Source organism: Pseudophryne corroboree, chromosome 7 (assembly GCF_028390025.1).
Source record: "Pseudophryne corroboree isolate aPseCor3 chromosome 7, aPseCor3.hap2, whole genome shotgun sequence".
NCBI classification, from domain to species: domain Eukaryota; kingdom Metazoa; phylum Chordata; class Amphibia; order Anura; family Myobatrachidae; genus Pseudophryne; species Pseudophryne corroboree.
Window position 1 is genome coordinate 78,550,176 of NC_086450.1, and position 144,179 is coordinate 78,694,354.

The following is a 144,179-nucleotide window of genomic DNA, read 5'->3' on the forward strand; positions in this document are numbered from 1 at the left end:
ACCATGCCCACCTGAATTTCTGGTTTCTGGAATCTGAGCCGTGCCTTGGTTTTCCCGCCAGGCTCAGATTCCAAAAGCAAAATGCCATCTTCCCAGCGTTGGTTATAAGTCCCTCCCACAGTGATTCGGGAGCCATTTCACACAGGACTGCCAGAGAGCTGTGTGCTTACGCTGTGTGCTGATGACTGCTGACCTATGTGACTGTTCACTCCTTACTGAGGGTAGATGTACTATGCAACATTATGGGGGAGAGCGGTATTAGCGCACATTATGTATTAATGTAGTGGTGTGTGCTACATATCAGGGATGATCGGGGAGCTAAATGGCTCAGGAGGCCTGGCTAGCACCAGAGCTAGATTTACACGCAATATATGAGCCAAAGGGTACATGTGGACATTATACATAGGTGCAGCAGTATACATTCTTGGAAATTTGGTGAGTTTTGATCACAGATATATGGAAAAGATAGGCAGGAGGAGCACTGCCACACTTACTATAGACTTTTTACTCAGAGTTTTGGCTATAAAAATTATTAGAATAATGCAAATAGGATATTTCAAAGAAATTCTTTGTATTTTTCATATACTTTATATAGTCAAAACCCTGGCACAAACGTTAGTATGACAGGATAGGCTCTGCCTCACCTGCCTCACCCAGGGTCAGACTGGCCCACAGGAGTACAGGGGAAACCACCGGTGGGCCCCACTGCCTGGGGCCCCTCCTCCTCCTCTAGTGATCAGGTTCCAGACTGTGCACATGAATTATACATTATACATATGTTACCATATACTGCACAGGACCATAATGAATTCTCTACAGTGCATTGCCAATATTTATCTGGTACATTATCATGCACGCTCTAGAAGTATTTATATATTTGTCAAGGGGCCCAGCCCATGCACTCACTAATGGTTAGGCAATCCAATGTAACCGCTGGCCACACCCCCTCTGGAAACTGGCCACACCCCTAAACATGGGCACCTACCACTGCATTCCCCGGTGGGCCCTTCATGCCCCAGTCCTATACTGGCCTCACCTCACTGCACATCACTGCTTCATATAGCAGTGTGTGCTATACTTCCCTGTCGTTATCAGCACTGCTATCTTTAAGATGTTTGGCAATGTGTGAACAGTCAGTCCAACACCTGCAGCTAGCGATTTTGACAGCTGCAGATGTCATTGCCCAGTCACAGCCACTTATCTGTGGCTGCTGTGGCTGCCGGCCTACTTGTGAGATCTCGCGAGGCTTGTGAGATATTGCACATGTGTACTGGAGCCAGTTGGCCGTGGAGACAGAGCGCATCAGGACTAGGCAGGAATCGCCAGAGGGTGGGAATTTTCACTACCCCACTCTGGCACATGAGATATTCATACATCCCGTCACTGGTGCTTCCTGCTTCACCTTGGTAAAGAGGCGAAGCAAGAAGAGCTATACTGGTACGATATGTGCCATTAAAATACACCTAACCCTGAGGATCTTAGTGTTAATATTGGCTGAGCTAGATAAACGATAGGCAGTTAGCAAAACATTGTTTTTTTATTATTATAGTGCAGGAAGTTACATCTATATTGTATAAGTAACACTGCATTAACCCATGGTGCACACTGGGGTTTTTTGTCACTGTCCAGTGCCTACATTGCAGCCCAGAGCTCCTAATACAAGGGCACCATTAGCCCTTGGTGCACACTGGTGTTTCTTGTCACTGCCTACATTGCAGCCCAGAGCTCCTGTAACAGGTAGCATTAACCCTTTGTTGGTGCACGCAAAAGTTTTTGGTGAAGTTGTCATTTGTGAAGAAAACAGAAAAAAGTTGTTTTTATTTTATTCTGTACAACTTGTGTGTGTAATAAAGCTCAATAGGTGCCATGCCACTGTGTTAATAAATATAAGTACTGTGAGTCCGCAATGTGAAGTCAATTGTGAAAAGAACAAAAACTTTTTTATTTTTGTTGTACAACTTGTGTGTGTATTAAAGTTCAGTAGGTGCCTGAGAGAACATGTGCCTAAGACTGAAGAACAAACTGTGTGTTCACAAATGCCTGAGGAGAGCCTAGGGGTGTCCACATTAGCTATGTGTGAGTCTGACATTTCTCACCACTGTACTTGTAGAGAATACTCCTTCACCTCCATACACCATTCCTGCACCATCTGCAAATGTGGGATTGAGCAGTGCAAGTAAAGATGGTGATGATGACATAATAGAAATTAAGGATGCTAATGTGGAAGTGGAACAGGAAGAGGGGATATATGTGTACTATCTGATGCTAATGAGGATGATGAGAATGAAGATGTTGATGATGTTGTTTCTGTAAGTCAGTCACCAGTGGCAGCAGTTCTTGCCTGTGAAAAAGAGAAAGCTATGCCTGGGCATAAAACTAAAAGAGCCACCTCTTGGGTGTGGGACTATTTCCCCCCAAATCCTGACATTTGTGAAGGCTTCTGCTCCATTTGTGAGGCCAAAGTTAGCAGAGGTAGGGACGTTAGCCATCTAGGCACCTCTTCCATGTTACTTAATTTGCAGTGAGTTCATGAAATGTATTTTACAAAATTACAATAATTTGTAATTATTCATTAACCTCCTCAATAGTGATCAGAGAAAGTCCTTTAAAAAAATTGGTTTGTGGGGCCCAAACAAATCAAGTACTTCATCCACAAATGTGTCAGTCCCTGTCGCTGAAGTGCTTGGTTTGTTAAACTGTGCATGTCCTTTTTAATATCCAACATATTCCATCTTGCACCACTTTTCTTTTCAGAATGGGTTGTGTTTTTTGGAGGCAATAGGGATGGTCTTTTTTGCATATCCAATTTTATTGGTTATAGCTCTAATTGATTATTAATTTGAAACAAATCTTTATTCAGATATACATGCCGTGTGTTTGTGCCGCTACTTTGTTGCTTAGTATAGCCAGTCAGCCTTCAGCTTATATAAGTGAATAATATTGTGAGCTGTGAGGTGGTCAAAATTGACTGTAAATGACTGGAAATAGAGATTAATAATAATAATGCAGATTAGAACCAAAACAAAACACAAAATTAATACAGATCCAAAACCAAAACCAGTACACAGGGGTAGACGCACATCTCTACAATTTAGATTTCAGTTTGGATACACCCCACCCAAATGTAAATTTTTGTGCACCTTACATCTGCCCCACCTGCAGTGCAACATGGTTCTGCCCAGGAGCACAGGTACTAGGTTTTGTTTTTTGTTTTTGCTTTAATTCCAAATCAGAATCAGGCCCAGTGAGGGAAGAGATTTGCTACTTGTGCACATATGATACAAATCTTGAGGAGGCATGTCTAGTTCAAATGCAACAATGAGTTCATGATGCATGGCAAAACAATGTACGATAGATGCATTTAAGATTTAATGAGAAACACTGACAACTAAAGCGTCATCTGTCTTCTAAAACAAACTGCTGGTGTTTCCTTGTGTATTCCTAGTTATCAAAATAAGTATTCTTTATTTTATGTTACAGTTGATGCAGTTTAAAAATTGCTGTCAAGTAATTTTAAAATGTGCTGAGATCAGCAGTAAAATATACATAAATAATATAGCTTGCAGCAGCTGATTTTTACTAAGCCAGCATTGCACAGATATTTTCCTCTATTTGGCTGCCTTTCAGATTGTGACCTGTGCATGTACTTGGCAGATTTCCTGTCTTGAAAGAAAAACACTGGCTACTCAGTATTGTGATAGATTAGATAATAATGCTGTTTTTTTTTACAGGCGACTCAATCATCTGCTATAATAATACAGGTAATAATAATAATAATAATTATTATTATTATTATTATTATAATACAGTGCATCCGCAAAGTATTCACAGTGCTTCACTTTTTTCACATTTTGTTATGTTACAGCCTTATTCCAAAATGGAATAAATTCATTTTTCCCTCAAAACTCTACACACAATACCCCATAATGGCAACGTGAAAAAGTTTTTTTTTGAGATTTTTGCAAATTTATTAAAAATAAAAATCTAAGAAATCACATGTACATTCCTCTTTGCAACAGATTCAGAGCCGGCGCAACCCGCTCAGCAAGGGTATGCAAAGCAGGGAGGCGCCGGGCTGGAGAGGAGCTCTCCCTGCTCTGCTACCCTGCTAAGCAGTAGCACGGTACTCTGACTTCTGCCAGAGCGGCGCCGCACCAGTGTAAGCAAGGCATCGGCAGCTGCAGTCACAGCGAACTCTGCTACAGTGCTCTGGAGGAGGGGGAGTATGTGGGCGAGACTGGGGATTGTGAACCAATAGCGTCAGGGCAGGGGTGGTAATGGGAGGGAAGTCGCTGCTGCCATATGTTGAGGGGCAGGCTCAGGCTGACCCATGCCAGGCAACGCGTAGGGGGAGAATCGGAGGCTAGTGCCTGTACAGTGCCTGCACTGCTCAGTGAGTGACTGCTGATAAGACCTGGAAGGCACTACAATGGGCGACCCACCACAGATACTGAAGTGGAGCAGCCATACCTGGTCTAATGGATCAGGTAGGCAGCCCAGTTCGACAGGCAGCATTGAATTTGGGGGGGGGTTGGGGGGATAGAGAGAGAGAACACTGTGGTGGGAAGGTGACATTAGTTGGAAGAGAAAACTGGTGTGAGGTGGTAGGAGGTGACACAATGGCTGGCAGAGAGTACAGGGGTAGGGGGTGACACAATGGCAAGGAGAGATTACAGGCGTATTGGGTGACACAGTAGCAGGAAGAGAATACAGGGATGGGGTGACACAATGGCAGGGAGAGAATACAGGGGTATGGGGTGACACAGTGGCAGGAAGAGAATACAGGGATGGGGGTGACACAATGGCAGGGAGAGAATACAGGGGTATGGGGTGACACAGTAGCAGGAAGAGAATACAGGGATGGGGTGACACAATGGCAGGGAGAGAATACAGGGGTATGGGGTGACACAGTGGCAGGAAGAGATTACAGGGATGGGGGTGACACAATGGCAGGGAGAGAATACAGGGGTAGGGGGTGACACAGTGGCAGGGAGAGGATACAGGGGTAGGGGGTGACACAGTAGCTGGGAGAGAATACAGGGGTAGGAGGTGACACAGTGGCAGGGAGAGAACACAGGGGTAGGGGGTGACACAGTGTCTGGGAGAGAATACAGGGGTAGGGAGTGACACAGTGGCAGGGAGAGAATACAGGGGTAGGGGGTGACACAGTGTCTGGGAGAGAATACAGGGGTAGGGGGTGACACAATGGCAGGGAGAATACAGGGGTAGGGGGTGACACAGTGGCTGGGAGAAAATATAGGAGTATGGGGTGACACAGGGGCAGGGAGAGAACACAGGGGTATGGGGTGACACAGTGGCAGGGAGAGAACATAAGGGTGGGGTGTGACACAGTGGCAGGGAGAGAACACAAGGGTGGGGAGTGACACAGTGGCAGGGAGAGAACACAGGGGTAGGGGGTGACACAGTGGCACGGAGGGAACACAAGGTAGGGGTGACACAGTGGCAGGGAGAGAACACAAGGGTGGGTTGTGACACAGTGGCAGGGAGAGAACACAAGGGTGGGGAGTGACACAGTGGCAGGGAGAGAACACAGGGGTATGGGGTGACACAGTGGCAGGGAGAGAACACAAGGCTGGGGAGTGACACAGTGGTAGGGAGAGAACACAGGGGTACGGGGTGACACAGTGGCACGGGGGGAACACAGGGTAGGGGTAGGGGGTGACACAGTGTCTGGGAGAGAACACACGGGTAGGGGGTGAAATAAATAATGGATAGCGTAGAATGGGAAAATAGGCAGAAAGAGGATAAAGTTAGAGGCGCACAGAAGCCGAAGGGGGCACAGAATGGCAGTAGTGGGTAAAGATAGAGGCAAAATCGGGCACAGAGGAAGAAAGGGGTACAGATAGAGGCACAAAGAGGCAGAAGAGTGTACAGATAGAGGCACAAAGGGGTACATATAGAGGCACAGGCAGAACGAAGCATAGGTTGAAGCACAGACAGAATGGAGCACATATAAAAGCACGGACAGACAGACAGAAAGGATTACAGATAGAAGGAAATGTCTAATTGGTTGGTTTAGGTAACACAACAAATGACTTCAAAGTTTTAGACAGGTCTCGAGTGATATATTTTTAAAATGTGTTGTAAAGGCAAGTGGGCCTGGATTCAGAGGGTGGGAGGGGGGACAAGCGTCTGCCAGATGTACCAACGGGCCAGCACCAATATGGTTAATGGTCGTCAAATTTTATAGGCTGGGCTATACTGACATTCTAGGAATGAATAAAAGCTGGAAGGGCCCCCAATCTATATCTTGCCTAGGGCCCCACAAAACGATAATCTGGCTCTGCTGCTGCTGTCCGCTGTTGTTGCCGGCTGCCGCAGCGCCTGACTGGAGAGCTGACAGCGTGAATCACAGCTCTTCAGTCTTCAGTTCACCTGGTGCTGATCTCCAGAATCAGGTTTCTCCCTCCTTCTCCTCCTCACTGCACCTGTATAACAGACAGGCAACAGAAGGTATGCGTATAGAGGTACTACTGTGTAGCGTGATGTGAATAAAGGTTACTACTGTGTGATGTATTTGAATTGTGGGTACTATTGTGTGGACATTCCCCTTTGTTGTGAGATTACACCCAATTTTGTGGTGCGTGCCTTCGACAGACGCTATCCCTTACTTAAATATGGGAGGGTGCAAGTTTATAGTTTGCAGGGAATCGCTGAATACCCTAGCACTGGCCCTGATCAGATTCAAGTCTGGGCTCTGGCTGGGCCACTCAAGGACATTCACAGAGTTGTCCTGAAGCCACTCCTTTGATATCTTGGCTGTGTGCTTAGGGGCATTGTCCTGCTGAAAGATGAACCGTCGCCCCAGTTTAAGGTCAAGAGCGCTCTGGAGCAGGTTTTCATCCAGGATGTCTCTATACATTGCTGCATTCATCATTCCCTCTATCCTGACTAGTCTCCCGGTTCCTGCCACTGAAAAACATCCCCACAGCATGATGCTGCCACCACCATGCTTCATTGTAGGGATGGTATTGGCATGGTGATGAGCGGTGCCTGGTTTCCTCCAAATATGACGCCTGGCATTCACACCAAAAGAGTTTAATCTTTGTCTCATCAGACCATAGAATTTTGTTTCTCGTGGTCTGAGAGTCCTTCAGGTGCATTTTGGCAAACTCCAGGCAGGCTGCCATGTGCTATTTATTAAGGAGTGGCTTCCATCTGGCCACTCTACCATACAGGCCTGATTGGTGGATTGCTGTAGAGATGGTTGTCCTTCTGGAAGATTCTCTTCTCTCCACAGAGGAATGCTGTAGCTCTGACAGAGTGACCATCGGGTTCTTGGTCACCTTCCTGACTAGGGCCCTTCTCCCCTGATCGCTCAGTTTAGACGGCCAACCAGCTCTAGGAAGAGTCCTGGTGCTTCCGAACTTCTTCCATTTAGGGATGATGGAGGCCACTGTGCTCATTGGGACCTTCAAAGCAGCAGATTTTTTTCTGTACCCTTCCCCATATTTGTGCCTTGAGACAATCCTGTCTTGGAGGTCTACATACAATTCCTCTGACTTCATGCTTGGTTTGTGCTCAGACATGTACTGTCAAATGTGGGGACTTATATAGACAGGTGTGTGCCTTTCCATATCATGTCCAATCAACTGAATCTACCACAGGTGGACTCCAATTAAGCTGCAGGAACATCTCAAGGATGATCAGTGGAAACAGGATGCACCTGAACTAAATTTTGAGCTTTGTGGCAAAGGCTGTGAATACTTATGTACATGTGATTTCTTAGTTTATTAATTTTAATAAATTTGCAAAATTTTACGTTGTGATGGGGGTATTGTGTGTAGAATTTTGAGGGGAAAAAATAATTTATCCCATTTTGGAATAAGGCTGTAACATAACAAAATGTGGAAAAAGTGAAGTGCTGTGAATACTTTCCGGATCGACTGTATATTATGTGGAACTTGATGTGATTGTGATCATATCTTACTCTGTATTAATCATCTTCTTATTTATTTTACATATTATTTGTGATGCACTGCAGCTGCAGACGTCACTAGACTGACAGCCTGCAGGCGTTTGGGGGCAGGGAGGGCATGGCAACGGTCTCCTTTTTCCAAAATGAACCACCAACGCCGGCTGCAGCCTGTAGCATAATCCACATATTGCATGGGGGTAGGGGGCAGTTAGCACATATAAACATATATGCAATGTTGTAATGTAATATATGTGCTGCCTGCCTACCTTGGGGATCAGCAGCACTGTGTGTTTCACAACCGCCGCTTACCCGTTCTGGCTTCACTTCTTATTCCAGTATAAGCCCGCCCACAGACTCTCATTGGCTAGTTTCACAGGAGTCTGAGGGTAGACTTACAGAGGAGAGACAACTGAGGGGATGATTCAGAGTTGATCGTAGCCCTTCAAAATTTTGCAGGGCTACGATCATGACCGTAGACATGCGCCCAGCACAGGGCTATCCCGCCCAGCATGTCAGTGCCGGCCTTCCCCGCAGAAGTGCAAAAGCATCGCACAGTGGCAATGCTTTTGCACTTTAGGAGTAGCTCCCAGCCAGCGCAGCTTTAGCGTGCTGGCTGGAAGCTACTCGTCGCTCCCCGGCCTGCAGCGGCTGCATGTGATGTCATGCAGCAGCAGCGGCCCACCCCCCGCACAGTCCGGTGGCCGGACCGCCCACGAAACTGCGGCCAATCGCCACCATTCTGCCCTGCCCAGCGACCGCCTCTGCCTGTCAATCAGGCAGAGGCGATCGTAGCGCAGCGACGGCCTTCGGCCATCTGGCATGCGCCGGCACACTGCGGCACCGTTGCATGCGCAGTTCTGACCCAATCGCACTGCTGCGATAAACTGCAGCGTGTGATTGGGTCAGAATGACCCCCTGAGTGCTGTGTCCCAGGTGCAACGGCGGCTCAGTGAAACACAGCACTGCCTTTCCCTGAGGTAAGGCAGCAAGCACATATATTACATACAACATGTGTGCCTCTTCTCCTAACTTGACAGTAAATGGAACTAATCTCACAGCATGCTGATCTTCATATAGGACATTACTATATTGAGACTCCCTGCTGTGCTTTTCAGCCATTTATTCATATATTTATATCGTCAGTTATAGTTGTATTTATCTTCATTTCCATAGGTATCGACACAATTCTGCTGTGTTTTCTGCATTGGATTTCACCATAGTCAGCGAGATTTTTTTTTTGGGTAGTCCATGACAAAAAGTAGAAGCGCAGCCAATCATATTTCACAAGCCTGATTGACTAGCCGTCTATAAAGTAGGCGAGCTTGCCACAATCTTAACTCATTAATATAAAGGGGCTCATAATATTAAAACTCTAAAGGGGCCTACAGTATAATATTAATCCAATATGTAAAGGGGCACATATAATATTAATTAAAACTAATAAAGTGGCACACATTAATTTTACATATAACGAGGGCACATATATATATTTTTTCATACTGATAGAAGAGAATCCAGTCAGCTTACCAGCGTTCGGGATACCGACGCCGGAATACTGACACTGGTCACAAGACCGATGCCGGGATCCTGACATCGATTATAGTGCTGACGCTGGAATCCTGACTGCCAGCATCCCAAACATGAATATGCCGGGGAGGGCTAGGGTTAGGATGCGTAGGGGGAGGAGTTAGGTTTAGGTTGCCGGGAGGGCAGGTCAGGTTTAGGCACTAAAAAGGGGGGGGTTAGGGTTAGGCTGCAGGGGAGGGGATTAGGGTTACGCTGCGGAAAGTAGGTTTAGGGGGTAGAGCTGGAGATTTAGAACACTTACCAACAAGGTGTTGGGATTGTGTGCATCGGGACACCATTGTTGGCATTCTAACCGCCGGCATCCCAAGCGCCAGGTTCCCGATACCATCCCAATAGAAGCTACACATGTTTTTATGCCTATTTTTACCCAAATAGCAGGACCCAGTCAGAAAAGTGGTTTCCTTTTTTTTTCACAGCATGTTTGTCAGCAATTTGTGTGCTCACAACTTAATACATCTGCACTTTGCATTCAGAACAGTTGCAGCAACTTGTGTTTGAAAATTATGATTTACTGTCGATTCTGCCTCTGCCTGCATTTAGACTTGTAACTAAAAGCAAATCAATGCCAACCGGTGAGCTGGACAGTCCACACACACACACACACACACACACACACACACACACACAGCGGATTGGCCATATGACTCACAGGTAAGATTCCCAGTGGGCCCATGTGCATGTGAGGCCTGTTTTGTTTGTTGACATGAGAGGGGTGGTGCTGCCGCCATGGTTATATGGTATACTTCTGGTGCTGCCCATGTGAGGCCACGTCTACCATTATTCCAGGGCCACTTTCCATTCCCAATCCCCTGCACACACCATTACAGTTCCCATATGGAAGCAAAATTTGAAACATTGCGTGAAGACATGTAAATGTATTACTTTAAAGCAGAGCAGGCCCTAACCAATATGATGCCCTAGGCAAGATTTTGTATGGTGCCCCTTAGCATCACCGCTAGTTTCGCCTCTGACCCAGCACCCCTTTCCCAGCACTATCACCCTTCACCCATAGCAGTCCTTATTTTAGTGTTCCCATCCCCTGTATTTTAAATAGGAACAGTGCGCACATTCGGTGCGCAGCCCAAATAGGGGCATGTTCTTGCTGGGAAGGGGCATGGCCACACAATAGTACCACTGATTCAAATTACACCACACAGTAGTGCAACTTTATTCACATTATATGGTATGAAAATATCATGTCATTTATTCACGTTACATCACACAGTAGTACCACTTTACCTTATATATGTTTCTTCTCACAGTAGTGCCCCTTATTCACATTACATCACACCATATTGCTCCTTATTCACATTACACCACACAATATTGCTCTTTATTCCCATTAGACCACACAGTAGTGCCCTTTCTATTATTATTATTATTATTATTATTATTATTACATTTTATTTATAAGGCGCCACAAGTGTTTTGCAGCGCCGTACAAAGGACAGTACAGGGAGACAGAACTTAACATTACAGTAAATAAATAACAAAAATAGAGTACAGGTAAGAAAGAGCACCACAATTCTCAATACATAATACAGCTTAGATGTAAGTAGCGAGGGAGTAATCATCGTACTACTAGGGGCTGGTGGCCATAGATGGAGATGAGCCTTTACCAGCAGGAGAAAAAGCTGTAAAGATGGTCGCTGAGTAGGGGAGAGCTGCGAGTGAAATGTGTCGAGAAGAGGGCTTAGATAACAAGAGGAAAAAGGGCCCTGCTCTGAAGAGCTAGCAATCTAGTGGGAAGGGTCGACAGACAGATGACATGAGGTGCAAGCAAGCGGGAGGTAGCCTGATGGCAGTATGCAAGCAATGCAGAGATGTTCAAGACATGAGGCAGGTAGATAGATCTATAATTATGCCACACAGTAGAGCACCATATACACATAATGCCACACATTAGTAATACCTTTATACACATATTACCACACAGTAATGCCCCTTACACATATGCCACACATTATTAATGCATTTATACACATGACACACGTAATGCCCCTCACACATATGCCAAACACTATTGCACAACCAACCCACTTGCACACAACACTTACATGGCAGCTAAGACTGTGACCTCTGCCTCTGCTTGGATACAGATGTGTCCTTATACATCTTGCCTCTATATGTCATGCAGCAGGAGATGCCTGGCATGAGTCAGCTGGCAGCTCCCGGCCAGGTCGGCTAACATCGGGTGCCTTTTCTTGCCAAAAAATGCATCTTATTTGCATTGCTATGTGACTAGGATGTACAAGCAGCTTCTGCTGATTAAAATGATATGCAGCATGCCTATATTCTGTATGCAACTGTGGCTGTATCTACATACGAAATGCTATGTTACAGTGATTTCGTATGCAGATACAGCGGCAGCCACACACAGAATATAGGCATGTTGCATATCATTTTAATCAGCAGAAGATGCTCGTGCCCCTGGGCATTTGCCTAGTTTGCCTATGCCTAGGGCCCTGTCTGCTTTAAAGTAACTTGAAAGTGGAAAACCTTTTCTTAAACATTTAAACTTTCACACGTATTTTGCTGAAGGTTTGTTGTTGCTGGGAACGTAACAATGAGAGATATCTCTTTTATACACTTCTGTTGGTTTACTGCAGCTGACAACATAGATTCACAAGACTGATTGCTCAGCTGTGAGATAACGGAAATGTTGGGCTAGCCTTGCCTTTGGGAAACTCATTTTTTTTTTTTACCTATAAATTATTAAATAATCAATCTTTGTGTTATCCTTTGTGTCAGTCTATTTATGGATACAATTTGTAACTTCTTGCATTGGGGTTCACAGAAATCCCGTAGCGTAACTACATTTATTTGCAATATGTTCTAGGCGGAATCCAAACCGACTTTGACAAGTGACAGGTGCTGAGGGGAATTAAAACCGTGACTGTGTTCAATCAATACATTTGATGGGGGCTTTTTGGTATATCTAAGTGTTTCTGAATGACAGATATTAAAGCTGGTATGACAGTCACATCATGTTCCTGTAATGTAGAACCATTGTACATACTTTTTCATATTACAAAAACAATCAATAACATAGTTACTCAGTTAGCAATAGTGCCCATTTTGTAGCAAATGAAAAAATCTAAATACAAATGCATAACACAATTTGTTCTAGATCAGAATACATTTTCTGCTCAGTGTTATAAATGGTTGAGAGCAAAATCAAATTCATTGTAGAAATTTCAAAAGTTGCACATTTCTAGCTGATAGCATGATGAAGTGTCAAAGGCATATAGCGAACCACAGAACATCCAATTACATGCCTTAAGCACAAAAGCTATAACAACTCCCTTTGGAAATTCAGTGGCTTGTCATTAATAGTGATGGACACACATATATTTAAGTCTATCCATCTTTTATTTAATTATTATTGATCACCCACCAGCAGGAAGATCCAACCTTTTCATCCTGTTACCACTTCTGCCACATATAGGCCATATCTAAATACAAATGTGTCTTACCCAGTTGTCCGTACACCATGCAGAGCAAGATGCCTGTCGAGAATTAGATGCTCCGAGAGAAGTAGCATACCATATTTTTTTAAATTATGCATCTAATTGAAAATTCACAGTTTACTAGAGTCCGGTTGGGTATGAAATGCCGGCTGTCGGGTTGTCGGTGGTCAGGAGACTGACAGTGGCACGCCGACAGTCAGAATCCCGACAGGGGTTGGTAAGTGCTCTAACCCTCACCCTACCCTACCCTACCCCTCCCTTGTAGGTCTTTAACCCTAACCCCCCCCCCCCCCCCACAGCCTAACCCTAACCCCTCCAGGTGGCATCTAAAGATAACCCCCCTCCCCACACCCTAAACCTAACCACCACCCCCCCCCCTTCCGCACAGCCTAACCCTAACACTCCCTGGTGGTGTCTAATCCTAATCCCCCCTCTTGCACCCTAACCCTCCCCAACCCCCCACGGCCTGACTCTAAATCCCACGCGGTGTCCTAAACCTAAACCCCTCCCTGTCCACAGAGTATTGCTTACCAGGACCTCTTTGGCTATGGTGTGGATTCTGGCGGTGTGGATTCCAGTGTCAGCGTTTTGTGTCCTTTCGGAATTCCAGCTCAGTATATTGGGGGTAATTCCAAGTTGATCGCAGCAGGAAATTTTGTAGCAGTTGGGCAAAACCATGTGCACTGCAGGGGAGGCAGATATAACATGTGCAGAGAGAGTTAGATTTGGGTGTGGTGTGTTCAATCTGCAATCTAAATTGCAGTGTAAAAATAAAGCAGCCAGTATTTACCCTGCACAGAAACAAAATAACCCACCCAAATCTAACTCTCTCTGCAAATGTTACATCTGCCTCCCCTGCAGTGCACATGGTTTTGCCCAACTGCTAAAAATGTTCCTGCTGCGATCAACTTGGAATTACCCCCCTTGTGCAGTGGGATCCCGACAGTCGGGATATTAACCGTGTCCCCTAGAGTTGCTCGGCTACAACTTTAATTGCACAGAAGTGGGTTATACACAAGAACAAATGTTCACAAGAACAAATGTGTTGCAGATAAAGCACAACGGAACTCAGCATGAACAAAAGCTGCTGTCGATCGCATCTATTCTGACTCAATAACTAGGCTGTAAGTATAGTGTTCTTCAGACAGTTACTCTGGGTATATGTCTACATTAACCAGTACTCACACCAAGAGACCTTATCAGATAGTGTCAACTCAAAACTGCCGAGATGTGAGATGAATCCAGATGAAGGTTTATTTCAAGCTGATATTCTTGTACAAAACAGCAGTAGGTGAAAAGATGATGTATTACCAGAGCTGGTTGGAATCTAAAATGGCCGACACACACAGAGCTGAGCACAGGATGAGGGCAGGTCTAATGACATCAGAACCTGGCTACAGGAAATCAAGAGGGACAATTTTTAACAAAATGCAAAGCTCTGCAATAAAACATGAAACACATATATCGTGGGACATGACACTCCCCGTCTGAAATCTTTAGATTTCACGATAAATCAAACATTATAGTAATGTCCTTAGATGAAGTCCAGAACTAATCTTGCAACCTGTAAGACAAAAGAGATAACCTGTAACAATAAACAACGATAACAAGAAATAAGTTCAGTCGAAGTCTTGAAGCTTGTAATCCATAAAAGTAGGAAAATGTTGGATCAAGTTCCAGGTGATAACCCATCTTCGGATTGGGGAAGCCGCAACTTGCAAACACTTCCACCAACCCACAGTATGATCCAAATAATAAGGTGTCGATGGTATATCATAGCTGGAAGTTTGAGGTAGAATACTTCCGATGATGAGGTGAATCTAGTAGCCATGTCCTTCTTTATGTGATATCTTCCTTTGGAAGGAGAAGTACTAGTTCAGTGATTGGACGGAAGAAAACTTTGGCAGAGCCTCCTTTGGTCACTTTAACCTCTACCTTACGAATCTTTCCATCGTCGCTGGGAACAACCTTGGTGATAAGTCCCATTGGCCATTCATTGCGATGGGCCTCTTTATCTTTTAAAAGAACAAGGTCACCGATCTGGAGGTTGGGTTTTGACATCTGCCATTTGTGACGACTTTGAAGCATATGTAAATACTCTGTCTTCCAGCGATGCCAAAACACATTGGACAGGTGTTGAACCTGTTTCCACTGACGTCTGTAAATGTTCTTGTGGTCTAAGATTTCAGGAGGAATTAAAGCAGCTCCAATCTTCTGGGTAAGAAGAGTGACTGGAGTAAGTATGGTTGGAGACTCTGGGTCTGAGGATACTGGGACGAGTGGTCTTGCATTGATTATGGCAGATACTTCTGCAAGAAAGGTGACTAAAACTTCATGGGTAAGAGATGACTTGTAGTCCAGCAACATCGAATCGAGGATTCTACGTGCGATTCCAATCATACGTTCCCAAGATCCTCCCATGTGGGAAGAATGCGGGGGATTAAAAACCCAAGTGCACCCATTGTTAAATAAGAAATTGTCTAATTGCAGTTCCTTGCAGGCCCCCACAAAGTTAGTACCACAGTCAGACCTCAGTTGTTTGACATGTCCACGGATAGAGAAGAATCTTCGGAGGGCATTGATGAAACAAGAAGAATCCATAGATTCAATTACTTCTATGTGTACTGCACGGATGCTAAGACAGGTGAACAACACGGCCCACCGTTTGCTGTTTGCGGCTCCACCACGGGTCTTTCGTGTAATGACCGACCATGGACCAAAGACATCCACTCCAACGTAGGTAAAGGGCGGATTTGTACTTAGACGATCTGCTGGAAGATCTGCCATTTGTTGCTGTTGGTGTCTTCCTCTTAGCCTATGGCACTTAACACATCTGTGGAGCATGGAGGAGATACATCTCTTCATCCCTATGATCCACAAGCCGGCTGACCTGATGGCACCTTCAGTAAACTGTCTGCCTTGATGCTGTACTCGTTCATGGTGGTGTCGAACTAGCAGCGTAGCAATATAATGTCGACCTGGTATGATGATGGGATTGTGTTCCTTGCTAAATAGATCGGATCTCATTATACGGCCGCCAACCCTGAGCAATTTGTGCTGATCCATTACTGGGTTCAGTTCAAAGAGTGCACTGTTCTTGGACAGATTGACTCCTTTTGCGATCCCATCAATTTCTTGAGAGTATATTTCTTGTTGTACACACCGAATGAGAACCTCCTCTGCATGTTCGAGGTCTGCAACTGTAGGGTGTTCTTTACAGATATGCCAACCATGACACTTTGGGGATTTTACCTTTGAAAAGCAGTGAGCAATGTGGATTAGACGAGCAGCAGCTCGTACTAAGGATGACCAACTTGAGAAGCGCTCAAAATGGTGTGACTTCAGTTTCAGTTTTGTAGTCACGGTAGTGTAGAGCGTGGAGCTTGTAGGCCTAATTTCCTTGTCGGACTCGGGATCGACCAGCCCATAATTGGTAATGGTAGGAGGTAAGCAGGGATCATCATATAAGAATCTTGGAGGTGACAACCACATGTCACAAAGGTTGGGTGCTGGTGAAGGTCTTGTTCCACGATCAGCTGGATTAAGGCTAGTGGTAATGTGGTGCCAGTGCTCAGGAGTGGAGAAACTTCTGATGCGTTCTACTCTGTTGCTGACGTATACATAGAATTGTTTTGTTTGGTTGTGTATATAACCAAGCACGACTTTGCTATCTGTGTAGAATGCAAATGAATCAATTGGAACGTCCAGTTCATCCTTTATAACTTCAGCAATTTCTACTGCTAGCACAGCTGCACAAAGCTCGAGTCTTGGTACAGAGTGTGCAGGTTTTGGAGTTAATTTGGCTTTACCCAGGACAAATCCACAGTGTAGTTTGTTGGTGGTTTCAAAGATCCTCAGGTAGGCTACTGCGGCTATGGCTTCCATCGATGCATCCGAGAAAATGTGGATTTCTCTCCTGGTAGCAGCTGAAAGGGAGCTGGGAGTGTAACAACGTGGTATTTGGAGTTGTTCCAATATCTTCAATGACTTCTTCCACGTCTCCCACCTTTGTTGTTGCTCAATAGGTAATGGAGTGTCCCAGTCTAAGTTCACCTTGGTTAACTGTCTCAGCAACATCTTGCCATGAATGGTGACTGGAGCTACAAATCCAAGAGGATCATAGATACTGTTTATGACAGATAAAACTCCTCGTTTGGTGAAAGGTTTGTCATAGCCTGATACCTGGAATGTAAATATGTCTTGTTTAATGTCCCAGAGCAAGCCTAGGCTGCGCTGTATGGGAGGAATATCAGAACCAAGATCAAGATCTTTCAAGTTGGTAGCATGATCATCAGAAGGAAATGCTTCCATTACTTTCTGGCTGTTGGAGATAATCTTGTGGAGCCTAAGGTTTGCTACAGAAAGCATTTCTTGTGTTCTGGTGAGGAGATCGATTGCCTCTTCACTTGTGGGTAGGGATTTAAGTCCGTCATCAACGTAGAAGTTCTTTTCAACAAAATGACGAGCGTCAGATCCATAGTCCTTCTCACCTTCCTGGGCTGTTCTTCTGAGTCCATAGATTGCTACAGCAGGAGAAGGGCTGTTGCCAAATACGTGTACCTTCATCCGGTAATCTATGACTTCATTATTGACGTTGTTGTCTTTGTGCCACAGGAACCTCAGGTAGTTCCGATTGTCTTCCCTGACTATGAAGCAATGGAACATTTGCTGGATATCAGCTACTACTGCCACAGGCTCTTCTCTAAAGCGAATTAGCACTCCTATGAGGCTGTTGTTTAGGTTTGGCCCAGTAAGGAGCAGATTGTTGAGGGAGACGTCATCATACTGAGCGCTGGAATCAAAAACCACTCTAATTTGATTGGGTTTCCGTGGGTGATACACGCCAAAGGATGGAAGGTACCAGCATTCTTCTCCTTCCTTTACTGGTGGTGCAGGTTCAGCGTGATCTCTGTCGAATATGTTTTGCATGAAAGCCACAAAATGTTTTTCCATCTCTGGTTTCCTCTTTAGAGTTCGTTTTAAAGATGAAAATCTAGCAACTGCTTGCTGTAGATTGTTTGGTAGTTTAACTCTTGGAAAGCGGAAGGGTAAAGGTGCTACCCAGCTGTTGGAATCGTCTTGAGTGAAGTCTTTGTCCATTATCTTGAGAAATTCTCTATCTTCTCTCGCAGATGCTAACTTGTTGTCCTCACTTGTTGAATTGAACACTGTCGATCCGAGGCTGTCGTCCCAAGACAGGACCATGTTCATGTTATCTTGATGGTTATGCTGCGAATTACTGCTGCCCAGCTTCTCTTTCACCCAGTAGTGATGTGGGCATGGCTGAAAACAGGTGCTGCGACCATTAAGCAATATGTTTGTCTTGAATGAGGAAATATTGGTAGGCGTCTTCATCTTGTCTATACAGACATTGCCTATGATAACCCAGCCTAGATCAAGACGTTGGGCAAATGGAGCATCATTTGGTCCATTGATGTGTTGGCGTACTTTATGTACCCTGAGAATGTCTCTACCAAGCAGAAGTAAGATCTTTGCATTTTTGTCAAGGGTTGGTATTTCGTTGTATATAGGCCTTAGGTGAGTGTGATGAAGAGCGGCCTCTGGGGTAGGAATCTCCTCTTCGTTGGATGGTATCTCATTACATTCAACAAGTGTGGGTAAGGGTATCTCAAGATTGTCCTTGAGAGAAACTACAACCAGTCCACTGGCTCTTCTTCCAGATTCCTCTGTAATTCCACTACAGGTACCCAAGGTGTAGGGGTAAGCATCTCCCTTTAAGTTTAACAGATCAAAGAGTTCTGGTCTTGCGAGTGATTGGTTGCTCTGGTCGTCCAAGATGGTGTACACCCTTAGAGTCTTTTCTGGCTGTCCCTTGGGGTATACTTTGACTAGACATATCTTTGCACAAGACTTGTCCCGGAGATCTTCCCCACAGACTTTAGTACATGAAGAAGATACAGTAGTAGGACTTGCTGTTTGATCTGCATTCTCCCCGCCATGCCTTGGTGCAGAGGGGAAATGTGCAGGGGGTGTAGTATTGGGTTGAGATGAGTGCAGTGCCTGCACGTGGTCCTCACAGCCGCACTCTATGCACTTAATAGCAGTTTTACAGTCTTTAGCAAAATGTTCAGTAGAAGCACAACATCTGAAACATACCCCAAAATTCTTTAGAAGTTCCTTGCGTTCCTGGAGGGGTTTCTTTCTGAAACCGATGCATTTCTTGAGGGGATGTGGCTTCTTATGAATGGGACACATGCGGTTGGGGTTTTCGATCCTATCACCTTGGTTGCTCTTGACAAGAGCTGATGCTGGTGTGGGAAGGATTTCAGTCTTTTTCACTGATACTGGACCTCTGTGGTTCTTGTAGTTAGAGCGTGGGCTGTCAAACTTAGAGGTAGGTGAACCAGGATGATTTGACTCACTGTAGGAGAAGCTTGGGTCATTCTTGGATTCCGCAATGTTCTTGACAAACTCACAGAAGTAAGAAAAGGGGGGAAAGGAGACTCGATTTTCTCTTTTATATCTTGACCCAAGTGTAGTCCACCTTTCTTGAATACCGTATGGCAGCTTGGAAACTATTGGGTTTACCCCATGAGCTGTGTCCAGGTAACTGAGGCCAGGTAAGTGAGTGTCCATTTTGGCCAGCTGGAGTTCAAAGAGTAGGTCACTGAGTTCTTGGAATTTCTCATTGTCCTTGCCGGATATTTTTGGAAAATCCTGCAGTCGTTTGAACAGAGCATTCTCTATGGCTTCAGGACTTCCAAAGCTTCGTTCTAACCTTTCCCAAGCCGCAAAGAGGCCTGCCGCAGGATTATCAATGTGGACGGATCTGAGTCTCTTGACGCGTTCTGTAGACTGTGGGCCCAGCCACGTGATCAGCAGATCTAGTTCTTCAGCAGCAGTAATACCAAGGTTATTAGTTGTGGATCTGAAGGAACATTTCCAACCTCTGTAGTTCTCAGGCTGGTCATCAAACCTAGTGAGGCTGGTCTTAATAAGTTCACGACGAACCATGAATCTTGCAAAGTCTGACATGTCTGTTTTCTCTGACTTTGGGCAAGGAATTGCTGGCTGTGTAGTGCTGTTCATATTATTTGTGGTGTTCTGGGTAAGAGACATAGGGAGATAGGGCGGTGCATAGGCATTCAACCTAAGAGCTGGTTTAAGGTCTGTAGGTCTCGCTGCATGTGGAACTGTGTGATTGCCAGGGATTTGGTGACTTACTGGCATATTGGGTTGTGACCAGGCATTTGTATATTGAGTTTGTTGAGGTGTTGGGCCTTGGTGCACTGTGGTGTGTGAAAATGGGCCAGGATGACCAAGTGATTGTGCATTGTACTGACCTTGGATGTGGCGTGTTGCATAGGGATCGGAGTCTTTTTGTTCTGGAAGGATGTCCCCTGGAAGGATGTCCGCACTGTCAGGAATGTTTGCAGCAATCAGGGGTTCACTGTTTTGACTTAGGACGTAGTCTCTTGTGCGCTTAAGAGGATCTTCCACATCCACTTCACTTGAACTGATGCTGTCTCTTTCACTTCCACTGCCAGCTTGTTCCAAAACCTTTAACCGTACCATTGCTGTGGCATACTCACATTGTTTCTCTAGAGCTTCCATTTCTGCTCTTTCACGTGCTATTCTAGATTCCATTTCTGCTCTTTCGCGTGCAAAATCGGCTTGTATTTTAGCAGTTTCTGCTTCTGCACGTGCATTTATAAGTTGTTCGCTGAGCATGGAATATTTTGAGCTTCGTGACTTAGATGATCGTTTTGAACGCCTGGTGGACACAGAAATGCGTGATGATGTTTCCAATAATTGTGCAATTCTGGCTGCTGTCTTAGACTTAACTTCTCGCAATAGACTGTCTCGATCCAAATTAAGACGATAAAAGTTTTGCAGTTCTTCTAAAGAATCCTGGCTATTGAGTTTCTTCAAAATGCCTATATATTCCTTACTTGACACTTTATAAAGTTCATATACTGAACAAAGCTGTCCTAGTGCGCCCTCTAGCGGTGACACATCACAAACAGGCTGAGAAATGGTGGACATATGACCTTGCAATTTTTGCCATAAGTTTAGCACAGTGGAAGAAAGTTCATGTTTCCTACCTTCAAGATTCTCTTTTACCTTCCATGAAGGCTTTGCAGGGCGTTTAGACTGCAGGTTGAGATCCATAACTTCTGCTTGTTCATCTTGGATAGCCAGAACTGTATTTCCTTCAGCCATGATAGTACACAGGAAAATGGATCTGAATAAAGCTAGAGTAAGTTTGTAGCTGGTTATGCTATAATGAGCTGTTATAGCTGCAAACACTGATTTCCTGTTACACTGCAGGCAAGCTTGTTATGTATTTGTATCTGCAGAAGCTGCAACTGGCTTACTGGTAGTTTTTATCAAACATCTTTTCACTATTCTGACTCAATAACTAGGCTGTAAGTATAGTGTTCTTCAGACAGTTACTCTGGGTATATGTCTACATTAACCAGTACTCACACCAAGAGACCTTATCAGATAGTGTCAACTCAAAACTGCCGAGATGTGAGATGAATCCAGATGAAGGTTTATTTCAAGCTGATATTCTTGTACAAAACAGCAGTAGGTGAAAAGATGATGTATTACCAGAGCTGGTTGGAATCTAAAATGGCCGACACACACAGAGCTGAGCACAGGATGAGGGCAGGTCTAATGACATCAGAACCTGGCTACAGGAAATCAAGAGGGACAATTTTTAACAAAATGCAAAGCTCTGCAATAAAACATGAAACACATATATCGTGGGACATGACAGCATCGGAACCCTTCTTACACAGATTCAGACACACACAGATGTACAAATGTTGCACACCAAAGTCAGCAGTGCAGGCCAGCAATGTCGTTTTGCAGCTCCCAATTGTTTGGCAGTGTGAGAATTAGATACACATTTGGGCCAGAAAGACAGTCAGCGCACTTGAGTCACACTGGGCATGCGGCTGCTGAAACCACAAATATCAACATTGACTATAGACTGAGAAGCAGCACCCTAAAGATCCTTGAGAGCTTAGAAATCATCATTAGGACAAAAATGTTGACGTAAAGAGCATAAATATATATTTACCAGGAAACTGCACTTATTTCACGGAGTACACGACTATGGGGGTCATTCCGACCTGATCGCAGAGTGCTTTCGTTCGCACAACTGCGACCAAGTCACTACTGCGCGCGCGCAGGGGCCGTATTGTGCACGCTGACTACGAAGAAAGCGGCCGCAGCGGGGACGCAAGAAGATTGACTGCAGGAAGGCGTTCTGGCGCGGCAACTCACCGTTTGGAGCCATTTTTGGGGAGTGGTAAGGAAAACGCAGGCGTGTCCAGGCGAACGGAGGGCGGATGTCTGACGTCAAAAAAATATTTATCATCGCTGGATCCGTTGCACCGGGTAAGTATGTCCAGGGCTGGTCTTGTTTTGTAGGAAACTTTTTTAGCATAGCAGAGCTGCACAAGCGATCGCAGCCCTGCTATTCTAAAATACACTCCCCCAGAGGCGGAGATTTGTTGATCGCACCAGCAGCAAAAAGTTGCTTGGTGCGATCAACTCGGAATGAGGGCCTATGTTACCTTCAAAGGTTCCTTAAACATGTACAACCGTTATTTAAAAAAAAAATATTTTTTCATAAAATAAATCCACCTTGCTTGAAATAAAAAGTATTCAAATGTGTTTATATTTTAATTCAAATGTTACCATAAGGTGGCGCCATTTATGTGCCAAACTCACGTATAGCAGTGACATATGACTAGTGCCACTAATGGCAAAATGTTTTTTTTATGTAGAGAAGTGCAAAAGTTTTCAGTGACTATAAAATATCAGATTCCGTCCTTTCTATGTATAGCTGCTGCACTTATAAACTAGGAATCATTTTTTGTTTGCGGGATCTATTTCTTGGGCTCTAAAGTGTCTCATTTGCCTGTTTTGTGCCTTACTCTGTTTCTTTATTACACAGCGATATAGGGGTCTATTTACTAAGACTTGGATAGAGATAAAGTGGACGGAGATAAAGTACCAGCCAATCAGCTCCTAACTGTCATGTCCCAAGCTGTTTGAAAAATGACAGGAGCTGATTGGCTGGTACTTTATCTCTCCACTTGGGAGGGAAAACGTCAGATCAAAGAGACTTTCCAGGAAGTTGAACATACCGGAAATTGCCAAGAAACGCACCCCCCTTTTCTGCCACAACCAATCACTGAAACCCTAACAAACACACCACACAAATCCCCTACCAGCAGAAATATAACCTAATCACCGGGTCTAAAAGAAAAAAAAACATGTCCCTTAATGAGCCATGGCCTCAGGATTTATCTACCCTCAGGTTTACTCAAAAACATTCCAATGCCCTACTGCTGTCACACAAAAAGTTGTGTTGGTCCTCAAAATGATCACAGCATCCACTGTTCTATTCCTTGGCATTGTAACCCATCCGGTCCATTAAAAGGTTAAAGCCGGAAACACTGCCTTATTTCCAAATAGGCTATTACACTTTATTTTTATTACTGTTTTTTAACAGAGCTGAATTGTGGTCTTGGCAACTGGGGAGGTTGCTCCGGGGCCTCCACAACATATGTATCATATTAAGAGAGCCATGCCAGGGCAGTATGTTAAAGGCTAAAAAATAAGTATGGTGCACAGTGCACTGAGCGCAGGAGGCTGAGGCTTCACTGCTGCTGCAGACAGATAATCCACTGTGATCAGCTGCCAGGACTCTGACATGATTTGATCTGACTGCATAAGATGTTATTGGTAAGGGAACCCACACATTAACTGCCCTTGGGACCCCACAAACCTTAATATGGCTTTCGTCAAACCATCCGTATAATAATTGGTATTACTGCACTTTGCAAGTGTAGGTCTAAACTTTTTGAAAACTAAGTAACAACAGCAATTCAATTCACAGTAGTAAATAGTACAGTGTATTTATAGTCTAACATTTCCAGAACTTAAAAATAGCAGTGGTTTTCATAAAGGTAGTTTCCACCAATGAGCTTTCCCAAGGGGGTTGTGTAATCAGATCTTTATTTCTCTTAGCAATTTCAGGGATAATTTCAGTATTCTTTTGTGCTCTTATACAGTACAAAATGCCAAAGCCCAATTTCACGCTTTATTAAATCACATAACAATCCTTATACTTTTTATCTTTTACCTCTTAGATTGCTTTATTGCTTTTTGGAAGCCGCTGTTGTGGTTCACGTTATAGAACAAGATAAAAGGCACATATTAGGCTATATAAAATAAATATTATAATTATAAAGGAGTCATCTGAATCGGTCAACAGCCAGTTAGATCCCCCAACACTAATTTGTGTGCTATTAATGTGCTCTGGTCTCTTCTGTTCCACGTGGACCCATTTTTAGGGGTAGTAAAGATTATTTCTTATTGCCAGAATAAATTGACAGCTGCCTTCTGCATGCAAACCAATTGTTTTATTTACTAGTTATGGATAGCAATTTAATTTTGTGTTTAATATTATCCATTATTAAATAAAGTTAATGAAACTACAATTATCATCTTCATTTGTAAGAGAGTCATAACGATCAGTACTGTAAAAGGACACGCTAATCGAGGGACTGATAGAGAGATAAATATGCTAATGACCATTTAATGATCATTTAATAAATATTTATTACTGATCTCATTAATTAACTACTCATTAAGGTCTATTCCAGTTTATTCAAATAAATTATATTCCTTTTCTGCTCTAAATTAACTGTGTGTTGGACATATGTGCCACAATATACAATTAATTCATACCATAGGAAATATCCTACACACGGGACTCACAATTATACAAACACTAGCTGTTTTACACGTTCTTCGCACGGAAATTTCTAATTTTCACGGTTGTAAATATAAATGAGTGTTAAAAATTTGGTAAATTTATAGAGCTGTAAATTTGGGATGTCTTAATGTAAGTAAATATTAATCCATGGTTCTTGGCGTGGTTCCGGTATGAATGGTCGACCATGTTATGGTCGACAGTCATCAGGTTGACCACTATTGGTCGACATTGGCATGGTCGACACGTGAAAATGGTCGACACGTGGAAATGTCGACATGAGTTTTTTTTTTACTTTTTGTGTCGTTTTTGCATAGAGTGACGGGGAACCCCAATTAGTGCATTGCGTCCCCTCGCATGGCTTGCTTCACTCGCTATGCTTCGGGCAAGGTGCCTCGCTCCGCTACCGCTGTGCTCGGCACAGATTACCGTTCCCGATCGTAGTCCACGTGGATCGTAAAGTATGGAAAAGTTCCACAAAAGACAAAAAAAATTTGAAAAACTAATGTTGACCTTTTCATGTGTCGACCATTTTCATGTGTCGACCATGTATCCATGTCGACCATGTCAATGTCGACCAATAGTGGTCGACCTAATGACTGTCGACCATAACATGGTCGACCATCCAAACGGATACCCTTGGCATTACCCGAGGGGCACTTATAGCAGATACGGTAAAAAGTGACAGGACCATTTCTGTAGTTTATTAAATTCTACACACTGGAGGTGCAATCCAAATTTTGATCCGATTGTCCGTTTGGGCGTTATCGTTCACGCAACACAAGCCACGCATCAGTAATGATGTCATTATGTCAACCTCCTTTTCATCCCCTTAAGGGAGGTTTATTAAAATTCTAATTACGCAGTTTTCCTATTTCCCACCTTCAGAATACCTATGTTACATTTCATCTTCCTAACATATCGAGGAAGTACGAGAATTAGTGATTAGTTAGTGAGTGAGTGAGTGAGTGAGTCAGTCAGTCAGTCAGTCACTGAGGGCTTTCGCATTTTTGAAGTTTATTAAATTCTACACACTGGAGGTGCAATCCAAATTTTGATCCAATTGTCCATTTGGGCGTTATCGTTTAGTCACTGAGCTTGTCAATTAATTACATCAAATCATGAAATGATGAGAGTGATAGTACTATTGAAGAAATAGCTAGTGAAGTGAGCTATTAGAACAGCTGAGTGATTCAATTGTTATCTGATCCTGATTTTATTATTTAAAATCTTTCTGTGATAATCTATGATTATGATATATGTGAAACATTTTTATTGAATCTACTGTAATCAAATATTAACATTGTGTTTAATCGTGCCAAACCCAAAGTGTTGGTGGGTCAGCTTCAAAACTGAAGGGGGTATTTTACCAGAGCTTGGAGAGAGATAAAGTGAAGAATTATAAAGTACCGACCAATCAGCGCCGGTGATTTCTCAAACGCAGCCTGTAAAAAGATAATTGGAAGCTGATTGGCTAGTACTTATCTCTCTTTATCTCTCTCCAAGTTTTGAAACTGACCCACTAAGCTTTGATGAATCTCCTCCCCAGATCCAGACCTATATTATTTTTCACAGACATATAAGGTGAACACTGAAATTACAGTATGTTATAAAAGAAGTAGTGATGAGCGGATTCGGTTTTACTCGGTTTTACTCGTTTCTCAAAACGGCATCTTATTGGCTATCCAAAACATGTGACATCCGTGAGCCAATAAGATGCCGTTTTGAGAACCGAGTAAAACCAAGTAAAACCGAATCCGCTCATCACTAAAAAGAAGTAGAATGTAAATATTATTTGGCTATATTGCATCAGGGACGTGTAATCAGGCAAGGCAGGGGAGGCAGTGCCTTCCCTGTCATAATGAATAAAATAATAAAAAGAAGATATTTATAACACAGTCTGTGATAAATATCTTTTATTATTTTAATCATTTTCTCCCTGTGACTATGGCTGCATCTTAGGATGGGAGGCTGCTAACATTAAAGACCGGGCAGCGGGGGGCGGGGAGGGGGCAGGGCGAAGCAATGGGCTGTAAAAGCCCATTGAAATTGTATGGGGAAGCGGCACCTATACTGGTGCCTCAATGACAGGGGCGTGCATTCAGCCCACATGAATGCATGCCCTGTCAGTCCCCCAGATGTGATTGGGCCAGCGGATCCACTGGATCCGCTGGCCAGCGGGCACATGCGGCGGCGCAACACGGTGGGCATCGTGGCGGCCGGACCCGGCGGGAAAGGGTGGCTGGCGGCAGTCCTGGATCCGAGAGGATCCAGCCCTTGCCAGCCACTCTGCAGAGTTCGGCAGCGGAGAGCGGCTTCAAATATCATAAATGGCACCTCAGCGTCACTTTTGAAATTCAAGATGGCCGCCGCGAGCCAATCACGGCTCGCCGCGTCATTGCCCTACCCCCTCAACTGGCTTATATAAGCCAGCGGCAAGGTAGCGGGGTTCAGTCCGGCGGCGGGGAGGGAGCAGTCAAGAGCTCCTGAAGACCAAAGACGCCGGAAGCCCTGGGGAGGCGGCGGCCATGCAAAAGAGCTTAAAGGCCGCCGTCCCCCAGGTGAAGACGTCAGAAGTCCTGGAGTGGAGGCGGCCATGCAAAAGAGCTTAAAGGCCGCCTCCCCCAGGTGAGGGTCATGCACAATAAAATATTAAAACATCAGGTGTTGTGTTTTTATTTTAATATTTTCTTTGCAGGCGGACTACGGGTGCCTGCGGGCCCTTAATGTCTGGGCATGCTGGCACTTGTGGTTCTCCAAGTGCCGGCATGCTTGGGCAGGCTTGCTGGGACCTGTAGGCCAACTGTAAAGAACAATATTAGTATGCCATGAACCCCGCACCCACCACCACCAAGAGTGCGGGGCATAGCACTGGGCTGGTTGTTGCTCAGGAGGGGGGACCCCATTTAAATTTTTGGGGTCCCCACTTCCCGAGGAACTCCGACCCTGGGCTGACTGGTTTGGGGGGTGTTTAATGCTATGGCAGGGGGACCCCATACTTAGTGTCTCCCCTGCTATGGAATTACTCCCCCTGGCTGGTTCAGCCTAGTGCTGGTCTTTGTAAAAGAAGGGGAACCCTATGCTTTTGATTTTTTTTGTGGGGAGGGGGGGTGGGAGAAGGTGCCAGTGCCTCACCAGTCACTGCCCTCACCGCACGTCACTGTATTGCATCTACAAACTTTAAGATTGAAGTCATATGCCTGATCTTTATAATGAAAAAATACACTTTTGGAAGCAGCTTTAAATATTTTGTAAATTGACAATGTACGTTTGTGGAATATAAATGAATCTGCAGCAGATACATTGTATTTGAATTGACAGTTTACATTTTTTAATTGACTTGGTATACTGTATGTGAAATTATTGCAAAACAAGGTTCATGTAACCTGATTTATGGAATTTTTACTTACTGAAATACGATTATTTACCCAACAGAAATATAAAGTATGCTCTGAGACTAAATGCCTTTACTTAAATATGATGAACCAGTTTAATTACTGTTTTTAATTTAGTAAGGTTTTATTTGTTTTTAACTGATCAACAGTTAATGTATTTTGTAATTCTGTTTATTTGTGCAACTCTGAGAACACTGTAAAGGCCCATACACATTTGCCGATAAAATGAGCGACGTCGCTCATTTTCCCTGTCCCTGAGCGATGTCGCTCATTTTATCGGCACGTGTGCATGCTGCCAGCGACAACCGATGCGCGGCCCAGCGGGTCGGCAACGATCGTCGCTGTCACCAGTGCATGCATGCAGGATCTGGACTGTCGTCCACGACCTGCATGCAGGGCTGGCAGAGGCGTGACGCAGTGGCGTAACTAGAAATTTTTCTCCCCCAAGCCAAAAAATCCTTCGCCCCCCCCCCCCCCCATAACCCCCATAATTGGCACTAGTAAAGGGACAAATATGCGCTCGCCATAGGCGCGCGCCGCCGAAAAGGGTGTGTGGCTTCATTGAAATGGGTGTGGCTTTGCGTAAAGGGGCGTGGCATTGCAGGAAAAGACTACCTTATACCCCAGTTTTGCAACCTGCACGCCCAGACGTTAGCCACCACAGGAAAGAAAAATAATCCTGATTCATGCCCCTTACATTATTTGTCATTTTTCCTCCTTATAGTAATGCCCAGTATACATTATTCCAGATACTGCAATGGCCTTAGCCATTATGCCACACACAATAATGCACATGACACAATATGCACACACTGTAATGCCCCCGACACATTATGCCACACACCGTAATGCCTGTGACACATTATGACAGGAATCGCAATGCCCGTTATACATTATGCTACACACTGCAATGCCCCTGATACATTATAGCACATACAATGTCTGTGACACAGTATGACACACACCATAATGATCCTGAGACATTATACCACATACCACAATGCCCGTGATATAGTATACAACCAGTGGTGCAAGTAGAAAAAATGTCTTACGGGTACTGTGTGCGCGCGCCTTCGGCGCGCGCGCAAAAAAATGGGTGCGGCCAAATGCCACATGGGGCGTGGCCAATGAAAATGGGGGCGTGATACACATATGGGGGAGGGGCAGATACACGTATGACCCCAATAGTGTCAGATACACGTTGCACCACAGTGCTAGATATACATTGCCCCACAGTGCCAGATACATATAACCCCACAGTGCCAGATACACATTGCCCCACAGTGCCAGATACACAAATGTCCCCAGAGTGCAAGATACACAAATGTCCCCAGAGTGTCAGATACACATTGCCTCACAGTGCCAGATACACATTGCCCCACAGTGCCAGATGCACATTTCCCCACAGTGCCAGATACACAAATGTCCCCAGAGTGCCAGATACACATTGCCCCACAGTGCCAGATACACATTGCCCCACAGTGCCAGATACACAAATGTCCCCAGAGTGCCAGATGCACATTGCCCCACAGTGCCAGATGCACATTGCCCCACAGGGCCAGATGCACATTGCCCCACAGTGCCAGATACACATTGCCCCACAGTGCCAGATACAGAAATGCCCCCAGAGTGCCATACATTGCCTCACAGTGTCAGATACACATTGCCCCACAGTGCTAGATACACAAATGCCCCCACTGTGTCAGATATACATTGCCCCCCGTGCCAGATACAGAAATGCCCCTACAGTGCCAGATATGCCCCCAGTGCCAGATATCCTCCAGTGCCAGGTATACATGCCCCCCTGTGCCAGATATCCCCCAGTGCCAGGTATACATGCCCCCCTGTGCCAGATATCCCCCAGTGCCAGGTATATATGCCCCCCTGTGCCAGATATGCCCCCAGTGCCAGGTATATATGCCCCCCTGTGCCAGATATGCCCCCAGTGCCAGGTATACATGCCCCCCTGTGCCAGATATCCCCCAGTGCCAGGTATATATGCCCCCCTGTGCCAGATATGCCCCCAGTGCCAGGTATATATGCCCCCCTGTGCCAGATATGCCCCCAGTGCCAGGTATACATGCCCCCCCAGTGCCAGGTATAACATGCCCCCCTCCCCTACTCACCGCTGCCGTCGCTGTCCTCCTGTCTGTCATGTGAGGGAAGGAGAGTGCAGCCTGCGCCTCTCGTTCCCCTCAGTCTTCGGCAGGTGTCTCAGTTTAATTCAGCGCCGATCCGTGAGCCAATCAGAGCTCGCGGGTGCGAGCTATGATTGGCTCACGGATCGGCGCTGAAGTAAACTGAAACACCCACCGGAGACTGAGGGGAACGAGAGGCGCAGGCTGCACTCTCCTGCCCTCACATCAGAGGCGTGTGCGGCGGTGCGGCGTGGGGGAGGGAGGGAAGGAAGAGGAGCGGCGGCCCGTCGGTGTGGGTACGGCGTACCCACGGCTAAATTCTTACGGGTACGCCGTACCCACCCGTACCCGCCCACTTGCACCACTGTATACAACACACCGTAATGCCTGACACATTATGACACACACCGCAATGTCCGTGATACATTATGCCACACACCGTAATGCCCATTACACATTAAGTTCTACAGTAAGGCTTCTAATTACTTTTAAATTACCTGCTCGTTGCCAGGGGTTTCATGCTCTTGGTTCCATGCACAGTGCCAGGGGTTTTCATGCTCAGGGTGTCATGCTCGTTGCCAGGGGTTTCATGCACTGGGTGTCATGCTCGTTGCCAGGGGTTTCATGCACTGGGTGTCATGCTTGTTGCCAGGGGTTTCATGCACCGGGTGTCATGCTCGTTGCTAGGGGGTAGTGCTTGTTGCTAGGGCCATGCTCCCAGTGCCACATATGCCCCCAGTGCCAGATATTCCCCCACAGTGCCAGGTATATGCCCCCAGTGCCAGATATTCCCCCACAGTGCCAGGTACATGCCCCCAGTGCCACATATACCCCCCCCCCCAGTGCCACATATGCCCCCTCAGTGCCTGCTCCCCCCAGTGCCAAATATTCCCCCACAGTGCCACATATGCCCCCTCAGTGCCTGCTCCCCCCAGTGCCAGATATTCCCCACAGTGCCAGGGATATGCCCCCAGTGCCAGATATTCCCCCACAGTGCCAGGTATATGCCCCCAGTGCCAGATATTCCCCCACAGTGCCACATATGCCCCCTCAGTGCCTGCTCCCCCCAGTGCCAGGTACATGCCCCCAGTGCCACATATACCCCCCAGTGCCACATATGCCCCCAGTGCCTGCTCCCCCCAGTGCCAAATATTCCCCCACAGTGCCACATATGCCCCCTCAGTGCCTGCTCCCCCCAGTGCCAGATATTCCCCCACAGTGCCAGGTATATGCCCCCAGTGCCAGATATTCCCCCACAGTGCCAGGTATATGCCCCCAGTGCCAGATATTCCCCCACAGTGCCACATATGCCCCCTCAGTGCCTGCTCCCCCCAGTGCCAAATATTCCCCCACAGTGCCAGGTATATGCCCCCAGTGCCAGATATTCCCCCACAGTGCCAGGTATATGCCCCCAGTGCCAGATCTTCCCCCACAGTGCCAGGTATATGCCCCCAGTGCCAGATCTTCCCCCACAGTGCCAGATATTTCCCCACAGTGCCAGGTATATGCCCCCAGTGCCAGATCTTCCCCCACAGTGCCAGGTATATGCCCCCAGTGCCAGATATTCCCCCACAGTGCCAGGTATATGCCCCCAGTGTCAGATATTCCCCCACAGTGCCTGCTCCCCCCCACCCCCACCCCCCGCTCCTTTGTGTTGGAGGGACACGGAGCGCATAGCGCACCTCTCCTGTGTCCCTCCTGGTTCTCCTGCCGGTCTAATAAAGGAAGTGCCGGTTCATGAGCCAATCAGAGCTCACAAACGGCACTTCCTTTATTAGACCGGCCGGGGGAGAGCCAGGGAGGGACACAGGAGAGGCGCGCGATCAGGGCTTAAAGTGGTCCTGGAGAGGTGGGGGAACTCACCTCCGCCATGATCACCTCCTGCTTAGTGCGCGCCGCAGAAAGGGGTGTGGCCTCACTAGGAAGGGGCGTGGCCACACAAAAGTACCCCAATTCAAAATAATGTCTCACAGTAGCACAATTTTATTCACATTGCACGTCCCACATACTAGTGCCCTTTACACACACAATGCCCACAATATCAGAGCTACTTACACACAACCACTGGCAGTATCCCCCCACACAGAACATTCCCTTCACTTTTTAGAAACAGGGGCCTCATGCGATAAGTGTAGCAATAATGTGTCTAATAATTAGATATATTTTGCATAAGTGCATATCCTATATGTTTTAGGACACTGCAGCTTCCATGGGCCTGGGTGCAATGAGGTGGGAGGTGGCAGCTGGCTCTCTCTGATGCCACTGAAGTACTTACTCAGATAGGGAGGCTTGAGAGCAGGCCAACCAGCTCTCTCCCTTCTCCGCACCCTTTACCCACTTCTGCCAGACCCTGTAGCTCCATCTCTTTCCCGAAGGTGGAAAAGGATTTCTCCCCTCCTGGAGTCACCTTGGGAGTTTTGAACAACTAAGTGTCCAAACAGACAGTCACTAGTGTCACTGTAGCGGACTTTGGTTGTCAAGAGGAGAAATGTGGAAGTCAGCCGTGCAGGGTGACCATGAGAGGCTCCCACTGAATGCAGCATCCACCCATGCGCTGTCAGCCTGCACCCACCAGATAACACAGCTATCTGCCCCAATCCCACACGACTGTGCAGTGTCTATGAACAGCCGAGCAGAGCTCTAGTCATTGCTGCGGGCATACAGAGCCCGGAGTCACTTGGCAACCTATTGGCAAAATTGAGGGACCTGAATGAGGAAATTGACAGTAGCGGGGAGGTTGTGTGCTTGTCACATGGTAACAGACAAAGATGCGGGGTACCTGAAGGCTGGGACACCTGAAGGCTGCTACGTTAATCCGCCGTCTGGCTGTTGGGTCACTAGCCGCAATTTGCTCGCAGCTGGCGCCACAAAAATGCTGCCGCTGTCTCTCCATTGCCGGTCCATGAGCTGCCCGGCGTCAAATCCTCGCCCCTCTCATTGCTGCTCCTCAGTCCAGCAGCACTCTCCTCAGTGTGGCTGTGTGCTTCAGTGGCTGTGGGCTGGAGCATCAGGTCCCCGGCTGCGGTGTAAAGCTAGCAGCGGCCACCAGACAGTCCTGGCTCACGGACCGGCTGCTATTGCAAAGAAGCGAGGCCGCACTTTGAATCTGGCGCCAATTGTACGCCATTCACTGCCCCCGCAGCCCCTCGCCCCCAAGCCACCGCGAGGACTGCGGGGGCAGTAGTTACGCCACTGGCGTGACGTCACTGAGCGATATGAGCGGTCATATCACTCAGTGTGTACAGTCGGCCGCCGACTGGCCGGCCAAGGAGGGGAAACATTAGACGACGTCGCTTACAGAGCGACATCGTCTAATGTGTACGGACCTTTAGTCATGTAGGTGTTTTATTAAACTTATCTTTTACAATATCTGATATATCGAACTTTATGAAAACTAAATTGTTCTATGAGTGATAGATTGAAATTTAAATGATTACAAAAATGTACTAATTCAATATTCCTGTGAAATAAGGTATTAAGAGTCTGAGTAATCTGCAGTAGCGGCTGCTGCTCGTGGGCTGACCATACATTGCGTGGGAGGGCAGGTAACACAAAAAAACATATATGTAATGTAACATTGTATGTAATATATGTGCTGGCTGCCTTACTCCAGGGATTAGCAGCAGTGCTGTGTTACACTGAGCCGCAGCTGCACGGGACATAGCAGTCATAGCCTCTATAAGCAGGCCCCTAGACTCCCGTTGGATAATTTCCACGTTTTATGTGTGCGTACAATAAGTCAGGGGGTCCTATCCTCATGGCATGCCCTGAATACTGGCCACTTTTGGGGCGGAGGAAGAGCAGGCAGATGAGCAGAGAGCCAGTAGACTGCTCTGCTCGGCCAGCCCCGCTCTGTGTGGGACTGGATTGGCCCATCTGAATATTGGCCCTTTTGGTATTTGCTAGAATATAATCTACAGGGGAAATTGTCTGATTGGCCGCTATTATTTTGGCTCTTTGTTGCTTCTAATTCCATCTATTTTCATAATTTCCAAATTACAGAACATCCTGATTATTTTGACTCACACATTTGTTTATAATTATTATACATTTTTGCAAGATTTTGTAGTTTTTACAGTTTTTATATATTTTTTAATTTGCAATATTTAGTATACTGTATATATAATCACTACATCTGAATAAAAAAATCCTCATCCTGAAAACAGTATTGCAAGAATTTAATTTGCAATGAATTTTTGAGACAGTCTTTGGCTTAACTTAGTCGTTTTATACACGTTGATTTTATATTTTAATTTTCTTCACCATAGTTCGTCTGTTTGTTGCTGGTCAGATGGTTAGAACTACAAAGGGGAAAATCCAATTTTTTTTTACTTTCTTTTCATACATTTTAATATGAGCAGGCAAAAGTCTCTCCCTGAGTGAACTCTTATTCATTAGGTCGGTCACACAAATCAATCTACCAGGAGAGGCACCAGGTATCTGAGAGACTGGTTTCACTGGCTGAGAGGGCTCCTCAATCAAGCTATCCTCAGTCAGGGATGTTGATGGACCAGTAGCTGAATTGGACTTGTATAATGATTCGCTGTCTACGGTCTTGGGCAAGAAAATCAAATGATGGTTTGAATGATATTTTTCTGTGGACTAATGCATTTCAAACAGGAAAGTAAAATTATTCTATAATAAATTTCTCTTTGGACTAATAAATCTAAAATGCAGAGGAACGAAATGATATTAATCTATGTCCAGGGCGCATACATAAAATTTACAAAAAAATATAATACATCCCTTGTTTATAAAGATGAATGATTCCCTTCAATTGTAGAAGGAACAAAAGTCAATATTTTCAGTTTGGAACGATCTTCTCTTAGTATGTAGTGAGTTCCTCCAAGTTCATGCAAAGAAATAAAAGCAAGAAAAATGTGTAGAACAGTTTTCAAAGACAAAACTCAACTTCTAATGGTTTCCACAGAATAAAAAGAAGGGCGTACCCCACTCACACAGAAACAAGTAAGTGGGTACCCATAAAGGTATCTTTAATGATGTCTATATAATTCCCTTTAATTTGAAACGGAAGTTCAATGGCTGGGCTTACCCAAAACTCACACTGAGTGGGGAGGATGAAATCCTATAAAGGTATCTTTAAAACCAGACTATTCAAATGGATGCGTACCCCAACTTACACAAATCGGGAATGAAAATTCATATAAAGGTATCTTTTTCAAACACAAAGGCAGTCATATGCGTACCCCAACTCACTCGATAATGAATAGATGACTCCTATAAAGGTATCTTTGTCATAAACTGCATATTTTTTCCTTTGCAATCAAATGAGCTTTCTTCTCCGAAACAACAGGAAAAAATGGAACTAATTCCTTCTTCATGTGTAAAAAAGAGTTTATTCCAAACAGTCCAAATAGTAGCAAAAGTACTACCATATGTACATGACAAAATCAATAAAAAAAGGAAAAAATAAAATATAAAAATTTAAAAACCAATCCCAATAAGAACAAGAAGGTCCAGGAACAAGGGATATAGTTGCAATTATCCTTTTCAAAAAGCTACTCACAGTACAGCTGCCCGATGTGTTTCGGACTTAAATGGACCCCAGACCGGGGTTCTGGATGTCGAGATCCCGCTTTTGGCCTTCTGGCTGACTGCCGGGATTTCATACCCAACCCCACTACAGTAAATGTAATACACAGATTTTCACACAAGAAATAATGAAATTTCCTTAAGTGAATGCAGTAAATTAAATGTAGATTTTTTTTTAACTTAAATTGATAAAAGAGATCACCAAACTATGGGCCCGATAGAGACCTGATTGCTGCTGTGTGAATTCACAAGGTGGCCGATTATCAATAGACTGCGCATGCATACGGATCGTAGTGCGCACGCGCAAAGCCAAACTGCGAAAGAATCCAGTGATTTTGTTTGATTGCTAGGAGTATGCAAGGTGATTGACAGGAAGTGGACGTTTTGGGGGTGGTAACTGCCCATTTTCTGGGAGTGTCAGGAAAAAAGCAGGCATTCCCAAGCATTTTCAGGGAGGTCTGTGTGACGTCAGCTCCGGCCTCGATCAGCCTGTTTGTATCGCACTGTAGGAGTAAGTCCCGGGCTACGCACAGACTGCAGAGACTGGAAAAATCATTCGATGATGAGTGAGTTGCAAACGGAATTGCAGGTGACCGACGTTCGCAGACATTTTTGAAGGGCGTACGCACACTTGCACGGGGTGGGTATTTGGGCGGCGACTATCCGATCGCAAACCTCTGTAAATTCGCAGAGGAGCGATCAGGCCCCATATTTTTTTTAAGTACATGGATTCTTATATTCTGAAGAAGAAAAAATAACTTTCCATTTCTTTGAAAGTAAACTGATTTTAAAAATAGCATGAAGAAGTATTCTATGCCAAGACAGCAAATCCAAAATGAACTGTAAATGCTAATAACATAATTAACTGCTTGAATACAAAATGTAAACCTTTAGTTTAATCAACAAAGTGAAACCAATATACAGTATTTGGCAGCTGATTCATAAAACCCATTTACAAATACAGAAGATACAACATGTAGAGGAAACATAATATAACTTTATCATCTCCGGGCTGATATCTGCCTGGATATCCATAGTCAATGCTGTATTGTTTTTAGCTTTATGTAGTAAATAGTGGACTTACTGGACCACATTGTCCCTTTATACTGATATCAGCTTCACCACAACCACTTCAGTCACATGTAAATTTAATGTTACTCAAAGCTCTGTTTAAAACTAAATACATTGTATCTGATTTTTGTAAGGATGCTTTTAAAATACATATTGAATAAGATAGAGCCGGCCCTAACCATTTTGATGCCCTATGCAAGATTTTGACTGTTGCCCCCTAGTTCCACTGCTAGTCCCGCCTCAGACCCAGCAGCCAGCAACACCCATCACTCTTCACCCATAGCTATCCTCATCCACGGAGCCGTAGCTTAGACATTTTGGTGCTATGTGCCAGCAAGAACACTGGTGCTCATACCCCCATATTTTAAATAAGGACAGCAGGCACCCCCAAAAAGGGGTGTAGTCTTGCTGGGTAGGGGCATGGCCACACAATAGTACCCCCAATTCAAAGTACGCCACACAGTGGTGCAACTTTATAAACATTACATCACATGATAGTGTCCCTTATTCATGTTACATCACACAGTAGTGTCCATTTTTCACATTATGCCACACATTAGTACCCCTTTACCTTATACACGTTATGCCTCACAGTAGTGCCCCTTATACATGTTACATCTCACAGTACTGTTTGTTATTCACACTATACCACACCGTATTGCTCCTTATTTACATTACACCACACAGTAGTGTCCTTTATACACGCTATGCCACACTGCCACACAGTAGTGCCCCTTATACACGTTGTCACACAGTAGTCTTTTATATTCACATTACATCACACCATATTGCCATTTATACAGTGGGGATTGAAAGTTTTGGCACCCCAGGCAAAAATTCAGTTTAATGTGCAAAAAGAAGCCAAGGAAAGATGGAAAAATCAAATTACAGATTAGACATTCTTATAACATGTCAAAAAAAGTTTAATTTTATTTCCATCATTTACACTTTCAAAAGAACAGAAAACAAAAAATGGCATCTGCAAAAGTTTGGGCACCCTGCAGAGTTAATACCTTGTACTGCCCCCTTTGGCAAGTATCACAGCTTGTAAACGCTTTTTGTAGCCAGCCAAGAGTCTTTCAATTCTTTTTGAGGTATCTTCGCCTATTCTTCCTTACAAAAGTCTTCCAGTTCTTTGAGATTTCTGGGCTGTCTGTGACGCACTGCTCTTTTAAGGTCTATCCATAGATTTTCAATTATGTTGAGGTCAGGAGATTGTGAAGGCCATGGCAAAACCTTCAGTTTACGCCTCTTGATGTAATCCACCGTGGATTTTGAGGTGTGTTTAGGATCATTATCCATTTGTAGAAGCCAGCCTCCCTTTAACTTCAGCTTTTTCACAGATGGCATCAAGTTAGCGTCTAAAATTTGCTGGAATCTTATTGAATCCGTTTTCGTTCTACTCGTGAAATGTTCCCTGTGCCACTGGCTGCAATACAACCCCAAAGCATGATTGATCCACCCCCTGCTTAACAGTTGGACAGAGGTTCTTTTCATTAAATTCTGTGCCCTTCCTTCTCCAAACGTACCTTTGCTCATTGCGGCCAAAAAGTTCTATTTTAACCTCATCGGTCCACAGAACTTTATTCCAAAATGCATCAGGCTTGTCTATATGTTCATTTGCAAACTTCAAACGCTGATTTTTGTGTTGAGGACGTAGAAGAGGTTTTCTTCTGATGACTCTTCCATGAAGACCATATTTGTACAAGTATCTCTTTATAGTGGAATAGTGTACCACAACTCCAGTGTCTGCCAGATCTTCCTGGAGGGATCGTGCAGTCAAACGTGGATTTTGACTTGCTTTTCTCACAATCCTGCGAGCTGTTCTGTCTGATATTTTTCTTGGTCTTCCAGATCCTGCTTTAACTTCCACTGTTCCCGATGACTGCCATTTCTTAATTACATTCCGAACAGAGGATATGGGCATCTGATAACGCTTTGCTATCTTCTTATAGCCTTCTCCTGCTTTGTGAGCATCAACTATTCTCAGTTTCAGTGTTCTACACAACTGCTTAGAGGAACCCATGGTGCTGATTGTTGGAGCAAGGTCAGATGAGTCTGGGCTTTTAAAACCTTTGAGATTGACATCACCTGGTCTTTCCAGATGATGATTGAGAACAATCCATGACACTGCCAGGTCTCAGCTGTCCAAAGGGGGGCAGTACAAGGTATTAACTCTGCAGGGTGCCCAAACTTTTGCAGACGCCATTTTTAGTTTTCTGTTCTTTTGAAAGTGTAAATGATGGAAATAAAATCAAACTTTTTTTGACATGTTATAAGAATGTCTAATCTGTTATTTGATGCCTTTTGGAGATTTTTCCATTTTTCCTTGGCTTCTTTTTGCACATTAAAATTAATTTTTGCCTGGGGTGCCTAAACTTTCAATCCCCACTGTACATGCTACACCATACAGTAGTGCACCTTATACACATAATGCCACACAATAGTATGTGTATGTATGATTGTATGTACAGTATGTGTGTGTGCATTTTTGTATGTATGTGTGCATGTGTGTGCGTGTGTGTGTGTGTGTGTGTGTGTGTGTGTGTGTGTGTGTGTGTGTGTGTGTGTGTGTTGTACTATGTGATGTGTGTGGTGTGTTATGTACATGTGTGCAATACACAACCCACCCCCCCAGTAAATTCTGTGTTTGTCCCTGCCCCCTCCACAAATGTGATCTTACCAATATACAGTATCAATGTGACGTCTCCCAGTGATCCAATCTAAATGGGACCCTCTCTTGTGTCCTGGTCTCTTCTGCATGTACAGTATGTGTTGGACCACATACACTGGCATGGTCTCAGCAGCAGTTGTAGCAGACAAGCCCGGAGTCACTGATTGGGGCAGGTGTTGGGTGCATTGCAGCATTGGGCCCCACCCCCTCACATTGTGATTTGCAGGTTTTTAAAGGGGCAGGGTTTAAATTGCGGACTGCGGCAGGCAGCCGTAGCACAGATAATACAGAAAAAAATTGGTCAGGTGCCCCACAAAACCGCAGCTGCTCCTGTCAAGCTGAGCCGGCCTCAGGCTTGGCATGCATGCCACTTGGCTTGCATGCCCCTGGTATATACTGTACAAACAACCAAACAGAAATAATCACATCCAGGAGTTCCCTGGATGTCCTTTCTCTGTCAGACAGCTACAAGTGTTTTCCATAGTCTGCAATTCCCCACTCCTTCCCTCCCATGTCTGCACCCAGGCCTGCACGCCCTCCTAGCAGCAGCACTGCTACCCATCTTCCGGCACCCGCAAGGAGCAGTGTAATGTGGCTGCCCAGCTCCTTCTGATGCTGCTGCTATAATTGCAGCTCTGCCTCTACAATGAATGGGCTAGACACAGAGGCAGTCTCCAGTACACAATGTAACTCCCGCAGAGCTTAGCACGACCACAGGTCGGAGCTTTGGGTGGCAAAAGGTAGAGTTTCGCATGACCAGGGTGGTAGGGGCATAGAGAGCCAAGCCAGGCCCCAGTAAGGGGCTGTGGTTTAAAAATGTGGGCATTATGATTAATATTAAATTATGTAAAAATAAAATAATTGTGGGCAGGGCGCTCCACAGAGGGGCACCATTTTAAAATGGGGGGCAGGGGGAGCACGGGGGAGGGCACCTGCTGATCAAGCTTCCTCATCTTCCCAGTGATATTTGGAAAGAAGATGCTGGCCAATAGAGAAAAGACTCTGGCACAGAATCTTTGCTTTCAATGTTTGGTGGTATCTTCCTGAAGATATCACCAGGTGCCAGCCACAGGTATACTCTGGGGGTGCTGTGGACCCAGGCCCCCGCTGGGCCCCTGCCGGGCCTCTCCAGCAGCCCAGACCCAGGTAATTAGTACCCACTCCTCTTGGCGCCACTGTGCAGGGGGCGGAGATTGCTGTGGTCAAGGGGCGGAGCTTTGTGTGACCAGGGGGCTCAACCACTGGTGAAACAGCTTCAGGTGGTTGGGGTGGAGCTTAGCACAGTTACGGGGTGGAGTCTCGGGTGGCCAGTGGTGGAGATTCAGGAGGCCCAGGTGGTAAGAGCCAGCAGTGTTTTGGGAGGGGGTGGGAGATGTAAGTGTGCAATGCTTCAGGTGGCCATGAACTTCGATCATGGTAGCCAGAGCCACCTTCCAAGTGCCCTAAACCTCTGCTGGCCCTATGTTTGGAATACCCCTAGGTATTTGCCTAGGTTGCCTATGCCAAGTTAGACTGGCTTTGGATTAAGAATGTGGAGGCAAAGATCTTGTTTCAATACTTTACGTTGGTAAGTCCCTTGACAGAATTCACTGTATCTTTCTGTAACTATGTGTTACTTGTAGTTTATGGATTAGATACTCTTAACCACATATATTATGAATGTACAGTGCTGAGCAGATATGTACAGTGCTGAGCAGAAATATACAGTGCTGAGCAGAAATATACAGCGCTGAACGGTTATGTACAGGGCTTAGCAGAAATGTATAGTACTGAGCAGAAATGTACAGGGCTTAGCAGTAATATACAGAGTTTAGCAGTAATGTACAGTGCTTAGCAGTAATATACAGTGCTGAGCAGTAATATACAGTGCTTAGCCAGGACCGTCTTAACAGCAGTGTAGGCCCCTGGGCACAGCAATGCACTGGGACCCCTACCCATCCTCCAGCGATAGGGGTGGGGGGTGCTATCAGTGGCAGCTTTGATGTCCCACGGTCGGTAGGGGGTGTTCCATCTTCCACTCAGCATGTAGGACCTGGAGCAGTAATTTCTGCTAATTACTCCTTTACTGTACAGATGGGGCTAAACTGTAGAAGGGGGCATTGGGCTGAATGAAGAAGCCCTAGTACATGACTTCCATGCTGGTAGGTGGTGTTTAATACGTAGGGGAGGGGTGGATAGTGGACTGGGCTTAATATTTATAATTTTCCGGTGGCAGGGCAGCTTGCTTGACTGCAGATATCTCAAGTTCCTGAAAATGTATTTCTTAGCTTTGAATGGGATTAAAAAAAACTAGAGCATCCCACCTTTCAGGAGTTTCTGGGGACTTAGGGATCAAAGTTCAGGAGCCAGAGCAATTCACCAATGAAAATATAAAACTGCATACCAGGCGTGTGGAGCTGGAGCAGGGACCAGCAGTTTGAAGGCATAGTTCTGGGCATAGTAGAGACAAGCTGTCAGTGTTCACCAAAAGGGGAGTCAGACAGAACCCGAGATATCTGGCTGGAAAGAGCAATTAACAAGCTTGGATGGGGACCACTGCTTTCAAGTCGGATATCTCCGGTTCCCCATGGCCGATTTTCAAAAATGTGGTACCCCTGGAAAGAGGGGACCTTCATCTAGAAGCCTAGGGCCCTTATACTCCTGGGTCCCTTGGGCAAGAGCCCATTGAGCCCATACGAAAAGACGACCCTGTGCTTAGCAGTAATGTACAGGATTTAGCAGGAATATACAGAGCTTGGCAGAAATGTACAGGGCTTAGCGGTAATGTACAGGGCATATCAGTAATGTATATTACTGAGCAGAAATGTACAAGGCTTATAAGTGATGTACAGGGCATAGCTGTCATGTATAGTACTGAGCAGCAATGTACAGGGCTTAGCAGAAACATACAGAGCTTGGCAAATATACACAGTGCTGAGCAGTAATGTACAGTGCTTAGCAGAAATATACAGTGCTTAGCAGAAATGTACAGTGCTGCAGTGCCCCAGCTAAGCATACAATCTAAATTATGTACCACTGAAATATATACTTATTAACAACAACCTAACAATAAAATGGTATTTTTACTGTAGAATGAAACCAGGCTCCTGGAGGAAAGTCGCAGTTTATGCATGTGTATCAGGTATCAATGCTATGTCAGTATGAACAATGATGGAGGGAGGATATCAAAAATAAATCAATTCATTGTCTGACTAAACACACCTACATATGAATAATTTATCAGTTAGAACAGAGGCAGGAGTGTTGAGGGTGTAGGGCAGATTTACATTACTTAGCGGAGATTAGTCACCATTAGAATTTGAAAGAGAAATATAAAAAGGTTGATTGGCTACAATGCTTATTACGGCCTAAGGGGGTGTAATGTTGGTCACCAGATGAGAACATTCACTTCTACATCCAGCTACAGTATATACCTGGTAACAGGAGATGTGGACGGTTCCCACAACATAGGGGGTCATTCCGAGTTGATCGCACGATAGCAGTTTTTTGCAGCCGTGCGATCAGATAGTCGCCGGCTATGGGGGAGTATTGTTAAATGCATAGCAAGTGTGCGATCCCTTGTGCAGGGGAGCTGTGCAAAAAGTTTTTGTGCAGTTTCTGAGTAGCTCTGAACTTACTCAGCCACGGCAATCACTTCAGCCTGTCAGGTCCTGGAATTGACGTCAGACACCCGCCCTGCAAACGCTTGGACACGCCTGCGTTTTCCACGGCACTCCCAGAAAATGGTCAGTTGCCACCGACAAATGCCTTCTTCCTGTCAATCTCCTTGCGATTGGCTGTGCAAATGGATTCTTCGTTAAATCCATCACACAGCAATGATCCGCTTTGTATCCGGACGACTCGCCTGCGCATTGCAGTGCATGCGCACTAGTGACCTGATAGCTGCGCTGCGAAAAATGGCAGCATGCGATCAGGTCGGAATGACCCCCATAATCTTAAATCTGTTGCAACAATAGAGATTTTAAGTAAATCACTGATCAACTTTAATTTATTAATTAATTTAATAGCATTTGTATCACGAAGGTGGAGAGTGTGAAACATATCGGGTGTTAAACAAATCTCATCAATGACACCTAGAAGCCTGTTCTTCTGTTTTTGTGTTTTTTTACATAAGCTAATCACTCTACTTAAAAGCAAAATCAAATCACAAAATATGACAGACACAAAAAAATAATGTAAAACAATAAAAATGACCTAATGTAAGGAGATTTAGGTATTATGTCATTACTATAATTACTTAATTGTCTATTTAACAGCTCAGACATGTTAATTTAGACGTATTTACTAAAGCCTTATGTACATGGGTGTTAATTTTAAGCATTTAATGAACATTTTGAAAAACCCACATGACTTTGTCTATGCACAGCCACAATAATGTAAGAATATAAGTAGAATATGGTCATTGCAGTATGGTAATAAATTAATCAACTCATGTAAGATCTATTTTTACTAAAGAGTACCGATGGATGTGATGAGATGAACAAGGAGAGAAATCAGGAAGATGGAAAAAAATTTGCTTTTGCAAATTAAACAACATCAAGTACAAATATAATTGTTAGAGAAACACTTTACTGTAGTTATTGATTTTCATGATGTCTCAAATCTTTTCATGCCTATAATTTAAACAATTTAGTTTGTAGAGTTTTTGAAAGTATAGAAGCTTTGTGAATAATTTGAATTTTCTTCCTTTTTTGACAGAAATTAAAATTTGAACAGAGGTGAGGACAACTTTTGCAGTTTGGTACTCAGAGAATTGACAGTTCTACTATAAAAATGTTAGAGATTAAGGGGTAAATTTACTAATGCTTCTAAGAAAAGTGGTGATGTTGCCCATAGAAACCAATCAGATTCTGGGGTATATTCAATAAGAGTCGGAAACTGCCGTCTTGTCAGAAAGACAGCAGTTTCCAACCGGAATAGGTCGGAAGGGATTCCGACCTATTCAATATGCGCAATTTTTTTCCTACAAATCTCGAAACCCGACTTCTCGGAATGCTGTCGGAAAGCAGGTGGATTGCGGAATACCAGCCGATCTGCCTGCTGCTGTCGGAAACGGGGCCAAATCCGACAGGTTTGGCCCCCTTTCCGACAAACTGAATCCGACTTGAAAACAAGTCGAATTGAGGTGAGGAGACGGGGAGCGGTGCGGCGGGCTATGAGGAGCGGGGATGAGAGGTACCTTGACGGCCATTCCCCAGCCAGGCACCTCTCTCCCTGCAGTGCCTCCCCCACCGCCGCAGACATCACCCCCGCTGCCAGCTCAGGCCACTGATCTCAGCGCCCCCGCTGGCCGCCACACTGTTCCCCCCGCCGACCGCCACTCACTGTCCCCCCACCGCTGGTGTCAGCACACCCGGCAGCCACTGGCAGCAGCGGCAGGACAAGACACAGGGAACGGCCAAATCCAACAGTCGGATTTTGGCCGTTCTTTGAATAGGGGTTGTCGGGTCCATTCCGACTACTGCATGCCGGAATGGACCCAACTCTTATTGAATATACCCCTCTGTCTATCATTACTCTACTGCCACCTAGAAAATGATAAACAGCATCTAGTTGGTTGCTATAGGTAACATCTCCACTTTTCATTTATAGAAACTTTAGTATATTTACCCCTAATTGTTTTGCAACTAGAGATGTCTGTATTTTGAAATGCCTGGTCAGTACCTGTATACACAGGGAATGTATCTATCTATCTATCTATCTATCTATCTATCTATCTATCTATCTATCTATCACCAATCAATCTATATTAAGTATGCATGTATTCCAGGGCTAAAGCTGGCCATAAACCTAAATATTTATTGTCACATCTGGCTGGTTGAAGTGAAAATCTGGTAATGGATGAGAGAAAATGACAATTGTAATTTGCTATCATCCATTACCAGATTTTCATTGCAACAAGCCAGATCTGACAATAAATCTTTAGATGTATGGCCAGTTTAAGGATATGAAAAAAACAAATTACAGTTAGTTAAGTTATATTGCCAAATTATGGCCAGTGAAAATCAGGTTGTCCATCAGAACTTTTGGCAACATCAGATTGTCCATCAAAACTCTTGGTAACACAGGAAATCCACAGATTATAAGCTTGCGAGCAGGGCCTTCCTACCTATCACTGGGGCAGATGTATTAACCTGGAGAAGGCATAAGGAAGTGATAAACCAGTGATATGTGCAAGATGATAAAGGCAGCAGCCAATCAGATCCTAACTGTTAATTTACATATTGGAGCTGATTGGCTGGTGCCTTTATCACCTTGCACATATCACTGGTTTATCACTTCCTTATGCCTTATCCAGGTTAATACATCTGCCCCAATGTTTGTTATTGCCCAGTTTATTCTTATCATTGTGTCCAGTTGTAAAGCGCAACGGAATTTGTTGCATTATATAAGAAACTGTTAATGATAAATAATAATAAACCCCTTAGGTACTGGCATATAGGCTTATTTGCTGAACAAACACTCACTGAATTGGCACCTTCTAATGTTTTTTTTTCATGTCTTGTATATTTTATATATTTACTTTTTTTACTTCTCATCTTATTTGTTACTAAATTCATTGGATTAAGCAAAACCTTTTTCTGTGCCTTATCTGCTTTTGTTTCTATATAAGAGCCTTGGGGGGTAATTCCAAGTTGATCGCAGCAGGATTTGTGTTAGCAGTTGGGCAAAACCATGTGCACTGCAGGGGAGGCAGATTTAACATGTGCAGAGAGAGTTAGATTTGGGTGTGGTGTGTTCAATCTGCAATCTAATTTGCAGTGTAAAAATAAAGCAGCCAGTATTTACCCTGCACAGAAATAAAATAACCCACCCAAATCTAACTCTCTCTGCACATGTTATATCTGCCTCCCCTGCAGTGCACATGGTTTTGCCCAACTGCTAAAAAAAATCCTGCTGCGATCAACTTGGAATTACCCCCTTTGTACTCTCTTTAGAATATATAATTCACATTTTCTCTTATCTCATCTCTCTGCCTCTCTCAGTGCAGTAAATCCTCTACTCATCAGGTGGGCCCCTGCCATGGTCTTGTATTCACCGGACTATGGGCCTAAGTCAGACCTGATCGCTAGGCTGCGTTTTTGTACAGCCTGAGATCAGGTCAAAATTGCACATGCATATGCACCGCAAAGCGCAGGCGCATCTCACGGGTACAAAGCTGATCACCGCTCAGCGATGGGTTTGTGCGAAGAATCCATTCGCACGGCCGTTCACAAGGATATTGACAGGAAGAAGGCATTTGTGGGTGGCAACTGACCGTTTTCAGGGAGTGGTTTGAAAAACACAGGCATTCCCAAGCGTTTGTAGGAAGGATTCCTGACATAAATTCCGGCCCCGGACAGGCTGATGTGATCGCAGCGGCTGAGTAAGTCCTGGGCTGTGCAGAGACTGCACAAGATCTGTTTGTACAGCTCTGCTACACATGTGTTTGCACACTTGCAAAGCTAAAATACACTCCCCCTGTAGGCGGCGATTATTTGTTCGCAGCAGTGCAGAAATCGCCTGCTAGCTCCTCTATTACTTCTATCTCAGTGTTACTGAAGTCTACCAAGCCTCCTCAAGCCTGCAGTATCATTAATGCTATCAATTTTTAACAACTTCCCACCACATTACAACTGCTCTTACCAATTTCTACATTCACTTCTCGTGAGATTACTCTAGATATAGCACTCAATAAAGTGGCTCCAGCTACCCATCATACTCCATGTAGATTTAGATGTCAACCATGACATTCAAAAGTAACTAGACACCTACAAAAACTCTTACGTAATATAGAATGTCAGTGGCGTAAATCTCATACTCCAAGTGCCGAAATCACATAAAATATATCTACTACTAGTTTTGAAAGGGTTTGGACACTGCCAAACAAACATATTTCCAATCTCTTATTTCAGCTCCAAGTTCTTCTATTTTGATTTGTTAACTCAAAATATCTCCAGACTCAACCTCTCTGATCAGCGCAAGATTTGCATCTGTTATTACCTGCCCCATTTCACGGTTACAGGTCTTTATTCACGCTGAACCCACTCTGTGGAATGCCGTACCACACACAATAACACTTTCCTCTAGTATCCAAACCTTCAAGTGTTCCCTGAAAACTCACTTCTTCAGGCAAGCTTATCATTTTTCAGAACCACCCACATAACCTCCATAAGCTATCCTACCCAATTACATCCTATCTGTACAATACACATATAACCTCACATATTTTCATTTTCTTTCACTGTCAAATCGTTCTGACCCTTGGCCAACATTGATGTTTAACTGGATCATACAGCCCACTAAGAACCTCTGCAATCTGGCTGGGCCAATATGCAATATGTAGCACTTATCCTTGTGTATCAATGCCTATTTCCATATAGATTGTAATTTGCAAGCAAGGTCCTCTTACCTCTTTGTCTGTCTGTGTCTTGTTTTATTACTATTTTGTTCCCAATTGTAAAGTGCTTCAGAATATGCTAGTGCTATAGAAGTTATCATTGTTGTTAGTATGATGATGATGATGATGATGATGATATTTATTATTATTATTATTATTATTATTATTAATAATAATAATAATAATAACAATAACCAGTTACACTTTTTATTTCATCGCCTAACATGCACTAAAGCAGTAAAATACAATGAGTCATCTGTGTCCTCATACAACTATACTTTTACACCATATTGTGCTATTCCTGTGCTGTAAAATTTTTCCTCCATTTTGTTACTTTTTCCACAATTTTGCATCTTAGGGGCTAATTTGGCATGGATCGCATTTGTACAGCTGCTCGCAGTCAGCTTTGCAAATGTGATCCTTAGCAATGGAAAGGTGTTACACATGTCCTTGCTGCATTTGCGATCCCGGTCATGCGACCATGTTGGAGCCTAGGAACTACATCGCTACCGATGGTCACGATGTTCCCAGCAGACTGCCAGCTTGGTAAGCCTCAGCTTACTCAGGCTGGCCATCACAGGGCTACTTGCGAGGCCGAGGAATGCATCTCACGATGCAGTCTTTGGTCTCACCATTCACGGAAAATGATGGTGAGGCGCACCTATTTCCGGCAACGAAGGTCACCTCCCCCCGAATGCCTCTGCCTGTCAGTCAGGCAGAGATATTCGCAATACTGCAATGTGATCCCAAGATCCATTCTACACATGCACAGAACGGATCATGCTCATGTGCAATTTCCCAATTATGAATAAAACTGCGCTGAGGATCGCAGGAGCAATCCATACTGAATAGTCCCCTAGTTCACTAATAGTGAAATGAGTACTCAGGATTAGTGCTTTGGCACAGCTAAGTAGCAAAGTCCATGGCTATTTGGCATGATATAAGGATGGATGTACTGTATGTGGACACATCTGTAAGTTCTGAGTATTTTTACTGGAAACTTCCTGGCAAGTAATCTACAAAGAAAGCAAATGACTCATTGGTTTTTAAATCATGCATTTATTTCAGTTCTAAAATATAAAAAAAAAAATTAAAATATATAATCTCTTTTTAAGAATTTACTTTTTTTTCTGTTTGTCCCTTTATAAAATAATTATGCATAAATAAATTCATTATATCAACAAAATTTTAGCTCCTGAAGAAAACGTTGGAGAAACCTCTTTTTTTGGATGAGTCTTTGTGGTAAGTGTTGCTGCTTCATACATATTAGACAGTTGTTTCTTCCACCACAGAGCACCTTTGTCTGTTCCTCGTCTGGTCACTTGGTTAAAGCAACAAGTAGGATTGTCCATGGTTTTCTTCGATTTTTTATCAGTATGGACATGCATTTTAATATGAGCAGACAAAAGCCTCGTCCTGTATGATCTCCTGTTTATTAAGTCAGTTTCACAGATCAATCTGCCTTCTCCTTGAAAGTCAGCGGACATCTGGGTGACTGTATTCTCCAGCTGAGTGGGCTTCTCAATCATGTTATCCTCAGTCAGAGATATTGTTGGAGCAGTAGCTGAGGGGGGCCGGTGTAACAGTTCACTGTCTAAGATCTGAGGGGAAAAAGAACATGGGTATCTAGAATTATGGGGGAGATGTATCAAGCCCTGTGGAGAGATAACATGGAGAGATATAAAGTACCAACCAAACAGTTCCTAACTGTTATCCAGACCCATTATGTGGGGCAGCTATATCACTCTGGTGTAATTTATAACCATATTACATACTAATTACTTTTTATACTAAGTACTTAGCACCCACTGGTTATATTCTTTTGGGGTTTTTTCAACACAGCCAGTATATTTAAAACATAAATCTATGAATAGACTTAAACAGAATAGCAGATGTGTGTCATTTTAGAAAGACGTTTATTAATATATTTTTGACAAATATCCAATTTAGGGGCTGACATTGAGTTAGTCACGTATAGACCGCCCACAAAAAAATTGCATAAAGATGCACATAAAAGTATATCTAGTTGTAGTATCTCAGGATGAAACCAGCTTTTCACCAGTATCATATACATCAGATACACTTACACTTAATTAAGGCAAAAGCACAAGAATATCTGTTAACATTTGTTTTGACCATGAAAACTACATTCACTATTAGGTTTGGGTAATAAAATCCCCTATAATACTGTTGGTATAATCTTATCTTAAAAAAAAAATAACAAAATATATTTAAAAATATTACATTGGTACCTATTTTCTGAAAAGCTATGTTTCCTAAATTGGATTCAGACAATTTGATTTTAATGTAGCAAAAATAGGCACTTTACCAAAACAATTAATCCAAAATTAACTTTAGCTAAAAATATATTGAGCACTTGAATACTTAATTTCAATTGTAAGGTTAATCAAGAAACTGATGCACTAATGTTATTTGCCACTTCATGAAGCTACTAATTTACATAGACAAATAAAAGTATAGTATATCTAGTTGTAGTATCTCAGGATGAAACCAGCTTTTCACCAGTATCATATACATCAGATACACTTACACTCAATTAAGGCAAAAGCACAAGAATATCTGTTAACATTTGTTTTGACCATGAAAACTACATTCACTATTAGGTTTGGGTAATAAAATCCCCTATAATATTGTTGGTATAATCTTATCTTTAAAAAAAAAAATCAAAATATATTTAAAAATATTACATTGGTACCTATTTTCTGAAAAGCTATGTTTCCTAAATTGGATTCAGACAATTTGATTTTAATGTGGCAAAAATAGGCACTTTACCAAAACAATTAATCCAAAATTAACTTTAGCTAAAAATATATTGAGCACTTGAATACTTAATGTCAATTGTAAGGTTAATCAAGAAACTGATGCACTAATATTATTTGCCACTTCATGAAGCTACTTATTTACATAGACAAATAAAATACTGTAGATTAACTCACAGAGGATATATTGTAATTTACCATTTTACGGCTGTTGTCCTTAGTATAATCTGTCACCAAACAGGAAGAGTAGGCTGGAGTTATTGGGCCTCCTTCTCCTTTTATACTGATCCAAGATGTGCCCCACCCATTGCAGTCACATGTAAATTCAATCTGACACAAACCTCTATTTTAAACCAGGTATATTGTACCTGTTATTCTAAGAAAATAAAGAACTTCTTAACTGGCCTGAAATTAAGTTTTAGATTATTGTAACTAGTTATCAAATATAAAAATATATGAAAATGTTGAGATATTGCCCAATAACAAGAGCACTATATATTTACAAAGACTGTGGACAAAAAACCTCTTTTATATTGCTTAGTTTGCTGACAGAAATAGCTGTATCTCTTTTTAAATTGTGTTACTTGTAGTTCTTCTTAACTGCCTGAAAAGTAATATATATTTATTTTCAGGTAGTTAAGAAGAACTATAAGTAACACAAGAATGCAGTTAGATACAGTATATCTAACTGCATTCTTTTTTTTACAGTTTACTTGTGTGTAGCTAATACCAAAAATTGCTAGAAATTATATTTATGGAACCTCAATATTATGTATTATAACATTTAATACTAGAAAAAAATGAAACATTATAGAACATTGTCATTGATCATAGGTTACATGTGTGTTTTAAAAAATATATTGGGATATATTTAATACATTACATAAATAATCCTGTCATATTATAGAACAGTTTATAAATAAAAGCAAACATCTACTTAGTTGTATGAGTAACACAACATATTCTAGACAGTTGTCTCTAAACAGTTTTCATGATAGACCCTAATTATAGTTTAGTATTGATAATATTATTTATCCAATATGTGTGACCACATGATGAATGACTTTCAGATATATATTATAGTAAGCCAACTAAACTATTAACTAAAAGCCTTTTGATCAAATATGGATGTATTTTGGGCTCAGGTCATTCATTTTCTAAGGCTTTGAAAGATGTATCGAAATTTAGCAGAAATGTACATTGCTTAGAAGAAATTAATCACAATTGGAAACTAAAAAATACATATACAGTATTGCCTTCTTGTGCTAAAATGGTTGTTTATGGTTTGGAAAAGTATTATTGGGGACCCCCTAAGGACATTTATTTCTACACCTCTCCTGTATTCTTGCAGTAGGCATGGAAGCTACAATACATCTAGGTATATTTTATTCTGGCATAAAGACACCCCCTCACCTAGAACAACCTATTGTCTGTGGTAAAGGGCTAAAGGTGCATACACACGGTTAGATTTTGACTATCTTAGATTTTGACTATGTGGTTTCCCTTGAACTCTCCCAGAGCCCAGAAGCACCTATTATGACTATCTGTACCTTCGATTTTGACTATGTGCGATTTTGACTAAGTGCCAATTTTGACTATACTTTGTACTAGATAGTACACTATATAGTCAAGATTGACTTGCCTGCAAAGTCAAACTTTCCTTGCGATACCGACACCGCGGGAGTGCTTAATACAGTGCGATTTATACTAACTTTCCTTGCGATTTTACTATATAGTCAGTATCGCAAGGATAAATCTCACTGTGTGTACACACCTTTACAAATGGTTATGCTGCTACAAATAGGCACCAGGACTGCTATTAACTTTCTTTGTTTCATTAAAGTACCAGTTATCATCTCTATGACTCAGGTTAAGAGTCTAAGTGAGACTAATATCTGATTACATGAGTCTCTAACCAAGCATACTGTATCTGAAAAAACTTTGACAGAATTAATCTACTTTGAAGGGAAAATAGAGTGACATACCAATATGACCTACATCACATACGTATGTATATATATATATATATATATATATATATACTGATAATAACTATGATTACCCTTGTAATGTTGTTATTGAAAAACATAAAGTAGACAGAGTAGGGATTTTTTTTGTCATGGTTGACAGAATGAGAACAAATTGCAAAAAATCCAAAATGCTATTGATATTCTAATTTTACAGTTATTTATTTGTGAAGATACTTCTTTACATTCAGTATCATACAAATAATGGATGGAAATGCACAGTACACAACATGGACAGTACTATACATGTTTGAGCACACAAAACCAGTGTAATTGTTGAGCAGAGTTCCCCCAAAAGACATTATGTTTCAGATGATTTATTTTTTTAAATAAACCAACTATTCACAGAGATATGTGCTTATGAGCCTTAAAAATATTGTGAATGAAATGAATGCCTCAGTGATGACATGTCTTTTTATAAATACTATGAAGTGAATTCTTGAATAAGGACATTACAAAATTTTTGTTGATGTTATATTGACATTCATTCACCTGTTTTTATAAAAGTTGTGCTTTTATTGCATGATAGGCAACTTTTATTGCATGAAGTCAGAAAATATATAATTTTACTTATGGTTCTAATCTTCAATTTTGCATTTTTAGATCTCATATTTACTGGTACCAAACAGCATGTTTTAAATCTTTCACCTGTGTCAATGGTTATAAGCAAATTATATTTCTCTGACGTCCTAGTGGATGCTGGGACTTCCGTAAGGACCATGGGGAATAGCGGCTCCGCAGGAGACTGGGCACAAAAAGTAAAAGCTTTAGACTAGCTGGTGTGCACTGGCTCCTCCCCCTATGACCCTCCTCCAAGCCTCAGTTAGATTTTTGTGCCCGAACGAGAAGGGTGCATGCTAGGTGGCTCTCCTGAGCTGCTTAGAAGTAAAAGTTTAAATAGGTTTTTTATTTTCAGTGAGTCCTGCTGGCAACAGGCTCACTGCATCGTGGGACTAAGGGGAGAAGAAGCGAACTCACCTGCGTGCAGAGTGGATTGGGCTTCTTGGCTACTGGACATTAGCTCCAGAGGGACGATCACAGGTTCAGCCTGGATGGGTCCCGGAGCCGCGCCGCCGGCCCCCTTACAGAGCCAGAAGAGCGAAGAGGTCCGGAGAAATCGGCGGCAGAAGACGTTCCTGTCTTCAGATAAGGTAGCGCACAGCACTGCAGCTGTGCGCCATTGCTCTCAGCACACTTCACACTCCGGTCACTGAGGGTGCAGGGCGCTGGGGGGGAGCGCCCTGAGACGCAATAAAACATGTTTAAACCTTATATGGCTAAAGAAATACATCACATATAGCTCCTGGGCTATATGGATGCATTTCACCCCTGCCAGTTTTCCTAAAAAAAGCGGGAGAAAAGGCCGCCGTGAAGGGGGCGGAGCCTATCTCCTCAGCACACAAGCGCCATTTTCCCTCACAGTTCCGCTGGAAGGAAGGCTCCCAGACTCTCCCCTGCAGTCCTGCTACAGAATCAGGGTAAAACAAGAGAGGGGGGGCACTATTGGCAGCTAATATAAAACAGCAGCTATAAAGGGAGTAACACTTACATAAGGTTATCCCTGTATATATATAGCGCTCTGGTGTGTGCTGGCAAACTCTCCCTCTGTCTCCCCAAAGGGCTCGTGGGGTCCTGTCCTCTTTCAGAGCATTCCCTGTGTGTGTGCTGGGTGTCGGTACGATTGTGTCGACATGTATGAGGAGGAAAATGATGTGGAAGCAGAGCAATTGCCTGTGTTAGTGATGTCACCCCCTAGGGAGTCGACACCTGACTGGATAGTCGTGTTTAAAGAATTACGTGACAGTGTCAGCACTTTGCAAAAAACTGTTGACGACATGAGACAGCCGGCAAATCAATTAGTGCCTGTTCAGGCGTCTCAGACACCGTCGGGGGCGCTAAAACGCCCGTTACCTCAGATGGTCGACACAGACCCAGACACGGATACTGAATCCAGTGTCGACGGTGAGGAGACAAACGTAATGTCCAGTAGGGCCACACGTTACATGATCACGGCAATGAAGGAGGCATTGAATATTTCTGACACTACAAGTACCACAAAAAAGGGTATTATGTGGGGTGTGAAAAAACTACCAGTAGTTTTTCCTGAATCAGATGAATTAAATGAGGTGTGTGATAAAGCGTGGTTTTCCCCCGATAAAAAACTGCTGATTTCTAATAAATTATTGGCACTATACCCTTTCCCGCCAGAGGTTAGGGCACGTTGGGAAACACCCCCTAGGGTAGATAAGGCGCTCACACGCTTATCAAAACAAGTGGCGTTACCGTCTCCCGATACGGCCGCCCTTAAGGAACCAGCTGATAGAAGGCTGGAAAATATCCTAAAAGGTATATACACACATACTGGTGTTATACTGCGACCAGCAATCGCCTCAGCCTGGATGTGCAGTGCTGGAGTGGCTTGGTCGGATTCCCTGACTGAAAATATTGATACCCTGGATAGGGACAGTATATTATTAACTATAGAGCATTTAAAGGATGCATTACTATATATGCGAGATGCACAGAGGGATATTTGCACCCTGGCATCTAGAGTGAGTGCGATGTCCATTTCTGCCAGAAGAGCGTTATGGATGCGACAGTGGTCAGGTGATGCGGATTCCAAACGACATATGGAAGTATTGCCGTATAAAGGGGAGGAGTTATTTGGGGTCGGTCTATCGGACCTGGTGGCCACAGCAACGGCTGGAAAATCCACCTTTTTACCCCAGGTCACCTCTCAGCAGAAAAAGACACCGTCTTTTCAAACTCAGTCCTTTCGTTCCCATAAGGGCAAGCGGGCAAAAGGCCACTCATTTCTGCCCCGGGGCAGAGGAAGGGGAAAAAGACTGCACCAGGCAGCCTCTTCCCAGGAGCAGAAGCCCTCCCCCGCTTCTGCCAAGTCTTCAGCATGACGCTGGGGCCTTACAAGCGGACTCAGGCACGGTGGGGGGCAGTCTCAAGAATTTCAGCGCGCAGTGGGCTCACTCGCAAGTGGACCCCTGGATCCTGCAGGTAGTATCACAGGGGTACAAATTGGAATTCGAGACGTCTCCCCCTCGCCGGTTCCTGAAGTCTGCTCTACCAACGTCTCCCTCCGACAGGGAGGCGGTAGTGGAAGCTATTCACAAGCTGTATTCCCAGCAGGTGATAATCAAGGTACCCCTCCTACAACAGGGAAAGGGGTATTATTCCACGCTGTTTGTGGTACCGAAGCCGGACGGCTCGGTGAGACCAATTTTAAATCTAAAATCCTTGAACACTTACATAAAAAGGTTCAAATTCAAGATGGAGTCACTCAGAGCAGTGATAGCGAACCTGGAAGAAGGGGACTATATGGTGTCTCTGGACATCAAAGATGCTTATCTCCATGTCCCAATCTACCCTTCTCACCAAGGGTACCTCAGGTTTGTGGTACAAAACTGTCATTATCAGTATCAGATGCTGCCGTTTGGATTGTCCACGGCACCACGGGTCTTTACCAAGATAATGGCCGAAATGATGATTCTTCTTCGAAGAAAAGGCGTCTTAATTATCCCTTACTTGGACGATCTCCTGATAAGGGCAAGGTCCAGGGAACAGTTAGAGGTCGGAGTAGCACTATCTCAGGTAGTGCTACGTCAGCACCGGTGGATCCTAAATATCCCAAAATCACAGCTGATTCCAACAACACGTCTACTGTTACTGGGGATGATTCTGGACACAGTCCAGAAAAAGGTGTTTCTCCCGGAGGAGAAGGCCAGGGAGTTATCCGAGCTAGTCAGGAAACTCCTAAAACCAGGCCAAGTGTCAGTGCATCAATGCACGAGAGTCCTGGGAAAAATGGTGGCTTCTTACGAAGCGATTCCATTCGGAAGATTCCATGCAAGAACTTTTCAGTGGGATCTGCTGGACAAATGGTCCGGATCGCATCTTCAGATGCATCAGCGGATAACCCTATCTCCAAGGACAAGGGTGTCTCTCCTGTGGTGGTTACAGAGTGCTCATCTTCTAGAGGGCCGCAGATTCGGCATTCAGGATTGGATGCTGGTGACCACCGATGCCAGCCTGAGAGGCTGGGGAGCAGTCACACAGGGAAGAAATTTCCAGGGCTTGTGGTCAAGCATGGAAACGTCTCTTCACATAAATATCCTGGAACTAAGGGCCATTTACAATGCCCTAAGTCAAGCAAGGCCTCTGCTTCAGGGTCAGTCGGTATTGATTCAATCGGACAACATCACGGCAGTCGCCCACGTCAACAGACAGGGCGGCACAAGAAGCAGGAGGGCAATGGCAGAAGCTGCAAGGATTCTTCGCTGGGCGGAAAATCATGTGGTGGCACTGTCAGCAGTGTTCATTCCGGGAGTGGACAACTGGGAAGCAGACTTCCTCAGCAGACACGACCTCCACCCGGGGGAGTGGGGATTTCACCCAGAAGTCTTTCAAGTGATTGTAAACCGTTGGGAAAAACCAAAGGTGGACATGATGGCGTCCCGTCTCAACAAAAAACTGGACAGATATTGCGCCAGGTCAAGGGACCCTCAGGCAATAGCGGTGGACGCTCTGGTAACACCGTGGGTGTACCAGTCAGTGTATGTGTTCCCTCCTCTGCCTCTCATTCCAAAAGTACTGAGAATCATAAGAAGGAGAGGAGTGAAGACTATACTCGTGGCTCCGGATTGGCCAAGAAGAACTTGGTACCCGGAACTGCAAGAGATGCTCACGGAGGACCCGTGGCCTCTACCTCTAAGAAAGGACCTGCTCCAGCAGGGACCTTGTCTGTTCCAAGACTTACCGCGGCTGCGTTTGACGGCATGGCGGTTGAACGCCGGATCCTGATGGAAAAAGGCATTCCAGATGAAGTCATCCCTACCCTGATCAAAGCCAGGAAGGATGTAACTGCGAAACATTATCACCGCATTTGGCGAAAATATGTTTCCTGGTGTGAGGCTAAGAAGGCCCCCACAGAGGAATTTCAACTGGGTCATTTCCTGCATTTCCTGCAAGCAGGACTGTCTATGGGCCTAAAATTAGGATCCATTAAGGTTCAAATTTCGGCTCTGTCGATCTTCTTCCAGAAAGAACTGGCTTCATTGCCTGAAGTTCAGACGTTTGTCAAGGGGGTACTGCATATACAACCTCCTTTTGTGCCACCAGTGGCACCTTGGGATCTCAATGTAGTTTTAGGGTTCCTAAAATCACATTGGTTTGAACCACTCACCACTGTGGAATTAAAATATCTCACATGGAAGGTGGTCATGCTGTTAGCTCTGGCGTCAGCCAGGCGTGTCTCAGAAATGGCGGCTTTGTCATATAAAAGCCCTTACCTAATTTTTCATTCAGACAGGGCAGAATTGAGGACTCATCCTCAATTTCTCCCTAAGGTGGTTTCAGCGTTTCACATGAACCAGCCTATTGTGGTGCCTGCGGCTACTGGGGACTTGGAGGACTCCAAGTTGTTGGACGTGGTCAGGGCCCTGAAAATATATGTTTCCAGGACAGCTGGAGTCAGAAAATCGGACTCGCTGTTTATCCTGTATGCACCCAACAAGCTGGGTGCTCCTGCTTCTAAGCAGACGATTGCTCGTTGGATTTGTAGTACAATTCAGCTTGCACATTCTGTGGCAGGACTGCCACAGCCAAAATCTGTTAAAGCCCATTCCACAAGAAAAGTGGGCTCATCTTGGGCGGCTGCCCGAGGGGTCTCGGCTTTACAACTTTGCCGAGCAGCTACTTGGTCAGGGGCAAACACGTTTGCAAAATTTTACAAATTCGATACCCTGGCTGAGGAGGACCTGGAGTTCTCTCATTCGGTGCTGCAGAGTCATCCGCACTCTCCCGCCCGTTTGGGAGCTTTGGTATAATCCCCATGGTCCTTACGGAAGTCCCAGCATCCACTAGGACGTCAGAGAAAATAAGAATTTACTTACCGATAATTCTATTTCTCATAGTCCGTAGTGGATGCTGGGCGCCCATCCCAAGTGCGGATTGTCTGCAATACTTGTATATAGTTATTGTTACAAAAAATTGGGTTGTTTATTGTTGTGAGCCATCTTTTCAGAGGCTCCTACGTTTATCATACTGTTAACTGGGTTCAGATCACAGGTTGTACAGTGTGATTGGTGTGGCTGGTATGAGTCTTACCCGGGATTCAAAATCCTTCCTTATTATGTTCGCTCGTCCGGGCACAGTATCCTAACTGAGGCTTGGAGGAGGGTCATAGGGGGAGGAGCCAGTGCACACCAGCTAGTCTAAAGCTTTTACTTTTTGTGCCCAGTCTCCTGCGGAGCCGCTATTCCCCATGGTCCTTACGGAAGTCCCAGCATCCACTACGGACTATGAGAAATAGAATTATCGGTAAGTAAATTCTTATTATTCTTAGTCAGGCTTCCCAAAGATAAAATGTACACATTTTTTCATAATTTCATTCTTTATAAATATACTACTCAATCCTAATTTAGTCTATTTTCTTAATTTGTGTGAATATTGTTCCAAATATTTGCAGTCTGAGAGTAAAATTTTATAGTACCATATGTACTACGTATGTTGGGAAAGGGGAATGGGAAATCTACTGCACTAGCATCAACAGTTTTAATTAGACATAGAAAACCTTATATAACAATCTCTCAAATGAAATCAATTCTGGGGGTGCTGCCACATACAGTATTGTTGCCAATGCCAAGAACATGTACAAAAAAAAGGGGGAAAGAGGAATTGGTCTTGTAGTGGCGCACTAATACATATCAATATTGCACATTAAAAGATAACTTTTATTAAATTCATATAAAAGGCCTGTAACTGTGAAATATTAAAAACTGGGAACAAGTGACAAGACAAAAGTGTGACATGAAATGTTTAAAACCCCACACTGTACTTTCTGTGTTAGCAATATATTTACAAAATAATTTCTCTCTTTAGGTGCTATGACCTTTGTTGATTTTGTGTGTGTATTTCCAGAGTGTATCTTACGCCAATAAATTGATGTTTCCGTACCTCTTTATGTATTTTCTTATTATAATTAGTTACTTGATATTATATTGTCTAATATACTGTATAATAATTCAAGGGTGTTATAGATTTCATTCCATTAATCACCCCTATATACAGAAATGACAATGTTGAACTTCATTATTTACATGTCAAAGGAATAACTCATGGGTTCACAATTTCAATGAGTTGTAACAATTATAGGTCTCTCTCTAAGTATTGACACCTCTGTTGGATATTATAATTTTACAAGCTGCTGGCTAGTGTACCCCAATAATTCCATCTACTACCAGTGGCGGATCTAGACTTCACTTTTAGGGGGGGGGGGGTTAAGAATGATGACTCATCCCCCTAATCATAGCCCCTCCCACTTAGTAATGCCCTTCCCGTTCGCTTCTAAAATTTCCTATTGTTGCCATTACTAATAAAATGTTGCCAGTTAGTGGAGAGAACCCTGCGCACTGGTGATACAGACTGGCGAATCACCATTCCTTCCATCAGGGGTGGTAGAGGCTAAGACAGTAGGGCAATTTAAACATGCATGGGATAGACATAAGGATCTCCTTACAAAGAAATAAGGATCAAATAAGGTTAGAGATAAAAAATAATGTAAAAAAAAAAAAGGGGCAGACTAGATGGGCCAAGTGGTTCTTATCTGCCGACAAATTCTATGTTTCTATAGCACACAGAATGAGCCGAAATTCACATTATAGCACACTGTATGAGCTGAAATTCACATTGTAGCACACTGAATGAGCCGAAATTCACATTATAGCACACTGAATGAGACGAAATTCACATTATAGCACACTGTATGAGCTGAAATTCACATTGTAGCACACTGAATGAGCCGATATTCACATTATAGCACACTGAATGAGCCGAAATTCACATTATAGCACACAGAATGAGCCGAAATTCACATTATAGCACACTGTATGAGCCGAAATTCACATTGTAGCACACTGAATGAGGCGAAATTCACATTGTAGCACACTGAATGAGCCGAAATTCACAATGTAGCACACTGAATGAGCCGAAATTCACATTATAGCACACTGAATGAGCCGAAATTCACATTATAGCACACTGAATGAGCCGAAATTCACATTGTAGCACACTGTATGAGCCAAAATTCACATTGTAGCACACTGAATGAGCCGAAATTCACATTATAGCACACAGAATGAGCCGAAATTCACATTATAGCACACTGTATGAGCCGAAATTCACATTGTAGCACACTGAATGAGGCGAAATTCACATTGTAGCACAGTGAATGAGCCGAAATTCACATTGTAGCACACTGTATGAGCTGAAATTCACATTGTAGCACACTGAATGAGCCGAAATTCACATTATAGCACACTGAATGAGACGAAATTCACATTATAGCACACTGTATGAGCTGAAATTCACATTGTAGCACACTGAATGAGCCGATATTCACATTATAGCACACTGAATGAGCCGAAATTCACATTATAGCACACAGAATGAGCCGAAATTCACATTATAGCACACTGTATGAGCCGAAATTCACATTGTAGCACACTGAATGAGGCGAAATTCACATTGTAGCACACTGAATGAGCCGAAATTCACATTGTAGCACACTGAATGAGCCGAAATTCACATTGTAGCACACTGAATGAGCCGAAATTCACATTGTAGCACACTGAATGAGCCGAAATTCACATTGTAGCACACTGAATGAGCCGAAATTCACAATGTAGCACACTGAATGAGCCGAAATTCACATTATAGCACACTGAATGAGCCGAAATTCACATTATAGCACACTGAATGAGCCGAAATTCACATTGTAGCACACTGTATGAGCCAAAATTCACATTGTAGCACACTGAATGAGCCGAAATTCACATTGTAGCACACTGTATGAGCCGAAATTCACATTATAGCACACTGAATGAGCCGAAATTCACATTGTAGCACACTGTATGAGCCGAAATTCACATTGTAGCACACTGTATGAGCTGAAATTCACATTGTAGCACACTGAATGAGCTGAAATTCACATTGTAGCACATTGAATGAGCCAAAATTCACATTATAGCACACTGTATGAGCCGAAATTCACATTATAGCACACTGTATGAGCTGAAATTCACATTATAGCACACTGTATGAGCTGAAATTCTCATTGTAGCACACTGAATGAGCCGAAATTCACATTATAGCACACTGTATGAGCTGAAATTCACATTATAGCACACTGTATGAGCTGAAATTCACATTATAGCACACTGTATGAGCTGAAATTCACATTATAGCACACTGTATTAGCCAAAATTCACAATATAGCACACTGTATGAGCTGAAATTCACATTGTAGCACACTAAATGAGCTGAAATTCACATTGTAGCACACTGAATGAGCCGAAATTCACATTATAGCACACTGTATGAGCTAAAATTCACATTGTAGCACACTGAATGAGCCAAAATTCACATTATAGCACACCGAATGAGCCAAAATTCACATTATAGCACACTGAATGAGCCAAAATTCACATTATAGCAAACTGAATGAGCCAAAATTCACATTGTAGCACACTGAATGAGCCGAAATTCACATTATAGCACGCAGAATGAGCCGAAATTCACATTGTAGCACACTGAATGAGCCGAAATTCAAATTATAGCATGCAGAATGAGCCGAAATTCACATTATAGCACACTGTATGAGCCGAAATTCACATTATAGCACACTGAATGAGCCAAAATTCACATTGTAGCACACTGAATGAGCCGAAATTCACATTATAGCATGCAGAATGAGCCGAAATTCACATTGTAGCACACTGAATGAGCCGAAATTCACATTATAGCACGCAGAATGAGCCGAAATTCACATTATAGCACACTGTATGAGCCGAAATTCACATTACAGCACGCAGAATGAGCCGAAATTCACATTATAGTACACTGAATGAGCTAAAATAATGCAGGCACTGGGGGCAAGGGGAATCCTACCCCCTTATTAACTTACACTGGGGCAGCGAGGAAAAAAAACACAGGGGGGAGGGAGGGAGACGTGGCACATACACACTTTAGCTAGGAGGGGGGACATATCATACACTTTAGTTAGGAGAAGAGGGGGGAGAAATGGCACACAGACACTTTAGTTAGGAGGGGAGACATGGCACACACACTTTAGCTAGGAGGAGAAGGGGGGTGGAAGATATGACACACACACATACACACACACACACTTTAGCTTGGAGGGGAGGATACATGGCATACATTGACACCTACTCGTATTTTGGAGTCCGACTCCGCAGCAGCATGAGGAGTCGGGATGGAGGCCGGGTCCCGCCGCGGTGTTGGGAACGGGGTGGAGAGCGGTGCAGCGTGGCGGGGGAAGGGGAGAGAGAGAGAGCGTTCTGACGCACGTACAGGGAGGAGGGGGCGTGGTCAGAACAGAGGCCGGCGGGGACAGGCTACAGTGATTGTGTACACTGCTGCCTCTGCCGTCCCTTCTCTGTCTCCTCAGAGAACGGACGGCAGAGGCAGCAGTGTACACAATCACTGTAGCCTGTCCCCGCCGGCCTCTGTTCTGACCACGCCCCCTCCTCCCTGTACGCGCATCAGGACGCTCTCTCTCTCCCCTTCCCCCACCGCGCTGCACTGCTCTCCACCCCGTTCCCAACACCGCCTACATCCCGGTGCCGGTATGTTTAGGGGGGGCGTTCGCCCTAATCGCCCCCTGATAAATCCGCCACTGTCTACTACTAGATGTATTTAGTATAGTAGTGATGTCAGCTCATTTCAAATTCAATCACCTGTGACACCGATTTAAGTAATAGTACTAGGTTTCTATGAGTGCTATCTTTAAGACTATTAATAATGGGAGATTGCTGCTGGCAGTATCCCCTGCTCAATAAGTTATTCAGTAATATTGGTATTTCCACTTACGTCCCACTGTTGGCTATAACTGCCTATCTGTATAGTGGTTTGTACAGCAGTATAGGTATTTCCACTTATTTCCCACTGTTGGTTATAACAGCTTATTTGTACAGTGGTTATTGCTCTGTAAGTGTAATATCCATAGTATATTATAATGAGCAAAAGATTGCTGCTAGTAGTCCATCCACTGATTTTGGTAATGCTACCTATTATAACGTAGTCAATGCTCATATAGTTATATATTTTTATTTTTTTTATTTTTTTTTAACTGCGTGTAACAAGGCTTTTTTTATTTTTATCTATTTTTTTAAAAAACGTTTTTTTATTGGGTAGATGAGATACAATACATAGGTGGACAAAGATTAGGTACAATAGAGAACTTATATGGTCTTTTGAATACAAACGAATAAACATCCCAATCGGGGAGATCAATAACCATAACAAGCAATTTCCGTATATCTTATAGTCACTTCTAAAGAGAGCTTAAACTCATCAATTTTCAAAATATTATGAGATAGCGTATAGAGACAGGGGAAAGAAAGAAAAACAAAGAAAGAGAAGAGAGGGGGCAGAGTGGAAGATTGGTATAGAGGGAGCAGATTAGGGAAGACTCGACCGGTCCGGTCCTGAGAATATGGGGCTGTGGATAATGTTTAAAACTAACGGTATGACTTAGTCCTGTTAAAAGAAGGGAGGAGATGCCTTAAAAAAGGCTCCCAAGTCCTAAGAAAGGTCTCAGAAGAGCCCTTATTGTGTTCCATAGTTTGAATGTGCCATATTTTCCCTATAATTTCCCCCGTGGTTGGAACCTCCGGGGATTTCCAATATGCTGCTATGGCACATCTAGATGCGAGGACCATGTGAGTGAATAGTTTAGTTTGACATCGCAATGCCCCAGGCAGTGACACAGAGAGCAGGAAATACTTGGGGAACAGGGGAATGGGGATCCCCAAAATTGTGGAAAATAGGGAGCCCAGTTCCCTCCAGAGGGGGAGCAGTCTAGGGCATTCCCACCAAATATGCAAGAACGTCCCATCCAGTGTCTTACATCTCCAGCACAGAGGAGATAGGTCTGGAAACATCCTGGCAAGACGGGTGGGAACATAATACCATCTATAGAAAAGTTTGTATGCGTTTTCCTTTGCACGAACACATATGGAACTAGATGCTAAGCTAGCGTATATGTCGGACCAGTCTTCGGAATCAAACGTTTCTCCCAGGTCCAATTCCCATGCCCTCTCGTGTGGTTCTCTATCTGCTTGTGAGGAGGGCCCCAATAATTTATAAATGGTAGAGATAAGTCCCTTAGCCGATTCTGTTCGCAGTGCAAGAGCCTCCAAAGAAGTCAGTAGTCTATGATTGAATTGCGTTAGTAGCGTTGAGTGGAAGTGTCGGATTTGTAGGTATTGGAAGAAGAGGGAGCGCGGTAACATGAGTTTAGCTTGAAGATCTGTAAAAGATGGGAAAGTGTGATCTGTAGCTATGTCATTTAATAGTTTGATCCCCTTCTCCCGCCACTGCGGTAGGGCATTGGGGTGTCGGCCTGGTTGGAACAGGGGGTTATCAAATAGCGGAACTAAGGGGCTAGGGGGCGGCGCCAGGTGGTATTTACGGTTAGCCATGTCCCATATGTCCAAGGAGTGTGAGATTACTGGGTGTGATTTAATGGAACTGGGGCGTGACAGACAGGGAAGCCACAGCAAAGAGGGGATATAGTTCAACTTCATAGAGTCGGTTTCTATTGTGACCCAGACTCTCTCAGTTTTCGGTGTATTCCATTGAATACATTGTGCAAGTTTGGACGCTATGTAGTAAGCCTTGAAATCCGGTACCCCCAGACCGCCCTCCGATGTGTGTTTCTGTAAAGTTATACGCTTTACTCTGGGGGGTTTTTTGGACCAGATAAAATGGGACGTGGCATGTTGAAGGTTTTTGAAGACGTAAGGTGGCACCCGCACCGGGAGGGTTTGGAACAAATAGAGGAGTCTGGGCAAGAGGTTCATTTTAACTGCGTTGATACGCCCGATCCACAAGATATAATGGGTACCCCAATTTTCAAGATCCCTTTGAAGCTGGGAGAGAAGCTTGGGGAAATTCGCTTGAAAAAGTTGGGAATAGTTTTTGGTTATAGCAACTCCCAAATACGTAAGTTGCTTTGTATTCCATCGAAAATTGAAGCTGTTGGCCAACATATTTTCGTGGATTGCGAAATATAAAAGTCTAGGACCTCAGTCTTGTCTGGGTTAATTTTATAGCCAGAATGTGTACCAAACTCCTCTATTTCCCGAAAAAGATGGGGTAATGAATGTATGGGATCGGAAATTGTAAGTAACACGTCATCGGCATATAGTGCAATTTTGTGTTCAATAGCACCCACTTTCACTCCCTTAATTAAAGGGTTGGCTCGGATCCTAGTAGCAAGGGGTTCTATAGAGAGGGCAAATATTAGTGGGGATAGTGGACAGCCCTGACGCGTACCGTTAGTAATTTGAAAAGACGGGGACATAACCCCGTTGGCAAGTACAGTTGCTTTAGGATTTCCATATAGAGCTGAGACTCCCTGAAAGAATTGTCCTGTAATCCCTGCTTGTTGAAGCGTGTGGAACATAAAGGGCCATTTAATCCGGTCGAATGCCTTTTCAGCGTCCAGTCCTAGGACCAGCGCTGGCTTCTTTTGTCTGTGAATTTCATGTATCAGGTCCACCGTTCTGCGCGTGTTATCTAAGGCTTGACGACCCGGAATGAAACCGACCTGGTCCGGATGTACCAATTGAGGGAGAAGAGGCCCCAATCTGTTGGCCAATAGTTTTGCGTATATTTTGATATCAACATTTAAGAGCGATATGGGCCTATAATTAGTAACCAACTCAGGGTCTCGACCGGGTTTTGGGATCACAACTATACTTGCCAAGGAGGTCAGAGCGTCAAAAGAAGCATCGTGTAGTATATCGTTAAAGAAACTTGTTAGGAAAGGAGTGAGTACCGCCGCACACTTTTTATAATATTGGGGGGAGAAGTCATCCGGGCCTGGGGCAGCTGATGTCTTGAGATTTTTAATGGCATTAAGAATTTCTATATCTGTGAAATCGGTATTTAAGTCTAACAATTGCTGGTCCGAGATCCGGGGAAGTAAAATATCAGTGAAAAAGGTAGATAGGGAGGGAATGTCTCCTGGTTCACGTTGGGGGGTGGCAGTATGTAGATTATAAAGGGCTTCATAGTAGGTTTGGAATTCTCGAACAATTGCCTCTGGGTCGTACGTGACGTTCCCCGTGGTGGGGGACCGTACTTTGTTAATCAAGTTTGAGGCCTTTTTTTCCCGAAGTTTATTAGCTAGGACCGAGTCGGCTTTGTCAGCCTTATCATAATATTTCTGCTGGAGCCGTCTTAAGATAAAGGCCGATCTGCGTGACAATATAGTGTTGAGCCTGCCTCTAAGCGTGGTAATTTGCGAGAGCAAAGCAGGGGTGGGACGCAATTGGTGTTCCGCTAGTAGCAATGCTATTTCAGTTTCTAAGGCCGAGATTTCACGTTGAGTTTGTTTCCGACGGTGCAATGCCACACTAATGAGCTTTCCTCTAATCGTTGCTTTATGAGCCTTCCAGATGATACTACTAGCGATCTCATCAGAGACATTGATCTCAAAGTATTCTGAGATAGCCGACCGAACGTCCTGGAGAGTGGAGGGATCCAGTAGGAGGCTATCGTCCAGTCTCCAGGACCCGGACCTACCATTGAAACCCCCAAGGTCAAACATGAGGACCGTTCCCGAGTGGTCAGTCCACGAGATTGGTTTAATACCCGCATAGATAACTTTCGATGCCAGAGAGCGAGATACTAGTATCATATCAATTCTGGCATATACTTGGTAGGGCGCAGAGTAGTGGGTGTAATCTTGAGCCGAAGAGTTCTTAAGGCGCCAGGAATTTAATAGCATCAGCCTATTCATACCCTCACCCAGGACCTGTGACGTTCGCAGTATCTCAGGGGAATGCTTGATCCGTGTGACAGCTTTTTTATCCAAGGTCGGGTCTAGAACCGCATTAAAGTCACCACCAATCAATACATGACCCCGAGAGAATCTCTCCATTTGTCTGAATATACTGTGAAAGAATCGTCCCTGGCCAGTATTCGGAGCATACAGGTTAACCAGGGTTATTGTCTCCGCTCCGATGGCGCCCAGCAACATAAGAAATCTACCCTCCGGATCCGCTAAAGACTTAGTCAGAGTAAAAGGGACCTTATGGGATATCAGGATAGCAACCCCTCTTTTCTTGCAGGGGGCAGATGCGAAATAGGATTGTGGAAAGCGCTTACCTCGTAATTGTGAGTGGGGACCTGTCATGTGAGTCTCCTGTAACATCACGATGTCAGCCTTCTCGCGTCTGCAAGCATCTAGGACCAGCGTACGGCGTTTGGGGGAGTTAAGACCATTAACGTTCAAGGAGAAGACCTTCAAACCCATGGGACAGGCCATCCACAAGGATCTCTCGAGTTCCGCTGAAAAAACTTAGGAAAATTGAACTGGACCGGTCGAGTCAGGGAAGGAGAAAAGGAGGGGGGGAGAGGAGGAGGGAAGGCGATGAGCGAAAAGGTGGAGAGGAGAGGAACCAGAAAGAAAGTAGAGGGCCTCAATAGGCCAGAGCCCCTTGCATATTGGACCCCAACTATGGGGCCAAGCATGATAGTGATATATAGGAATGCACTAGAATTAAAAGGGGAAAGAAAAAACATGGTAAACAGTAAGCACAAAAATGACCTCCACTAGAGGAGGAGAGAAAGTTTAGGGCTGGCGAAACACCACAGGCCCCCAAACCATTAAACAGACCTCCCTATAAGGGAGGAGTCAGGGTGGTGGATTCGTAGCACACAAAGTGCAACCCATGATCAACAATAACATCTAAAACAGGTATATTGAGTTAACTACTGAGAGAGACAGAGTACAAAAAGAAAAGAACAATTGCAGCCATCAGTGTAGATATTTAACAGCAGGTGGTGTGTAGGCTGCAGCCAGGTCCCCAATGGAGGGTAGTTACAACAACATCATTCAACTATAAGTATGTACCGCTAAACAACCCTCGTTACAACTCAGCACTAATTAGGCCGAGCGCAAGGAAGGAAACCATTAAGAACGCACCTGTGGGAGAAATTAAACCGTTACATTTCCGTCTCCAAACGGACTATTAAACTAAGCGCTTGATAGCTCCAAGTCAAGGCGGGGCAGAGTCATTTTTCGGACCACGGCGCGCCTGTTGCCATGTCGCCTGAGGTGGACGGGTTCGCTGTGATTTAGGGGAGCCCGGAGGAACATTACCGGAATTAGCTTCAGGCAGTATATCTAAATCCTCCAGCAATTTTTGACCTTGTTCTACCGTCTTGGCTGTGCGAACAGTGTTGTCCGCTAGAACTTGGAGCTGGAAGGGAAAGTTCCATCTATATTTAATGTTGTGCTGGCGCAGAATTCTGGTAATGGGCTGAAGGTCCCTCCTTTTCTGTATGGTAGAAGGTGCTAGATCTTGGTACAGTTGGACTTGAGTGTCCCTAAATGTGATGGATGGTGTATCTCTGGTCGCCACAACGATCCTCTCTTTCGTCTGGTAGTAGTGCAGGCGAGTGATAATATCTCGGGGCTGTTGGTCCGGTGGGGGCCTGGCTCTGAGTGCCCGGTGCGCCCTATCGAGAAGAAGTTCGTTATCATGAAGTCCAGGAAGAATATGCCGGAAGAGATCTTTAAGGAATGCGGGTATAGATGGCGCCGAGATAGTCTCAGGAACACCCCGAATCCGCAGGTTATTCCTGCGCGATCTGTTCTCCATATCCTCTTGCTTCTCCTTAAGGTCGGCAATTTCAGATCTGAGGAGAGAGAGCTCCTTTTCCACTGAGCTTTGATATCGGCATATGTCGTCCGTTTTGGACTCCAGGGCGTCTGTTCTCGTACCAAGAGAGGTCAGTTCAGATTTAAAGTCGTCCACTGCCCGCTTGAGCTCCTGTTGAAAGGTCAGTTTTATTCCGTCAACTAGGGTAGTAAGGACAGATTGTATGGACGGGTCTATGTCCAGTTCCGGCGGGGAGTCGGGGGGAGATGATCCCGCATGATATGTATTCTGTGGCGGAGCTTTAGATTTGGGTGTAAATATAGAAGGAGTAGTCGCAGCCGACGCTTTTTTGTTCTTGTTAGACATATTAACAGCTGGACCGCTGTCACTTAGGAACACAAAGTATGCACGAATCCACAGGTAGAATTAAATAGAAAAATACTGGGCATGGGGGCCACACGTGGGTAGCATCAGTCCATCATCTGTGAGGCCAGGATGCTGGTTATTTTCGAGCGCTGTGACCGTGCTCCCAATACGTGAGGGCTGTGTACCCCAGGTCGGGGGCGGTGGGGCATCTGTCCTGGCACAGGCCGCAACCCGCACGGGCACCAGGAGTGTCCGCCGGCTCCGCAGCGAGCACCAGGGAGCTGTTGACAGGTATGAGCAGCACGGGGGAAGCTTTTAAAGATGGTTGGGGTAGCTCAGGCAGGGCTATTTTAGTTATTACAGTGGGAGCTGTAAGGCCACACGTCCTCTCTCTTAAAGGCCTCTTATTCGGACCAGGTCCTTCTTATTTGCCCCCTCGGTTGTCCAAAGGGGAACAGGCACCTCCAGGCAGTGTCAGCCAATTCACAGAAATCTAATATGGCCACCGTGGCCCACCAGAAGCAGCCCCCCCCCCTGCAGATAATATATAGGGCCGTGCTGGGGTCCCCTCTCACCGCTGTGGGGCTTGCTGCAGGCCCCGAGGGGCAGGTGAGGCAATGTGAGCGGCCCAGGGACAGACCAGCAGCTCCGGACCGTGGGAACGAGCGTCTCCGGTTCCACGGAGCTCAAGGTCCGGGTAGCCGCCGCACTCGAGTCCCCGGCTTCCGGCGCGGCTAGGCCGCAGCACGCAGGGGCCGAACAAATGGATCCCCAGCACCGCGGGTGCCAGCGGCCGGCTCTGGGGGTCGTCAGGAGCGTCAGGGGACCGAAGGATCCGGTGTACAGGGCGACGGGCAGCCAGCGAGAAGGCCCCAGCCGAAGGCCTCCTCCCTCATATAGTTATATTACAAAATGTCCTTAAGTCAGAACGACTGATGTGGGCAGATTCACTGTTGCTTAGTTATTATTGGAGCAGTACAAAATCTAAGTTCTATTGTAGCACTTCATATGACCTCTATTCCATCACTGCTACTGAAAGGATACACAGTACATGAAATAGTATTTATACTTGCAAATGTATTATATCTGGGGAACACTGCAGTATTAATGCAGCACTTGTATCTCTAGGAGTTTCCGATAATCCTACCAGGGACATTTATAGTGTTAATGTAGAGACCAAATTAGCTCTCAATTATTATTTGATGGAACCTTGCAAACCCATAAATAAATTGTCAGATTTCCTAAAGCATTCACAGTCCTCAAGTGCTGGGAAAGTATACAATGTTGCCTTTCATTCAATTGTTATAATGTGGCTTACAATATGCTATCCACAGCTGTCTGTTTTCACAGGTTATGTATCAATTATTACCCAAATAGTGTCTGGCATCATATGTTACATGCCCTAGCACTTTTAGCTTTTAGGAAATTATTTCAGGATATTCCTGTAACTTCAGCACGCCATGCGTCCTATTGGTATCATATGACCTGCATTTTCCCTGAAAAAACATATCTGTGAAACATGTGTCGGCAATTCACACTGTACCTATGTGAAGAATAATATAGCAATGTTATGTATAATGTGTGTGTATGGTCCAGTTTGATATTGTTAGTGCAGTGCGCTATGCGGGTCATATGATACCAAGTTACCTCAGACCCCCAAGTCTTTCAATAGCCATGTCCAGTCACAATGCAGCCGAAGGTGCAGTCTGAAAAGTGGGTGGGGCTACAAGACACTGCATTGTCAGTGCTAGGCCAGCCAGCCAGCCCAGGCAGCATGGGAGATAGGAGGGGAGGAGAGTGGAGACCTCACTATCCAGCATCATCCTGAGTCTGCCTAAATGTTGAGTGTGACTCAGGGAAGGGGCACTGTATGTACGTATGTGTGTGATTACTCTCTCTCCCTCACCTCTCTTTCTCCTCTCTCCCATCTCTCTCTCTTCTCTCTCCCTCTCTACTCCATGGGGCAGCGTAATGAGGGGTACTACTGTGCAGTGTAATTGGTATAAAGTTGCACTACTGCATGGTGCAGTTGTCATTTATTTTTTTCAGTTTATTTTTCTTATTTTTATTTTCTTGCTGATTTACAGGTCTCCAAATAAAGAAGCTAAAATAGGCATCAATGTAGTGAAGGCTTTTATCTGGTATCTGTGGCCACATATTCAATCATTGATTTAGTAAGTATATATATATAATATATATATATATATATATATATAAATTATAATTGTTACAACTCATTGAAATTGTGAACCCATGAGTTATTCCTTTGACTTTGATTAATGGAATGAGATCTATAACACCCTTGAATTATTATACAGTATATTAGACAATATAATATCAAATAACTAATTATAATAAGAAAATACATATAGAGGTACGGAAACATCAATTTATTGGAGTAAGATACACTCTTGAAATACACACATGAAATCAACAAAGGTCATAGCACCTAAAGATAGAAATTATTTTGTAAATACATTGTTAACACAGAAAGTACAGTGGGGTTTTAAACATTTCATGTCACACTTTTGTCTTGTCACTTGTTCCCAGTTTTCAATATTTCACAGTTACAGGCCTTTTATATGAGTATAATAAGTTATTTTTTAATGTGCAATATTGATATGTATTAGTGCGCCACTACAAGACCAATTCCTCTTTCCCCTTTTTTATAGAGTACCATATCTTATGTTACTTTTTAGAAAATTGTAAACTCTATGGTTTTCATTTCATAAAATATGTGAACAGAAATGACACCATCATTAATTCCAATTTTTATTTTATAAATACTGAATATTTAATTAAAAAAAAATACTGAGAAAGATGCCCCAGTATAGTTCGTTATATAGAAAGCAATGATGAGTATTATATAGTTTAGGACAAGTCTTGCAAATTTATATTATTACGTGACTAGAAATGCATGATCATTTCAAACTGGTTTAAAAATTTGTTTAACGTTCACTAGTTCAAGGACCAAGTACATATGTTCCATCTTCAATAGACCTAAATTTTGTTTCAAATGTAATACTTTGTTGCTTAAGTTCTTCATTTGGGTCAAGCTTCGCCATTTCCATTTGAAGTTCTCTGCTTTGCTGTTAGCATTCAGTTTGAGAGGTTCCTGTTCAAGGTTTATATGTGAGGCTCACTATTTATGTAAACAAGAGACTGAAGTTTCAAATTAAGCTTCAGTAGAAATGCAATTTTATTTAACAATTGGAAAAACACTTTTGATTTTACTAAAATCTGCTCTACATGTAAAATTGTTAATTTTTAGAATTTGCAAGTTTTTGACAGATGTTAAAATATGAAATGGAATATTTGTGATGAGTGAAACTTTTGCAATGTGGGACACACTCTCCCAAAACACATAAGTGTATTAAGAGTATTCATGGCAAGTATGCACGCCATTTAAACCAGGTTAGAGTTACTTAAGATATTTTGCCACAAAAGCAGGCTGTCCGCTAGAAAGCTGAAAGCCCCACAAGCCATGTACTGGTACTGTATTGGCATACCTGCGTATTTTCCCTATGGACATCCATTGTATTTTGGTTTGTGCCCTCGATTCCATCAATGCACTATTTGTCACCATCAACATGTGTAATTTTCAGTTGGGCATCTTGAATGTTTTTTTCCATGTCCTATATATTAAATTTATTTAACTTTTCATTGCCCTTCATATTACAGGTTGAGTATCCCATATCCAAATATTCCGAAATACGGAATATTCCGAAATACGGACTTTTTTGAGTGAGACTGAGATAGTGAAACCTTTGTTTTTTGATGGCTCAGTGTACACAAACTTTGTTTAATACTCAAAGTTATTAAAAATATTGTATTAAATGAACTTCAGACTGTGTGTATAAGGTGTATATGAAACATAAATGAATTCTGTGAATGTACACACACTTTGTTTAATGCACAAAGTTATAAAAAATATTGGCTAAAATGACCTTCAGGCTGTGTGTATAAGGTGTATATGTAACATAAATGTATTCTGTGCTTAGATTTAGGTCCCATCACCATAATATCTCGTTATGGTATGCAATTATTCCAAAATACAGAAAAATCCGATATCCAAAATTCCTCTGGTCCCAAGCATTTTGGATAAGGGATACTCAACCTGTATATGTTACTAATTTGCTTTCCTTGTTTCTTTTTGCGTTTGTAGAGTAAAAGTGCAACCACACTTAGAAAACCAGTCAAATGTTTGGTTTCATAGACTAACATGCACTAAAGCAGTTACATGCAACAAATGATTGACTGCTATTGGATACTATGTATTTTTATGGTCACACTTTGTTAGTAAAGTAGTCTACAAAGAGAGCAAATATTCATTTAAAAAAATAGATATGTATTTCATTTCAAAACTATTAACTATTAACAAAAATACAAATTATTTAAGAATTTTTTAATAAGTTTTTTATAGTTTTGAAATGAAAAATCTTATTAAAAAAAATTCTTAAAGAATTTGTATTTTTTGTTAATTTTATGTTTTTCCATTTATAAAATATTTATGTTTAAATAAGTTTATTACATCAGCAAAATTCCTGCTCCTGAAGAAAGCGTTGGAGAAATCTCTTTTTTGGATGAGTCCTTGTGTTAAGTTTTGCTGCCTCGTGCATATTAGAAACTTGTTTCCTCCACCACAGGGTGTCTTTGTTTGTTTCTTGGCTGCTCACTTGGTTATAGCAACAAGTAGGATTGTCCATGGGCTTCTTGGATTTTATATCAACATAAACATACATTTTAATATGCGCAGACAAAAGCCTTGGCCTCTTCCTGCATGATCTCCTGTTCATTGAGTCGGTTACACAGATCACTCTGCCTTCTCTTTGAGATTCACATGGTATCTGAGTGACTGTGTTCGCCAGCTGAGTGGACTCCTCTGTTAAGCTATCCTCAGTCAGAGATGTTGGAGCAGTAGCTGTGTTGGACTGGTGTAATGGTTCACTGTATAAGATCTGGGAGAAAATAACAAGATGAGGATTTAGAATTGTATATTTTTGGGAGTAGAACAGAGTAATTAAATAACTAATTCTATAATATACCCATGAAATCATAAATGTAGCCATGATCAATGAAGAAAGCACTATTGGCTTTACCGGTGAATCTACAATCCCCCAAATCAAAAGCAGCAAGCTTGTGCTGAAAACTGTCATTTTCAATGTGCATCAGGCCACAGGCACCAATAAGCAATACAGTTAATGACAGATATATCTGTTTCTTCAAACAGATGTGCCTATGTCACAATTTGTCAAGCCTACTCCTTATCTTTCCACATTCTGCCTTTTCAAGCTTAAGGAGGTGCAAGTATCAGATGCAATTAAACCCATTATGCCCTCTTTTTTTCCTGGAAGTTGCAGTAAGAATTGTTGTATTTTAAACTTGAGTGTACATCCAATTCCGTATAAGCACCTGTATGTATTTCATCAACATTCATACAATAAATAATTCTTCAGTAAACAGTAAGATATTAACTGTGAGTTTAGGATTAGTAAATGTAATACATTAACTAGAAGGTCTTTGGAAAATAACACATTGATAGCTACTGTATCTTCTGAAAAAATATGTTTCTATTTTATTTTTATTTTTTGTTCATTTCACCAAAACAATTAACCCAAAATGACCTATAACTAAAATATATTGAGCTGCTTGAATACAAACTGTTAATCAAGAAACTGAAGCCGATAAATTTTGGTAGATACTTCATATAACTACAAGGAGAAATAAAGTAGATTATAATTTGTAGAGGAAACATTGTAACTTACCATCTCTGGGCTGGCATCAGACTGAATATACATAGTCACTGTAGTGCTTGGTATAGTCTGTCACCAAATAGGTAAAGAGACTGCAGTTACTGGACCTCCTCCTTTTATACTGATCCTAGCTATGCCCCTCCCATTGCATAATAATTTAATGTGACAAACCTCTATTTAAAACCAATTATATTTTACCTGTTATTGTAAGAAAATAAAGTCTTCTTAACTGGCCTGAAATTAAGTGTAAATTTATTATAACTGGTTGTCAAATTTAAAAATGCAAGAACATTTTGAGATATTGCACAATAATGAAAAAAACTTGTAAAAAAAATTAAGAGAAGCAAATCACTTGTTAAAATATTTAACATTGACTAGTTTGTTGACAGAAATGATTGTATCTATTTGAATTATGTGTTACATGTAGTATAGTAAATGTAATCATTTAATGTGGTTCTTTTGGGGATATTGGGATCAACTTTGTCCAACGCTCTACACAGAGCCAGCCCTAGGCATAGGCAAACTAGGCAAATGCCTAGGGCATTTAGCATGACTAGGGGCACAAGCAGCTTCTGCTGATTGAAATGATATGCAGCATGTATCTGCATATGAAATGCTATGCTACAGTGTATTCCGGGAAATCACTGTAATGTATAATTCCATATGCATATACAGCCACAGTCGCACACAGAATACATGCTGCATATCATTTTAATTAGCAGAATCTGCTTGTGCATCCTAGTCACATAGTAATGCAAATAAGATGCATTTTCGGCAAAAAAAGGTATCTGATGTTAGCATAGGTGGCCGATAACTGCCAGCTGACTCATGCCAGGCATCTACTACTGTATGGTGTATTGAGGCAAGGTGTATGAGGACACATCTGTATCCAAGAAGAGCACAGGTTCTCAAACTCGGTCCTCAGGACCCCACATGGTTCATGTTTTGCAGGTCACCTGTAGAATTTTAAAATGTGGCAGTTGGTTATACACAGTGCACTTGCTGGGTGACATAAAAAACATGAACCGTGTAGGGTCATGAGGACCGAGTTTGAGAACCACTGAACACTGAAGTAGAGGCAGAGGTCACAGTGTTAGCGGCCGTGTGAGTGCTGTGTGCGGGTGGGTTGGTTAAGCAATAGTGTTCGGCATATGTGTAAAGGGCATTATGTGTGTCGTGTGTATAATGCATTAATAATGTGCGGCATATTTGTAAGAGACATTATGTGTATAAGGGCATTAATACATTTTGGCATAATGTGTAAGGTGCATTATGTTTATAAGAACATTAATAATGTGTGCCATATGTGTGAGGGCATTACTGTGTGGTATTATCTGTAAAAAAGGCATTACTAATGTGTGGCATTATGTGTATAAGGTGCTCTACTGTGCGGTGTTACATATATAAAGGGCACTACTGTGTGATCTAATGTGAATAAAGAGCAATATGGTGTGATGTAATGTGAATAAAGGGCACTACTGTGAGGAGTAACATATATAAGGTAAAGTGGTACTACTGTGTGATGTAACGTGAATAATATAATGATATAATATGAATAAAAGTTCCACTACTGTGTGGCGTAATTTGAATTGGGGGGAATATTTTGTGGCCATGCCCATTCCCAGCAAAAACATGCCCCTTTTTGGGCTGCACAGCAAATGTGCGCACTGTTCCTATTTAAAATACAGGGGGTAGGAGTACCGAAATGAGAACTGCTATGAGTGAGGGGTGATGGTGCTGGGAAAGGGGTGCAGGATCAGAGGCAGAACTAGTGGTGGTACAGGGGGCACCAGCCAAAATGCTGCCTAGGGCATCATATTGGTTAGGGTCGGCTCTGGCTCTACATTTCATGTGATGAGCGATACTTACAGTAATAAGGAATATGAAAATATATTATTATCCTCTTGCATGCACTTTCATATTGAATTTCTTTGTTGACTGCTGTTGTATTTGAGGTTTTGAATACAACCACATATTGTATGAACAACCATCATATGTCATTATTTGATAGATTATGGAAAAGAAAGTATGTTTATTATATTGCATTGGTACTTTAAATTGTACTACAGTTTGAGCCACATCCTATTTCCTATGTGGATAGTGTTATATAAGAAATACGGGTGGTCTTCAGTATGCCGACTGATGGGATCCCGGTGCACAGTATACCGGCGCCGGGATCCCGACAGCCGGCATACCGACACTTATTCTCCCTCGTGTGGGTCCACGACCCCCCTGGAGGGAGAATAAAATAGTGTAGCTCGCCACCGTGCCCATAGCGTGGTGAGCGAAGCGAGCCCGCAAGGGGCTCATTTGCGCTCGCCACACTGTCGGTAAGCCGGCGGTCGGGCTCCCGGCGCCGGTATGCTGGTCGCCGGGAGCCCGACAACCGGCATATCGTAGTGAACCCAAGAAATACTGTAGACCTATTGATTGTCATTTATATTCAGTATTTTAATAAAACATTTCCATGTCTGTGGTACAATTTATAAAAAAAGTCTGATATAACTTTAACATTTTAGAATATTTATAACATTTAGAATACAGTTGCACTTTGATCGCATTCATTTTCATTAATTAATGTGAATTACTCTTCTTTACTCTGTAATAGTGAGCAATTGTTTTATTTATTTATTTTAAAGTAAAAGTAAATGTGGACATTACCCAATAGTAGACTTTCCCTTTAATACAGACTATAAAGTATGTTAGGCAAATATCAATAATATATACTAAACAAACATTAATGCAAGAAAGAATGAAATATTATAAAGTACTAGGGAACTGATCATAGTGCAAACTAAGAGTTGTGTTTAAAAACAATCCATTGGGAAACATTTGATAAAGCATTTTCAAAGCTACACTACTTTAAATAATTCTGTCTTACTCTAGAAAGGTTTAGCATTTAAAACAATCATCTACTTACATTTTCTTATGGGACACTTTCTTACTGTTCCCTATTATAGTATGGTATTGATAATATTAACTTATTTAATATATCAAATATATGTGGCCATATGATGAATGACTTTTAGTGAGAATATTTTAGAGAGCCAGCCAAACAAGTATATTACTATAAAGCCTATTGATCAGTTATTGGTCTATTTCAGGCTCATGTGTTAATGTTACATTGCTATAAACAATGTAGTTATTTTAGCAGAACGTATAGTGTTTAGCACAATTAATCACAATAGGTAGCTGAAAGATGTCCCATTATGCTACAGTGTTTGTTTGTGGTTTGGGAGGAGCATTACTAGAGTCCCCTGCTGAGTAATTTTATTTCTACACACCACCTGAATTCAGAAAACTCTGGCAGGTGCCAAGGAAGATGCATCATCTCAAAGCATTATATTATTTTCTAGCATAAAGACACACCCACCATCTAGATCCAGCTATTGTCCATGGTAATTGGTATAAATATTTATGATTACAACTGAATGCTTAAACAGCTCTACTGTTAAGTTGCATTGTTTCTTTAAAGTATCAATTAAAATTTCTATGGCTCAGGTTAAGAGTGTGAAACTGTTATCCGGTTACATGAATTTCTAAACAAACATATCTCACAAAGTGTTTCATAAAATATGTGCTTAATTTAATTTAAACACATTGTATTTTATTAGATTTTAAAACATTACTTTCATTTAATAATAAATATTACACAAATGGATAAAATATAGCAGTGTAGATTTATGGATGGAAACCCAATAATGAATTATATAATACAAAAATTGTTAATAAGCAAAGAAAAGGCCAAAAGGTTTAGAGTTAAAAAACATAGGCAAAATTAAAAAAATCATGGTTGACAGAATGAAAACAAATATCAAAAATGCCCAAAGAATTATTTATAGTCTACATTTACAGTTCATTATTTGTGACGATACTTATCATTCAGTATCATAAATAGAAGGGAAGGGAAGATTAACAGTTCACATAATGGACAGTACTTGTTTTTTAGCAGACAGAACAGTTGTAAATGTTGAGTGATGTTCTTCCATAAATATGGTGTTCTTCCATAAGACATGATCTTTCACAATGTTTATGTTCTAAATAAACAAGTTGTTCATAGGGATAAGTGCTTATGAACATTGATAATATTGTGGAGGCAAACTTGCATACAATTAGTAATCATGAAATGTAGGCCTCAATGATGATATTCCTCTTTGATATCATATTTATCTACATTCACCTTTACTTGTAAATATTATATGCCTTTACTGCATGAAAGGCAACCATGGAGGAATGTAATAGGGTGTGAGAATCAGGAAGTGAGTGATTTTGTGAGAGTTCTCCTGTTTATTTAATGTGCCAATTATTTACATGGCAAAAGCAACCTGGTTTTACCATGTAAATGATTGCCACTTAAAAAAAAAAAAAAAAAAACAACAACAACAGGAGATCGCTCAGAAAATCTCTTACTTCCTAATTCTCACACCCTATTCCACACCCCACCCCACATCTAAAACATGAAAAATATTTGTGAAATCATTTGAAGTCAAAAAAGTTTTAATTGCAGTTATGCATCTTATGATCAATGTTGCATCTTCATCTCTCTTATCAGTCTTAATTAGTATTTGTCACACCTTTCACCTTTGTCAGATACTAAATTTCTATATTATTTTTTAATAGGACTATAAGGGGTATTTTTTAATTTGTCTAAAGAAAAGAGCAAACGCAAATATGATTTAAGATAACTCAAATGCAGTCCATAAATCTATTAATAAACAACTACATTAAAGAGTGCTTCTTTGCACTATTCTGAAAATCAGTCATTCTATTTTTTTAACAAATAAAAATTACGTTATTTCAGTGTTCATGTTTTTTATTTTGATGTTAATTATTTATTTCTTAAGTTAAATTCCTACAAATCGGAGTAAAACTCCTGATTTATATCATTATTTATTGTATTAATTGTTATGTACACATAGTCAATAATATTCAAAAATAGTTAAAATAATAAAGTAATAAATTACAAATATGTACCCATAATAATATTATGAAGTCAATAAATTTTGAATGAACCAAAATGCAGCCTTTTGGTTTCTTACATATTTGAATGATTGCTGACAGACAATGGCACATAGAAAGTTAACTTTGGTTTTGTAAAAATAATTGTTTTATTTGATCTTACTTGGGTTGATATTATTGTATATTCTGCAATAATCATATGTTATGTATCACATGTATATACATATACAAAGGTAAAATCAATCACTATTGAAGACTTCCATAGTCTAAAGGCCCATGAAGCTTTAAGAATGTCCATTAAATGTTTTTATTTGTCTTTTAGAAGAAATTAGTTACGGTAGCTTATAGGAAATCCAGGTGTTCAATGAAAGTTATCATGATGAGTGACACTCAGGGTAGACTAAACATTACAATATGTCAAAATTTCCACTTAGCACCCTACCAGTAATTCTGGGATATAGTTGAATGTAGAAGTGAAGGTCTCAGCTGGTGGTCACTATTATATTCCCTCAGACCATAAACAAGAAGCAATCAACCTTGTCCTTATTTTTATTTAAAATTCTAATTGTGACTAATTTGTGGTAAGCAATGTAAATTTGTGGTAAAGGTCACTACACTAATGTCTCTGTACTAACTAACTTAGTATTCATACAGTATCTGGTACTAGTACACATATATACCACATCTGACATGTATACCATATCTATTTAATACTATACCAAAGATGGGAAATAATTAAGGCTTATTTTATATACTCACTAAATCAAATTATTGAATATGTGGCCACAGATACCATATAAATGCTTTCACTACATTGATGCCTATTTTAGCTTTTTCATTTGGAGACCTGTAAATCAGAAAGAAAATAATTATTGTTGTTCAGTGATAATGTCATATTCACAGATATAAACAGCAACAGCAATTGCTTACATGTCTTGTCACTGCAATGAGGACTACTCAACCGCTCTCCACAGCCGCCGTCTCTTTCTTCCTTCTGTCCAGTCACAGCTGCTGCAGGGCCAGATCACCGCTGTTCACTGTGACTTTACGTCACATACAGCAGGCAGCAGCAGCTCTCCACAACCTGACCGGAACTTTCATCTACCCCTCTCATCTCATCTCTCTACCTCTCCTCTCCAGAGTGCTGTCATTGGATTATGTGTCAACAGTGTCCCTGTGCGGAATTTAATTAATTTATTGAATTCAACAGGGGCAATCTAATAGCAGAAATTTTATATAAACCCCTGTCTCTTCTCTAGAGTGCCGGCTCTACGGACACGGTCACTCTGCCATTACTGCAACCCTTTGCATATGACAGAGCAGCAACTGCCCTACAGACTCATACACTGTGAGACCTTCTTTTCTATCACCCCTGCACCATGCATGGTTTTATTGTGGTAGATACATCATTGAATCTAAACTAATCAGTTATATTTTCACTGCTAGGTAACTTATACATTGTACCCATCCGTGCGGCATACTTATTTTGAACTACACTTTATTTTGAACCGATTTGTTTCTTTCATTACCACCACCCCTCCACAGCAGTGTTGTATCACATTACAGTTTTACATTGACACATTGTTAGCCAGTTAGCGGGAGGCATTTGATATGCCGGCTGTCGGGATCCTTGTGCCCACCATACTGACGCCGGAATCCCGACAGCCGGCATATCATCAACTATTCTCCCTCTTGGGGTGTTCACGACACCCCTGGAGTGAGACTAAATAGCGTGGCGCGTGCAGCGTGCCACTGCGCCCGCAAGGGGCTCTTTTGCGCTCACCCCGCTGCCTGCATGCCGGCGGTCAGGATCCCGGCGCCGGTATGCTGGGCGCCGGGATCCCAAGAGCCGGCATAATATACTACACCCAGTTCAGCAACACACCATCGTTTGTTACCATACAGATGGAATCTGTTAACCATTATCACAGGTTCTTGAGATGGACTGCATATGCCACTCATGTATTTTGTGACTGGCTGCATGTGTTACTAATTGACTGTGTCTGTGGAAATTGCTTTGGCCTAATATAGTGTCAGTCTGACCTATAACTGAGTAAACTCCTTATATTGAAGCATCCTGCTTTTTATTATCTATCTTTGAGGTTCCGGACAATTTTATAACAATATCAGACTGTCAATATATTTATATAGGACTGCCTATATGTTTTGAATTGAGTCATTGAACTTAATATTATTCCTGATATTTTCAGCAACACCAGAAATTTCTTTCTAGTGTTATGCCCCATGTGGAATTTATCTCAGAGCCTATCGTATATCTATTCTAATTATAACTAATAAAAGTTAAGTTTTAATTAATTCCATTTTTTCATAGACAACAGACAATACTATATTTACTCTCTGGGCACACCTTCACCTGCTATATGAAATATACGTAAGTTATTTGATGTCAATTTGATTTGGATTGTTCTATGACCCTTCTCTAACTACTTCAACTTAAATTGCTGTGCACATTAACTGTTTACCAAAACCTCCCCTATCCTTTGTTGACACCCTCTCTCTCTCTCTTTCTCTCTCTCTCTCTCTCTCTCTCTCTCGCATTGACACTCTCTCTCTCCCTGACCCCCCTCTTTCTCTGACACCCTCTCTCTATCTTTGTCTCTTCCTTGCTCCCCTCTCTCTCTCCCTCCCTGACACCCTCTTTCTCTATCTCACTCTTTTCTCTTTCTCCCTGATAGTCTCTCTCTTTCTCTCGGTCATTCTCCCCTCTCTCTCTCTCTCTCTCTCTCTCTCTCTCTCTCTCTGCTGCTCCCCCCTCTTTTTCTCTCTCTCTCCCTGAAACCCTCTTTGTCTCTCTATCAACCACTCCCTTACTCTCTCTCTTGCTCCCCCTGCTGCCTTATATCCACCCCTCATACACCATGACTCATGATTCACCTCTTTCTCCTCTCCTAGGTGGAAAGAGGGTATTGGGTGTGGGGGAAGGGACTGTAGTCAGAAGTTTTGCCAAGGGTAGTGAGAAACCTTGCACCAGCCCTGCCCATAGTCACTGTTGTGCTTAGTATAATCTGTAAACAAGTAAGAAGAGTAGACAGCAGTTATTGGGCCTCCTTCTCCCTTTTATGCTGATCAAAGGTGTGCCCCACCCATTGCAGTCACATGTAAATTTAAGGTTACAAGAACCTCTATTTGAAACCAATTATGTTGTACCTGTTTTTTTCAAGTAAATAAATAAAATGTAACTGGTCTGAGTTTTAAATTATTTAAACTGGTTGCCAAATGACAAAACTTAGAAAATATTGGGTTATTGCACAATAAAAAGATAATTTAAATAAAAAATATATTAAGAATGTGGATTCAAAGAACTTGTTAAACTATTTCAGTTTGCTGACACAAATGGCCGTATCTCGGAAATATTGGTTACTTTTAGTTTTCCTCACAGAATTTAATAGATTGAGTCACATTGTAATTATTATGGATAGTGTTATTTAATAAATATGACTTTATGTTATTGTTATTATACCTATTGATTGTAAGATTTATCAAATGTATTTAAATACCCAATCATGTCCATAGTTGCATAATATTGTATAATTATACATCTTTACTTTCATTGTGAGCAGGTTTTTTTTAGAATAAGATTAAATGTGGACATTATCCTAAAGTAGACTTTTCCTTTATTAAAGAATATAAATTATATTTGTGACATATATATATAATGGGTGGTCTTCAGGTTGCCGACTGTCGGGATCCCGGTGCACAGTATACCAGCGCCGGAATCCCGACAGCCGGCATACCGACAGATTTTTTCCCTCACGGAGGTCCACGACCCCCCTGGAGGGAGAATAAATAGTGTGGCACGCGTATCGCCACCGTGCCCACAGCGTGGCGAGCGCAGCAAGCCCGCAAGGGGCTCATTTGCGCTCGTCACGCCGTCGGTATGCTGGCGGTTGGGCGCCCGGCACCGGTATGCTGGTCACCGGGAGCCTGGCCGTCGGCATACCATACTACACCCATGTATAATATATATTACACCAACATTAATGCAAGAAAGAATGAAACATCACAGAATAATGTCCTAGATAATAGGATAAACTTAAACTTTTGTTTAAAAACATTTTATTGAAAGAGACTTAATGAAACATTTCCACCAGTAACTGTACATAAATTATTACTTTGTATTATGGTCAGTTTAGAAATCAAATCTACGTGATGAATATGGGTAAAATTATATATTTTACACATGTACAGAAATTGTGGTATTGATAATATTGCATTTATCCACTATGTAAGGCCACATGAAGGATGACTTTGATTGACAATATTATAAAAAGCTAGCACTATTAACTGAACGACTATTGATCAGATAAAGATATATTAACATTATATTGCTTTGTACACTATATCAATGTATTCAGCAGAAATGTACATTGCTCAGTAAAAGTTAATCATAGTTGGATACTTAAATATACATACTGTCTAAAGTCTCTTTGTGCTATGTATGTTTATGGTTTGGGAGGAGTATGTTTGGGGTTAATGACTGAAGACATTCATTATACTGTATACCCCACCTGTATTCAGAACCCTCTGGTAGGAGCTCTAGAAGCTACAATATCTTTAGGCATGATATTTAATTTTAGCATAAAGACACACCTGCCACCTAGAATCATATATTGTCTATGGTACCTGCACTACCTCTATATACTTATATTACAAAGGATATGCATATCCAGACTATTCAATGAGACTGATAACTTTCATTGTTTCTTTACAGACATAGTTACAATTTTATATGGTATGAGACTATTATATGGTTACATGAGTTTCTAACCAAGCACTTCTCACAAACCATTTTCAACATGATATAATAAGTTTACTTTAAAGGGGAATGGAATCACAAAATGTTATGGCTACATATAAATTCTGTAAATATGATTACTTTGTATTTTAAATAATCTTGGGTAATATGTATTCATTACATATTCTATGGGTTTTTTCAATGATGTACGCCTGTGTTTGAATTATTTAAACACATTACTGTTACAGAAAAGTATAAAATAACTGACCATAGATTAATGGATGGGAGGACCACAATGGATGACATAAGTACTTAATATTAAGTGAAGAAAAAAACAAACATGGAAGATGTAGTATTGGATAACATACATGAGATGAAGCTCCTGGAAGATGAAGTTTTGCAGAATAAGAAATTGCATAAAATGCCCAATAGACCATTTATAGTCTATTCTTATTAAAGGTAATTATTTTTGATGAAAATTGTTTCTAATTCAGTATCAGAAGTAGAGGGGAAGAAAATATGTACAATGTTTGAGCACACAAAGCCATTGAGCAGCGTCCTGCCATAAGACATGATCATTCAGGAGATGTTATTTTTCTTTTCCCAGGGGAAAGAGCTTCCAAACATTGCGAAAATCGGAGGACAATATTTTCTTAATAAATTATGTACTTAAGTATTAAGTATAAGTTTATTTTACAGTGCAGCATATTCCATTGAGTAGCTGCCCATTCATCATATTGTCCTGAAACAGATACTCTATATACTGGTTATTTCCCTATCACACACAGTTGTGCTCTGTAAAATTCCAGATGCATTTATCTACTGTGAGATGTCACTGCAGAGGCAGAACTCTGGGAGGCAATGCAGTCATCTGCCGCCGGGCTCCTGCTCTGAAGGGGGGCACCTCTCCTCCCATTCTGTGAGACCATTGAATTAAGTTAATTGATAGCTGCTGCTGTCTTTTCAGTGGCCGACTTCCTCACCGGTCCCTGCACCTTACAAATCTCACCCTTTTTATTATACTGCAGATGCACATTTTACAAGTGTCATACCCAGGATTAGAACCCACGACCTATTACACAGGAAGCAGACACCTTACTGATGAAGCTGTTTGCTCCTGTACAGGAAATATGAGAATTCTAACTATATGAAGTTACTTCTCTGACAATTACATGTAACTTCATATAGTTAGAATTCTCATGCTTCCTGTACAGGAGCAAATAGCTCCATCAGTAAAGTGTCTGCTCTCAGTGTAACAGGTCATAGGTCCTAATCCTGGGTATGACTGCTAAGAAATGTGTGATTTAAAATAAAAGACAATTAAATGTATAAATACAGTATATAATTTTTTTTCAGAACACCACACACACACACACACACACACACACACACACATATTTATCTTAATATAGGAAATAGGGGGGCACCAATATTTATCTTGCCTCCGGGCAACTGGGACGAACTTACACCACTGTGTCACTGCACCATAGAAATCCCATAATTACTCTGCTTTTTACACCTATATATTAGGGAATGCCTTTAGAAGGGATGCATTGAATAGTTCCCAGGTTTCCATCATCACATACATCCTATTGATGGTTTGTTACCATTGTTCGGGAACCAATCAACAGTTTGAACAACTGATGGATCCTCGAGGCTAGTGTTAGTATACATGCATATGGGGCTGATTCAGAGGTGGACTGTAGTAAAACATTGGGTGTTTTACCTCTGTGCATGCACCATAATGGCTAGCGTTGCGGGAAGCATATTGAAATTGCATGGCGTTCCATTCAGTTTCGATGGGCGTTCTTCAGTGGTGACAGGGGGAGACGTGGTGAATGGTGGCGGACACAGTTCTACTGCATTGGTGGCCATAGAACCACAGACATTCTACACCTGCCATAGGCAGTAGCAAACTTCTTTACTGAGGGGAAATGGGACGAATGGGCTCCACAATTCTGGTCACACCAAGCCTCCAGTCCAGTCTATGGTTGTTAGGAGTTGGCCTGTTCCAACCCAATTCTCTGAGGCTTACAAATATTCCACAGTAGAAGCATGTTATGTGCCATAGCAGCTCTTGCACAGTCCACTTGTGGCTGGTAAAACATTGAAATTTGCCTAGAGACATTGGACCAGTTCATTCATCAATTGTGGTCTCTGTTATATATGGGTCTCACTTGGGTAATCCTACAATACCATATACTCCAAACGTGGGGTGTCTACTACCCTTCCTGCAGTCAGGCCCGGTGATGGGGGGTTCAAAGGGGACACCTGTACTGGGCCATGGAAGTCAAAGGGGCCGCAGAGGATCAGCGACTTAAAAATGGAGTAGCTGCACCTATTGATAATTTTTAAACAGCCCGATACTTAAATAAAATATGAATTAACCAGCAATCCGCACCAGCACCCCCCACTTGGCCTGGTCCCACATACAGTATATGTGTGTGTAAGTAGGGGTGTTTTTGAAGGAGGTTGGAGGTCGAATTTGGTTGAGGGGGGCCCCAGAGATATCAGTGTACCAGGCCTCAAGATTTCTGTTGCCGGCCCTGATTAGCCATGGTAATTTACCGTGGCTAATTGACTAGCCAAGGGCTATCCTATCAGCCCTGAAGTTGGCGCTTTTCAGGGATTTGGTTTCGCCTTCCTCAGGCAGACAAAACCAAATCTCTGATAAGTACCCATTTATTCTGCAATATCTGGCATGAAAACACAAAAAAAAAAAAAACACCCCAGAAAATCTGCAGCTTTTCACAGACTCTATGGGGGGCATTCAAATGTTTGAAAAATCAGTTGGGTGTCTCTGTTTTCCGATCTAATAGGAAAAAACAGACACCCAACCAACTTTTCAAACATTTGAATTCCCCCCTATGTGTTTTCAGGCAATAGGGCTAATTTTTTGCATGGAAATAACGGGCTATAATTGGATGGCCTGAAAATGGCCATCTGGCAAAAATCATATCAAATGCCTGTTTTTTTCTGTGTGAAACATTAGCACAGCTAATTGGATACATCCATAGTTAAAACTAGTCAAATATATTTTACACAATAAAACAGTAAACAATATAAATTTTACAATAATAATATCAGCTAGTTAATAAACATAGGAATGACCAATGCGCAGCATCTCTGTTTTTTATGTGTCAGAATTATTGCTGATAGACAACTGCACTTACAAAGTTAACTCTGGCTTTGTAAATTCTGTATTTGATCTTACTTGGGTGGATGACATTTCTATTCCATTCTACAATAATCATATGGTATGCATTGCATGTTTACGCATAAAAAAGGTAAAAGCAATCACTGTTGTGGCCCTACACAGACTAAAGCAAGGGAGGCTTTAAGTATGATCATTGTGGGGTCTATTTACTCATGAGTCTATTTACTAAGCCTTGGATGGAGATAAAGTGAATGGAGATAAAGTACCAGTCAATCAGTGTCTAACTGCCATGTCACCGGCTGGGTTTAGAAAATGACAGGAGCTGGTTTGTTGGTACTTTATCTCCATCCACGGCTTAGTAAATAGACCCCTAAGACTTGGATGGAGGTAAGGCGGAGAGAGATAAAGTACCAGCTAGCCAGCTCCTTACTGTCATTTTTCAAACACAAAGTCGTTCACACTTTGGGAATCTAATCCGGGACTCTGAGCATGGGGCGCGGGACACTTCACCGCTTGGACACGATGCCTGCTGATTTTTCAAACACACCCTGTAACATATCAGTTAGGAGCTGATTGCCTGGGTATTCCATCCACTTTACCTCCATCTAAGGCTTAGTAAATAAAATTGAACACCCATATGTATGAAACCTTTTTACATACATTTAATTTGACACGCCTGATCTGTTAAAAATACATTAACTTTAAATAACTGTTTAAACAGGATATTCTTCTTTAAATTAACAAGTATTTTTTATTTTTTTTGACTCAGCTATATTCTCATCTGTATTCTATTTTAATTTTCTTTTCCTTTTGAAATAGATAAATTGAGTAGCTTGTGTATGTGTGCAGGTAATCAATGAAAGTTACTATGATGAGTGACTCTCAGGGTTTCTATTGTTACAAGAGACTAAACATGTTATAGGAAATATCCACTTAGCCTCCTACCAGGTAACTCTGGGATAGTTGTATATAGAAGTGAAAGGTCTCAGCTGGGGGTCATCATTATATTCCCTCAGGAAATAAACAAGTTTATATATTGCAGACATCAACCTTGTTTTCATTAATCTTTCAAATTCTATTTGTAGTTAATGTCTAGTGAGCATTTTAAATTTGTGCTAAAAGTTACTACATTCATGCCATTGTACTAACTGACACATTCACACCTGGTAACAAAGCACATACAGTATATATCTGACCTGTAGGCATCTGATTCATACTATATCTAAGATGGGAAATAACTGAGGTTTATTTGATATTCCTACTAAATCAGTAATTAATTATGAGGCCACAGACACCGTATACATTACTTTACTAAACTGATAACTATTTTATATTTTTCATCTGAAGACCTGTAAGTCAAAAGGAAAATAACGATTGTTATCACTGCAAGGAGCACTGCTCAACAATTTAGGGTAAGGGGAAAGGGTTATTTTTTAAGTATAAGCTAGTTAATTTTGACATGTTTCTCTAAATAAAGGAACCCCCCTATTTGGAAAACAAGTGTTTGCAAGCATTTTGGTACTAGATCCCATACATAAACCCCAGTAACATGTGGTCAGGGTAGGCAGGGGAGATAAAGACTCACCTGTCATACTCCAGTATAATCGCAAGTTTTGACTATAAAAATGATTAGAATAATACAAAGAAGATATCTGCATAATCCAGATAATCTTTGTATTGTTCTAATCATTTTTATAGTCAAAACTCACAACTAAATGTGTCTGTAAATCCGGCTCTATTACTAGCCAGTGCCTCCCACCCATTGACCTCACCACACTTAACTGATAAAACCATTGCCCCATGAAAAAATATAAGAGCTTAGTTACTGAAAGTTAGTGACCACAACTAATGTAAACAACATCAGTGCTTACAGCTTGGGACAAAGGGGGACATGTACTAAGCAGTGATAAAAGTGGAGAAGTGAGCCAGTGGAGAAGTTGCCCATGGCAACCAATCAGCATTGATGTAACATTTCTAATTTGCATACTATACAATTGTACGGAGCAGATGATTGGTTGCCATGGTAAATTTCTCCACTGGCTCACTTCTCCACTTTTATCACTGCTTAGTACATACACCCCAAAGTGTCTAGACCCTTGCAAAAATAACAATTAGTGCCAGGCTATAATATGCTGCAATGGCCAATAAATTCCTTATGGCGGTTTTCATAAAATCTAACTTGAGCACAGGAGTGTTAAATATTGACAAACGCTTATTAAAAGAAACACAGGTTGTTCCATGAGGACCAAATTTGAGAAACATTGCTTTACGGTAGTAAGGAAGGCAAAAACTCATATAATCTCCCCCATTCCCTCTGTTGAATGAGCCATGTGCTGAATAGAAATGGAGTACTTCCTGTCTGATCTGTATAGGTGGTCATGTTAATGAGTTAAAGTTGGAAAATAATTAAATAAGTGTGTGGAGCTACAAGTCCTAGCAAGTTCTGACAGTAATAAACTGTTTGAGCATGCTATGGATTGTTGAACTACAGTACAAGTGTCAGTAAGCCATGGCAGCACCAGTAAGGAGAGGGACGAAGGAGGCACTAGCAGACAATGTGACTTCTGAAGCATGACCACATCAGTGCCAACTGCCAGTGAGGAGATGGGGAGCATCAATTTGTGGCATATTCTTGTGAATTGCGGGAAGTAATATGTGACATAATCATATGAACTGGGGAAGTAATCTATGGCATATTCATGCGAGTTGGTGGCAGTAATATGTGACATAATCATGTGAGGTTGGGACAGTAATATGTAGCATAATCATGTGAACTGAGAGCATCAACTTGTGGCATAATCAGGGCAAAAAAAGTTGCTAGAGTGGTGTCAAACATTGACCACTGCTCAAGCCATTGACATGCAGCCAGATATTGATGTTAGGGAATGGCAACATTTGCCACATTAGCCATAACAAATATAAATATGGACTTCTTGGTTTTCCTGTATGAGCAGAAACTGACTTTACCCCAATATGTGGGTAGCTCTAAAAACCTCTGCTGCTCTACCGGTTAGCTTAGTTCAAATGCATGAAGACCTACCTGAGATTTACTATGGAACAAGTACATCTCAGTGGACTTTCCATTGTTAGTGATAATCATTTGGTCTCACTACAGCTGACATATGATGATCTAATAGATTACTTTGCTGCAAGAAAGTCATGGCTAGTAAGGCTGTAGAGCAAGGCTACACTTAATAAGACTAAAGTATTGCACTCAGTGATCACACTAGTTTTTATGTTTTCCATTTAGTTTATATTGGCCCAACAATTGGTCATGTATCCATCTTTATCCATCTCCACTTTATCTCTTGTAAAGGCTTAATACATTTGGGCCTTTATACACAATACTCTTTTTTGTATAGTCCCTTGTAAATTATATTATACTAGGTGCTTCATCGCGCCCTACGGGCGCTCTTCACACCGTCGGAAGGGGCTACGCCCCCTTAACCCCTGCACGCCTTTCTGGGCTTCAATATATGGAGTATTACCTGCATTCCTAGTTTTGTTAGTGTTTGAATATTGCACGATGAAAGGGCGTCCGATGGTGAAGGGGGCGTAGTCCCTTGCAACAGGAAGGGGTTTGGGGAGTGGGGACCGCGGATGGGGGAGGGGGTATGAAGGCGCTGTGGGTGGGGTAGGAGCAGGGGTGTCGCAGGTGGGGGATGGCAGCTGCAGGGCTGTTGCGGATGGAGGAGGGGTTCCGAAGGCGCTGCAGATGGGGAAGGGGTGGGTGCGGATGTGCAGTGGATGGGGGAGGTGTCCAGGGGGCGCGGTGGGTGGGGGAGGGGTGGATGCGGGGGTAACGCGGGTGGGGGAGTGGCGGGTGCGGTGCTGTTGCGAATGGTGTAGGCGATGCGGATTGGGAAGGGCCTGCTGCGTGGGTCGGGTAGGGGATCCAAAGGTGCAGCGGGCGTGGGAGAGCCAGATGCGGGGTGTGGCGGATGGGGGAGGGGCTGCTGCAGATGGGGGAGGGGTTTGGAAGACACTGCGGGTGGGGTAGGGGGTCCGAAGGCGCAGTGGGTGGGGGTGCCACGGGTGGTGGAGGGGCAGGTGCGGGGGATGGGGAGGGGTCCAGGGGCGCTGCAGGTGGTGGAGGGGCAGATATCAGTGCACATAGTCTCTGTGGTAGTTAGTGAGGGTTGGTGATGGTGTGAGAGGGGTGAAGGCCAGTACACAGACAGGCAGTTAGAGAGCAGGATGAGGGTGACAGGGCATAGTGACGGGGAGTACTTAGCAGATATAGGGGTGGGCTACAGGTGTGATGTCACAGTGTGTGTACCTTTGCTCTCATGTGTGAGGTATGTGAGGTATATGTGAGGTATATGTGAGGTATTTGTGAGGTAAGGATGTGCGGGTCGTGGTGGCCACTAACCTCCAGGCTGCTGCTGTGAGATGGTGACTGCAGAGGGAGGGAGCTCAGACCCAGCAGCAATGGGTCGTGGTCAGCATTCCTTTCTGGCCCCGTTCCGCCGCACACTGTCCTCCCCGTCTGACGGGCGTCATTCCTCCATCCTGCATGGCAGCGTCAGCTGCTGTGATCGCGGAGCATAGGTAAGCATCCGGAGCCCTGTGGGCGGGCAGGCATGGTGTTTCCCTGGAGAGGTGCGGCGCGCGTCCTTAGGCTGCAGACGGAGGGAGCTACGGCCCAGCAGCAATGTTGATTAGTGCGTGTCCCGTCCTGGCGCTGTCCCGCTGCACATGCTCTGCACCGCTTGCCGCTGAGCATGGCAGCCCTTGTCTGTATGCTGCAGATGCTGATCTAGCGGTGCCTGAGCTAGCGCCCTCTCCCTGGGGTGTGGGTGTCAGGCGGCAGGTATGGTGTGTAGGTGGGAGAGGAGCTGCGGGCGGCGACTCGCTGCCTGCAAGTACCCTCCATATCAGCGCTGTTCCCCTCCCTGCAGATAGTATCAGTGGCCGTGGTGTACTTTTGCTACTGGTGGCCAGGGCCGGTGCTAGGGTGTTCGGCGCCCCCCATGCAAACTATGAATTTTGCGCCCTCCCATATTCCTTTGTTGTGCATCGGGAAAAGTGGTGTGGTCTCACAACTAAGGGGCATGGCCACACAATAGTACCCCCATTTAAAATTACGCCACAATGTAGCACAATCGTATTCATCTTATACGTAATGCCCCACCCGTAGTAGTAGCGTCCTTATACGTAATGCCCCACCCGTAGTAGTAGCGTCCATATACGTAATGCCCACCCAATAGTAGTAGTGTCCTTATACATAATGCCCCCCCAGTAGTAGTAGCAGTTATATGTAATGCTCCCCAACAGTAATAGTAGCGTCCTTATACATAATGCCCCCCCAGTAGTAGTAGCATCCTTATACATAATGCCCCCCCCAGTAGTAGTAGCATCCTTATACATAATGTCCCCCCAGTAGTAGTAGCGTCCTAATACATAATGCCCCCCCAATATTAGTAGTGTCCTTATACATAATGCCCCCCCAGTAGTAGTAGCAGTTATATGTAATGCCCCACAACAGTAATAGTAGCATCCTTATATGTAATGCCCCACCCGTAGTAGTAGCGTCCTTATACGTAATGCCCCCCAGTAGTAGTAGCAGTTATATGTAATGCCCCCCAACAGTAATAGTAGCGTCCTTATACGTAATGCCACCCCTGTAGTAGTAGCATCCTTATACATAATGTGCCCCCAGTAGTAGTACCGTCCTTATACATAATGCCCCCCCAGTAGTAGTAGCATCCTTACATGTAATGCCCTCCCAGTAGTAGTAGCACCGTCCTTATACATAATGCCCCCCAGAAGTAATAGAGTCCTTATACATAATGCCCCCCCCAGTAGTAGCGTCCTTATATGTAATGCCCCCCAGTATTAGTAGCCTCCTTATACGTAATGTCCCCCTATAGTAGTAGCGTCCTTATACGTAATGCCCCCCCATAGTAGTAGCGTCCTTATACGTAATGCCCCCCCTATAGTAGTAGCGTCCTTATACGTAATGCCCCTCCATAGTAGTAGCATCCTTATACGTAATGCCCCCCTATAGTAGTAGCGTCCTTATACGTAATGCCCCCCAATAGTAGTAGCGTCCTTATACGTAATGCCCCCCCTATAGTAGTAGCGTCCTTATACGTAATGCCCCCCCTATATTAGTAGCATCCTTGCATGTAATGGCCCCCCCAGCAGTGGCGTCCATAAAGTGCGCGCACACAGACATACCTCACACACACACACAATTCACACATATATACAAACACACACACCCCACCATATATACACACACACACACCCACACCCCACTATATACACACACACACACCCCCACTATATACACACACACACACACACACACTATATACACACACACACACTATATACACACACACATACACACACACACCCCACTATATACACACACACACACACACACACTATATACACACACACACACACACTATATACACACACACACCCACCCACTATATACACACACGCACACACATTTCTCTCTCACCCTCCACTTACCAAGTCTGGCTGGCCGTCACTGCAATGCTGATTCCACCACTGTTCAGCTGTGAGGTCCCGTGTAGCTCTGCCCCTCCATTCCGTGTAGCTCCTCCCCTTCGTGACGACGTAGCTCCGCCCCCTTTTCGGGACCCGCTCTGCACAGCACACAGCCCGCTGTCACAGGTGATTGGGGGGGGTGGGGGAGGACAGGCACAGCAGCCGGCAGCTAGTGGCCATCCTCACCTCCTATACTGTAAGGTAGGGTCTTGCACCTGACTGCTGCTGGCGCTGGGTATGGAGTAGCTCCCTGCAGCAGAAGCAGTTGACTCCGCCCAGCTCTGTGACTCCGCCCAGCGTTACGAGCACAGAGTCACAGATTAAGGCAAATATATAGGAGATTTATATTTATGTGTTTAATTCATTGATATATTATAGTTACAGTTGTGTGTTCTGTACATTCAGCACTAGTATATTTAAATATAAAACACCTCAAAGACATAAAGCTATGCACACCTAAAAGACATAAAGCTATGTACATCTCAAAGACATAAAGTTATGTAGTAGTTTCTGCATGAATGAAAGAAAAACAGTGCTTGGTAGTGGGGTTGGCTGCAATTTTAGGGGCACCAGCTAAAATCTTGACTAAGGCACCAAAATGATCATGACCAGTCCTGAGATGACTTGACACCTAGTGACTATTTGCTAATGTGGAAGTTGTCTGCCATACTGTCAAATCAAAGTAACATTGTAAAAGTCCTCTTGAAGATGTCTGTGTTATGCACATGTGTAAATCACGAATGTGGTATGACAATTCATAAAGCTTTCTATCTTTCTTTCATATAGTTTAAATCCGAAAAGCTACATTTTTCTATATGACGGTATTGGCTTGTTTACAATGTGAACAAAGGAAGAATTCCTTAGTACATAATTTCCATATTTTATTTTCACTTAGAGGTGGTAAATACAGGGGCTTGGAACTAATCTACTTTTCAATGTTCTTACTTTTCTAAACAAGACTTGTTTTTTTAGGAATTACTTCTTTAAGTATTGGATCGGATCTAATTTTAAAATGCCCCAATGTTTGTTTAGAATATGGAATTCTCCAAATGAGTATCCCTTATCCAAAATTTAAAATCCCCTATTTTTGGGTCCCCTACTGAGGTAATAACATATATGTTATATATTATGTGTGTATATATAGATATATTATATGTGTGTGTGTGTGTGTGTGTGTGTGTGTGTGTGTGTGTGTGTGTGTGTGTGTGTGTGTGTGTGTGTGTGTGTGTCATTATCTTTGTAGGGGACCCAAAAATGTGTGATTTTGAATTTTGGATAAGGGATACTCAACCTGTAGTAACAAAAGGAACATTTACTGTTTCCTCCATATTCCTGTTTTTGTATTTGTATACCAATGAATAAAACAGATCTCATGGTTGTTTTTTTAAATAATGCATTTATTTCATTTCTAAATTACAAAAGTCCCATTTGCTAAAAAAATAAATATTTTTTAAGAATTTGTATTTTTTGTTATACTGTATATATGAATATATATAAATAAGTTAATTACATCAGCAACATTCCTGATCCTGAAGAAAGCTTTGGAGAAATCTCTTTTTAGGATGTGTTTTTGTGGTAAGTATTGCTGTCTTATATGTATTAGACATTTGTTTCCTCCACCAGAGAGAACATTTCTGTGTTCCTTGGCTGGTTACTTGCTTACAATAATAAGTATGGTTGTCCATGGTTTTCTTGGATATGACATCAACATAGACATACATTTTAATATGAGCAGGTAAAAGCCTTGGCCTCTTTCTGCATGAACTTCTGTTCATTAAGTCGGTCACACAGATCAATCTGCCTTCTCCTTGAAAATCACTGGGTATCTGAATGACCGTGTTCTCCAGATGAGTAGGGTCCTCTGTCAAGCTATCCTCAGTCAGAGATGTTCTTGGAGCAGTAGCTGAGATGGTCTGGTGTAATGGTTCACTGTCTAAGATCTAAGGAAAGAAAACATATGAGCATTGTATACCTCTAATAGGTGACAGGGAGAGGCTCTTGTCACAAAAAGAAGCTCTATGGATAAGTCGCTTTAACACTAAAGCCCCTCACAGGTTACATTAATCCTTGTCCTTAATTGTTTTATTTTATAGCACTATAGTCCTGTGTGATGTTTCTAATGGAAATAATGTGGGCTGTTAGTGATTGCTGTTTATTTTTCTCACATGAGTACATTTATGGCAATCAGCATATTAGCTGATGTCAGTCATGTCTTGAACACTGTATGGTACGGAGCTTCAACAGCAATTGAATAGCCGATTATGTACTGGTAATAATGATGGATATTCTTGAGTGGTAACATTATAGCTATGGCTGAATGTGAGTCATTGCTTTTAATTGAGTTACTTACAGCATGATACTATATATCAAAAATTATAGTGTGGCTTTTGGTGATTCTAACAAAATTAGGGCTAACGTGACATGCATATTGTAATGGGCTTGAACACTTATTGCTCTGTAAAGAAACCTATCCCTATTTGAGTATATTTAACCATATATAATATTGATGATTTTTGTATAATTGGTTTAAGCTATTTAGGTGAAGGGTTAACTCACAAGTCACTTGATTGGTCAGTCCATGCTGAGTGACATCAGCGGAAGTCCGGGGAGCTGGGAATCCACAGACTATAGCACATGGTATTTGTTTATTTTAAAGACAAGATGTTTTATGCATTATGTTTATGCCTGACAATGGTTGAAATAAACATCCAAACATTGCAGAATGGGATGAAGGCCAGTCTATTGTGAGAAGTCCTGTGAGGGTCACTTATTTCCAAGTATATATATATATATTATCAAGAATAAGGAGAGCGCACCGGTGAATGGTAATAAAAGGTAACACTTTACTATGTAAATATCCACGTACATGAAAGTTAAAATTGATGCACTTAGCCAGTCCTCCGATAACTGTCGCCTCGGGCTGAACCTTCTGCTGGCGGCGTATTTTTCACGGTCTCTCCGTGAAAAATACGCCACCAGCAGAAGGTTCAGCCCGAGGCGACAGTTATCGGAGGACTGGCTAAGTGCATCAATTTTAACTTTCATGTACGTGGATATTTACATAGTAAAGTGTTACCTTTTATTACCATTCACCGGTGCGCTCTCCTTATTCTTGATATTATTTAGAAATCCCTTACTCCTGGCAGGAGTGGATGAACAGGCTGAAGAGAGCGGAGGGAGAGACATCCATTGTCGGCCACTAAAGTGATTGCGAGTGCTGTGATTAATAAAGACCAAGCCTACTGACGAAGTCGAATGACGAAACGCGTATGGGCGTGGTCTGACGTTGTGGATTTGAAATCGAGAATACTGCTTCGCACAGTGGGGTAAAATCTTATGCTGGTTATACAAGCGGTGGTTTGACCGCCTTTTATGGTACGGGTTTTTTACTTGTGACCGATCTGGATTTTTAAAAATAAAAACCATTGTACTCTTTTAATGCACTATTGGCGCTCCCTGCTTCTTCAATCTTTTGTCAGGACTATCACCCGTTCGGGATCGGGTAACATTGGGGAGGCGACAGCTGGAAGCTCCAGAAGTGCACACTGACAAATCTTCCTTTCCAAACGATATTGGCTGTCAGTGAACCTGAGGAACATTGCTTCTTATTCAATTCTGTGGACATTTTAGTTCCACGGGACTTTCTATGTGTGTTTATTTATATGTATACATATATATAAGAAAGTTTATTACCGTTTGTTTGCGCTCATACTTTCTGTTCATATATATATATATATATATATATATATATTACAGTCAGCTCAGCAAGAGCTCCTATATGGGTTTCACCAATATTTATGCAAGAAATAATGACATATGTTTAAGGATAAGCAAATAAAATATCTGTGGATTTCCAGGAATTTACTTAATGTTACTAAATTAACTATGTATTTATAAAAATGTAATTGAAGTACATATTCTGCAAAAGCAATATTTATGAAGTATGCAGGCAACCTCATTATAATAGTGGTAAACATAAGAACTCTTTATTTTACCAAAACAATTAATATAAAAATGACCTGTGAGATTGTGACATTGAGCTGCTTGAAAACAAAATGTAAATAATAAGTTAAAATATGAAACTGAAACCAATATATTTTGGAAGATACTTTATAAACCTACTAAATTACATGGAGAAATAAAGTAGATTATAACTCGCAGAGGAGACACTTTATTGTAACTTACCATCTCTGAGCTTGCATCTGATTGAATACCCATAGTCACTGTTGTGCTTAGTATAGTCTGTTACCAAACAGGAATAGTAGATTGGAGTTACAGGGCCTCCTCCTTTTATACTGATCCAAGCTATGCCCCACCCATTGCAGTCAAATGTAAATTTAATGTTACACAAGCATCTATTTTAAACCAATTATGTTGTACTATTTATATTGGTCAGTTAGCTGTCAGAAATACATTTAAACTTTTTTCTTGTGGCATGATTTGAAAAATGATAGAAAATGAATTATGTTTAATATGTTGCATTGGTTCTTTATACACTTTAATAGTTTGAGTCACATTATAGTATGATTTTTTTATTATTATCATACAGTACCTATTCATTGCAAGGTTTATTAAATTTATTAAAACATCCTATCATGTCCATAGTTGAATAAATGGAAAAAAATATGTCTAAATGTGATGTTTGAATATATTTCTAAAATGTAAAATAGAGATGCACAGTCACATTCTTTTAACTAATATACAATTAGACACCTTTACTTTGTCATAGTGAACAGTTTTTTGTTTGTTTTTTAGAATAAGATTAAATGTTGACATTATCCTAAAGTAGACTTTCCCTTTATTAAAGACTATACATTATATTTGTTTAATATCTATAATATGTATTGCACCAACATGCAAGGAAAAAAAAATATTATGGAACAATATCATAGATCATATGACAACCTTAAAATTTTGTTTAAAAACAATCTATTGGAAGAGATTTATTAAAACATTTCCTCAAGTGACTGTACATTAACTATAATTTTATATTCTAGATCAGTTTAGAAATCAAATTTACTTGCTGTCTGTAGGTAAAATTATCTTTTCTACATATCTTCTTGTGAAACAGTTTTCAGAAATGTCCCCCATTTCACTGTTATATAGATAATACTGCATTATCCAATATGTGAGGCTATGTGATGAATAACTTTCATTGAGAATATTAAAGAGAGCAGATATAGATATATTTGGCTTCAGGTATTAACATTATATTACTTTAAACAATACATCAATTTTGTGAGTTTCAGCAGAAATGTGCAGTGCTTAGCAAAAGTTTATCACAGTTGGAAACTGAAAGAGACATACTGTATAAATTCTCTTTGTGCTATGTTTATGGTTTGGGAGGAGTATGTTTGGGGTTACTGACTGAGGACTTTAATTCTACACCCCACCTGTATTCAGAGCCCTCTGGTATGAGCTCTAGAAGCTACAATATCTCTAGGCATGATATTTTATTCTGGCATAAAGACCTATTGTCTATGGTAATTGACTTAACTGTTTACACTTATATCACAAAGAATAGACACTCAGACTTTCACTGATACTGTTAACTTTCATTGTTTCCTTTAAGTATTAATTACAATTTCTATGGCTCAGGTTAGGCATGTGAGACTATTATATGGTTACAGGAGTCTCTAACCAAGCATTTCTCATAAACCATTTTTTACATGATGTAATTAGTTTACTTTACAGGGAAATTGGAATCACAAACTGTTATGACTTCAAATAGATACTGTTAATAAGTGTAAATATAATTGTAATGAAATAAATATGAAATAAAATGCATTGTCTATATATATTCTACGGTTTCTGCAGTGAAGTACGCATGTGAGTATTTGAATCATTTAATCACAGTACTTTAATTTAGGATTAAATATTACACAAAATGATACAATTATTGACCACAGACTGGTGGATGAGAGGCCTACAATGGATAATAATAATAATAATAATAATAATTTTATTTATATAGCGCTCTTTCTCCAATAGGACTCAAGGCGCTTAACAGATACATAGCATAATATAGTACAGAAAATAATAAAGTACATTTTCATAAAATACAGAAGCATGAAGATACTAAAAGGGACACTATGGAAATGCTTGAGTAAACAGGAAAGTCTTGAGTCTACTTTTGAAGGATTCTATAGTTGGGGCCTCTCGCACTGTGCGGGGAAGTGAGTTCCATAGAGTCGGAGCCGCATCACTAAAAGCTCGACCCCCAGATGAATTACGGTAGATTCTAGGTACTGCTAAAAGTCCTTCATCTACAGATCGCAGTAATCGAGTGGGGCAGTATGGGGTCAGAAGCTGTTTCAGGTACCTTGGGCCTTGGTCATGTAATGCTTTGAAACTCAGTAAGCCAATCTTGAAGATGATTCGCCATCTTACAGGCAGCCAGTGAAGGGAGTAGAGGATGGGTGTTATGTGGCTAGAACAGGGCTGGTTGGTTAACAGCCTGGCAGCTGTGTTTTGCACCAGCAGTAAGCGTTGCAATTCTTTTGCTGGTAGACCAAGGTAGAGGGCATTACAGTAGTCTAATCGAGATGATACAAATGCATGTATGACTTTTGGCAAATCATCTGAGGGAATTAAGTGCTTGATTCTGGCTATGTTCCTCAGGTAAAAGAATGAGGATTTGATTGTGGCTGATATCTGATGTTTAAGTGTCAAGCCACTATACAGGACAACGCCAAGATTCCGCACACGATCACTGGTCTGTAATTCTGAATCCCAGAGTGTAAGTCCAGTTGATTGGCTATGCTGCAGTCTTGTCCTTTGATGTTGCGGTCGTATCATAAGGACCTCTGTTTTATCCAGGTTCAGTCGCAGCCAACTGGCGCTCATCCACTCCTGTAGTTCAGCTAGACAGCCATTTAGGGTTGCTATTGGGTTATCAGTGCCCGGAGCAAAGGACAAGTACAGTTGTGTATCATATGCATAGCAGTGGTAGACCAGGCCATGGCGCCTGATTATTTCGCCCAATGGGAGCATGTATACTGCAAAAAGCATGGGGGATAGTATAGAACCTTGTGGGACACCACATGGCACTGGTGGTGATGAGTATAATCCAGACAATACTCTCTGTGACCTGCCTGTGAGAAATGATTTGAACCAGCTTAGGACTGTGCCATCCAGACCACAGAAATGTATCAGTCGCTCAATCAGAAGCCCATGGTCCACGGTATCAAATGCTGCAGAGAGATCCAGAAGGATTAATATTCAACAGTCACCTCTGTCTTTTGCCATCAGAAGATCATTTAACACACACACCAGGGCTGTTTCAGTGCTATGTCTTCTCCTGAATCCTGATTGAAATGGATCATAAATATCATGGGTTGTAAGGCGGGTTTCCATTTGATTTGCAACCACTTTCTCAATAACCTTTCCTAGGAAAGGAAGGTTTGATACCGGTCTGTAGTTGGTCATGCAGTCGGAATCTAAATTAGGTTTTTTAAGAAGCGGTCTAACAATTGCTTCCTTTAGGGGTCCAGGAAAAATGCCTGTCTGCAAAGAGTATTGAACAATTTTTGCAAAGACAGGACAAATTATATCCATACAACCTATTAGAAGCTTGGTTGAGGCTGGGTCCAGATCACAGATCAAGATGATATTACATAAGTACTTGTTATAATGTAAAGAAAAGAACAAACACAGAAGATGTAGAGTTGAATAACAGAGGCAATAAAGGTTCTGTAATGTCAGATAAAAATTACATATGTCTTCTTATTCTGGCAGTCTACTCCAGTGAATTTATTTAAACACAGGATATATTAAACCATGATAATTAATAGTGTAGGTAATAGTCAAAATATTTCCTTTTAAGTAAGATATTAAAACTGTGTAGACTATACAGCATATTTTCAAATGTGCCCTAAATCAGGAATAAATGCATTCGTATGCCCTAAAAGAATTTCACCAGATTCCATAAATCTATTAACAAACAGTACCTGTTAATCAAAATTTTAAAAAATGTCAACCAAAACACAGTATTACAAAATAAATAAAAACATACTGATAAAGTGTACCAGATTAGTTCTTAATACATAGGGGATAATTCAGAGTTGATCGTAGATGTGCTAAATTTAGCACATCTACGATCATTTACTCTGAAATGCAGGGGGTTGCCCAGCACAGGGCTAGGCCGCCCCCGCATGTCACGCCTCCATTGTCCAGACCCAGCCCCACCAATGGCGTTGTAATGCCATTGGCATGCCCTCTCCCACCCCCGCGACTGCCTCTGCCTGTCAATCAGGCAGATGCGATCGCAGCCAGTGAGATGCTGATAGCATCTCACTGGGCTCCAGGGGTGCGCATGCATAGTCCACATAGTAATTCAGACTGCGATCGCTGCCAGTCTAAATTACCCTCATAATGCAATGATGAGTATTCTAATAAAAGTCATGGTAAGTCTCACTAATGTTGACCACAGATGTTCAGTCACTTCAAACTGGCTAAAAATTAGTTTGAAGTTTATCAGTTTAATGGCTGAAAATATGTGTAACATCTTTAAAAGATCCTGCTTTAATTTTGCAGTTCAACATTTGCTGCTTATGTTCACTATATGTATTTAAGGTTCTCTACTAGTGTTCACCATCTATGTTTCACATTTGCTGCTTGTATCCATCTTGGGAAGTTCATTCTACGTTCAGTATACGTATTATAAAAGATTTAGCAATTTCAGAGTAATCTCAACCCTAATTGAACATGCTTCCCTTGCTAAAGAATAACTCAATTTTTTGCATATTTAATTTTTTTTCTGTTGTGGCACACTTTCCCATTTTTCCTAAGTCTAAATTACCTAGTTTGCAAATCAGTTGTTGGCTAATTCATACATATCTAAATGTTAGTAATCTAAATTATGCAGGATAATGCACAATTATATATTTTCTACTACAGGTACACGCTCGGTCTACCCAATCTGTGTCACCCCTGTCTGTCTGCCGCTCCTCTTTAGAATGTAAACTCTCACGAGTAGGGCCCTCTCCCTCATGTGCTTATTATTTTCTTACTTTAATAATCTTCGACTGCCCCAAATCCTGCGTTTTTTGTCCACCCTGATACTTATTTCAGTGTTATCTGCTGATGTAGCTATGTTTAGTTACCCTGTACTTGTCCTATATTGTCTTCAACTGTAAGTCACTGATTTCCTGTTTTTAATATTTGTTTATGTACTCTGTAATTGGGTGCTGCAGAACCCTTGTGGCGCCATATAAATAAAAGATAATAATAATAATAATAATAATAATAATTAAATTTGCATTTAACTTCTGGGTTTGTAAAGTTCATTAAAATGTCTATCATAGACTGTTCTTCATTCATGCGCATACACCAACATGCATAAAAGAAATAACTGACACTGACACCAGAATAATGTTTGCCAATAAAATTGTCAACTTTTATTAAACAAATGGTATGGTGGCAAGGAGGGACTGCCTATTTAAATAAAGTCCCTATTTATTCTAACCTTTTAAACCTTTTAACTGTGGCTGACCAAAACACAAGAGGAGGCAAGGGCCCAACTTCAGCCCGGCCTCCATCGCATAACAAGGGGGCTTTAAGGGCCCAATTTCAGCCCAGACCCCATCACATCACAAGGGGAGGCTTTAAAGGGCCTAATTTCAGCCCATCCCCCCACACATCACAAGGGGCCATAATGGGCCATTTGCCACCCCTTGTGTTACTTGCTCTTTATCGGTAATACCGTGGCCAACTCTCCGCTCAAGGTATTCCCCAACTCCCAACCAAAAGGTGCTCAGGTGTGTACCAACTCCACCGGAGACCGAAGCCCACCTGGTCCGATGGAACTCCGGCCCCGTAATGTATCAAACTCCACCACCTTCACATCTCCTGAGCACCTATAAAACTCTTTAAAATACAGCCACAATTTCAGGCCATCCCAACCCACCACAGTTTCAACGAAACCCCCGCTACCATATCTCTACCTTAAAACTCTTCTTACTACTCCTAAACTCCTCCTACCTATCAATAAAATTCCTGACTAAAAACAGTGAACAACAGATCCTCCATAAAAATTACCATACCCCTCAAATTCAGATGGACACCATCGGCCATGTAAAGATGAGGGGCAGAAACTAAAATTGAGGGATGTGGGACCACAAACCCCCAATTTTCACTAACAGCCCTGCCCCCCACAGAATTGATCCGGCGCCGGACCAACTCTATGGCAGCTGGTCTATCCGCATCTCTCCAAACCAAACGTGGGATAATGTCCGACCATCCCCCACTCAGAAAACACAACCTGCAAGCTAACTAAGTCCCTAACTATAGTTTTGCGAAGATCCAGACCACTCCTTCTGGTCAAATCATTTCCAGCAGCATGGAACACCACCCTCAGCGGTTATCCCAACCTCTCCGACTGCCAAAATAGGGGCATGACTTGCTCCCAGCGAAGTCCCCTCACACCGATCCATCTGACAAGATTAGCTTCAGGGGACTGAAGGCACTCCACACTAGATCTTTCACCATAGTAAACGTATGAGTGCACAATAATCCATATCGGATACTCGTCCAATCGCAAATCTGAAAGTACAAAAACCATTCACAGAACCTTATCATACAAAAAAACCCTAACACACAAATTCTTGAAACAACATTACCCAAAAACATCCCATTATAAACTTACTAAAATAGGTGTTTTTTGTAAATGGTTTAATTTGGCCTCTAAGGTGAGAATTTTTGAAGCGGGGATAAAAAGGGGGATGGGTATGAGGGATCAGACTTGACTAGAGGCGAAAAACACACCTGCCAAGCGGGTATGAACCCCAAGGCTTAAGGAACTTGACAGGATAAAAAATTCCTCAAGACCCCCAAATATGGCGAGTGGCTGAAACCTCAAGTCTGATTTTTAATCCAACAGGTCAAAACCTGATATATTTCCGAAATACATCAGACTTCCACATCCCCAGAGCTCAAATCTGCCCCCTCGAACAGCCTTCAGTGGCTGCTGTTGTCGCCGCACCTATCCGAAATGAATGGGTACCGTATCTCGATACCGGCAAACCCATTGTGCAAATACAACGTTCCAGCATCCATCTAAATTGAAATTGAGTAACCGGCATACCATCCGTATGCTGCAACCATGGACCTGGCATATCAGTCCTTGTTCTCAAATAAACCCTCGCCAAGGACACTGGACAAATCTCCTTGTCGTCCACACATCTCAAAACAACCCAACAACCTTTGCCTAATCGGTCCGTTTTGGAACGTTGTACTTTGCACCATAAGCCTCCATCCTTCCAGTGACACGTGTTCACGAAGCATAGGTGACATTGCTGTTTTCGAAGCTGACACCAGTTCACTGACTCTAAAGGCCCCGAAAAAGGCCATGGTGAAACACAATTTGAATAAGAGTGCTTCATAATCAGATGCACAGACCTCATGCAACACGACCACCATGCGCCGCAATATTGAAATGGTTATTGGCCTTCGTGCATCTTGTACAGGGGGCATCACTTGAGCCCACCCTTTAAGAATTCTTGCTAAAAAGAAAGATTTAGTAAAATCATGCCGGCCTTCAAGTCTCAAGAAATAAGAAAGAGCAGACAGTAAATTTGTTACAAACCGTCTTGACCTGCCTGCTCTAAAACATTCCCAAACGTAATTCAATAATATTGCATAATCAGTCTTACCTTGGTCCTGATGCAAACGGACATATCTCTCCCACTCTCCCATAGCATTTCTGTACCCTTGGAGGTTGGAAGGAGCCAAGGATCATAGAGCTAAGCCCTCCAATCCGGGCGTATCACCTGCCAGGCATAAGACGGGCAAGGGTCACCAGATACATTCACATCCGGATCTAGCACCCTAAACCTGCGCCACTCGAAACGCAAAAGCGCATCTGCCACACCGTTTTTAATGCCTGGAACATGCCTAGCGCAAAAACTTATATTTGATTGAAGGCAGCGCAAAACAATCTGACCCAACAATCGCAGCACAGGAAGGCCAGAAGCTCTCTGAATATTAATTGCATGAACCACACCCAAATTGTCACACCAAAAAACTACTGACAGATTGGTCAAGACCTCATGCCATAACTCCAGAGCAACCGTGATGGGGAATAATTCTAATAATAACATATTACTAGTGAGTCCCTAATCAAAGCAGGTTTTGGGCCATGGGGAAGCACACCACCTACCCTCCAGGTATGCTCCAAAACCCGTAGAACTTGCCGCATCGGTGAATAATTGTAACTCTACATTGGATATGGGTATGGACTGCCAAATGAGAACACCATTAAAGGTCGCCAAAAACTCTTCCCAAATGTGTAGATCCCTATGAATTTCTTTGGATAATCTTATAAAATGACTACGTTTTTTAACACCCGCTGTAGCTCTCTCCAACTTCCTGCTGAAGACCTTACCTATTGGTATAACTCGGCAAGCAAAATTGAGAGACCCCAATAATGATTGAGCTTGTCTCAACATCAACTTGCCATTTGCCAATGCCACAATTATCTCTCCTTTTAATTTATCTATTATTTCCCTGGGTAAATGACAGCAACCTTCCATAGTATCAGTTTCGATTCCCAAGAAAGTCAACACCGATGTAGGACCTACAGTCTTCTCCTCAGCTACTGGGACCCCAAATTCCTTCAACAATGACAAAGCATTTGATAAAATATTGCCACACATGTCAGACCCGGCTGGACCCATGAACAAAAAATCGTCTAAATAATGAACAATTCCGGACTGACCTGAATTTTTAGAAATGCACCAATGCAAAAAACTGCTACATTTTTCAAAATATGAACAAGATATAGAGCAACCCATTGGGAGACATCTATCAACATAAAAACCGTCATTCAGACGGAAACCTAAATAACGAAAACATTCCGGTTCAATGGGCAAGAGCCGAAAAGCCGACTCTATATCAATTTTACTCATCAACGCCCCTCTACCGAATGATCTCACCTTGGCCAACGCATCCTCAAAAGACTGATAAATTACCATGGACAAATGTTCAGGAATTGCATCATTCACTGAAGACCCTTTTGGAAATGATAAGTGCTGAATTAGTCTAAATTTACCCGGAGTCTTTTTTGGAACAACCCCAACTGGGGACAAAATTAAATCAGACAATGGGGGACAACTGAAAGGCCCTACCATCCTACCCAAAGCAACCTCCTTATCGACTTTTTCTTTCAAAATTACTGGAAACTCCTGAGCCGAGCGTAAATTGCAAACCGTACCACAATTAACTTGGCCTTTAATAAGCAACGGAAAACCCTTTGAAAAACCTAATCTTATCAACTCGGAGTCCTCTCTATTTGTATAATAATCCAACCAATGCAATAATTTGTCCAATTTCACTGGAGTGGGGGCCCTACTTAGTCCCAGCAGTTGCTGGGACTCATTGCTGCTGCTTGTGCAAACCCCCTCTCCCACTGGCAGCCTGCTGGCAGTTTTTAATGGGGTGGGATCCCTCACAGCGGATACAAACATGCCGAAAACGACACCTGAACCCTAGGGTACATTGACTATTATTGAAGGCATAACATTTGCCTGATCGATTCTTACCCACCATCCATCTGTTACTGGTATTGCCTCGCTTCTCAGCCAGACCCTCTGAACCACTTTTTAGAGGTTGAGTAACATCTACAAAAATCTCCACATCTTTTTTACCAAAATCTATGATTTCCTTGCCATTCTGTTTTCTACGAAACTCCTCATCATAGGACCTCCATGCTGTTCCGGGCCCAGATCTGGCCAATTCGTGAAGCAAATACATATATTTAATTATATTCATGTGCTCCTGAGGTCTAGATTCCAAATAACAAGCCGCAAAGATAAGCATGCCCTTCTGCCAATTAGAGTAAGACTTATAAGCCTCCTCACCTATACCCGATTTCTTTCTGGCCGCCTCTAATGCTTTTTTCGCTTTACTAGTTAAAGCAAACATATTCAAAAATTTGCCCTGTCGAATACGCTCCCTAATTCTGGGCCATACCCCTCTCAAAACAGCAGTATTAGCACATTGCAAAGAATCCTCGGGACCCTCCTCCGAGGACACGCTGGAGCTACTGTGTCTGCGCCTTCTTTTATGTCTTTCTTTGCAACCACTGCACCTGCTATCAAATGAACATGATGACTCGGAGGAAGAAGTGGATGAACCCTTGTGACTTCTGCGCCTATGCTTACATTTTTGTGAAGCTTTTTTCTTGCATGATTTTTCCTTTACTGCGCCCATATTGCCTGAGCTAACCACTGCATCATTTTGACGCGCTGCAGGGTGCACATCCGACTCACCATAAAGACCTCCCTAGTCCAGGGCAGACTCTACCACAGCCGCCGATTCCCCAGAATCCTCCTGTAATTCAGGGGCTGCAAAGGACTCCGCTGGAGAAATGCAAGGAGAAACATCCACCAGACACTCATTAGGATTCATATTGCCCCTATTCCTTCTACCCGTTCTGGCCCCTGAAACAGCGGCCGCTAAATCACTTACGCCATCCCCATGCAAACTGGAGGAATTCTGTTCACCCAAAAAAATCCCTTCAGTATGATTAGCAGTCAGCACCGGGACCAGTGCTGATATAACTGAAGTGCATATAGACGCTACCTCAGACGAGTTCCATCCAGCGCCATTACGTCCAAAACGCACAGAATCAGCGTATGACCTCCCCCGCACTGTGCCCCTCATACTATGTACCTCAGGCACCCCTTTTTTACCCCTAATATTCACAGTGGCGGGCCTTCCTTGCTGCCTTTCAGCATTTCTCATACCCAAGGTGCCCGCGCGCTGGCCCGCTACAACCGTGTGAACCCCAGTATCTATTGATCTAACCGCACCCCTGTTCATTCCTCTGTTAGGTGCTCCCTCTCCTTGCACCAACAATTGTACCCTTGTTCCTCTTTCATTTTGCTCACCTCTGGAAAGAACAGTGCTGCGACGACCACCTCTGGCAGCCACTGTCCCCCGCGGGCCCACGGGGTGACCGCGGCGTACCTCCGGCACATGCACTCCTGAGGTAACTCCCCGAGATGTTACCGTTCCCCTCAACACCCTGCTCCGCGACTCCACCATAGCACCAACGCTTCGCGACATTGTACTATCAGTAATTGGTTCCTTAAAATCGATTCCCACAGCACGAGTTGAACCAACAGCTCGTGACACAGACGCGCTGCTGACCCGGCCTCTGTGTGACACAGCTTCGCCCGCCAAAAGCCTCTCAGGCGGTCGAGCCCGACCCCTGGTGGCGGTATTACCCACATTATTCCTGGCTTGACTCCGTACTTGTACTGACAAATGCTGTCCCCTCCCTGACACTAAAACAGCAGCGTCCCTGTCACCGCTTTCAATCAAACGGATAGGGGGACGCACAGCACGACTGGGCCTCGGCATGTTAGAAGGTAGAAAAGATAGATAAAGAAAGAGTCAAAGAACAAAAGGGGGTGAAAAGATTAAAGATTAGTTAAGATTGAAAAGAAATAAGAAGAAAAATACCACAAATTCACAAATAATACACATTTCAGTACAAAACAAACACAGAGCACTTCACTGTTCAATTTTCTCTGAGGAAAAGAGGGAGAACCTAGTCAGTCCTCTCCTTATAAGGGCTAAGCCCCTCCCATCACCAGATTCCTCAGTCAACTCATAGGCCCACTGTTACCATGGACATCTCCACTTATCACAGCTGCTTCATTCAGCCTGCTATTCAGAATTTTATGTCACTACAGCCATATAAAATGTCCTCCGTTCTCTATCTTGTATGTTCCAACAAGAGTCTTATTAGTCTATTAACTTACTAAAAAATAAGCAATTAACAAAATGAAATGAGCTGAGAAAGATAAATTGCAATCAATCTCTACATCAATATATTATTATAGTACTGTATACAGGAAATTGAGGGTTAAAAAAGACTGTTAAATATAACTTTGTCAAATCTCTCCATCCTCACATACAATTGTGGTTGACTAAGTCAAATGCTTTGGATTGGTGTACAGATATAGCACAAGTCCATGAGAGCAGGGTTGAGTAATATGCCCTAAAGCCATGCAGATATTTGCTATTTTTTATGTTTTTGTAAATAACCAATTTTAGACCAAACAACATTTGTTGACTATTTTGGTCTATCATTTAAGGTGTAAATTGATTTCTCCCCTAAGTATTGATGCTATAATTTCTTTGTTTATTCACATTTCTTTATATATGGGCAACATATTTGATTTTTTGCTCTTTTTATGAAGTAGAGTGACCACTGTCCATCCAGCATTAAATATACAAACTAATCAATTTTGTCAATAAAACTTCAATTATCAATTTATTACATTTCCTTAAATATTATGATTTATTTTATTTCAATGAATGATCTCCAACCTAAGTTTTGAGATTTTTTTTTCAAGTAAATAGAATTTTCATTATTTGTTCTTAATATACAAGATATGTCTGTATTTTGTAGACAGCTGAGATTTTAATAACTGGCAGAGTTAGTAAACCTTTATTTAGCAACTAAATTTTTTCTTTGAATTAATGAGTGCATTATTATTATTCAAAATGTTTATACAACACTCAACAGTCAAAGCATTTTAAAGTAAACTCAAGAATATTTCTATATTTAATTAACATTTAACATAATTTTTAACAATTTTGTTAAATATTTCCTTTCTCAAGTCTTAAACCTCTTACCTTCACAGCTAATGTTTTTAGTCATCCCTTCGATGATCATTCTAGATGCCATTAAACTATATTCTATCTACAGTACAACTGTACACTACACATTTCTAATAAATGTGCATTTTTTTATCGTGAAATATAGCAACATTATTCTTAAAATTTACATTTGATTTACATTTATACCTTGTTACAAAGAGTTTCATTTTACATTTAACTGTTGAGTAATGGGCGGGATGCCGCAGAGATATGTATTGTGTTTTTAGTTACAGTTCATTTTGTATTATGCTTTGGGGGGAAAAAATAAAGATACTTTATTCCATTCTTAAAATTAGGCAATCTCTTTTTATTTTTTAGAACCATAAACATAACTTTTTTCAGAATATAGGGATCAGTGTTTGTTCTGTAACTTAATCTTAATATATTATTTTTTAAATTAAATTTACACAAATCCACAGGAAATCTACTGATTTCACTTAAGCATTTGTACTTATTTCTTGTGTGGATATTTTTATACACATAGTGGGTACATTAAATAACAAAAATGTATATGATAAACAATTCCCAATAAAAATGTTAACTACTTAATAAACATTTGAGTAACCAAACTGAAGCCTTATTTTTTTCTATGTATTTGACTTTACTGCTGATAGACAAGGTTTCTCTACTTCACCTTGAGCTGATAACATTTGTTTCCATACTATAATTATATTGTGTATATCAACTGCATACACATGGGCAATCATTATTGAGGCCCTAAATGACTGTGAGGCTGTAAGAATGGCATGTCCGATCTGTTAAAAAGACAATAATTAAAATAAATATTGTCAGTGATATTATCCTGATTTCCTCAAATTAACAAGCACCGTATATACATGAGTATAAGCCGACTTTTTCAGCACTTTTTTTTGTGCTGAAAAAGCCACATCGGCTTATACTCGAGTCAGTGCACAGTGACAGGGAGTGCAGTGTGAAGGAGGGACACGGAGCGCACAGCGCGCGCCTCTCCTGTGTCCCTCCTGCATCTCCGGCAGCAGCGGCGGGTCTATTAAAGGAAGTACCCGTTCGTGACCTCTGATCACGAACCGGCACTTCCTTTAATAGACCTGCCGCCAGAGATGCAGGAGGGACACAGGAGATCCGCGCGCTGTGTGCTCCGTGTCCCTCCTTCAGGAGAGACAGCGCGGGATCGATGTAGGGGTAAGTAATGGGGGAGCATATTTGGCACTATGAGGGGCATATCTGGCAGCAGCATGAGGGGCATATCTGGCAGCAGCATGAGGGGCACATCTGGCGGCAGCATGAGGGCATATCTGGCAGCATGAAGGCATATCTTGCACATCTGGCACTGTGGGGCATATTTGGCAGCATGAGGGCATATCTGGCAGCATGAAGGCATATCTTGCACATCTGGCACTGTGGGGCATATTTGGCAGCATGAGGGCATATCTGGCACATCAGGCACTGTGGGGGCATATCTGGCACTGTGGGGGGATATCTGGCACTGTGGGGGCATATCTGGCACTGTGGGGGCATATCTGGCAGCATGAGGGCCTATCTGGCACTGTGTGGGGCATATCTGGCAGTATGAGGGCATATCTGGCACTGTGGGGGCATATCTGGCAGTATGAGGGCATATCTGGCACTGTGTGGGGCATATCTGGCAGTATGAGGGCATATCTGGCACTGTGGGGGCATATCTGGCAGTATGAGGGCATATCTGGCACTGAGGGCTGTGTACGGCTAGAGCTGCATTTCCCACCCTAGGCTTATACTCGAGTCAATAAGTTTTCCCAGGTTTTTGTGGTAAAATTAGGTGCCTCGGCTTATATTCGGGTCGACTTATACTCGAGTATATACGGTATATTGTTTCTGCTTAGATTTATTTTCATCTGTGTGTTGCCTTTTTGATTATGTTTTGCCTTTTAAAGGCAGTTTATTAGCTTATATAATGAAACCATGCCTTCCAGGTATCAAAAAAATATTAAACAAACTAGCCTTGCACACCTCATTGCATAGTTGTCAACTTTATGGCTGACCCCTGTCGGAGGGGGCAGTCAGGTCGGCACAGCAGTGTGTGACAAGGGGGGTATGGCTTGTCATAGAAGGCATGATGCGGTAGAAGAAGCAGTGGGTGGGGGTGTGGCTACACATTCACGTCATTGTAGCCATACCCCCGCTGTAGAATTCCTATATTTTTGGCATGTAGAGTGGGTAGCGTTGCTACGATTACACAATTCAGCAAGAATCACGTCATCAAACCCCCCCAGACTGCCCCCTTTAACAGATGGCTGCAGGAGTTTTGGGCAAGGGCAGGAGAATGTGGGCAGTGGAAGCCGGCTCCAGGAGACTTGACCACATTTCCAATTTTCTGGAGCCTCCTGGATGTTCCATGTAGACAAGTATCTCTGCTAATATGCATATTAAAATCAGCGCTAAAGCGCACTGTACTCATTCTTTTGTTCTAAATTATTTAGACCACTATGTACTAAGCCCTGTAGAGAGATAAAGTGGACAGAGATAAAGTACCTGCAAATCAGTTCCTTACGGTCATGTTATAGGATGTGTTTTAAAAATCACAGATAGGAGCTGGTTGGTCAATACTTTATCTCTGTCACCTTTATCTCTCTCCAAGGCTTGATACATCACACCCCATAGGGATATATTTACCAAAAATATTTGCAGGATAACCCCTGAAAACACCCAGGGAAGGGTACCCATAAATATCAAGGATCCCCTGGATGTATATACAGGGACCGTAGCAGATTTATGTTTCATAATGAGAAGAAGAGCTTGTGCCATAGCTAATGTCATCTTCAGATGACTTTTGCTATTGTAGCCAATAGGTAACACTTCACAACATCTGCCAGGAAAGGGACCTTTAATTTCCCTCAAGAATGGCTGATTGCACATATATTGTATGCCGATCCGCTAATATGCATTATCATAGCAGGCCACTGTATCAGTTATCACTACTTATACACAATGCAGAGACAGGCTCCTATCTGAGTGTGAAATTTACTACATTCTTGATAATTACTAAATAGGCCCCTAAGCATTTATATCATAATATATAACTGATCAGTAGGCTCCGCATTAATATAATGCTTAAGCTGGACAATTACCTAATGTTTATTTGATATTCTCACTAAGGTTCTGATTCAGAGTTGTACACTATGCCGATGTTTTCTCAGTTGAGCGATTATCATTAATCTGTGCATGTGTCTTAAGGCCCGTACACACTGGTTGATATATCGGCCGTTCTCTTGAACGGCCGATACATCGCGGGATCGTCGGCCAGTGTGTACGGGCGATACGTCTGTGAACTCCGTCGTTCACAGACGTATCGCGTCGGCTGCGCAGCACAGCCGACGGCCAATATATCTAACGATATATTGGCGCGTCGCTGTGTGTGTACAGGGCGGTCGTCCGACCACCCGTACACATGCTGCGGCGGCCGGCGGTGATTGACAGGTGAACTGTGCGGGCGCCCGCCCGCCCAGTTCATGACGTCAGTCCCCCGACGGATCGGGCAGTGTGTATGCACAGCACACTGCCCGATCTGTACATAGATATATCTGCAGATCAATTGATCTGCAGATATATCTACTAGTGTGTACCCACCTTAAGTCGCATTGCACATGTGTCAAGGTGCATTACAACAGTCACCCACTGCAACTCTTTATTCGTATATATAATTAACAGGCAGGGTTTCACGAATTGTGATCTTAGCCACCCATACAGGATTAAACATTCATTCATTGCTGTATCCAAACCTCCCTGCAGACTTACTCAGTGATTACCTTTCACCTGGCTGCTCAACTGGTCAGCCAGATCAATGAGCTGACACCACTCCTCTTATCAACCAGCCTCAGGGATCAGCTCATTGCCTGAACTACTGTGTTCCTTCCTATGGATCATTCTAGGTTCCAGTGTATACTGTGATCTTTCCAGTGATTAATCTGCTCCTCCGTGTGCTACTGCCATCACCTGCATTCCACCTGCTGCTGTAGTGTCATCTATCAGCGCCGCAGCTTGCACGCTGCCAGCCTTTTGTGATCCTCATTACCGCTGTGTAACACCGATCAGCACTGCAGCTTCCAAGCTGCCCACAGACTTTCTTCCAACATTCCATCTCCAGTCTGGCTGGTGTACCTGCAGTTCATCTAATCTGCTGCTGTGCTCACCGCTTACCATTCTCTTGGTTTCTGCTCTGTATTGTGCCAGATACTTATATGGACTGAGTTTGCAATTATTAGCTATACTCTGTGGTTCACTCTGTAGTTACGGCATTCTCTAGGTGACTACTATTGGGTTCCCAGCGCTCTCTTGGGCTGGCAGTTTAGTGTGCAGGTTCCAGGGCTGGAGAACATGATTCGGTTACAGTCTATGCCAGGGATGGGGAACCTTCGGCCCTCCAGCTGTTGTTGAACTACACATCCCACCATGCCCTGCAACCATTTTAGCATGGCCAAATAGTAAAACTGTAGCAAGGCATGCTGGTATGTGTAGTTCAACAGCAGTTTGAGGACCGAAGGTTCCCCATCCCTGGTCTATGCACTCCGGTGTCCAGTACTGCTTTACCTGGATTGTTTCTCTGTTCTGAGTTTCTTATCTGGATTCCAGAACCAGATCTTGTGTCAGAGCAGTATCAGGGATTTAGCTTCCTTACGCTCTTTCCTGGTTACATAAGACTCTGATTTCTGAATGGATTCTGGTTCCATTCTGTCAGTAATATGCTGTTTTGAGTTCTGGGGGCTGCCTTGCTTCTAGAGTGGGTCTCTGGCCTGACTGGTCATTTCAGTATCCTTGCATATCACCAGTCCATGGTTCCTGTGTCACTTGTATGCCTAATCTCCTGTAAGACCTATGAGCCTATCAAACCTTCCTGTTTTCTGTACGACTCAGTTCATACCCAGGGCCCCAAGCCAGATCTAAAGAATTTCGGAACGGTGACACAGGGAGAGTGGCAGCAAAAATGCAGATGCGTCCCAACTATTTTCGGGGTGTGTCACAACCTGGTCAGTGATTCCGTATGCAATAGAAATGGCTCTGGCGTCTCATTACAGGCAACCTGAAAGTTCCTCACAAGGCCTATTATTGAAGGATCTGCCACAGGCGCTGTGTATTTGATCACAGTTGCTTGTATCTGCAAAGGCTCCTGTGTGCGTCTCAATACAAATCTCGGCGCCTGCGCCATTTGCCTGTTATCTCACATCTGCTCTGTACACAGTCACAGAAGCAGCAGCATAAGCGCACATCTCTGAATCAGGGCTTAAGGGGTCTATGCACTGAGCCTTGGAGAGAGATATAAAGTGGAGAGAATCATCAAATAGCTCTGTATGTGAATTGGTTGGACATGCTACTTGTGGTGTCCTGTTGCCTGGAATATTGTTTGGTGTCTTGACAAAGATCACTGGGATGTGATCGAAACGTCGACTTGATGATTCAATATTAAAACTACAGCTATTATTTTACAAAAAAACTGGTGAGTGCCCTCCTTTACAATTGACTGTCTATTGGAATTAACTGTTCCGTGGAGTTGAGCACCATCTTATGTGGATTCTGATGAGCAGCACAGTGCGGATATTCCCTTCCGTATATATATATATATATATATATATATATATATATATGTGTGTGCGTATGTATATATATATATATATATATATATATATATATACACATACACACATGCACTTTACACATACATACAAACACATAATGGCAACATGACATAGAGCCAAGAGTTCCAATTTAACAACATGATAGAAAAAAAAATACAGCCAGCTTACTTTTTTTTCTCAGCTGGCAGGCTGCTTGTGACCCATGAGAGTGAGACACAGGAGAGTGAGAGCGCGATCCCCCACGCTCCTCCACGCTGCTGCTGTTAGGTTGCCAGGGCAACCTATAGGGAGCCGCTGGAAGCACAGCGCCTTCACACACCCGTGGAGAGCTGAGCCGTCACTCAGCTGTCCTGTACTTCTGTGAGGCGCCGGCGCAGCTGCCGCTGCTGCGCTGGGAGCGCAGCGCCGCAGATCGGAGGTCCGATCTGTGGCGGGTGGTGGGGGCCCTTGTAAAGAGGGGGGCCCGGGATACTTACCCCCTGGGCCCCCCCCCTTAATCCGGCTCTGCCATATGGGTTACATCCAATGGGAGGCTCTGCCCTTTAGCTGCTGTGTGTTCCCAGAGCAGGATTAACAATGGGGCTGATGGAGCTGCAGCTCCAGGTCCACACCCCAAAATAGGCCCACTGCATCTGCAGCAACATTCCCTCCAACAATTTACACATAAAAATCGCTACAAATTCGAAAAGGGGGCATGGCCATGGGTAAAGTGGCATGGACATGCCCCCTTTCCTATACTTTCAATGAAAGTTTGGAGAGCCAAAAATCGGTACAGACCACATACCCTCCAACTGTACCTTTTTAATAGGTACGGTATCTTTTTTTTTATGGTCTGTACCGATTTTTGGCTCTCCAAATTCCATTGAAAGCATAGGAAAAGGGGCATGGCCACGCCCCCTTTTCTCATTTGTACCAATTTTTATGTGGAAAATGTTGGAGGGTATGACAGACCATAAAAAAAAGGTACTGTACCTGCCAAAAAGGTACAGCTGGAGGGTATGCCACTGCATCTGCAGCAAGTCTCTGCACTGTAGATAGGGGGGAAAAATCCTTTTACTGCAGCGTCCTGTGTCCTGCTGCCAGTCCACCTGCCCCTTCCGTCATCAACAATCCCCACTTCCTAGCCACGGCGCAGGTGGAACAAAAGCTGCTGCGGCCACCGGCAGAGATGTGTATGAAAGCGGTGCAGTGGAAGCCTTTTATAGCCCTCCCTGCACCGCATACTCTCTGAGCCCCGGAGTCTCCTCTGCGCATGATGTCACAGAAGTGCCTCCCCGCCACAGCCGCGCCCAGATCCCCAGAGGCCCTGACTCCGCAATACAGCACCTGGGCTGTCGGCCTGGAAGCTCTGAGATGGCTATTGTATCAGATAGAGTGGGTGATATCGCGGAGGGTAATGTCTGGACGCTGAATCAATGTAAAAGGTGACAGTGCTGTGCAGTGCAGTGGATGTGCAGTGTCACTGACACTGCACAGCAGCACTCTCACCTTTTACATTGATTCAGCGAGTCAGTTCTGCCAGCCAGTCACTATTGTTAGCGCCGGTGTACCAACGCGCCACATTACAGGGAAGCAGACTCACTAAATAAACTACACCTCCAAGCAGCCCTTAGCGCCAAAGCATTCCGGCGCTAAGGCCTGCTGGGAGCTGTAGTTTATTGAGTGCATCTTGTTCCCTGTAATGCGGCGCATTGGGATACCGGCGCTAACAATAGTGGCTAGCTGCTTGGCTGCTGTGTGAGTCTCTGGGAGAGCCACTGCCAAAGGGAGGACAGCAGCTTAGATGCTTCCAGGAGGAGAAGCAGGAGAAGCATTATCCGCCCCTCCCCCACTCACAGTATCTCTGGGCCCCATCCGCGGCACCCCCATGCCCCCCTCCACCACCCACAGTGGCTCCAGGACCCCCTCCGCAACCCAGAACACCCCCGCACCCACCTGCCATACCACCGCACCCCAACCCCGACCCAACCCGCAGCACCCCCACAACCGCGGTGGCTCTAGACCCCCACCCGCGGCACCCGCCCCTCCCCCACCTGCGACACCACCGCACCAGCCCCTCCCCCATCTGCAGCACCCCCTCAACCACCGCACCCCCACCCGCGGCACCACCTGACCCCCTTCTCCATCCGCGTCTCCCCTGCACCCGCCACTACCCAACCACAGCACCTACTAGGTGATTCATCAGGCCCTGCGTGCGCTGTTCACACCGTTGCAAGGGGCTACGACCCCTTAACTATTGCACGCCCTTTGTCTGTGCAATATTTAACCACTCACACAATTATGATTGGAGGTAATACTCCATTTAATACAAATATTGCACGCCACAAGGGCATGCAAGGGTTAAGGGGGCATAGCCTCTTAAGATGGTGTGAAGAGTGCCCGTAGGGCGTGATGAATCACCTAGTTTTTATTATACATTCATCTTGTTCCTATTTATTTTAGACAAATATAAAGGGAAAATAAACAAAAAGACTAACTAAAAGAAAATTAAAGACTAGAGGGTAAATTCAATTGAAGTCGAAACTGCCGTCTTGTCTGAAAGACGGCAGTTTCTGACTGATTTAAGTCAGAAGGGGTTCTGACCTATTCAATACTGGCTGCTTTCTTCCGACAAGCTGGGAATTCCGGACTTGTCGGAAAACACGTGGATCGGCGAAATAGCCGCAGATCCACGTGCTTTTGTCTGAAACGTGGCCAAATCCGACAGGTTTTGGCCCCGTTTCCGGCACTCTCAATCCGACTTTAAAAAAATTAATATTGAGAAGATTAGACGGCAGCCCCTCCCTGTGATCTCACACACGTAGACGGCTGAGGAGAGCTGAGAGGAGGAGCGGGTCAGTAGCAGCACGGACGGTACACCAGCGGCAGCAGCAGCACAGATGGGGCGCACGGACGGGCCCCCCGGAAAGCATGGGGTATGAGCGGCTGGGCATGTGTCGGGAACGGCCAAATCCGACAGTCGTTCATTGAATAGTACTTTGTCGGATCCTTTCTGACGATGCTTGTCGGAAAGGATCCGACTTGAATTGAATATACCCCTAGAACTAGTATGTATATAACTTCTACAAATTGTAATAAAAAGCAATGGGCAACGTTTGAAAACAGCATTGCTCCCTCAGACATAGGGGGTCATTCCGAGTTGATCATAGCTGTGCTAAATTTAGCACAGCTACGATCATCTTCCCTGACATGCGGGGGGACGCCCAGCACAGGGCTAGTCCGCCCCGCATGTCAGTCCGCCCCCCCCCCCCCCCCGCACAAATACAAAAGCATCGCAGAGCGGCAATGCTTTTGTATTTGTGGAGTAACTCCCGGCCAGCGCTTCTCCTGCGGCTGGCCGGGAGTTGATCGTCGCTGCCACTGGCCGCTGCGGCTGCATGAAACATCACGCAGCCGCCGCGGCCCGCCCCCAACATCGCTTAACGCCGCCGTCCAGCCCCCTCCCACCCTGCGACCGCCTCTGCCTGTCAATCAGGCAGAGGCGATCGCTACTGAACGGCGGCCTTCGGCCATCCGGCATGCGCTGGCGCACTGCCGCGCCGGTGCATGCACAATTCCGACCCGATCGCTGCTCTGCGATAAACTGCAACGAGCAATCGGGTCGGAATGACCCCCATAGGACATATTATATGTACATGTTGTTTTGCTACAATATTTTCCAACTGTTAACATATTTAAATAGTCTGTTTATTTCTCTTCATTGATCCATTGCATTGCCTTTACCGCACACTGGGGTTGTTTTCATTGTCGAGTTTCCTTTTTGAAGCTTTGTTCTCCAAGTGAAAAACAGATCTTGAAATGCATAAAGAGATCAGGACAGCATCTCCAAACCTTACAATGAAGATGTATTACTAGTATACAGGAACTGTTTTTATCTGCCTCGCTACCTGCTGCACACCAATACGAGACACAGAGTATTGGAGATAGATGGAATATTTTCCCTAAGGTAATATTATGCAAGAAGACTCATAGAAAATACTGTTCTGTTTGACAGCAGGATTTTTCTATTACCATTGTACCTCTGTTAAGAAAATCATTCTTATGCCCCCTCTTTTTTATATAAATTATAAACATTTCTATTTTTCTACTGAAACCAGAAAATTCCAACATTATGGTTTAAGTCACACATAAAATATTTACAGTAAAAGTCAATTGCATATGAATATATTCAAGCATTCTGGGGGAAAAAACAAATAAATGCAAATATGGCACTAACAATGAATCTAACATTTCAGTCTAGAACAGGGGTGGCCAGCCAGTCAGAGGCAAAGAGCCAGAAAAGATCTGTAGTCAAGGGGAAGAGCCACTATCATGCGAGCACCTTCGACGCGCGCGCAAAAATGGGGGCGTGGCCTAGTTGTCACAAAGCCACACCCCATTTTTGTGCGCACACCTTTCGGGATGACATTTGTAGGAGTATGACCTTGTGTCATAACCCCATTTTTAGTCATTTTGTACAGTGCCACATACATATAATGCCCCAGTACAGTGCCACATACATATCAAAACGCCAAACGGGTGCCTCCACAGTGCCAGATACATGTATGCCCCCACAGTGCTAGATAAATATATGCCTCCACAGTGCCAGATACATATATGCCTCCACAGTGCCAGATACATATATGCCCCCACAGTGCCAGATACATATGTGCCCCCACAGTGCCAGATACATATGTGCCCCCACAGTGCCATATACATATGTGCCCCATGTGCCAGATACACATGCCCCACAGTTCCAGGTACACGTATGCCCCACAGTGCCAGATACATATGTGCCCCCACAGTGCCAGATACATATGTGCCCCCTGTGCCAGATTCACATGCCCCACAGTTCCAGGTACACATATGCTCCACAGTGCCAGATACATATGCCCCCACAGTGCCAGATACATATGCCCCCACAGTGGCAACGGGATGATCTGTGCTTGGATGCAGGAGTCTTTGACGGTCACTAGATGACCGAAGTCGACAACGGATAAGTTTTGACTTTCTATCATATATTTCTAAAGTGCTGCATTGATGTTGAAAATATCTTGGATTGGAGAGAAGCATTTGCTCTTTTGGCTTAAAAATGTATGGATATATAAGCATTTTTCATTCACCATTGCCATTTGATATGGTTTTTTAAAAAGTGTATTTTTTGGAAATAATAAACTTTCATATATTAAGATGTTTGAGGGCCCTTTGACTACAAAGTTTAAATATCCTGGACCTGTGGAGGAACAGGTTTAAGGGAGCACCACCTGAGTATTGCTGGGGAGTGTGCATTTGTTTGAAGTCTCTCTCTCTCTCTCTCTCTCTCTCTCTCTATCTTATATATATATATATATATATATATATATATAATGCTCAAAAAAATTAAGGGAACACTAAAATAACACATCCTAGATCTGAATGAATGAAATATTCTTATTAAATAGTTTGTTCTTTACATAGTTGAATGTGCTGACTACAAGATCACACAAAAATTATCAATGGAAATCAAATTTATTAACCCATGGAGGTCTGGATTTGGAGTCACACTCAAAATTAAAGTGGAAAAACACACTACAGGCTGATCCAACTTTGATGTAATGTCCTTAAAACAAGTCAAAATGAAGCTCAGTAGTGCGTGTGGCCTCCATGTGCCTGTATGACCTCCATACAACGCCTGGGCATGCTCCTGATGAGGTGGCGGATGGTCTCCTGAGGGATCTCTTCCCAGACCTGGACTAAAGCATCCGCCAACTCCTGGACAGTCTGTTGGTGGATGGAGCGAGACATGATGTCCCAGATGTGCTCAATTGGATTCAGGTCTGGGGAACGGGCGGGCCAGTCCATAGCATCAATGCCTTCGTCTTGCAGGAACTGCTGACACACTCCAGCCACATGAGGTCTAGCATTGTCTTGGATTAGGAGGAACCCAGGGCCAACCGCACCAGCATATAGTCTCACAAGGGGTCTGAGGATCTCATCTCGGTACCTAATGGCAGTCAGGCTACCTCTGGCGAGCACATGGAGGGCTGTGCGGCCCCCCAAAGAAATGCCACCCCACACCATCACTGACCCACTGCCAAACCGGTCATGCTGGAGGATGTTGCAGGCAGCAGAACGTTCTCCTTGGCGTCTCCAGACTCTGTCACGTCTGTCACATGTGCTCAGTGAGAACCTGCTTTCATCTGTGAAGAGCACAGGGCGCTAGTGGCGAATTTGCCAATCTTGGTGTTCTCTGGCAAATGACAAACGTCCTGCACGGTGTTGGGCTGTAAGCACAACCCCCACCTGTGGACGTCGGGCCCTCATACCACCCTCATGGAGTCTGTTTCTGATCGTTTGAGTAGACACATGCACATTTGTGGCTTGCTGGAGGTCATTTTGCAGGGCTCTGGCAGTGCTCCTCCTGTTCCTCCTTGCACAAAGGCGGAGGTAGCGGTCCTGCTGCTGGGTTGTTGCCCTCCTATGGCCTCCTTCATGTCTCCTGATGTACTGGCCTGTCTCCTGGTAGCGCCTCCATGCTCTGGACACTACGCTGACAGACACAGCAAAACCTTCTTGCCACAGCTCGCATTGATGTGCCATCCTGGATGAGCTGCACTACCTGAGCCACTTGTGTGGGTTGTAGACTCCGTCTTATGCTACCACTAGAGTGAAAGCACCACCAACTTTCAAAAGTGACCAAAACATCAGCCAGAAAGCATAGGAGCTGAGAAGTGGTCTGTGGTCACCACCTGCAGAAAAACTCCTTTATTGGGGGTGTATTGCTAATTGCCTATAATTTCCACCTGTTGTCTCTTCCATTTGCACAACAGCATGTGAAATTGATAGTCAATCAGTGTTGCTTCCTAAGTGGACAGTTTGATTTCACAGAAGTGTGATTGACTTGGAGTTAAATTGTGTTGCTTAAGTGTTCCCTTTATTGTTTTGAGCAGTGTATATATATATATATATATATATATACATATTATATATATACACACACACATATATCTATATATATATATATATAAAATATTATTATTATTATTATTATTATTATTTATTTATTTAATTTTGTCAATGATTTTTTGGTAATGAATGGGTTCATTAACACTTTCTCCCCCAAAATACCAGAATGAATGTAAGACAGATGGATGAGGGGGGAAGGGGGGGGGGGGGGGGGGACACGACTTTTAGGAGACAGATGGTCAAATCCTCACCTCAGTAATGTCAGTGGGAATTTCCCACTGTTATGTGGTCCACTGTCTGATCCTCCGGAACTCCGTCAGCGGTCAGCCACAGAACACTTCAAGTTCTTTGTATGGGTTGTCGGACCACGGGCGGGAGGACATGACAGCGCAGGACGGGCGGGCATGAGGGAGCGGGGTGTGACGTCAGCACGTCACACCACGGCCAGGAGCACAGGGTGGCCAGAAGCACATCGCAGGGCGGGCAGGAGGGAACGTGGTGTGACGTCAGCACGTCACATCGCGAGCCGGCTGGTGCTGGACTGGGCTGTGTCTCGGCAGTACGACCGCCCATTACCCCCAGGAATTTCATTTTTACCCCATTTGGGGTAATTTACCCCTGATCCCTGACCACTGTTATAATCTGTAGATTTCTAAGTTCTTGCCCAAGAACATATTACTGCAGACAGTTTGAGCCACCAGAAATTTTGCCCACTGGACATCGGGAAATAATGTGCTGGCAGTGGGGTGGCAGAGTTAGATTACAACCCCATGAAGACAGAGGCAACATAGTAGTTTCCGTTACAAGCCCTCCCCTAGTGTACAGCTGAGAGTCTGAATTTGCAAGGACTAAGATGCCCACTTTCAGCGTCTTTAGCTGTTCAATTACCGCTTGGTGAGTCTTTCAGAAACATCTATCGGTTGTACTAGCCCCATGCTAGGTGGAGAGTCTCCATCACAGTAAGCCTGGGTACACAACAGACCAACACGTCAGTGAACCCACCATCGTGGAGAAGCTGATTTAGGTCATTATACACACTTACTGATCGGCCGCTCAATGTGTCGGTCAGGAAACCCAGCTGGGAGGGAATTTGAATTCAAATGCCCGCCCAGCTGTAATGCCAGTTCCTGCAGCAAGTGTAAGAGTGGTCGGCAGACCACCCGTACACACAGCCAGGTGATGCACAGCCAACGTTATATGTCTGTGAACTATGTTGTTCACAGACATATCGGGGGTAAACACACACTGACTGGCTTGCAACATATTGGCCATTTGATCAAAGGGCTTTTATATCGGCCAAAGCTTATGGCCTCCATTGTGACCGACTGTGGATCTGAACTTGCAACCACTATGCGACACAGCCACAACAATCCCATATTGTGACCATAAGAGAAACTTACATTACCTCCGTGCATCCACTTAGTACCTCCCAGTCACCACTCAGGAACACCCAATACATTTTCAAAAAATTTCTGAGACTGAGCATTTCCAATGTATCTCAAGTGAACTGCGACTGTGCGCAGGTGTATCTGACTTAGGCCCTCATTCCGAGTTGATCGCTCGCTAGCTATTTTTTGCAGAGCAGTGATCAGATAGTCGCCGCCTCTAGGGGAGTGTATTTTTGCTTCGCAAGTGTGCTAACGCTTGTGCAGCCGAGCGGGACGAAAAAAGTTTTTTTGCAGTTTCTGAGTAGCTCTGGACTTACTCAGCCCTTGCGATCACTTCAGCCTGTCCGGCTTCGAAACTGACGTCAGACACCTGCCCTGCAAACGCCTGGACACGCCTGCATTTTCCCTACCACTCCCAGAAAACGGTCAGTTGACACCCATAAACGCCCTCTTCCTGTCAATCTCCTTGCGATCGGTTGTGCGAATGGATTCGTCGCTAGAAGCATTGCCAAGCAATGATGCTGTTTGTACCCGTACGACGTGCGTGCACATTGCGGTGCATACGCATGCACAGTAGTAATCTGATCGCTGAGCTGCGAAAAACGGCAGTGAGCGATTAACTCGGAATGAGGGCCCTAGCCCCATAGTGCCTTACAAAAACAATGAACCCTGAAAAGCCAACAGGTTTGTGTTACAACTGACACTCACACAGATTGTTCAAGACAGTTTTTTTTTATTGTGAACCATTATTTGTCTGCAAATTTTATTTTTGTAAATAAAAATGTAAAAATGCTGCTTGCATAAGTAATCAACATCTGCAGAATCATAGGTTGCTGCAATTGTGAGAGGGGTGCGGGTGTAGTTCCTGCTGCTGTGCAGGTGTATTCCCGCTGTTTACCTCGCGTCGCACTCTCACCTTCGGCTCACAAAACCTTCAACGGACCTGGAACCTTCACTTGAACCCGGACATGGCGATCGGAAAGCAAACTAATGAAGGAGTATCAAATCTTCTTCCAAAGGAAAAGAGGATACTCCAGGGGTGGCGACGACCTTCACCGGTTAGGTGAAAATGATCATCGGCACAAAGCCTCAGCCACCCAACTCTCACCTATGCAGCACTCACGAGCTGTGGTGTAGCTGGACCTTGCATGGCCGAGCAAGGTCCACTGAACCGGCGCTCAGGGGACAGACATATACAGGAACAGACAGACACAGATAATGCTCACCGTTGCCAATCTTGTACTCTGATCTTCTCCACTTACAGGTCCCTATAAGGAAGCAAAACGAAACAACAGCGGTGCAGGGCCAAAAGCTAACCTAGTGCGTGTCCGCTATACTAGCTGCATGAATAGAGCCCTCAAACTAGTTCAGGTGTATGTGGTACAACACCAGTGCAGTAACTATGTGTGTGCGAAGTGTGCCTTGCACGCAGCGCACTTGTAGAGGGAGCGCATCGCTGTGCTGCGGGGTCAGCTGGGAGCCAGTACACCGAATGGAGGAATAAGCAAGCAGGACAGCTCCGGTGCTGTCCCCTTGCCTGCCCGAGCTGCCCCGCCTCCCATTCGACACTCTCAATGCACCCTGTTACGTCTACCCCTCTCCAGAATGTCCCACCTTCCCAGAATATAGGAGCGGGCACGAGGTCTTCGCGCACAGCATTCTTGGAGCGGACGCGGTGGTGGGGTAACCGCCTACAAGCACCAGCTACGACCCCGTCTGCAGCCTGCCTGAGCACCCGCTGCCACTGAGGAGTCCTGCCGTCTGCCGCCCACTCAGTCCGTGATCCCGGCAGCAGCACAGCACTCGGCCAGCCTCAGCGCTGGAGGGAGAGTGTTGCCTACCGGCCCCGTTTCCCAGTGACCAGTGAGTGCGGATGTATCGGTCTTCTCTCTCTTTCTCTTTCTTTCTCTCTGTCTGTCTCTCTCTCTCTCTCTCTCTCTCTCTGTCTATCTCTCTTTTTGTAAGAAAAGGGATCTTTGCCAGCCTAATGTGAAAATAAGGGGTCTCTGCCAGCATAAAGTATAAAAAGGGAGTCTCTGCCAGCCTAATTTGTAAAAAGGGGGTCTCTGCCAGCTTAATGTGATAAATAAGGGGTCTCTGCCAGCCTAATGTGAAAAAAGGCGTCTCTGTCAGCATAAAGTTTAAAAAGGGAGTCTCTGCCAGCCTAATTTGTAAAAAGGGGTCTCTGTCAGCATAAAGGGTCTACCTGGTGTAATGTGTGTAAGTGGCGCTACTGTGCGGCGTAATTTGAATAAAGGAGACTACTGTACAGCGTAATATGAATTTGTATTATTTTGTGGCCACGCCCCTTCCCCATGAAGCTACGCCTCTATATTTTTTACGCACACCTACGGTGCGCATTGGCCCTGTTTTGTATATATGGGGGGGCGCCGATGCTGTTTCTTGCACGCAGCGCTAAAATGTCTAGTTACGGCACTGAACAACACAAACTATGCACAAATTTTAAACAAACTTTGCCCTGCACGGAAAACAGCACACAACACAATGACAGTACAAGATTAAACAATGTCCTGTCCCTTTAAATCATCATCTCCTAGAGCTGGTGGGGCTACGTGTGTGGAACTGAACCGCTCCTCCACACAGGGAAAAAAACTTACTTTAAATTACTGTGGGGTGGGCGCAGTGCAGGCTGCCCACTTTCACACGTACTTCTAATTGGGCCTACTGCACAGAACGTTACGGGGCTCAGGCCTTTGGGCTTGCCTACATGTGCACGTTGGAGTGGCCTGGGACTAGTGCACAGTACCACCCTTTATTCACGGGGGGACACTCTTTATACTGGGCCAAGTGCCCCCCTAGCCATCCTCTTAGGTCAAAGGCCTGCCAATTACCCACGGGCCTAGTGCCCACCTAACATGGAGTCAGATGGGTGACCTGGGCCTAATGCCGAGGGTCTCCTTATTCCCCTAATAGGTCACACTTAAACTAGGGCCTACTGCCCTCTAATACAGCCACAGGCCTAATGCCTGATCTTGCGCACGGGCCTAGTGCCCGCCTAGTGCACCCACATGCCAGTGGCCTGAGTGTGCCCCTGGGCCTAATGCCCGATCTCTGAAGGTCTAGGGAGGGGAAGGGGTGACAGGTGCCCTCTCTGAGCACCTACCTGTCCTGGTGGGAGAGGTACCAGGGGGGAGCTTCGTTAGTTCTTTCTCTTTCCACCCCTGGTGGCCCCTCTTGTCCTCAGCTTCGGTTTTCTGACGCTGGCCCGTCCTGGACAGTGCCGCCGCCACCGCTTCTCCGCATCCAGCCGCCGCTGAACATCTTCTCTGCCAACGCCTGCATCTTCAGGCCTCTTCCGCGGCCTTGGGAACTCCATCTGCGGTGTCCTCTTATCTCCGGTGCCATCCGACTCTTCGCCACTCATCCGCGCGGCCTCTCCCTCTGTTCCCCGGCGGCGTCTGATGTCAGACACCGGGGACGGGGCCAGGTGCAGCATAGCGAGCTCCGATTGGCTTGCCGCGGCCGCTTCCCATTGACTATGGCTCTGCGAGCCATGATTGGCTCACGGGGGGCACCAAGTTTAAAACGCCACTGTCGAACCACTGCCCGTCGCCGCTGAATGACCAGTGCCGGTAACCAATAGATGGTCCCAGCTCTGGACACCCACCACTGCTGCAGCACCAGCGCCTAGATCAGACACCTGATCCCAGTGCTGTCCTCTGCTATGTCCCGCAGGGGACACAGGTCCCCAGCACTCTCCCGCTGACCCGGAACTGGTAGAGGACGCACCGTCCCAGCGCTGGACAGTGGACGGGGACGGGGCCAGGTGCAGCATAGCGAGCTCCGATTGGCTTGCCGCGGCCGCTTCCCATTGACTATCGCTCTGCGAGCCGTGATTGGCTCACGGGGGGCACCAAGTTTAAAACGCCACTGTCGAACCACTGCCCGTCGCCGCTGAATGACCAGTGCCGGTAACCAATAGATGGTCCCAGCTCTGGACACCCACCACTGCTGCTGCACCAGCGCCTAGACCAGACACCTGATCCCAGTGCTGTCCTCTGCTATGTCCCGCAGGGGACACAGGTCCCCAGCACTCTCCCGCTGACCCGGAACTGGTAGAGGACGCACCGTCCCAGCGCTGGACAGTGGAGTAACTACTGACCCCGCAGCCCTCGCGGTGGCTTGGGGGCGAGGGGCTGCTGGGGCGCCGCCACTGATTTAGAGCAGATTGACATGCGGACGAGCGTCCGCATGTCAATCTGTTGTCACTAACCCTCCCTGCTGTAAGGAGGGACACGGAGGGCACAGCGCGCGCCTCTCCCGTGTCCCTCCTGCATCTCCGTCGGGTCTAATAAAGGAAGTGCCGTTCGTGAGCTCTGATTGGCTCACGAACCGGCACTACCTTTATTAGACCCGATGGAGATGCAGGAGGGACACGGGAGAGGCGCGCGCTGTGTCCTCTTGTCCCTCCTTCACAGCAGCGGGGGAGCGCAGGGGGGGCACTGAGGGGACATATATGGCACTGGGGGGGAACTGAGGGGGCATATATGGTACTGGGGGGGCACTGAGGGGGCATATATGGCACTGGGGTTGGCACTGAGGGGGCATATATGGCACTGGGGGGGCATATATGGCACTGGGGGGGCACTGAGGGGGCATATATGGCACTGTATGTGTACCTGGCACATGGAGGGGGCTATATTTGGCACTGGGGGCACGTGAGCACCTGGCACTGTGGGGGAATATCTGGCACTGGGGGCATATGTGGCACTGGGGGGGGGCTATATTTGGCACTGGGGGCATGTGAGTACCTGGCACCGTGGGGGAATGTCTGGCACTGGGGACATATGTGGCACTGGGAGTACAGCCCTAGCAACAAGCACTACCCCCTAGCAACGAGCACTACCCCCTAGCAACGAGCATGACACCCAGTGCATGAAACCCCTGGCAACGAGCATGACACCCAGTGCATGAAACACCTGGCAACGAGCATGACACCCTGAGCATGAAAACCCCTGGCACCATGCATGGAACCAAGAGCATGAAACCCCTGGCAACGAGCAGGTAATTTAAAAGTAATTAGAAGTCTTACTTAGGACTTAATGTGTAATGGGCATTACGGTGTGTGGCATAATGTATCACGGACATTGCGGTGTGTGTCATAATGTGTCACAGGCATTACGGTGTGTGGCATACTATATCACGGGCATTGTGGTATGTGGTATAATGTCTCAGGGGCATTGCAGTGTGGCATAATATAAAACGGGCATTGCGGTATGTGTCACAGGCATTACGGTGTATGGTATACTATATCACGGGCATTGTGGTATGTGGTATAATGTCTCAGGGTCATTGCAGTGTGGCCTAATGTATAACGGGCATTGCGGTATGTGTCAGGCATTACTGTGTGTTGTATACTATATCACGGGCATTGTGGTATGTGGTATAATGTCTCAGGGTCATTGCAGTGTGTGTCATAATGTGTCACAGGCATTGTATGTGCTATAATCTATCAGGGGCATTGCAGTGTGTAGCATGATGTATAACGGGCATTGCGATTCCTGTCATAATGTGTCACAGGCATTACGGTGTGTGGCATAATGTGTCACAGGCATTACGGTGTGTGGCATAATGTGTCGGGGGCATTATGGTGTGTGCATATTGTGTCATGTGCATTATTGTGTGTGGAATAATGTCTAAGGGCCATTGCAGTATGTGGCATAATGTATACTGGGCATTACTATAAGGAGGAAAAATGACAAATAATGTAAGGGGCATGAATCAGGATTATTTTTCTTTCCTGTGGTGGCTAACGTCTGGGCGTGCAGGTTGCAAAACTGGGGTATAAGGAAGTCTTTTCCTGCAATGCCACGCCCCTTCATGCAAAGCCACGCCCATCCCAATGAAGCCACACACCCACACACCCTTTTTTGCGGCGCGCGCCGAAGGCGCGCACATGTTTGTCCCTTTAATAGTGCCAATTATGGGGGATGGGGGGGGGGCGCCGAAGAATTTTTTGGCTTGGGGGAGAAAAACTTCTAGTTACGCCACTGGCGCTGGTCCACATCTTCATACAATATCAGTTTTAAGCATGTTGGGGTAAGTATCTACCAGGTTTTCACACTGTCTTCCATGATAATTTGCTCCAGGATGCTCAGGTTGGTTGGATAACAGTTGTGAACTGTAATTTTCAAATATTGCCACAGATTCTCATTTGCAATGAATTATATATGAGATATTTGCAATATCACCTGCCTAAATCCTTTAATGAGTTTAGTACGAAAAAAAAGTGGAAACCGCAAATTTTAAATGTTTTTTCATGGTAAGTTGTTTGATACATGAGTCCCTTAGTCCCCAAATGGACACGTAGGCCATAGAATATTATGCGGCAATGATGTTTTTATAAATGGTGTGGCGCACTGCAAATCTTTGCCTGTGTATAAAAAGTACATGTTGTACAAATTCAGAATACAAACCTGAGAAAAGCAAATTATACGAAGCCTCGGGCAAAGATACTCTGCAAGGTTTATATAACAAAATGCATCTGTTATATACTGCCTAGATACAGGGTGAATTTATTCAGCTGTACAGAAAGGAACTGCATGTCTTCAAATGTTCTTCTTTGTGAGATCTGTGAATTTAGTAAACATCTCTCTCAGACATATAATTTTCTCCCAGATCTGCTAACAGTCAAGAAATGTAAAATACAAGTTAATCTAATGCAGCATAACATTGTTCGACACCAATATATCTCTCATGTCATGCGAAGACATAGGGTGCAGGATGTAATGAAGTCTAAGTTGGCCGGAGGTGTGGGTTTCTGGCCGAACTTGAACGTTTTTTTAAAGTGCCAATCATTTACAAGGTATCTGGTCTTTAGGTCGATAGCACTTAGGTCAATGCTCATTAGGTTGACCACTATTGGCCGACATGCATTAGGTTGTCATGGTCATTCGGTCAACATGGCAAAGGTCGACATGAGTTTTTCAAAAAAATTAAAAAATTTTGAACTTTATCATACTTTACAATCCACATGGACTACGGTTGGGAATAGTAACCGAAGCATGGTGAGCAAAGACGGTGCACTAATTGGGGTACCAGTAACTTTACGAAGAAAACGACAACAAAAAAATATTAAAAACTCATGTCGACCTTTTTCCATGTCAATATTTTCCATGTCGATCTAATGACCATGTCAACCTATTTCAGGTGTCCAACTAGTCACTGTCAATCAATAGTGGTCGACCTAATTACTGTCGAACTAGTTACTGTCAACCCTATGATCCACACCCCATTTACATGGTTTTACCTTGAACATTATTGCTGCTTTTTAAAAAACGTCTGAGTTTGGCCGGTAACCCACACCTCCGGCTAACTCGGTCTTCATTACATCCAGCCCAAAATGTTTGCTAGTGCATTTATCTAGAGATAAGCGAGACACCAAGGGAAGAGTTATGGTCCTCATATATCAGGTCGATTTGCGGCCAGCGATGATTGTCGATTCATCGGGTAATGGGGGAATTAAATTAAATTAAACATGAAAAATACTTGTTTTGCCGATCCTAAACATTTTCAGTCAGGATTGGGGAATCAGGATTTTTAAACATGGTCTCCGACCGGCCCCCAATATATCTTTAATGTATGGGGGAAATCACTAAAGCTTCTATAAATTATGTTGCCCGTGGCAACCAATCAGATTCCAGCTATCATTTCTTTATTGCATTTTAGAAAATTATAGCATCTGATTGGTTTCTATGGGCAACACCATCAATTGTCTGTTTAAAGGTGTGTACACACGGTGAGATCCTTGCGATTTTGACTATGCGATTTTCCTTGAACGCCCCCAGAACCCAGATAGCACAGACAGAGCTGGCCCTAACCAATATGATGCCCTAGGCAAGATTTTGGCTGGTGCCCCCTAGCACCACCGCTGGTTCCGCCTCTGACCTTGTACCTCTTTCCCAGCACCATCACCCCTCATCCATAGCAGTCCTTATTTTGGTGTTTGTAACCCCTATATTTTAAATAGGAACAGTTCGCACATTTGGCGCACAGCCCAAAAAGGGGTGTGTTTTTGCTGGCAAGGGGCATGGCCACACAATAGTAACCCCAATTCCAATGACGCCACACAGTACTGCAACTTTATTCACATTTGATCATGCGATAGTTTCCATAATTCATATTACATCCCATAGTAGTATTACTTTACCTTATAAATGTTACTCCTCACAGTAGTGCCCCTTATTCACATTACATCACACTGAATTGCTCCTTATTCACATTACACCACACCCTATTGCTTTTTATTCACATTAGACGACACAGTAGTGCCCTTTCTATACGCAATGCCACATAGTAGAGCACCTTAAACACATAATGCCACACAGTAATGCCCCTAACACATATGAGACACATTATTAATGTCCTTAAAAACATAATGCACCTTACACATTATGACAACCTTTATTAATGCCCTTTTACACATAATGTCCCTTACACATATGCCGCACATTATTAATGCCCTTATACACATAATGACACACATAGTGCCCCTTACACATATGTGGCACATTATTAATGCATTTTTACATGACACACATAATGCTCTTTACACATATTCCAAACACTACTGCATAACCAACCCACTCACATGCACACAGCACTCACACTGCCACTAACACTGTGACCTCTGCCTCTGCTTGGATACAGATGTGTCCTCATAAATCTTGCCTCAATGCTAACGTCTGGCACATTTTTTTTAATGAAAATGCATCTTATTTGCATTGCTATGTGGCTAGGATGCACAAGCAGATTCTGCTGATTAAAATGATATGTAGCATGCCTATATACTGTGTGAGACTGTGGCTGTATCTGCATACGAAATGCTACACATAGAATATAGGCATGCCGCATATCATTTTAATCAGCAGAAGCTGCTGATGCCCCTAGGCATATCAAATGCCCTAGGCAATTGCCTAGTTTGCCTATGCCTATGGCCAGCTCTGAGCACAGATAGTACAGATTTTGACTATGTGTGCTTGAGATTTTGTCTATGTACGATTTTGACTAAGTGCCAATTTTGACTAAACTTTGTACTAGATAGTACACTAGATAGTCAAGATTGACTTGCCTGTACAGTGTATCTAACCTTACGATACCGACTCCACGGGAGCGCGCATCGGGATCTGCCATTATGGTGTGTACACACAGTGAGATCCTTGTAGAAGGTTTAATAAATCTACCCCTAAGTGTTGTTTTCTTAGGACAGTTAGCAAAATTAGGCTAATACTTTATAGTACTTCCATTTTTGCAAGTCTTTAAATAATAAGAAAGCAATTTTAAAAGATATTTTAAGGATAATAATAACACATTAGATTTTTTTCCAATTTATTGTAATATTTTTTACAAAAAGGCGTTTCTTCTGTGTAATGTTACTTTTAAGCCTCATATACATCTATCTACAGTATATATTATTAGTGTAAGGAAGATTTTTATGAGTGACTTATTTCTATGATGCCGTTGCCTGAGCATGGCACATCATATGCCAAGTTAAAGCTCTTGATTCAGAATTATATTGGCATTGTGATTGTTTGCTTTGTTTCAGAGTTATATGGCAAAACATCTGCCAGCCAATAACAATGCATCACCATTGTGCTCTGGAAAATGTGACAGTTGGTCCACTGTGACTGTGCACCTGCCGGGTGACCTGGAACATGTGACCTGCCAGGTGGTCTGGAAACTGTCACAGTTATGTGCTGCCACCCACTAAGCAGGGGTACTACAGGGTATCAACTCCTAAAGGAGTGAAAAGAGGTACAATGTTCCACCCAGCAAACCTTTGCCTGGTTGAAGTAGGGCACATCAGCTAGTTAGTACTTAGAACTATTCCTAAAGCTAGCACAATACATATAAATGGGAATGACTGTGGAACCTGCTACTTCCAACATGAAAACACTGGCTTGCGTTAGTACGGCAGCATTACCTTTGTGGCGTAAGGTATAGGATGCTGGGTGATTTATCAATCATTAAGATAACAAGGGGAGGCACTACCCATAGCAACCAATCAGATTCTAGCTATCATTTTATAGAATGTACTAGGTAAATGATACCTACAGTCTGACTAGTTGCTAAACGCAAGCACTGCTTCCCCTAGAAGGTTTGATAAATCTTCCCCACATGTGTGAGATAAATCCTTGCTATTTCCAGGATGCTCTCTGCACCTACAATGGAATTTAAAATAATATTTTAAGGATAATCAGAACACTTTAGATTTTTTTCCAATTTATTGTAATATTTTTTTAAAAAAAGGAGTTTATTCTGTGTAATGTTACTTTTAAGCCTCTGGGCAGCTCTACACGCTTCTCCTGTCAGTGGCTCCACCCAATACCATGATGTCATATGTTCGGGGGCTGCATAGACCAACGGAAAAACACTGCTCCAGCATTGGTTGTTTCTGTATCATAGGATCAGATTCACAAATATACAACCATGGAATTTCCAGCAAATACTCACAGATTCTGGAATCAAATTACTGTTCTCTCATTCTGTTACTGACAATGCTAAGCTGTTCCTATGATGGACATCTGATCTGGGATAATCTCCCTCTGACATGTCTGCAATGACAACATGTATCAAATTGTTGAATAACTTCTGTCGCTATCGGAGTGTAACATATATAACAACCTGGGGCATTTGCCTGTTCACTGTTGTACCTTGACATCTAACAAATAGAATGTCACCTTCTCCAATGTAAAGAGGAGCCTTTTATATCACATGATGGACATAAGAATATCTTATCAGTGTTTCCTTCCAGAGGCACCGTGGGAGCATTACATCCCTACTAAAGGTAACTAAAGGTGTTTTTATGAGATCACTGTGATCATTATGATTTCCATTCAGGCTTGGACTGGCCCACAGGGGAAACCACCGGTGGGCCCCACTGTCTGGGGCCCCACCTCCTGCTCTAAGGATCAGGTTCCAGACTGTGCACTTATACATCATACATATGTTACCTTATACTGGACTATGGTGTATTTTCTACAGTGCATTGCTGTTATTAATCTGTTATTAATCTGGTACATTATCATGCATGCAGCAGCTGAATTTACTGTATATATTTATGAAGGGGCCCAGACGTTGCACTCTCTAATGGTTAGTCAAACCAATGAGGTGGCAAGCCACACCCCTTCTGCAGACTGACCACACCCCTAACACAGGCCCCTACCACTGCATTCCCCCGGTGGGATCTGCATGTCCCAGTCCGACACTGTTTCCATAAATGTTTTATTGCTATAATATATAGCACATAGGCTGCAAGTTTTACATTTTCTTACTCCAGCTACATTAAATTAAGACCATTACACTAAAATTGGAAGTAAACCTGTAAAATATAAATAATAATATTCTAGTTAGAGATGTTTTCTTTTTGCAGTGTATGAGAATATCTGTGTTTCTTTTAAAATCTTCTCACAGAATAATGTTTTGTATATATTTATTTATTCCCCTCTAGCAACAGTGAGCCAGGGGAAGCTGTGATCCTAAAACATAATAAAATGTCCTTTCCCCATCCAAAGCAGTTTCTGACCAGAGGGTAGAGTCATCACAGTCAGGAATTCATCACAGGATATACTGTAACTCTGGCTGTAGCCTAAATATAATTATAAACTAATACATAGCAGAATTGTTTAGCCACCTCTTATAAATATTTGGGGGTTAATAGGGGTATGTTATTGTTGAGAACGTCAATGTACTTAGAATCTGATTGGTTCGTACTTATCTCTGTCTCGGTATGGCGAGTAATCCATGTCTCCGCTAAAGACGACATGCATCTCTGGACCATACTTCCCCACTCTCCCAGTCAGAAGGCTTCCGAAAATCGAGTGGTGCCACCGGCTGCCTGGAAGAGTGGGCAAGTCTCCTGGTGTCGGACGCTGCCTGCCACCTAGCCGCCCACTTATGGAGTGAAGTGGTGATCCAGACCGACTGATGGCATGATTTGCGCTGAATTGCGTCATCGTAGCCACGTCCCCGCTGTACAATGGTGATAATCTTGGCATTGTATAGTATGGGTAATAGAGTATAGTTTGTCCAGTAAAATCTAATCACATCCACTGCGCACACTGTATGCCTCCCATGTCATGTTAAATGTCCACCATGCCCCCTATCCCATGCCATTCCCCCTGCACCACCGGCCTGGCTGCCCCCTCCCGGGAGACCACATACAGGAACGATTCTGAGTCAGATGCTGCTGCGACCATTAGTATCAGCCCCTCCCCTGGTGTACAGACGTGTGTCTGAATGTGCAAGGACTGAGACGCCCACTTAGCGTGTCTTCAGTCATTGTAGTAACACTTGGTACATCTTTATATGCCACTGTCGGTTGCACCATTGGGACTTGCACCAGAAACATGCTAAGGGGGGGATTCAGATCTGATCACTGCTGTGCATTTTCGTGCATCGGGCGATCAGGTATTAACTGCGCATGCATATGCACCGCAATGCGCATGCGCGTCGGGCAACAACAAATGACATCGTTGGTCAGTGACGGGATGGTGCGAAAAATCCGATCGCACGGGCGTTCGCAAGGTAATTGACAAGAGGAGGCCGTTTGTGGGTGGTTACTGAGCATTTAGTGGGAGTGTCCGGAAAAACGCAGGCGTTACCAAGCGTTTTCATGGAGGGTGTCTGACATCAGCTCTGGCCTCGATCAGCTTCTTCTCATCGCACTGTAGGAGTTAGTCCTGGGCTGCGCAGAGACTGCACACAGTGGATTTATGCAGCTTGGTGTACACATAGGATCGCGCACTTGCACAGCAAATTTACACTCCCCCTGGAGGCGGCAACTATCTGATCGCAGGACAGCAAAGTTTGCAGCCCAGCAATCAGGTCTTAATCACCCCCTAAGTACACATTTTCCTTACCTGTATGGCCACCTATGTAGTTGGTTAAGAGCCTGTGTCTGCAAACAGACACTTCCATAACATGCCCATAAAACTGACCATCCTTGCATCTAAATAGCAACCTCCCAGTCACCACTCTGGAACACCCAGCACATTCCCAATACACTTCTAATACCGTGGGTGGGATTCAATTCTTTTCACCCCTTTCCACGCCCATTCTGTTTCTGCCCTTGGTGTCATGGTATCATTATTTCAGCTTGCTACCCTTGGAGTAGCGAGGAACCCGACCCTTTACACAGCTAAACCTGATTACTATGGGCATGATATGCACGATAACGGGGATCATTTTAGACAGGAGATTGGGCGTGATATATCATTTGAATTTCACCCCATGCGTCTCAGCTAAAACTCTGAACCTGGGGTGGAGTTAGGATTGTCGGGGCCCCTAGGCTGAACAGCTGTTGGGGCCCTCCAAACCGGGACCAGTGACAGTTAATCATTCCCATAAATAGGAAGATATCCCCGTGCAGGCCAATCACTGCACGTTAGGGATAAATATGAACAATTTTCTACATGTTATCAGTCTCTTCTGCAGATCCATCCCACTGTTCTCTGAGTTTTGACAATAAAAATGATTAAATATTACAAAGAAGATATTTCTAAATATCTTCTTCGTATTATTCTACCAATTTCCATAGTCAAGGGTCACCAAATATGAGCAGAAAGGAGCCAGCTCTGCATCCCCTCCGTGTGTCAGGAAGTACCTGGAGCTGGGGGCGGGGCCAAGCTGCAGCCAATATTCCTGCAGAGAAAACGGACCCAGTGAGGCTCTATCAGATCTGCCTCAGGAGGGGGCGCGCCCTGTGCTCACACTTCCCTGCCTGGCTGCAGCACAGTCTCCACAGCCTCTTTCCCCCATGCTCCCCGCCCCCTTCCCATGCTGCAGGAGGAAGCCAGCCCAGCACCGTTGTCAGTGGCGGAGGACCCAGCAGAAGCTGAATTCTTGCCGTGGTCCAGTGACTGGAGGCAGCAGTGTGTGCTCCCAGTACACATGCAGTGCATGGTGACATCCAGCAGCTAGTTACCACCAGGTACTGTGCATAGCCTCCCCCTTCTCCTCTCTCTCCATGCAGTCCCCTGGCAATGCTCCCCTGTGCCATGTGTTACCCAGTGCTCCCCAGTGCTATGTATTACACTGTGGCACACTGGCTAGGCAGTGTGTTCTGTGGGAAAGGGGGCTGTGTGGAGGCAGTGTGATCTGTGATGTCATCTCATCTCAGGACTGTCAGCTTACAGAGAGGATTGGTTGTATATAGGGTGATATATGGAGTTAATCTGGTTTTGATACTAGCCAGTGCCTCCCCAGCCACTGACCGCACATCACTGGAGTATAGTGCAGTGAGCAATTTGAGGTTATAAACAGGTACAATGATGAACAGGAACATACTGTAGAATGCACTTGAATGTGCATTTACACAAGTTGCGTTAAAACAGATGATAACAGGCAATGGAGAATGGCAGTGTTGGTTACTCACTGGTGCAGATAAACTGTAAGACCAGAGTGATAGTCAAACTAACTGGTACTGGATCTGGTACACTTTAGGAACAAACAGATGAGTATTGAAACAAAGACAATGGTCAGGGTACCGGGATGTCCATAGGGAAGCAGCTCCACTGGTGGAACAGTGGTACTGCAGTAAAGTTCAGCAAGTCGAAAGTGGTATTGCAGCAGAAACCAAGGACAGCACCACCGCTGGTGGACACTGGTACTGCAGAAAACTGTGACAATATCCTACAATACTTACTTTAGATCTAGTTTTCTCTTCTCTTCTTTCTTTTCCTTCCGTTTTTTATCTCCTCTGTAGTCTTCACAAGGCCTGTAATGCTTTTTCACCCACCTACCTCTCCCACTGACAGCGTTGCTGTGTTACAATGTGTAACATAACAAAGTCACATCAGGAAGAAATGCAGAGAGCTGGGCACCTTCGAGTGTGGCTGTTAGGCAGTCAGTGGCTCCAGGAATAATAAAAATGAAGATCATTTTTCTGCGCACTCCAGGAGCTGCAGTCTGCGACTGAGTAACTGGTGTGTCACCACACACACCAAATGAAAACTCCAAATAAACCAAAGTGAACACAACCGCAAACAGCGCTCGCTATAGGCAGGATTAAAAGTCATCCTACATAATGAGGACCAATGTTCATATGATGTTAAGCAGTCCTTGGATTTGCCGACCACTTTCACTGATGTGACGATAGCGGACTCTTCGTGATGACTTAAAGTCCTGATCCCATGTAGTTCAATCTCCCAATTCAGAAAGGGAAGAGGAAAAAGGGGGACAAATATTTTAGTGAAGTCTGAAAACTGTATTTTTCCCTTATTCCGCCCCTGTGGTGAATCCGAATGGGTGTATCCGTCACCCTATTATTCTTATAGTACGGAGGATGCGTACCCTACACACATCTGAGAGGGGTTGATCGTCCCAAAAAAGGTTTCTTTTCTCAAATTCTACTTCAGACAGGTGTTAGTATTTCTTACAGGGCCACCACAGTGATGTGTATATGGTGTCGTGATACTAGAGCGTACCCAATTTACTCCTGGTAGGGCTGTTTAAATCCCATAAAGGTATCTTTACATCAATACTGAGAAAGTTGACAGATATTGGGCGTACCCAACTTACTGTTTTCAATGTAATGTCGTTCACATAAAGGTATCTTTTCACCATCACTCTTCCTCTTTATTTCTCTTTTTCACTTATAATCCAAAAAGGTTTTTGGTTGGTGTGATATCAAGAGAAGGACAAAAGGAAGAAAGGGACGTCTGAATAACCCAAATACTCCTCCAGAGTTTTTTATTAAAAATCACAACAAATAAAAAAATCTATGTGTACTCTCATTCATGAATTTAGCACAGATGTAATAAACCAAGAGATACGTAACTTGTGGGGTTGGTTGTCCTGACTGTCCCCCTCAAGGTCTCAATCACGGGGGCAAATTCAGAGTTCAGGTACTTCCCAAAGTTTCCTCAGCACTCTCCACCAACGCGTTTCAACAATTGTCTTCCTCAGGGTGTCCCGTGATTATTTATGGTAACTTTTAATCCTGTCTATAGCGAGTGCTGTTTGTGGTTGTGTTCACTTTGGTTTATTTGGAGTCAATGGCTCCAGTTAACTGAGTTGATGCTGGATGCCATGACAGGTCATCAAAGAGATGTCACATCAGGTGCTGCAAGGAGCCGCCAGGGCGGTGATGTAATATTAGATAGACATAGCAAAATACCAGATGATCCTGCTTCCTGGTGGTAGGAGCCTCTAGGTGGCGCTCTATTCAGCCTATCCATAAATCAAGCCCTGCTCTGAAGTATTTGCAGAAGAAGGTCTATAATACATAGATTCATGTATTAGTAAATAAACCTAAGATAAAACATTCTACAAGCAGAATAAAAGGATGCAGCTGAGAATGACTGCCAGAAATACAAGAACCTAAATTAAAGGCAAGTAAATAAGTGTAATTAGCAAATCACTTGGGTAGGCATGCCGTAAAAAACGGACTTGGCCTTTTATGTTCTCTTATGTTTTCTTGTATCTCTGCCATGGAGTGAGCGGACAGTTTTTAAATTCATTACTATTGTGTTTATTCTTAGAATTATTCAGAAGTCACCTAGCCCAAATAATTCAATTACCGTGTTAGCTAATCCTCAGTGTAGCACATTTATGTTTGGGGGGGAAAAACAAAGGACACAAGTAAAATATATTTTCTTTTTTATTTGAACAAATTATTGCTATTTTTCCTATTTAATCCAGACTTTAATATATGACTTTAATACGTGTTACAAATTATAAATTTTCATACAGCAATATGTTTTAGAATTTAAAAGCCTGGCTGTTTAAGCTATTGGGAGATGCAGTAGTGTAAATTAATATAAGCAAACATGTATTAAGACAGCCGACTTGGATAAACTATATAAAATGATACTAATTAACATATGCTGACATGCATGTCAAGAGTAAGGATGATCAATTTACATGCTTTGTGGTGCATTAATTATAGGATACGAATGAGAACAGCCAGTGCGACAGTTTAATTTTCATGGTACAGAATCAGTGGGACATGAACCATATATATTTCCTGCTCATTAATTAATAGGCATCAATGTAGCTAAAGATACAGTAATTGCATTCAGACAATATAGGCACGGTGGAGGGGGGTGGGGGTGGGGGGGTTAGTTCCACTAATAGAGCACGATAGTCCAGTAATTGAAAATTAAATGGATCTCCCCCAGTGGTGCAAGTAGAAAAAAAAGTCTGATAGGTACTGTGTGTGCACCCAAAAAAAATGGGTGTGGCCAAATGCCACATGGAGCATGGCTAATGAAAATGGGGGCATGATACACATATAGGGGGCCACATACACATATGACCCAAATAGTGCCAGATACGCAACCAACATGCCAGATAGCTCCTACAGTGCCTGATATGCCCCCACGGTGCCAGATACACAAATGCCCCATGGTGGCAGATGCACAAATACTCCATGGTGCCAGATGCACAAATGCCCCACGGTGCCAGATGCACAAATGCCCCCAGTAGTGCCATATATGCACCCTCAGTGCCAGGTAAAAAAATAACCAGCAACATCCAATTCAATGAAAAAAGTATATAGTATTTTTTACTGCATATTGCAATAAAAAGTGCAGTATATATCACAAAAAGTGCATCTTAGAAAATACGAGACTGGACTCCATATATCATTTTGTTAGCATGTCATAAAGAGAATACTTATTTAAAAGATGTCAGGTGATAAAGCAATTGCCAGTCATCCTAAAAGGTTTACAGCTCGACAGCTGTTTCAGTGCTCCTAGCTGCACCTTAGTCATGAGCATGCCCCCACAGTGCCAGATACACATTGCCCCAGAGTGTCAGATACACATTGCCCCACAGTGCCAGATACCCATTACCCCCCCCCCCCGCGCTGCTCACCGCTTTCTCTGCTTCCGCTGTGTGAGGGGAGGAGAGCGCAGCGTGTGCCTTTCCTGCCCCTCAATGCTCATGAAGTCTGGTCTCCGGCGGCGGGTATCTCAAATGAGGCGCCGGTTCGTTAGCCAATCAGAGCTCGTGGACCGGCAGCCAATCAGAAGCCGCAGCTGCCGGTCCGCGAGCTCCGATTGTCTAACAAACCGGTGCCTTATTGAGATTCACCCCACCGCCGGAGACTGGACACATTACAGAGCATTAAGGGGTAGGAGAGGCGCTGCACTCTCCTCCCCTCACACAGCAGCGGGCTGCAGATATGGTGGACGGCCCAGCGGTACAGCATACCAGCTGGGTGTTTCTTACCGGTACGTCGTACTGCCCCGTACTGCCATACTTGCAGCACTGATCTCCCCATTCCTTTATATTTAGGCCTATCTAGAATACGCAGGCACATTGAGAGGGGGGGCAGGTTCTAATTACTCAGGCCTGTTTTTACTAGAGATGAGCGCCTGAAATTTTTCGGGTTTTGTGTTTTGGTTTTGGGTTCGGTTCCGCGGCCGTGTTTTGGGTTCGAACGCGTTTTGGCAAAACCTCACCGAATTATTTTTGTCGGATTCGGGTGTGTTTTGGATTCGGGTGTTTTTTTCAAAAAACCCTAAAAAACAGCTTAAATCATAGAATTTGGGGGTAATTTTGATCCCAAAGTATTATTAACCTCAAAAAACATAATTTACACTCATTTTCAGCCTATTCTGAACACATCACACCTCACA